This window comes from Gymnoscopelus microlampas (genome assembly GCF_963454915.1).
Source record: "Gymnoscopelus microlampas genome assembly, chromosome: 18".
NCBI lineage: Eukaryota > Metazoa > Chordata > Actinopteri > Myctophiformes > Myctophidae > Gymnoscopelus > Gymnoscopelus microlampas.
Genome location: NC_139955.1, coordinates 18,226,118 through 18,370,296, shown reverse-complemented (window position 1 = coordinate 18,370,296; position 144,179 = coordinate 18,226,118). Strand labels below are relative to the sequence as shown.

Genomic DNA, 144,179 nt, shown 5'->3' with positions numbered 1-144,179 from the left:
ATGTACGCATACAAGAAATCTCAGTAGCATACGGAAGTGGTTTCAAGGTGACCTTTGCGACCCCAAGTAGTACAGCAGATTAATGGCAGATTACAAAAGAATCGTTCCCTTTGTGATGCAAGCATGTCATTTGGCACAGATACTCTCTAAGGGCCACTCTTATGGAAAAGGTCGCTGGCCACTAAAAAATCCAAGATGGCGCCCATTCTTTTCAAGATGGCCACTACCTTAGCAGAGAAGATAGTGATATAATCTTTCAGGTTGTTATACAAGGATGAAATTCGGCACACATACTTTGTAAGGGACACTCTTATGGAAAAAGTAACTGGCCACTCAAAAATCCAAGATGGCGACGATTTTTTTCAAGATGGCCACTAGCTTAGCGGAGCAGCTAGTGATATAATCTTTCAGGTTATGATACAAGGATGAAATTTGGCACACATACTCTGTAAGAGCCACTCTTATGGAAAAAGGCGCTGGCCACTCAAAAATCCAAGATGGCGACCATTTTTTTCAAGACGGCCACTTTAGCTGAGCAGATAGTGATATAATCTTTGATGTTGTGATACAAGAATGAAATTTGGCACAAATACTTTGTAAGGGCCACTCTTATGGAAAAAGCAGTGGCCGATCAAAAATCCAGGATGGCAACCATTTTTAAAGATGGCTGCCACCTTACCGGAGCAGATTGTGATATAATCTTTTAGGTTGTGATACAAGGATGAAACTTGGCACAAAGACTCTTCAAGGTCCACTCTTATGAAAAGGAGAGCTGACCACCCCAAAAATTCAACATGGCCGCCAGTCAAGGTGACTTCCAGGAGTTGTACCACTGTCTTACAGTATATAGCTTATTATAATAGAGTGAATGTCATTGAGCAACCAGGGCACAATTGTGGCATCACTGCTGTGTAACTCAGTGTCAGCTAATCTAGTTTTACTAGTACTGTAGTAATAGTATAGCTTATCAGTGTCCCAAATGCTAGTTTTACTAATACTGTAGTAATAGTATAGCTTATCAGTGTCCCAAATGCTGTCTAACAGCTCTGGTCTATTAGCTAGTAATAGTTAGTAGATGTAGTTAGATACCCGTGCCTGAATTGACAGGGTGTGCCAGCACGGAAGAGACGAGCCAAGGGTAAGCGGGGCTATTCATGACTTGTATCTATACTTATCCGGAAGGTGTATAGATCACATGGGACTTAAATGGCACTGGATGAATGATCGGGCTAGGTGCTAGGTGTGTTTGTGTTTTGCTCTACTGCACAACAAGCAGCCTGAAATATGGTCTCTCTCCAACATCATCCCAGTGCCTACAGCTAGAGACCTCTCAAAGCCTGACAACTACAGAGGCATCAGCCTGACATGTATCACCGCAAAGGTGTACAACAGAATGATACTAAACAGGATTCGGCAGGCCATCGACCCTCACCTGAGAGAGAACCAAAATGGCTTTCTGGAGGGGAGAAGTACGTAACCCAGATCTTGGCCCGAAGGAGATTGATAGAGGAGGTGAAGAAGGATAACCTGACTGCTGTACTATGCCTCATAGACTTTAAAAAGGCATTTGATTCCATCCACAGAGGCACCTGAACGATTATATCACTACCTGCTCCGCTAAGGTGCCAGCCATCTTAAAAAATGGTTGCCATCTTGGATTTTTTGTGGCCAGCCCCTTTTTCCATAAGAGTGGCCCTTATAGAGTATGTGTGCCAAATGTCATCCTTGTATCACAACCTGAAAGATTATATCACTATATGCTCCACTAAGGTGGCAGCCATCTTAAAAAATGGTCGCCATCTTGGATTTTTAGTGGCCAGCGCTTTTTTCCATAAGAGTGACCCTTACAGAGTATGTGTGCCAAATTTCATCCTTGTATCACAACCTGAAAGATTATATCACTATCTGCTTCGCTAAGGTGGTGGCCATCTTGGAAAAAATGGTCGCCATCTTAGATTTTTGATCGGCCAGCGCCTTTTTCCATAAGAGTGATCCTTACAGAGTATGTGTGCCAAATGTCATCCTTGTATCACAACCTGAAAGATTATATCACTATCTTCTCTGCTAAGGTAGCGGCCATCTTGAAAAGAATGGGCGCCATCTTGGATTTTTTATTAGCCAGCGCCTTTTTCCATAAGAGTGGCCCTTAGTGAGTATCTGTGCCAAATTACATGCAGGCATCACAAAGTGAACGATTCTTTTGTAATGCCATTAATCTGCTGTACTACTGGGGTCACAAGGTTCACCTTGAAACCACTTCCGTATGCTACTGAGATTTCTTGTATGCGTACATGTGAAATTATTGTATACATAATAGTGAAATGATCTATATATGCTATTGAAATTATGTATATATACTATTGAAATCATTTATACATACTACTGAAATCACTTGTATGAATACATGTAAAACTCTTGTATACATTATAATGAAATGATGTGTATGTATGTTATTGAAATCATTTATACATACTACTGAAATCACTGTATGAATACATGTGAAACTCTTTTATACATTATACCGAACTCACTTATACATATCACTGAAATTATGTGTATGTATATTATTGAATTTATTTATACATACTACTGAAATTACTCGTATGAATACATGTGAAAGGCTTGCACATGCATCTAAAGTTTTCATTTTAGTTTGTAATAATATACAAGAAATTCAGTTGTAAATGTACAAGTGTTCAGCAATATACATGCAGCCTTTTCATATGTGTATGTGTGAGTGTTTCAGATATAAATGTATAAATGTTTAACTTGTATGCGTGCAAGCATTTCGTATGCATGTGTATATGACACAGAATTATATATGTATGTGTATGTGTTTCTCATATGTATGCGTAAGTGTTCAGATGAGTATGTATAAAGTTTCATATATGAACGTGCATCGATTTACAAAGTATGTATGTATGTGAGAGTGTTTCAGTAGTGAGTGTGCAAGTGTTTCAATATTGAACGTATATCATTTCAGTAGTATATGTAAGAGTGTCTCATCAGCGTGTGTGAAAGTGTCTCAAAATTGAATGTAAAAGCATTTCAGTAGTAAGTATACGACTGTCTCGTTAGCGTGTGTGAAAGTGTTTCATTATTTTTGGCCTAAACGGCCCCTCATAAGGAATAGTTGCGTAGATGAGCAGTAAATGGATGAGTGATTGATGTTAATCATTAACTAATTGGCATTTCTGGTATTTTCCATTAAAAACCGAGCTTAACGTTTAAGTTGAAAGGAAATGTAATGTGAAAAACCCACCCCTTCAACGTGAACATCATGTACCAGCTGATTGTTCACCTCTGTCTCTTTCTTGATCTTGTCAATATGTAAACACCAGTGTCTCTTTCTTGTCAATATGTAAACACCATGGTGTCTCCATATTGACAAGAAAGTGTAACCCAAAAAAAGCATGGGTTTCCGAGGCTAATATGGAGACACCAGTGTCTCTTTCTTGTCATGAAGACACCAGAGTCTCTTTCTTGTCATGTAGACACCAGTGTCTCTTTCTTGGCATGTAGACCCCTGAGTCCCCATCTTTAAACCAATCCAGTGACTTTGAGTGGTGAAGGGTAAATACCATAATTTATTTATTTCACTGCAGATAGTCTACATATTACTTTTTTTATTATTATTCTGCTGAAAAATAGATGCAGTCAGAGGCTCAGTGCTGCTTCTACTGCTGAGTTTTTACTAGATTACATGTGTGTGTTTTCATTCTCTGATAGACCGACACTGACGTTTTCTTCCAGCAGATGTCACCCTATCTCCACTCTATTTGGTTTGACTCTGCTGTTGGTTTGTTTAAGGTCAGTGATGGAAAAAGTACTCACATTTTTAACATAAGTAAAAGTATCAATACTGTAATGCAGAAATACTCTGTTTCAAGTAAAAGTCCGGAACTCTAAATGTACTTGAGTAAAATACAAAAGTATTGGTAATACCAATACTTTTAAGTACATTTTGATACCAATTTGGTATAAAAATGTACTTAATGTACCACAAGTAGAAAGTAGGCCTACTCATTATGCAGAATGTCCCATTTCACAAGTTTTAAAATGTATAAAAATCCTTTGAAAATAGCAGATCTACAAGCTCACAATTGTGAGCATTGTGAGCTTGTAAATCGGTTATTTGAAAATGGCCGAAATTTATTTATGGCTGAAGTGGTTACTGTATGTTTTGTAATAATAATCAAAATCTATTAACTAATGTTTTCAAATAATTGTAGTGGAGTAAAAGTACAATATATGCCTCTGAGATGTAGTGGAGTAGAAGTACTGAAAAATGGAAATACTCCAGTAAAGTAAAAATAACTTAAAATTGTACTTATAAGTACAGTACTTGAGTAAATGTACTTAGTTACTTTCTTTTAAATTATGTTTTAGGTCCTATTCTGTTCGCTGTGTTGTCTATGCTGCTGATAAGATTGCTGCTAATGTTGCTAATAGTGTTGGCTCCCTTAACTCAAATGTGCGCTCAAATCTGAGAAATATTGGTGTCCTTGATGATTAGGCCCTGCAGATTACCACATTGTCAAACTCTGTATCACAGTCAGAGTTGGAAAGGATATACCCTTTTGTTTCATCTTTCCTGGACTATTGTAATCCACTATTCACCACTAGTCTCAGTATAGACAGGCCCTGGACCCTTTACAACTGGTCCAGAATGCTACTGATCAAAGGTTAAGGAGGATAATATGTCACATCACTCCCATCCTGGCCTCCTTGCACTGGCTCCTGTCAATTTTAAGATCCAGTTCAAGGTTCTTGATCAGACCATGGCTTGCTGGCTATCCCTCGCACAAGGCTCAAGACCAAAGGTGACAGAGCCTTTCCATCTAATGTCATGGGATGCTCTCCCTCTGGACTTAAGATATGTGACCTCTGTGAATCATTTAAAAAAGCTGCTAAAGACTCACCTTTTTTGGACAGCTATTTCCATAGTTATTTTGTGACTGCGGCTCTGTGTCATATCCGTTCCTTTGTGATCTGTTATGTTTTCAGTTGTTTGAAGATAGTTTTACTCATTTGTTTTATTGATATGCTACTTTTATGTTTTTAATCCTGTAACGCACTTCCTGTCTGAGAAAGGTGCTCTATAAATAAAATGTACTTACTTACATTTGTATACATGATTTGTTTTTAAATGGATTTGTATACGGAAAAGCTGGACCATCATATTGGTCTGTTTTACTCAACATATACACAAATATTACCAACGTAAACAAACCTATTGCAGCCCTAAAATACACCAAATACAGTTTAAAACTGTATATCATCTCCTACACTATAGTATTATTATTATGTGTGTGTGTGTGTGTGTGTGTGTGTGTGTGTGTGTGTGTGTGTGTGTGTGTGTGTGTGTGTGTGTGTGTGTGTGTGTGTGTGTGTGTGTGTGTGTGTGTGTGTGTGTGTGTGTGTGTGTGTTCGCGAGCGCTTACAGTTTATTCATATTTAGTGTGAAGTTTGTGGGACTGCATTGAGCAATGTCCAGACATCAGTGAAAACACACACACACACACACACACACACACACACACACACACACACACACACACACACACACACACACACACACACACACACACACACACACACACACACACACACACACACACACACACACACACACACACACACACACAGTGGGAATGGGGATAGGTTTGTGAAACACCATCTCAGTCATGCGACATGTGGCAGGTCATAGCCTGTTGTGACAGTGTGAATATAGCAGCATACCAACAGCAAATGACAGCTGTCCTACAGAGGGAATCTAAAAGCATCTCACTGATAGAACATCACGGAACAACATCTACATCTGACTCCACTGTGTTTCATCATCCTTTCATCATCAGTCATTCATTTTGGCCATGATACGTAGCCTACATAGGGTTTAAGTGGTTAAGATGCCTTTTCAGCTTCAGTCTATCTCTATATAGACTACAAATTGTGGTTATTATTATCATTATTGTTATTATTACATAATTATTTTATTTAGCGAAAATAGGTTAACGTTCAGAAAATAGCCGATCTACAAGCTCACAACACGTCACATTGTGACGTTTTGTGCACTTGTAGATTAGCTATTTTCTGCAAAAAAAAAAGATATGGTGTAGTAGAGGGAACAACAGATGGGACTAAGCATACAGACCCCTGGGATACCCCGGACAACACAGTCTAGTTACCAGGTATAGGCTATAAGTGGTTCGTATCTGGTGCTGGGAATTCCATAGTGCTGCTGCTGGTTTTCATTCTAGCATAGAATAATTCAGAATTGGAATTCCAGGTGAATTGAGTTAAATACCCAATGGAATAGAACTAAGACCAGGACCAGAGTTGAGAGCCTCAGCGTTAAGCATGAGTGAGACTGTAGCTGAAAAGGAGATGTTTTGAAACTGCCCTTTGGCTTTGACATTACAGATGCATAACATAACAAACATTATGCAACAAGCAGCAATGACATAAGTACAATCCTTTGCATCAGACCAACCCAAACACAACATATGCAGTTCATAATAACTTTATCATAAACTACAATCACAGCTTGTGTCATTTTTTTTTTACCTTACATCTGTTATTGTATTTCACTCTTTTTGGAGACAGTCTTGCTTTAGTATATTAAATTGGGGATACGATAGCAAATTCTTTTTTGAGTTTTAACAGAAATGTATATTTTCATCCATCAAGAAACTGCAATTATGTGTAATATGACATTCATTTGTTTGCATTAATGTCTACATAGGTGAGTTTGTTTATCAGAGTGTGATTAGACTTTGTGCGTGTTATGCATGCAGAATGTGAGCATGCATGACTGCTTATCTAAGACATGTACAATACAGTGTTCAGCTCTCCCCTCTGTCCTCCTCGCTGTGACGGATTAGTGTCCCAACACCACGACTGTTTGAGGGTCTGTTTACGCCATCACCACGGCAATTCAGCGCTGTCTGAGCCCTCAACTTCAACAGGAGGGTACGACAAAAATAGAACCTCATCCAGTCCACCACCCCACCTCCCTACACGAAACTGAAGGAGGGGTGGGGAAAGGCCCTGTAACTTATATACTGTACGTGTACAGTAGGTTACATATTTTGTCTATTGAAAAGGGCAAAGTGACAAGAAGGCAGTGATATTACTACATAAGAAAAACAAAGTTGTATGTGTTCCAAGACCAATGTTTGATCCTCAGCTGAAAAACCAGGTGTCATAGCAGCAGAGAGCCCAAAAAAAGAAGAAAATAAAGCTAAAATAGTTAGACGTACGTAGGTTGTGACATGACACTGCTGGGAACACATTAATCAATATATGAATGAATATACATATACGTACATTGCCAACGAATATAAGAATGGATGTACGTGTAAACAGATTATCAACAATGAATATAATAATTAATATACGTACAGCATACAGACCTTCAACAGTGTGTTTCTGGGTAATATAAGAACGCCTCTCCTCAGTTATCCATAATAGGCATCTGGCAAGGTTACAGTATGTACAGTTGTGTAGGCCTACATCCTAGTAGTGATGATTCTATTGCATTAAAGTTCATATGTGCACCTGCCACATATTTGTTATAGGTCCATAATATATAAATAGCTATAATGTAAATGTCAAAGACGAAGTTCGTGTTTACACTTCAATATGTGATTGTGCTTGAAGGGTGGTTAAATAGAGTGTCTGTCTGTGATGGGTCAGTATTGTGCCCAGATGAACACCTAGCTTCAGATAGGTGCATAGGTGAGTGTAATCTGAGATAAACCAAGCAGACAGTCTGTCAGGTGATCCCTTGACCTGAAAGAGGGATCATCACGTGCGTGTGCGGTGTTCTACATAGAAACTTGGCATCTGGTCTAGTTCTCATGTACACATATGAGCACACAAACTTGTACAAACAAAGACACAGCCAGACTAATGCTAAAGCAAATATCAAGAGCATGGACACTCACTCACTGCACTCACGGGACATTTTTTGAATGAATAAAATCTATCTACAACATTTTATCACATCCACTATATACAATCGTAAGATGTATTCACCACGTTCAACCTGGCGCCATATGTTGGGCGCCAGGGCATGGGGGGGGGGGACAGGGCATGTGTGTGTGTGCGTGTTTGTCCGTCTGTGTACAGCTATTCTCCGGCACCGTTGGACCGATCGGCGTGAAACTGTGCGCACTACCTGGAGGCCAGAGCAGAACCTCTGACCCAACTGTTTCACATCGGCCTGTTATAGTGCCACCAGGATGCATTTTTTTTAATAGTACTCCTACAGATGTTGTCCAAACATCACTCTAATCGCAAAATATTATCTCTATAGTTATGTGATCAAGATTTATCGTCACGTTTTTCATATTCCATTCTGATTGAATCTTACAGAACCTCCCAAATAAGCCACAATTTCCACCTGACAAGTTTTCCGCCAAGTTGCATTTTCTTTGCAAAACACAGTTTTTGCTGCTACTCCTACCGATTTTGTCCAAACCTCACCCAAATTGGTATACACATTATCTCTATAGTCATGTGATCAAGATGTATCTGTCACATTTTTCATATTCCATTCTGATTGGCTATGATTGGCTTCCAATGTTTGTTGGTGTGGCCACTTTGCAGGGATACTTAGCATGCACATTCCTACCAAGAACCTCCACCCCAAATGTTTCAAATCTCCTCGTGGTGGTGCTCCAAAGCCCCTATAACTCTTGCACCGTAGGTCATTCAATCAACATCTTTCTTTCCCTGGATTCCTTGGATCATGACTTAATTCATAGGCCATTGTGCATTTTCTGCAAAACACACTTTTTGCTATTACTCCTACAGATTTTGTCCAAAACTCACGGTACACATTATATTTGGGGTCATGTGATCAAGATGTACTGTATAAGTTAGATTTCTCAGATCCCATTCCAAGTGGCTATGACCAAAGTTTGCGGGCCCTGGGTAGGCAACCCGGCCTGGCAAAGACCTGCGCTCCGAGAAGCACACTTTTCTGGTTCACCTCTGTGGCCAGTATTTTTCTGTTGTGCAAGTTAACTCTTAAGCACATTAGTGGTGATTAAAGTTTGCTTTTGCAGGAACTCAAATACACTGCAGTGCACAGATTATTGAACATACTGTATGTATAGTGTTGTGGAATTCTTGATCTATGAGTAATTGATGAGGCAAGAGGAGTCGGAGGCACCATTCAAGGTGGTGATGGATATTCTAATCTACAATATAAATGGTATCAGTGTACGTTAGACACACAGGATCACATTGTACTATGCTCTGTAGCAGCTAAGGACAAACTGAACCAAAACAAGACAGGCTGTACCAAAACAATAGCCATCAGGCCTAGCGGAGACATCTTGGCTCCTACAAGATACAAAATATAATTTCATATCATAAGGTACTATAAGTGAAGGTTAGATGTAAACAACCAAAATACCAATATCTTATAACTCTACAACAATTCTTCCTTTGTCACACAAGTAGCTATTTTCGGCGCATGAGGCCATTGTGGGACACATATTGCTGCTTTATAAACTGGCTCCTTGTCACGTCAGCAGGTTCATGGGAGTAGAACAGCTGAAAACACTGACCCACATCCTGCATTTGATCCACAAGGACCAGCTTATCTGTGTGCGCAGCGTTAGATCTACACATGTTGGCTGAATCCATCACAACAAGCCTTCCATTTCAATTTAAGCCTAAAACTCTTCCTCCTCCTTTAAAGGCTCAAATACATTTTCAAATTTCTAATGTGGTTGGTGCATTCGTCTGAATAACAACACATTAAATAGTTACATATAATTAGTAGCCTAAGTTCCCCCAAAACATAGTACAATTTACTATGTTTTGAATTTACAATTTACAACTATGCACAATATAGAGGCCATAAATAAATATGAAATGGTACTTGTAGTACTTGTAACTTGTACTATTACATACACATTAAGTAATAATACAGTCGTTATGGAATGTTTGCAGACCCTTTCAAGTTTTCCACATTTTGTTTCAGATTCATCTTAAAAAGTTATTAAAGGAGGAGTTCACCCAAAAAATGACTTATTTTCTATCAATTACACATCCCATGAAGCCTTGATTTAATGGATTTATTTTTGTTTTTGTGGCATTCCTAAGACAATAATTTGATGACCAGATGTATTTCCGGTAGGAGACACAAATAATCTACTTTGTGTCTCCTACCGGATACATTAGCCGGTAGGAGACGGGAATCAAATTATTAGCTTAAGAATGCGACAAAAACAAAAAAGAATCCATGGATTCAAGGCTTCATAGGGTGTGCAATTGATGAAAAATAAGTCATTTTTTGGGTGAACTACTCCTTTAAAAAAACAAAACCTCCATCTATACACACGATAATCCAAACTGACAAGGCAAAAACTGTTCAGCATTCAGACCCTTAGTAGCCTACTTGGACAGCATCCAGTCTTCATTTGAATTTGAATCAGATTCATCCATAGATGCTCTATTGGGTTCTAATCAGGTCCAGACTCTGGACCTTCACAGGAGTTTTTCTTGTTGAAATGTAACCTTCGCCCCAGCCTGATCTCATATTGTTCTGCATCCATTTTTCGCTCTTATCCTGACTAGTCTCCGTTTCCGAGCCACTGTCACGGACAACACCCCGCACCAATTGACTGTGTATTATGAATATAGTGCAATCCTCCTTTCATCTCACCAGAGAATTTTGATTCTCATGGTCTGAGATTCACACACACCACACCACATTCAGGTGCTGTTTGGCAAACTCCCAGCAGGTTGTCATGTGTCTCTCTACTATAAATGCCTGATTGGTGGAGTGCTGCACTGATAAGGTTCTCACATCTCCACAAAGGATGTCTGAATCTCATCCATAGTGACCATTGGGTTTTTGGTTAACCGTCTGACCAAGCACCATAATCCCCATTACTGGCTGGGCAGCCATACCTAGGAAGTGAGTGGTGGTGGTTCCAAACTCTTCCACTTGAGTGATGGAGTTCACCGTGCTTTAGGGTACTTTCAATGCTGCACACATTTTCTTGTAACCGTCGCCATATCTAATTATCTTGATCTCATGATTGGTTTTCACTCTGACCGACACATAGAAGCCTGCCTGAGAACTTCGCTGATAGCCTTCATAGGACAAAGTACCCTTTTTATGCATAAATCATTTCTTTAATTTATACAGTATCTCCCTTGCATGACCACAGTTGCTCTCTGCCCTGCTCTCATTCAATACAAAGGCTAGGTTAGGTTGTTTTGTTTTCCCTGCCTGATAAGTCTGCTTTTAGCAGAATGATACTGTAGGTACCACCAACCCAAAAGGCACTAAGATAGCAAATGATATAATAAGCACTTGCAAATAACTATGTACCACTTTTAACACAGTAACAGAAGGGCACATACCTTCCTCAGCGTTTCTGAGACATGTGGGTGTGAAGTCTGGTTTTATGACATGGCTAATGGGTTATTTGGTACTTATCTACTAATCATTATCATCCATACTTGCGTATAAACCATGAACACATTTTCTCGACTGAGTGTAGATTGTGTAGCTTCTCTGGTTTCAAAATGTTTCTTTCTATCTTCTGGAAATGAATAGGCTAATATTTCTTTACTGTAACATTATTATTTCTATGCATTTTTTCCAGTTAATTGTGTGCTTGTGGGGTGGGGGGGGGGGTCCTTTTGCTGCATGACAATGGTTGCCATTGTCTCCTAACAACAAGGTCCTGGGTTCAAAACACAACTGGGGCTTTTGTGTGGAGTTCTACCGGTGTACCTTTTCCTTTACAGACACTTGTCAAAACAATCAATTATAGTGCAATTTAGTCATATAAAACCGTAAATCCAAGTACAAACAAACACTTACACGTTACATGTATGCAGTTGTTACACAACATTCTGTAGCCTACATTCTGGTAAAGTTTGATGAGACTTGCTTATCGTGTCATAACCGTGTTTATGATAAGATAAAGGGCAATACTGATGTACAGGGCAGAGATGGACAAACTGACTGTCAGATCTTAAGTAACAAATGAAAACAGAAGTAACACAATGGTTTGTTTTTAGACTTTATTTGAACTTATTCCCATTTGATTTTCCCTATATAAAAAAAACAAGGTGTCGATTTTCAGTTAAGCCCTGCCTCTTTAACGCTTAAAGCTTGAGAGCCTCCAACACCCATCAAGGAGAATTAATCCACTGTATTTCTGACCAAAAAAAAATGGTGCCGACAGTATTACCCCCCCACGTCTTAATGTAATCCTCTTACATTCCTTAGCTTAAAAAACAAAATGTATACATAGTACCATATCATTATTTACAAAAGAAAAAGAAACCATTGTGAAAAGAAAAGATCGATTCCTTCCTGCAACTGCTCAGAAAAGAGCCTGTAGCCGATCCTCGATTTCAAACAACACATTCTGGTGCCTTTTTTTGTTTTAGGGTCAATGACACCCTAGAGTTTTTGTTTGTTTTTTTCTTCTTTTTGGTTCCTCAAAAAAGGGTTTTTACAAAAAAGGAAGCTGAAAAAAGCTTAGTAATGCAACACTTGACGATCGCTACAGACCACAGAGGCATTGGAAAAACACTCTCCACAGGAGGCAAAACTGTAGCTCACATGTCCATCTCAAACTGGTCGTCCTCTGTTAAGAGAGAAAAAGACAGGGAGATAAAGGGGGAGATAATTAACAATTAGTCTGTAATTTTGACAGTACACCATGTTCTACCACACCCCGTTAACGGATGAGAGTGCTGCAGCTTTTATCAGTAGATTGTTTTAGCTCCAGACAGTAAGGGGCTGTGTCCACCAAAGCGTTTTTTTCCTGAGCTCCTGTATGTTTTGAATTTTATTCAATGGGAGCACCATGCATTTACGCTATATTAGAAACGGCAGCAGCATGACGAGGTGCTGAGCGTCTATTCTGCACTGAACTTGCACATCAGCGTTTATTTGAAGAATATTCAACTTTGGGCGTATGAATGAGCGTTCAAAGAGGACCTTGTGTTTTCGGCAGGGGAAAAAGGCCTTGGTGGACACGGCCAGAAGGGATGAAAACAAACACCACTAGACCTAAAGAACTCAGCTCCCTAATCCAAAGCCAATGACTTGCATTGTGTTGTTTACCAGACAAAATAAGGGGGGCAGAGGCTAGAGCGGAAGGGGGTCATTCCTAATCCCTCCTGCATACAGGTCATTCCTACTGGATGCTATCAGACTCTACAATTCATTCGCCTTGACCAGGCCTGCTGACATTTATCTGCTTGTTGACTATAATTGCTTTATTATTAATTTATAAATCTCACAGGACTACCAGAACACATGAATATACTGTATATAGCTCGACTGTTATTAACCTTCTTTTATATACAGTCATTTAATGTTTGTGTTTATGTCCATGTTGTAATTTTATGTATCTGGCTGCTATATTTTAATTTATCTCCAGGGATAACGTCAACTACCGTATGCATCTATGAGATTTAAATTTGCAGATTCATTTTTGTGTGTTTTATTTCGTGGCAAGTAACATCATCAACCCCATTATCTTTCCTAACCCTTAAGACGTAACGGATAAACTCAATAAACACTGTTACATCATGTATAGATATTCACATATTCAAGCGTCATATACAAACATGTCAGTCCATGTAGGGCCTGCAGAAACACATGTTAGGGCCCGCAGAAACGCATGCTGGCAATATTTAATCTTTTATCACATGTGTAATAACATTCATGCAAGCACAGCAGTATGGATGTAATGTTGAGAACGAAGACTGTCAATGCAGTTGATACATGTTCACATAAGAACACAGACAATGTCTTCGCATGAGCAAGAAAAAACGCTTCATATTGGCCATTATTGTCATAATAAAACAGAAACAGACAGTCTGTAGGGAGGCAAAACCTCTGTGACAATAGATTTCATGAAAACAAGGATGTGTGTTGTACAATCAGTACATTCCTGTTATACCTGCTTTAACTTCTCTCCAACATGCAGGCTTACTCTGCATTTGCACACATGAACACGTGAACGTGTTTACCCATTACATCACACGACAACTGCTCAGTCAGCACAAAGTTCCAAGCTGAATTATTATAGTTTTGTATTTTATCATACATTATTTCATTTTAGTAATTTGTTCAATTTCCTTTAGTTTCAGTAAGTGTGGCTGTTCATGTCAGTATAGTTTGTATTTGTTTGTTATGTACAGCATATATTTTTTATAATATGGGGAGTATTTGTCATGGGCAAGATTTAACTAATCCAGAATAGGTATTACAATATGAAACAAAGGTTTTTTGAAAGCAATTGACTCACTGTCACATAGACATCCCACTCTCAATAAGCATAATTACGCACCAATGCCTTCTCATGCTTGTATTGACAAATTTTACCAAAGCCTTCGGACATTTTCTTTATTTCTGCATCGTATTTTCTTTCCTTTTTGACCTAGTTTTAAGCTTAGTTTTGGTTAACTATAATAACCTTGGTTTCTAGTATGTGAGAAAGTGAGTTAGTGCACACAGCTTACCTGGAAGATCCTTCTCCTCTTCCTCAATCTCCTCTTTGAGGTCTTGCAGTTTCCCCATTGGGTGTGTGGCGGGAATCGTTACTCCTGGGATCTGAGGCAGACAGCACGGAGGAGTACGAGCGATGGGTGAATTCCGACAATCCAAAAGAAATTTCCTGTCGTAGATGATGCGGGTTCCTGTGTGCAAGACGAAGGGGGATGGGAAGAGAAATGTTTTTATATAAGAGACATACACTGTAGTATCCAGGTGCTGGACAAACAAGGGGTCAACATAAAGCAAATAAAGTCTGCACACTGCTAATATTCTTCCATTCTACTGCAAGTTCAACGCTAGGATCACATCTGGATCTTCATCAGACAGGAATATCTTATGCGTGATAAAGTTCCAGACGTGACTGAAACGTTGAACTTACAATAAACAGTGAGAGCATACTTTCTTTAAAGAGAAATGTTTTTACCAGCAAAACGGAGGGGGACAAAACACTTTGTCCTGAATTTGTCTCAAGACTCAGGACAACACTTGAAAGACAAAATACCCAACGTTGCACTTTAATAGGATTAGATTTAAAGAGACCGTCTGGCTTCTGAGCTCGTTATAAACCATGTGGGCGGCCGTGATGTTTACTTCCGACATGGCAAAGAGGATAAGGGGCCGTGGTGGAGTTCTGTACGCGTGTGCATGTGGCACATTGGCTCACGCTCGTGGTCGACAGGGCTGCTGGCTGGACACATACCAAACACAAACACACCCTGTTCTCAGAGCAGGGAACAGAGGGGAGAGGAGAACAGGAGGAGTGAAGGCTGTCTCTGCACAGTCAGTTCTGGGAAATCAAAGCACATAAACACATTCTCCCCCTGGCCCATGAGACCACAAGTTCAATGCCATGTGTAGCTTTGTCGGGATGGGTAAAAGCTTTGGTCAACCTCCCTCCCCCATGTATATAGCCATGAGCAGCTCTTCTCAAGGTTCCTCCTTAGTGTCCCACAATTTGTATAGATTAAACCCTTCATGAAGACCTCTCCGGCCCCGGGGTCACCTCTCTGGCACAATACCAAGGTCATGAATTGCGTTTTGTGACAGGGTGAAGTCAGTCAGTCCCGTGTTTACTGTTTACGCCCCGCTATTCTTATTCTGAAGTGGAGTTTGAACTTCTCCCAGTACACAGTATCAGCCTATCCACCAAACACCTGAAAAAACATGTTATGTAAGAACACTGCTGACTGCTGAACTGGCCCTGCTGGACAAAGAGGGGGAGACAAATGGGCTGGAATGTATGCTAGCAGCACCACCAATGCCTGTGCTAGACAGTTATGCAAGAGGGACCCTTGTATATTCAGTCTCTCTGCAGGGTCTGCACGCTGGTAGCACATGGTCTAGTGATAGTAGACTACCAGTCTGTGAGTTCACTCAAGCTTTTTGTATGCAGCCTACAGCAGTGGTTCTCAGCCTTTTTCATATCAAGGACCCTAATTTAGTTGACATTAGAGCCAGACCCCCATTTGAGGATTTAGTCTCCGAGTGAAATCTTGAATATGTTTTGTTGTTGAATATGATTTTTCCATGGCGTATTGATATGGTAGAGTCAAGATAACAGCCAATGATCAAAAATAATTTTAGTACATTATCTAAATTGCGTAAACTTCTTATAAATCGACTCAAGTAATGCATATTTTTAACAATTGATACATTTTATGGTGAACGCCTGGTGGTCTACCAGACCCCATACATTGAGAACCTCAGGCCTACGGTACATAAAAGTTCAAGCTAATTAAACCTATTCCAAGTCGCTGTTGCTGTAGTCCTATTTACACCAAGGGCCTGGCCCAGGTCAAAAGGGGAAGGCCTATACATTTCATTGCGCTGTCTTGCACAATCATCTGCAGTGTATGTTTTCTTTCAATACTTCTCTCCTGACAACAAGTACAGAATGTTCTCTGGAGTTCCGTGAAAACTGCACCAGGCAGGGCTGAAAGGGTAGGACAGCCTCCACCTTCTCCGCCTCTAGAAAAGCCAATCACTGGCCTGCGAATGTCTGCTGCAACCTCATGCCCCTCCCGTTCAGAGGTCACGGGTTTGTTTAGATCTTGTTGGCACTTGACGTCAACCTTGTTGTTTTTCTTGCAGTGTGTATGCTGTTGCTGCGTGGGCCCATACTGTACATGCCACTGAGTTGGGGTATTGCATCAGCTTTAGGAGTTTAACAACAACCATCAAAATATCTGTGCATCGACAGTACGCTACACGTACAAGACCATTTTGTTCCAATACTTGCAGCCAACACTCATTTGCAACATGTCACCAAATGGTACCACAGTGGACAAAGGGGACAATCATCAGATCAGTCTGTATTTGTCTGCAATGTTTGACAAGTGCCATTGTATGGTGGCCCCGTCAGATCTAACAGGGACAATGTTATATAACTCATAAAGCAAAGCAAGCACAGTAAAACAGGTCAATGTTGTGGTTGGGGTACTCTAATTCTGTGGTTCTCAGTCTGGGGTCTATATGGAACCACCAGGGGTCCTTGAGGGGTTCTAGGAGAGTCTGCAGCTAGATTATTGTTAAATAGTTAATCTTCACCATTAATGTAAATACAACTAGATAACCTGCAATAGAATTACTATTTAGATCAGAGTATCACAGTTATCTCAATATACCTACCTACAGTATACATACTACACACTAAATGAATTCTGGACCAAAAGACATAATATTGGACTAAAGCATGTCCAACTAACTATAATACTGTTCTAAAGAGATAGAAATCTTATGAAATGGGGGTCCATGGACTAATGCATATCAAAATATGAGTCCTTAAAATGAAAAGGGTCGAGTCTAATTCATAACCAGGTTTGATAGTTCCATAACCATTTTTAAATCTAAATCAAAAACCTATTTCTATATTTTTTTAAAAGCCCTTTAAAGCCCCTAACAGCAGAATGTAATGCATCTATTCTAACTGATACTGTTATTGTGTTGTTTTCGTTGTTGTAATTGTTTATGATTTATGATTCGCTGTTTGATTTTAAGTTGTTAAGCACTTTGTAACTGGGCAATATTTGTGTCGTGCTGACTTTGATTGAATACTTTATAAGCAGTTTGCCCCCCCAAAAAAGCACAGGAAAGTACAGTTCAATACAAGGTCTGCTAAGAGGATTTTAAACCCAAGAAAGCCTATGGCTTGTTTACAATGGCCTTGTTTCCATTGGGGTCCTTTGTACTCAATTCATAGAATTGACTACTGCCTACACCAGTTAGTGCGTACATACACGCATGTATGCAAGTAGAACTTACTATAAACAGGCAACCATTTTAGGAAACGAGTGCAAGAAACTCCCCCAACACAGTTTAAGCTACACAACAATATCCTCACCTCCAGGCGTGGTGGAGAACAGAGTCCCCCCGGGGGTCTGGCTGTAGCAGTCGGGCAGCTGGGACCAGTCCTTCAGGGTGAGGACCCTGGTGGGGATGGGGCAGCTCTTCACCTGCTTGGTGCTCGACATGATGACGGTTAAATAAAGTTTAGCGTCCGAAGTTTAGCGTCCGAACGAAGCACAAGTTGTTGCTGCACGGAGAAGTAGTGATACCGATGTGACTGCCGTCAAACGAAGTACTAGTTTGTACCAAAAGAGACGCAGGTTTATCGGTTATAATGCAACAAATGCAAACTGTTGTGTCTTGTATGTATTGCCGATTTCAAAAAGTTATTCAAATAAGGAAAACGTACGAAAGAACGCGATTCAGCGTTGCGTTTAGAGTTCTATTGTTGGCGCCCGTTCCGTTGCAGCAGAAACTAGTGAAGATCAGCGACCATGTGCGACTATTTCAACCCCAGGACGCAGCTGATATATTGCTGTGTTTTTGTGCCAGAGACGCGGAGCACGTGGTTGTGGGAGTCATTTGGTGAGCTCGATTTTGTCCTGGATTATCGGCGAGGGAGGAGCTAGGGTGATGAGTAGCCCTGAAACATAAGACTGTCATAACATGACAGTCATGGATGAACTTCAACCTGATGTTTGCACCTTCTCCATTTACGTTACGTACATCTACAAAAACGTTCAGATTTCAAATATAAAGTACTTACCCTCTGGCCACGGATGTTAAAATTACGTACGGCCCCCAAAAGTACCTGTGTATTCTGTATCGTTCAATAAAATACATTTTAATCCAATCGGTGGCCATTTTCTTCGTATTTCCTCCATATGCTTTCAACTACGCGACCCTATTGGTTAGGAGATGTATTGCACTCCTGATACATTTTAACAATGAGGAAACGGCCACCAATCGGATTAAAATGCTTTTTATTTAACAATACGGAATATAAGGGTACTTCTGGGGGACCGTACAGAATTGTAACATTCGTGGCCATAAGGTAAGCACTTTATATTTGAAATCTGAACGTGTATGTAGATGTACGGATTGTAAATGGAGAAAGTGCAAACACCAGGTTGAAGTTCATCCATGACGGTCGTGACAGACGACCATCGTGTGATCCAAGTGATAACCGAAAGAGGACGTTTATAGATCATGAAAAACTTAATTGCAGATCAAATGCGAGTCATATTTTTTTTTATGAATACATTAACGAATGACTAAATGAATGAGTGAACAAGGGAATACATACATTAATGAATGAATACATAAATAAACTCGCATCAGTGCTTGACAAGAAGAGACACATGAATCATTCTAGCCTTGGATCAAGACAATCCTAGATGTATTTAATCGAGTCTGACTTTTGCTTACAAAAGTCAGACTCGATTAAATACATTATGATTGTCTTGGTCCAAGGCTAGAATCATTACGAGTTGTAAGTGCATGTGTGTGTGTGTGTGTGTGTGTGTGTGTGTGTGTGTGTGTGTGTGTGTGTGTGTGTGTGTGTGTGTGCGTGCGCGCGCGCGCGCGTGTGTGTGTGTGTGGTGTATTTGTGCTTGATGTTTGTGTGTGTTTGTGTTTGTGCTACTCTGGTTTTCAAATCATGCGTACCCAATGGCCTGAAGATTGGAGATTTTATGTGGTCATGCTGCCCCCTAACGGCAGTCCACTGATAATGTTCCCCCACAACACTGATCACTTTTTGAGGAGGGGACATAAAGTTATAATATATCAGTGGCGGAAAAGGTACATTATTTACTTAAGTAAAAGTAACAATACTGCAACGTAGAAATACTTTGTTACAAGGTCATTTAGTGCACTGTTCTGTGGAAGAAAATACATTTAAAAATGATCACTTTCCTACAATATTAAATGCATGGTCAGGGACCACATGCAATAATTTCACGAACCACCAGTGGTCCACAGACCAATGTACAGGCATACAATATTTTAGCCTATTATTAGTAGTTGTAGTCATTTATATAAGTTTTTATTTTGACTTTCAAAAGTCTACACACTATAGACAAAAGATGAAGGCCCTAGCAATAAGGCCAGAGCCCCTGGTCTAACCTTTGACATGATCTGCCTTCAGAAATAATTTGAAGCAAATGAAAAAAACACTATTGAAAAAGGGACCAAATCATTCTTGTGAACTTGTATTTAACTATTTTGTTATTATTTATTTATCTTTGTTATTGTATAGCTTTTAATATTCTTATCCATGTTATTATTAATACTTTCTTCTATCTTATTTATATTTTTATATAAACAAGCGACACGTTGTAGATCTGCTATTTTCACTAGTTCGGGTCCCGGGAAAACGTCTAATTTCTCTTTTGGGTCTTGAGCTTAAATATTTGGGAACCACTGCATAGTGTGCCTCAGTATTTCTTCAGTGGTCTTGGGATAGTTGTGGTGCAGTTCTTTGGGATGGTTGAGTATAGCACCTCAGTAGTTCTTTGGGATGGTTGTGGTGCTATAGCACCTCAGCGGTTCTCATGAAAAAAAAAAACATGGTTTATTTGTCACTACTTATACACGTACTAGAAACTAAATGCAAGTATGTGAGGTTTATATAATGACAGTAGTAAAAACTAAGATAAGATTAAGAAGTATCCACATCAGCATAACATAATAATGGTAAGAGAAAAGGTATGTGTATAAGGGATAAGGCATATAAATGTGCAATAAGGCAAAGACATTTTCTGCAGAAAACACTATAGCACAACTGATTGTGAACCAGGGACCAAGAATCAACCTGGGGACAAATGTTGTGCTGGGTGGGGATTCTAACTCTCTTTTCAAAAGTAATTCTGACTTCCCTGTAACTGACCTATTTTGCTTTTACTGTAAGCTCTGGGAATTGTGCCTGGCAACTCATCCAGAACAAGGGATTATGTTTCATACTTGTGCCTCTTGACAGAGTCTGTAACTTGTTGAAGTACTTTTGATAATGAGAATGTATTTAATTCCACTGTATTAATGGAACACAAACGCCAAACAGTTACTACGGAGGCTGTGGAAGACAACAGGTCTGTCTTCTCTGGATCTCTCATAAGAATAGTATGAACATGGGCTACTTATAGGCTCCTGGAGGCACCGGGCCCAGGTGCTCTCCAATGAGCCATTAACCAGGAATGTAGGACTGCCCCACCCTGCTCACCTAGGAAGATCACTATTAATAGACGAGGCAATCCCATGACACACTGTATCTTACACTCTTTTCCCCCCTCCGACCTACATAAAATCTACAAGCTCACAACGTGTTTTGTTGCGACACGATGTGAGTTGTAGATCTGCAATTTTTGTCGAATGTTCCCCCCTACAATAGGGATGTTGAAGGTCCTTCAACATTGTGCAACAGGCTGCTACAGGAGCTACAATCGCTTTGTGGTGTGCTGAAGAGGGATGAGTGAGTCTGTGGCTGAACATGCTCCTCATCCTCTCCAGCTCACCATGAGGGGATGGGAGGGGCTCTCCAGAATAGCATCCAGCTTCCTCCTCAACCGCCCTCCAGCCTCCGCAAACACCTCCAGATTGTTCAGTTTAACTCCAGTTCCAGTTTAACTATGGAGCTAGCCTTCCTCACTAGCTGTATCATGAACTGGAAGAACATCTCCGGTTCTACCAGTAGAACATCTGCAGCTAGGCGCCTGTTGCATGCATTGAACGACCTGAGCTTGCTCTGTCCATAGTTGTCGGTCCCAGTCCAGTTTATTGTTCATGGCTACTTCCGGGAACTTGTACTGTAGGTGCCCAACACAGTCAACCATTTCCACCTCCTTGCCTCATAGTGATTTAAGTTGGGGGCCCTCTTGCTCCGCCAGTAATCCACCAGCACCTCTAGAGGCGACTGAGTGAACATCGGGCCCAATTTGGATTTGCTATGGGAATACAGGGCTGAGGGGACAGGGTTGAGGGAACATAGGGCTGGCTGAGGGACCCCAACCAAGGGCTCTCCATCTGGTCTGTGTTCCCTGTGTTGGCTGTATTATTGTTTTGTATTTAATATTTGTAATATTCTAATGTACATACTTTTCAGATTTTCAGAATTTCTATACATTTTGTTTTGTCAAGTCAGATTAGTCCATGTTATTCTCACATACCTTTTAAGAACTTTGCCCCCCAACTATTTAATGAAGTTGAAGTCATTTATAGGGGCATTTCTGGTGATAAGCTTGGACTTTTTACAGGGGCCCGTTGTGGTGTGTGGGTATGTCAGGGTTGCCAACCCTCCTGGATTCTGCAGGAGTCTGATTTGATATAAAACTCCCAAAACTCCAGACACCAGAACACAGGAAATAACATCTAGTCTGTTAAAAAGTTTCTGGGGGAGGACCGTCCAGGCAATGGACGGTCTGACGATCTGGGGGTTGTGGTCAGTCCATGCAATCATAGAGAGATATTCACTTTTAAGTAATGAATGGTTATTATTAAAGAGGAGTATTTAATTAGTAGTGTATATTAGTGTATATTAGTAGTGTATATCTGTCTGTTTTTTAATGTCTCCATGAATTGACTACGTGGGGATCTCATTTGAAACAAGCCATTGCGGCTTAATACAAGCGATCCATTTTAGCTGACCATGTATTGTAAACTGTACTTCCATGTGCTTTTTCTCTGCAATCTTCTAAATAAAGGATTCAATCAATCAATCAATCAATCAATAATTGCTTCAGACACCCTTTTTTTGTGTATGGATGAAATGTAAAATTGTATGCATTTTACAATGAGCCAGATAAAAGTATCAAACTCCCACAATTCACCAGAACACACGAACCCCCCATTTCAAAATAATAAAAATCACAAACTAAATAGTCGGATGTTGGCAGGCCTGGGGTACGTAGCCTTAAAGGATGAAAAGGGAATGGAAAGAAATAATAATAACGAAAGAGAACCAGGACATTTACAGACAATGACGTCATTTCCTTTGACATAACATGAACCTCAAGCTGTGTAAAAAAGAAAATAGAAAAAAGGAGAAAAAAAAAGAAAACAGTTCAGGGAGGCTTCTCATTGGTCTAGAAATATGGAATCAGATGACGTGACACTTCCGGTTCCTAGTGCCTTAGAAAGGGTTACTTTCGGTCATTTCTCCAGTCACTGGCAGGAGACCCAGTAACCGTTAGACCCGGGTTCCAACGGCCGCTTCAAGGTAAGAATGTGACCTGCCTGCCAGGTCACTCACTGTAATCTGATTACAAAGGTGATCCCATTATAGTAGATCGAGTTAATTGATCTGGATCGCATTGAAACGGATTTACGTTTCCAGTCATGATCTTGGGTAGCATCGTCGCTAGATGATCAAAGCAATGTGTGGCCTCTGTCGTCATTGTAGCTTATATATATGTTTAAGGCAATTTGATTTGTGAATTTAAATGGGATCAACGGCCGCTGAAATGTGGTTTATGAATGCGATCTTACATGATCGTTCCTGTGATGCTGTGATCCCTGCATGCAATGTAACGTCTAGACATGAGATCCTAATTAACCATGTGGACTGTAGAACTAGACAGAAAGAGCATTTCCTAGTATCAGTGTTGTAAAGTAACTAAGTACATGTACTCAAGTACTGTACTTAAGTACAATTTAGAGGTACTTTAAAACTGTAACTTTACTGGAGAATTTCCAATTTTCAGTACTTTTACTTCTACTCTACTACATCTCAGAGGCAAATATTCTACTTTTACTCCACTACAATCATTTGAAAACTTTAGTTACTAGTTACTTTGTATATTTTGATTATTATAAAACATACATTAACCACTTCAGCCCTATATACATTTTGGCCATTTGAAAATAGGCTAGCTGAGCTTAGATCTGCTATTTTCAAAAGATTTCTATACATTTGAAAACTGGGACATTCTGCATAATGAGTACTTTTTACTTTAGGTACTTTAAGTACATTTTGATACCAATACTTTTGTAGTTTTACTCAAGTAAATTTTGAATTCCGGGCTTTTACTTGTAACAGTAGACTATTTCGTTATTATTTAGAGCATGGGTTTTCAACTGATTATGAACCAGGGACCACCACCCTGACTGAGAATCAACCTGGGGACCACTGTTGTGTTGGGAGGGGGTATATGGGCGTGGTGTGGGGGGAAAAGCTTGAAATTAATTAATTTAATTTAATTTGTTAATTCGAGGTGAATTATGTCAAGCCCTTAACAGTCATTATTTACCTGAGATATGCTGTTCTGTTATCTTAACCTTCCATATTAAACTCATGTTGACTGATTCATTGCAACATATGTATGAGCAAGCACATGCGATTGATATGGGCACATTTCCTACTAATGATGACTCAACCAGGTAAACGGTACAGTTTCCCGTGAAATTCTAACTCCCATTTCTGTGGAAGTTCTTGACATCCGACTTCCAAGTAACTGATAACATTGATGCGTCATCATACATCATAGTATTTCTCAACTAGTGGTCGATAAATTAAATATAATACAAATCTTCACTTTCCTACATTACTAAATGCATGGTCAGGGACCACATGCTATACCTTCACGGACCACCAGTGGTCCACGGACCACCAGTTGAAAACCCATGATTTAGAGTATTGATACTTTTACTTAAGTAAAAAATGTGAGTACTTTTTACACCACTGCTAGTAACGATGATGTTTAAGTAACAAACACTGCTCTTATATCCTAAAAAATATAGCCAGAATATATGCAAAAAGTTATGATATTCAACTTAAATGTAGATGGAAGTGATATATTGGTTGGTAAAAAAAAAGAAGAAATAATTACAATTTTAGTTAAACCTCTAAAGAGTGTTTGTTCAGTACCAAGAGTCTCACCATCTCTCTCTCTCCAGCTCTTTAATGATCAGAACATACATTTTCAGGTGGGTCACCAACTTCATCCGATCATGGTTATCAGAGTGGCCCAGTCACCAAACCAATATACTTTTCTTGAGATCAGACATTCTAAGGATGCCATTACATTTAATTTAAGAGTTTATTCACGTTTTATTATATGTGCTTGCTGTCTTACGATTACATTATCTCTATTCAAGACACTGAATACTGTATAATGTCAGTAAAGTTTGAAGTGCATCGCACACAGGAAGACGGGTGGTCCATAATTCTTCCCAACATTGTGCATTCCTGTACCCTTCCAGTGTTCATCCTGGCACTGTAATTTGACTTCACGTTTAAACCACAGAGAACTAAAAAGTATCATCCGACTCTCTGCAATCTATAGTCGCCTTGCACCATTATCTAGGCTAGAGGTTATGTGCAGATCGAGCTCGACCCAGAATGACACGTCTCACTGACCACCGAGTGGGGTGACCCTGAATGGTGATGTCATTGGTCATCTGTGATCCTCATCATGTTGGACATTGGCCAGCATGTTGATGTCATTGTTTGTCTGTCATCCTCGTCATGCTATTGGCCAGCAGTTGGTCTGGACAGTAGGGCTGTATCTTTACCATTCTTCTAGCACCCTGTCATCTCGACAGTCATACACATTAGGTTTAAGTACGTAGGTAACTGCCTTCCTTGGAACATTGCCTCAGAGATTATTGAGAAATACAAGCGGAGGAAATAAGCCTGCATTATTGATACACACACACCCTTAGTACAAATATGTGGTGTGTATGTATGAGGGTGAGTAGTACTGAATACAGGTCTTTGTCGGCATAGTCACTATAGTCTTTCAAGTCACAACATGCTGCTGTCAGGAAAATGGTGTGGAACAAATGAAAGGGTGAATATAAATATAATACAAGCTTTGTAAATGAGCTTAGTCCTCAGTTTGAGTTGGCTGCGTATTGAATGGATCTTACTCTTCAGAAACCTTACTCACCACTTCCTCTTCTCAGAGCTGACAACATGTGACCGATAAACACCACAAATGAAGATAATTGGATAAGAAATGCTGCGTCTCCTTTTCTTTGATGTTTATCCTAGTTACTTTTGTAGCTCTTAATTGGATAAGAGAATCTGTTAAATGTTTATATAGTAAAAATAAATAAATATATATTTTCATGTTTTTTCTTCTTTGTTTTATTCCAGTTTTAGATCTGAGTGTTATTTGGTGAATGGGCCAGCTGGATCTTTTAATTTGAGAGCTTCAAAACCACCACCCTGTCCTCAAGTCGTGTGTGGAGTGTGGACCTGTCAGGTTATTTGTCAAGTTCTCTCTCTGACGAACCTCCCTGCTCCTGAAATCCAGTCCATCGCCTAAAACCCGTCCGTACGGTTCTGTTGGTACTGAAGTGCCTCCAGTGAACACCATGGGTCTCCAGTCAGACTCTGTTCTTCACTCCGTCCTCCTGCTCCCACTTCACCTCCTGGTGTGGTTGTACTCCTTCCTGTCCTTCCTCCCCTGGTACTACATCACCCATGCTGGGCAGAGGCGGTCCCAGTCAAAACGGGTCAAGGCCCACTCCACTTCGGGCTGTGCAGAGGGGCCCTATCGCTCTGTGGACCACTTTGAATCCCTGGCCAGTGAGGACTTCCCAGGCAAGGACACCCTGGATAAACTGTTCGAACATGCTGTGGAACGTTTTGGACAATCACACTGCCTCGGCACCAGAGATGTCCTCAGTGAAGAGAACGAGCCACAGCCCAGTGGTAAAGTATTTAAAAAGGTATGCAATCGATTCAATCCTGTCTTTCACAGAGTTGTATTTAAAACATTTCCTTCAGAGACAATTCATGGGTTATTGTGTGAGATCATTTAATGTTAGACAAGTGTAGTCCTGTACACTATCTTAGCCTACAGACAATTTGATTGATTCGTTTTGGTCATTGGACCTTTTATCGGGGATCTGCACAAACAAGGGAAATTCCCCATGCAATATGGGGCAACACAGAGAACATGGTCCAATCATGGAGCCAAGCAAATCATTTAACACAATAGCAGGGTCAATCAACACTTAGAAGGAGGGGAGGCCATCAGTTTTGCAATCAACATTAATTTCAACATTCAAAAATGTTCTGTATACAATGCAAGAAATAAGTTATATTAGAAAATAAACAACAAAACTGGGCAAGTAAATTAATAAAATATACTACACAAAAGTACTGGTTATTATTGGTATTGAGTGTAAGTGGTGCATAGCAACACTTTCACAGTAACCATGATTAATGTGAGGACAAAAATGTCTAATAAAGTACCTTTTTCCCCCCCTCCCAGCTAATTTTGGGAGAGTATGGCTGGCTGTCCTACCAGGACGTCGACACTCTGGTTAACCAGTTTGGTAGTGGACTGGCAGCGCTGGGACAGCAACCTAAAAGCAAAGTGGCCATCTTCTGTGAGACCAGAGCAGAGTGGATGATCACCGCGCAGGCCTGCTTTAGACGCAATTTTCCCTGTAAGGATGTAAACTTTATTATTACTAACGTAGCAGTAATTGAACAGCCCACTGTTTTATGGCTGTTGCTTTTACTCATTAATCTGATTTCACTCTACAGTGGTGACATTTTATGCCACCCTTGGAGAAGATGCAGTGGCATTTGGACTGAACGAAACCGGAGTTACACATCTCGTCACCAGCGTTGAGCTGCTTGAGACTAAACTGAAGGTGAGCAGACAACCATCCACATCAACAAACTAACACACCAACAGTTTCACTCAAGTGTGATCTGTGTATGTTGTTGGACCCCAAGCAATAATGATGTTGAAAGATTACCTCATACAGCATTTGTAAAGTGAAATAAATCTGTTTACTTGGGGACTTAAATTCAGGGGCTTGGCATGCAGCACTGCTCTGGCCCTTATTGGATAGACAGGTTCCATATCATGAATCCTCATGCATGTGCTGGAAAGCACAGTTGTGCACCATCTAAGTTGTGCATCACAACTTGGGTGGACAACATTTGTACAGTGTACCTTTTTAAACCTTTTAAGGGGCGGCAGTAGCTCAGAAGGGAGCGCAGCCATTAGGGAACCGGACGGTTCCCGGCTTGATTCCTGGCTCCCGGGTCCTAGAGCAAGACACTCGACCCCAACTGCTCCCTAGGTGCTGCTCCTAATAGTTAGGATGGGTTAAATGCAAAGGACAAATTTCGGGTATTTGCAAATGTACTTGGCCACTACCCACACAACAACAAAAGGAGACGCATTTATTCATAGTTATTATTTAGAAAGATACTGATTGACTCATGTCAATGTGACTACTGTACTGTGCTGGTCCATGGCCGAGTCAGTAGTTAAAATGCAAATTACTTCGGAGCAGCCGAATGTAGCATCCACAGAGGCTCATTTGAATAGGATAGCACAGTTCCGTTATTGTTCTGTTGTCTTTGTCAGTGTACTTTGGGGTTTCAAGCCGGTGTGTGGTTTCAGCTTCGAAGATCCTAATCTGACACTTGCAACAATGATCACATTTATACTTTTGAACCAACATTTAATTGTTTGGCTACTGTAGCCTCTTTAAAATTAGTCATTACAAAGGCCTTAGTGTGTTAGAGCCTGGGTGTGGTTGCCGGTAACGGGGAGACGACAAACAGCCCTGAATCATCACAGCATTTGAAAATTTGGTCCATGTTATTGAAGTTTATGTATTTTGACATGAACATCTTGAACCCCTGGTCTAATGGATGCAGTATGAATGTGTAGCTTGCTCATAGGGAACATGAGCAATTAGTTAGAAACTAATCTCTCAAGACAGATTCAGCAGCCAGCTTTTTCTTTGCCAATGGGTTCCCAGATTGGGTAGAAACCAAGAACTATATTTTTGTATTGCCTCCTGTGCAATGCACGGACGCAGCCTTACATGATCACAACACACGTCACTTCTCTGAATATGATAAGATCTCAACACGATAGTAAGAAATCACAGATTGGGTAGAAAAACCAAGAACTATATTTTTGTATTGCCTCCTGTGCAATGCACGGACGCAGCCTTACATGATCACAACACACGTCACTTCTCTGAATATGATAAAATCTCAACACGATAGTAAGAAATCACTAAATATTCCGTAAAAGATGGTTGACCACAGAAAACATCAGCAACAGATCCGATATCCTCTAGCTAGGCTCAAATATGATGCTGAAGTCTACAAGGGAAAGTTTATCGTGTGATGTTGGGTCTTGTAGTGATATCTGTTCTGTCCTCGTTTCTCCTCTCTGTACAGAGTGTGCTCGCACAGATCCCAAAATTGAAACATGTGATCTATGTGGACCAGAAGAGAGTAAGCACTGAAGTGTACCCACCAGGGCTCACCCTCCACAGCATGCAGGCTGTCAATGAGCTGGGGGCCAAGCCTGAAAACAGTGAGTAGTATAGTGTGTGAGCTTGGTTGTGATTCAAAGACAAAAATAATGCACATCCTCCGTCTTTGGTGCTGAGCCAAACTGCAAAACGGCAGAATCATGAAACAAAAGAATGGCTCGCAAATATTAGTGTTGTAATATATTATTGAAGATTATTTAGTACAGTTACCGGTCAAACAAATACAGGTCTGATGAGAGTGAATCAGTACAGATACTGGTCAAATAGATACAGGTCAAGCCTAAGATATACTGGGGTGTGGGACGGGTCAAACGGTCTGTCCCTGTCCTTGCCTATCTATCGTCATGAGTGACAGAGATAGACATGGACAGCACAGGATCAGAATATGTGCTGGGCATTCAGCCATGTGATAAAGGGCAAGATACATATTATTATCTAGGTGATATAATCTACGTGGTGTTCTAATGTTCTAAAGTAGATGAGTTGTGCAGTCACAGTGACATCTCATATGTTTTGGGCCTGCAGTATCTTTGATAAAGTACTAGAGCATGGTGTCACAAGCATATCTGTATGCTTACTTACAAAGATGAGAGTGAATGAGTACAGATAACGGCCAAACGGATACAGGTCAAATCTAATACTGGGGTGCTGGTCAAAACTCCAATACTCCGGTATTCGGGAGCCTCCATGCAGTATAAAGGAGTCCGCTAGTGACGATTCTCTCAGTAGTCTGCAGTGTTTTCATGTCACCTTTTGGTATCGCCTCAGCTCGCTTGGAACCTCGACCAAAGTGACACCAAAAACGTACCAGATACCCTTGCCTAAAAGAACAAAAAAAGCTAGTTGAGTTGAGCTGGTATTCAATAAAAAATGGCATAACCATCATACTTTGCATTTCACATTAAAATTGCATAGCGTAAGTTGAGAGTGCAAGCATAGCATTAAAACCACTTCGTCTCTATTTGGGGCAAGTCATTATAGGCAAAATTATTTTAAATAAACACTTCAACATAAATAAATAAAATAGCAGATCTACAAGCTCGTCTATTTTGGGTATTAATTGTATGACAAAGTGTATAGGGCTTAAGTGGTGAAAATGTTAATGACTGTTTGTCCCACAGTGAGCACGGCAGTGGTCAGACCACAGCCCTCAGACCTGGCTGTGGTAATGTACACCAGCGGCTCCACAGGCAGACCCAAGGGAGTCATGATTGTCCACAGCAACCTGATCGCTGGAATGACCGGCCAATGTGAGCGCATCCCAGGACTAGGGTGAGTATCAGTTATTATGACTATAATAATAATTTACTATAATGTACAACTGACTCTTAATGTAGCGTGTACAGCAACAAAGATGAGGCTGCTGCCCCTAAAGCCTGATTGATACTTAGGTGTGTGCCGTGCTCTGTAAATAGCAGATCTACCAGCTCACAACGTGTTACTACCGTGAAGCATTGTGAGCTGGTAGATCTGCTATTTAAGGCATGCAACACCAGTGTGCAACTAAGTATTAATCAGTCGAGAGTAAATCAATGAATACGACTATGTTTGGGGGCAGTCTATGACAGTCATAGCAGAGAAGAGACAGGAAATGTGGAGAAAGTAGGGGAATGACATGCAGCAAACGGTCCGTCCGGCCGACCGGGAATTGCACAGAGACTCGATGATTATATAATATAGAGACTTGTAGACCATGATTGCTGTCACGTAGGACAGGACACCTACTGGTTGATTTAAAGCAGATGGCGCACCAGATTGGACACTAGATGCTTCCACCATCTTCCTTTGTAGTTCAGACATTGTTGCAATTACCCGTCTCTGTCGGGAGATACTTTTACACATTGTGCGATGGAGTATGAATTAAGCTTGACTGTGTGTTCTGCCAGGCCCAAAGATACATACATCGCCTACCTGCCCCTGGCTCATGTTCTGGAAATGACAGCGGAGATCTCCTGTGTGACATATGGCTGTCGGATTGGCTACTCCTCCCCTCAGACGCTGTCGGACCAGGTATAAATTACACTGAATAACAGTACAGACAGAAAGATGTTCAATTATTTCCAACTATTGACTGAGTACAATGTGAAATATAGAATGTACACCATTACAAAATAAATGGAAATATACTGTATAGTTTACCCTATAGATTGTAGAGGCTGGTATAGCAGTGTTTGAGATTAAAAAAAATAACTCAAGGTGTACACAGAGGGTAGTAGCATACATTCCACAATGCAATTAGACTTGTATCAATAAATAATACATTTACACTTGTTGAATTGAGTGCAAAATGAAGTGTACAACTCGCATAGAGGCAAGAAGTATATACATCGATTCCCATAGAAGGATATTCTATATACATTCATTTGTATTTATCTATTAGTAATATGTTTCTCTTGTCGTTTCCAGTCCACCAAGATAAAGAGGGGAAGTAAAGGAGATAGCTCTGTGCTCAAACCCACCCTTATGGCAGCCGTACCGGTACGTACCCTTGCTCATTCCACTGCTTCTTGCCTTTGATTACTCTGTTCCATGTTCTGTGTCCTCCCTGTTCTCAGCTCATATCAATCACTCCAGTCACTGTTTATCATCTCCCAAACAGGAAATCATGGATCGCATCAACAAGACTGTGATGAGTAAAGTGCAAGAGATGAGTTACATTCAGAAGACGCTGTTTAATCTGGCCTACAACTATAAACTGGAGCAGATCAAGAAAGGCTACGATGCACCACTCTGCAATGCGTAAGATCCCATTCTGTCCTGGTTATGTTGGCCACGGGGGGGGGGGGGGGGGGGGAGAGAGAGAGAGAGAGAGAGAGAGAGAGAGATTTCTTTTTCAAAAATAGAAGAGCGTGGCACTCGATGCCGCGCTAGGAGCTTTTATATCTGCTATTTTTGAATAGCCAAAGAAATCTTAAAATGACACAGATGTGTTCTCAGATTGAATGGGTTACGGCCACTTAAATGACCTCTGTCTAATCTGTCTCTATAGGCTGTTTCGTAAGGTGCGATCTCTGCTTGGAGGACGGGTGAGGATGATGCTCTCGGGAGGAGCACCTCTGTCCTCGGCAACACAGAGATTCATGAATGTCTGTTTCTGTTGTCCTGTGGGCCAAGGCTATGGACTTACTGAGACCTGTGGCGCCGGCACCATCACAGAGGGTAAGAGTAACTAAAAGTGAGCAGGGAGATGATAAGTAAAAAAACAAAAATGGAAATGGTCAGTAATTTACGATCTCTTACACGTTACAGTTGCTGACGTCAGCACGGGTCGTGTGGGAGCCCCTCTCATTTGCTGTGAGGTCAGACTCCGAGACTGGGCTGAAGGTATGGCTGAGACTTCTGGACATCATATAATGCCGAAATCTGGTCCCAGTACAGAATACATTTTCCATATTATACAGGACTTACGTTCCCTCCTCCCCTGCCCTTTTTGTTTTCTTTCAGGTGGGTACACCACTAAGGACAAGCCGCTCCCCAGAGGTGAGATCCTGATTGGTGGTCCCAACGTAACCATGGGTTACTTCAGATGTGAGAGCAATGATCAGGACTTTTTTGAGGATGACAAAGGTCAGCGGTGGTTCTGCACTGGTGATATAGGAGAGATCCACCCTGATGGCTGCCTTCAAATAGTGGGTATGTCAAATGACTTGTTTTTTTAAAAACATACTTTCATTCGGTCCTATTATTCTATCTAGGGCTGAACAATTAATCAAAAACACAATATGAACTACTCCAATTTCTAAATCAGGTTTCAATTAATTGCATAAAAGAGAACGAGGGGGGGTGGTGTCCAAAAAGGACTAAATCTAAACAAGGCATTTTGGTACAATATTCATCTCACACATAAATGTATACTAAAAGGACCACATGTTTTTGCACGTTTAGCTCACTGTCTAGAAGTCATATTCTGTATACTTGCTAACAACTTTCAGTTTTCTTGATCTTCCAAGAGATTGTTTTTTCTTTATTTCAGTATGGTATGCAAATTAACTTGCAGATAAACTTGCTTGAGATGTTCCATGTTCACCATGTTCATCCTACATAGTGAACATGGTGAATGCCGAAATATTCCCTGGAAAAAGATAGTTTTTCAAAATGAAATCAAATGTCTATGACTTCATCATGGTGACATGAATATTAAATAATACTTTGCCTTACTTAGTAATGTAAAGTATTCATGATTTGTAGTCAATGGGTAAACATACAACACTTGTGTGGTCTTTTTTTCAATGTATATGTATGATGACGATATCAAATTTTGTGGTAGTTTTATTGTAGTGTAAACAATAAACAGAATAAAATAATGAAAATATCAATATATTATTTTATAATAATATATTGATATTTCATATATATTTTATATTTTATATATATTTTATGTGATGAATCAATTTTCTGTTTTGTTTAGACCGTAAGAAAGACTTGGTCAAACTGCAGGCAGGGGACTATGTGTCCCTGGGGAAAGTAGAGTCGGCTCTGAAGACTTGCTCACTAATTGACAACATCTGTGCGTATGCAAACAGGTGAGTGAATCTATGGCCATCTGGACATACTTTTATACCATCTTTTTATACCATCGCCTGATTATCATACTTTAAGCTAAAGCATTTGATTGCAAAGCTTAACGCACCAACAGCTGTATTTCGCGTTCGCGTTCTGTGAAAGCGGCGATATTCAATGCATTGTCTGTGATGAGGAGCGACCGCCACTATCCCTGCTGCAAAAATGTGAAGTTGAGAAAACATAAAACCTTTCCACGCCACAATAAGGCGAGACAGAGCGGCAGGCAACGAGAAGCGCGCTGTGGTCTGAAATGGGGGTGGACTAGGTGTTTACACAAAGGCGACATGGATGATTCAGACATTTTGTACACACCTATTTAGCGGAAAAACACTGCGGTAGAAATGGCTACAAACCGCTATAAATTAAGCTTAATGGTCACTCTCTCTCTGGTCCCTGTCCTTGCAGTGAACAGAACTATGTGATCAGCTTTGTGGTGCCCAACCAGAAGTGGCTGACAGAACTGGCAAAGCAGAGAGGCATAGCAGGCTCATGGGAGGAGCTCTGCACCCACCCGGACATGGAGAGAGAGGTTCTGAAGGGGATTAAGGAAGTCGCTGCTACAAGTAAGATTTAGAGCCAGCTGATATGGGATTTTTTAGATGGATATATTTTCTAGAGTCACTGTTTACCGATTGTGAGCTGGAATTAAAGAACACCTTTATATTTATATTCTAAGCTACACTCTTCAGAAATGAAAATATCATGCCGTACTATATACTGATCTCTACCTCTCTGTTGCATCTTCTGTTTCATCCATGTAGATAAACTCCAACGGTTTGAAATCCCAATAAAGGTCCATCTAAGCCCAGAGCCTTGGACTCCTGAAACGGGCCTCGTCACTGATGCTTTCAAGCTGAAGAGGACAGAACTTAAGAACCACTACATCCAATATATAGAGAGAATGTATGGAGGTAAATAAATGTGCCAATTGACCCTAGAGCTCCCTATTGCCACTGTTTAAATATGTAAATAACATTTCAGGTACCCATTTGAATTTTTAAGCCGTTTGAGTACCGAAAATGTACAAACAAGTGACTTGAACACAAATGCTGAAACTGTAGATAGATGTACTTGTTTGGCTAAACTGTGCTGCTTTCCATAATTTTGCTTGGGAGAGGAATAAAAGTTTTGATTCTCACAGAGTTGCACCAAAATGGCACCTCTCATTCTGTGGAAAAAGGGTGCGAGACCATAACAGCACTCGACTGCCATTCACTTCAATCTCTTTGTACTGTTTTGTAATAGATACATTTCATATATCAGTGTATTTTTGTTGTTAATGCATTGTTACTACTCATTCCATCAAATATTAACATTAGTAGTTAATGACTTAAATAGGTTTCTATTGGCCTTTGATGAAGATGTTACTGTGCCTTGAGCCTATAGTACAGGTGTGCAGAAGTAGGTGGCATTTAGATCAAAAGGCTAGTAGTACAGTGATCTGTTACTGCCATGTGATGTTTACCAGGTGTTTTAAACACTATTACACAGAAAGATTTGACCCAGCCATGGGCTATAGATTGAAGCTCAAACAACGATTTCTGTGTCTCTCGTTGCCTGTCCTGTTGTGCTATCTTGGCCAACCACAATATTGCTTTATTTTGTACTTTTGTTTGTCATAATGCATTGAGACGGTCATACCAAATGTGTAAAACATATAAATGACTCAGGAAGATATTTAATATATTCAACTGTCTAGTACGAAGTTGTATAGAACTTACTTCTGTCAAAACTGCTGTCCTTCTGTGAGCACCTTAAATTATTTATTAAAGATTAAGCATGTTAAGCTATTGCGATGCTTTATAGCATAAACTTTAGTAATAACTGGCATACTGTAAAAGTTTGCATATTATACCTCAGTTAATGATTGGTTAATGTAGGCTAATATTTGGTCTCAATGCTTTCTGAAGTGACATCTGTTCAATAGGATTTTCTTTGTTTTTGTCATTTTGATGTCTTGTCCTGTGGAAATAACTATCAACACTTTGGGAACATGAACTTTAGCAATTATGTTCTGTGATACTGTTACAATTCTGTAATTATTCCATCATTAGGTCAAAATGTGTGGTAAATAAATGTAATTTTGTACTCAAGGTTATCCAACATGTTTTCCATTTTATTACAAAACAACGTATAACCAAAAGTCAAAGCCAAACACCTTAATTTACACCATAATACAATAGAATACTTGACACTCGTTTGCATATTTATCAGCTGTTCCAGTCTTGAAAGCGGAAACAGTCGCTGGCAATCTTCCATACAGGCTGGTCGCTGTTGGTCGAAGGCTGGGCTGTTAGGAGAAAGTTCTGGTTGAAGAAACGCTGCTTGTTCCCCTCAAATTTAACTAGTCCACCGGTCACAACCAGCAACGTCGTCTGGCCTTGAGTAGCTTGTTCTGCAAATGGAGAGGAAATCGATAAATGAGTGAGGTTTACTTGTAAATACATTTGAAATCCAGATTAGTGCAGTTTACACTTTTTTCATTGGTCCAAGGATGCATCAATGATGCATCAATGATAAAACTGATACCAAATACTGTTCATTCAGTAACTAGATCAATGTGACAAGCAGGAAGATACCCCAGAGGTGAATGTAGTTGTTTCAATGTTGTGGAGGTAAATCATCGATATAAATAAGCTAACAAAGCAAATGATTACTTATTTATTGTTTTATAATACCACTCCCACAGAGATGAGTAGTTACATATGGTAAAATACATTTTGCTTTTACTGTAAAGTCTGGGAATTCTGCCGGACAAGTGACAACTTCTCCAGAATTTCACAAGGGACTGTTTCATAAATGTGCCTCTCGAAAGAGTCTGGACAAGTCATTGAGCTGATCCTCTTTTGTAGTAGTTAAGCTAAGTAAGTTAAGTACTTTTGGAATTGAAGCATAAGTCTCCTCAAATGACAACTGGTATTGATGCTTATGTCTTTAATTCCAAAGTATTAAAATGAAAACTTTTTTAAATCTTCACTACATTACTGAATGCATGGTCAATACCTTCACAGACCACCAGTTGAAGACCTCTGCGATAACAAACCTCTGATTGTATCTGGGTAGCTCGGTCGGTAGAGCACTCGCCTTTGGTCATGGGTTCGATCCCGGGCACCGCCAACTCAGCGTATGAGTAGCACGGCTTTGATGTGACAAGTCATGCGGTAAGTACTGGGAGCTGATGCTAGGTGTTGTGCTCCACCTCAGCAATCCATCTCCCAGTGCATTGCAGCTGATACAGACAACAAGCCACTCTAACCTATTTACTTACTTATCATAGTAAGAACACAGCCAACTCATTCCTAAGAATGTACACGGTAGAGACAGTCATGGCCATATTGAGTGTTGATGGTTTGGGAGCTGAGTGATTCTTACCATGAACAGGCTGACAGTCCAGTGTCTGAACATTGAACTCGCTGGATGGAAGGGAATCAAAAAAGTCACTCAGAGCATCCACACCTGCCACTGCATTTCCATTCCACACCAAGGTTGCTTTGTCCAGGTAGAGTCGGGTTAAATTCTATGTTAAAAAAGAGAGAGGGCGAGTAGATAGAGAGATAGAATAGAGTAGGATAAAGACAGACATAAATACCATAGTTACATGTAATCCATATTGACAGGCAACAAGTTCATATTTGCCAGCTCACAAAACAAAATCAACACTCACCCTCCTTTTCTTGTCCATGCAGTCGTAATAAATGTTGATGAATTCTTCTGAGTACCTACATGACTGGTCAGCATGTGTCCTAAAATCCTTGTGTGAGAAAGAATAAAAATGTATGTCAGTCAAGTCAGGGAAATCATGGTGCTTGTGCTAACGTACTTATACCCGTCAGAATGTTTAAATATTGCTAAATGCTAATCTCTCTCTCTCTCTCTCACACACACACACACACACACACACACACACACACGCTCTCACACGTCACACATGCACGCTCGCTCTCACACACACACACACACACACACACACACACACACACACACACACACACACACACACACACACACACACACACACACACACACACACACACACACACACAGAGAGAGATAGAGACAGACAGATAGTATGTGTGTATATGTATGCACATAACTGACTTGCACAAAACAAAAAACACTAATGAATACATTTTTCCTTTCCGGAAAAACTACAGAACTACAGTAGGCCACTAGGCCTGCCGGACTACATTTACATTTTGCATATGAGGTTCAGAAAAGGGGAAGGATTTGGTATTTTAGCCAGTCCCGTACTCAGCCCGTAGCCCCTATTTTTTGACACTGAATCAAATGTTTTATGGTTAAGATGCACCAAAATGTTGCCCACTGCTAGGTGATGCGCTTGGTTAAAAGCAAAAACTCGGGGTTCCTCCTAGTTTGGTAGCAGCTCGGACTCAATGGAAATGAAGCATAAACCTAGGCTAGAGTCAAATACAAGCACTGTTATATATACTGTTCTGTAATAAAGATGCCTATTAATATGACTGCACCAACCTCGTGTGTGCTATGAACTTGTAGACAGTGTTGCCAGATTCTGAGAGAGAAATAAGCAACCAGGTCTAGGAAAACAAGCCCAAAAGAAGAAACTAGGGCGCTTGGCCATTCACTTTAAACCTGAAAATAGCAGATCTACATTACGACGCGTCGTGAACTTGTTGATCTGCTATTTTAAAAAAAATCTTGAAATAAAATGTGGAATAAGTGGAAGATTTTTGAAACATTCTAACACATATGGGGGCATACAGGGGGCTCCATGGCACAAAACATTTTCAGATGGGGGTTAGGGACAAATACTATAATAATTTGAGGGTCCATCCATGACATGAAAATATTTGAGAACCACTGGTTAAAATAATTTTAAAAATTCTAAAAATCTCAATTTTTAATAATTTAAAAATTGAGAAGCTGCCCAGGATCACTTAGCAAATTGGCACCGGGTGAAAAAAAGGGTTACAAAATCGAGGGATAAAAATTATAAAAAAAAAAAGAAAAAAAAATGAGAAGCAAGGCCAAATAAGAAACTGAAATTTAGAAACAATCCCAAAAAAACTTAACCCACAACTAACCAATATTTACAAGCAACTTCACAGCAACATAACCAATGTCCATAAGCCCATCATGATTTGTGAGCGTGGGAACTCAATTTAAACACACACGCTTAGTGCTTTTGGAGTTATCCAGTTTAGTAGACATTGTATTGTGAATTGTACTTCCATGTACTGTTTCTCATGTCTTACTAAATAAAGTACATCAATCAATCATGTCGCTAATAATAAGCGGACATGGCAACACTGCTTGTAGACCTTACTGTTAGCCATTCAAGCTAACTAGCTGGCTACTGAACTTGCAATGCTCAATTAGAGAACTAAGTGATAAACAACAACATAACCTACCAGTGTAACAGACGCCATGAGTCCAAACTCCAGATAGACTGTTAATTCACTAACAAATGTAGGAGACGTGGAGCCTTTTCTTTCCTTTGTATGAGTTCTTAGTTCTTAGTTCTTTCGAGTTGTCTTCTTGCCTTTTCTCTCTCTCGTCTCTCCGTGTCAACACAACAGGAAGTAGACGTTATTTACTTCCGCGGGTCACTGTCAACATTGCCAGATTCTACGAGAGAAATAAGCAACCAGGTCCATGAAAACAACCCCAAAAGGAGCGACCACATGAGCACTCTAATTAAAATTAGCCGATCTACAATCTCACAGCGCGTCGCATTGCGACATGTTGTGAACTTGTAGATAGGCTAATATATCTGCTATTTTCAAAGAAAAATCGTGAGAAAAGAAAGAATTTGGGAATATTTTCAAGTCCACAACATCTTATATGGGGGTCAGTGGCACAACATATTTTCAGAAGGTTGGTTGGGTCTCCACAAATATATATTAATGTGGGGGTTCTTAATATGAAAATGTTTGAGAACCACTGGTTTAAACACAATTTAGGAAACAAGGCCAAATAAGCAACTACTCTTTAGAAACAAGCACACATAAGCTAACTACACTAGTACACTTTAGAAACAAGCTGCAACTACCAATATTTACAAACAACTTTACAGAAAAACAAGGCCAAACAAGCCCAAAGTCGCTTATAATAAGCAGACATGGCAACATTGAAAACATCGCGATGTTTTCTAAGGCGGAAGTAAAGCATCCGAGTCATTGTTGCACGAGAAGAAGAGTTGCAGCAAAGATGCTGATAAAACCTTTTATATAGTTTATAAAACAATTACAACACTTACGGATAAACATCTATAATAATGGAGGGTTCTGTTTCAAATGTGGAGATCTGCGATCTTGCCTACAAGGGACATTTTGACCAAGTAAAGGAATGCATTTTAAAAGATAAAACGCTTGCCTTCAAAACAGACCAGGTAACGTTATAATGCAAGAACCACACTAGCCATCAAGCCATGGATCACACGACGGTCCACTCGTCTGTCACGACCATCATGGATGAACTTCAACCTGGTGTTTGCACTTTCTCCATTTACGGCCCGTACATCTACATAAACGTTCCATTTTCAAATATAAATTGCTTACCCCATGGCCATGGATGTTACTTACAATTATGTACAGGTCCTCAGAAGTACCCGTATATTCCGTATTGTTCAATAAAAAGCATTTTAATCCGATTGGTGGCCATTTTCTCATAGTTATAATGTATCAGAGTGCAATACACCTACCAACCAATAGGGTTGCGTAATTGAAAGCATATGGAGAAAATACGAAAAAATGGCCACCGATCGCATTAAAATGCTTTTGATTGAACAATACGGAAGATACAGGTACTTCTGAGGGCCCGTACATAATTGTAACATCCTTAGCCATGGGGTAAGCACTTTATATTTGAAATTTGAACGTTTACGTAGATGTCCGGGCCAAAAAGGGAGAAAGTGAAAACACCAGGTTGAAGTTCATCCATTACTGTGACATAATATCATGTGTCAGGGCTAGAACCCTTTTAACTCTATGCTAGAACCACACATGATTTATTTATTCGTTTGTTATTTTCCAGCAAAGGCTTTCCTAACATCATTAACTATATATGTAGAGTGTGTTTGGAGAATGTTTTGTAAAACTTAAAGGACAACTTTAGTTTTTTACAACCAAGGTTTATGTTTTAGATTGTAATTAAAGTAAATAAAATATGAGTGTTAAAATGTTTAAATGTACTGCTTTCTATAGTTTTAGCAATTTTCGTGATATTTTTTACAGTGGGCGGGGGCATTCTGTCCGGTGGCTAAATATGTCTTTTTTTTACACAATAACCCGGTGTTTTCTTTATTATTATGTACAGTAGCTCTTCTAGACCCCAATAACTCACAGCTGTCCATCAAAGACCACAGGACCTCTTTTATTGTGTAAAAAAGGCATATTTAGCCACCGGACAGAATGCCCCCGCCCACTGTAAGAAATATCGCAAAAATTGCCAAAACTGTAGAAAGCAGTAAATGAAAAAAAAATAACACTCATCTTTTATTTACTTTAATTACAAGCTAAAATATAAACCTTGGTTGTAAAAAACTAAAGTTGTCCTTTAATGTGTTTAATGTGTGGACAAAACAGATACAAGCTATCCCAATGCGTTAGCTTGTATGCAGTGGTGGAAAAAGGATTCAAATTGTTTTACTTAATTAATACTGCAATGTAGAAACACTCTGTTACAAGTAAAAGTCCGGAATTCAAAATGTACTTAAGTCAAAAATATTGGTATAAAAATGTGCTTAAAGTACCCAAAGTAAAAGTACTCATTATGCAGACTGTGCCATTTCAAGTTTTCAAATGTATAAAAATCTTTTGAAAATAGCATGACTACAAACTCACAATGCGCCGCATCGTAATGCATTGTGAGTTTGTAGTTCGGCTATTTTCAAATTGCCCAAATGTGTATAGGGTTGAAGTGGTTAATGATGTTTTGTAATAATAATCAAAATCTACACATGTAACTAGTACGAGGTTACTAGTAAGTAACTAGTAACTAAAGTTTTCAAATAATTATAGTGGAGTAAAAGTACAACATTTGCCTCTGAGATGTAGTGGAGTGGAGTAAAAGTAAGTAAAAATTGGAAATACTCCAGTAAAGTAAAAAATACCTCAAAATTGTACTTAAGTACAGTACTTGAGTAAATGTACTTAGTTACTTTCCACCACTGCTTGTCTGTTTTGTCGGCAAGCCACAGCATCATCATACTACGGAGTAAATGAGTCTTTAATTGTTTGTTCTTGTTTAAGGACCACAGGACTGCTCTCCACTGGGCCTGTTCAGCTGGACACACCGACATAGTGCACTTCCTCCTGGATCTAGGAGTTGACGTGAATCTGCAAGACGATGTAATGTTGATGATGATGATGGATGATATTCCACACAGTTCTCCTTCTGTTGAAGCAGTGGTTCTCAACCTTTTCAGGCTGTGACCCCCCAAAATAATCATATTTAAACTGGGGACCCCCCAAAATAATCATATTTGACCCTGACAAATGTTGGAATGTAGGAGTTGAGGCATTACATTTTGTGTGACTCGGTTCCACAGATAAATATCATGAACATTCCAGATCTACAAGCTTGAGTTTGTAGATCGGCTATTTTCACAATGTTTTGCCTCTTTCTTATGTAATATTTGACAATTTGGTATTAAAAAGGTCTTAAAAGTCTTTAAATTGTCACTTTAGAAATCTGCAGATACCCTGCATACACTCATACTGTATGTTGGTTTGTTTACTTTTGAGGGGGAAAACAATGTTGTACATTAAGCAAATCATCTGGGGACCCCCAAAAATCACTTGACCCACAGGTTGAGAACCACTGTGTTAAAGTATTGCACTCTTCACTTGTGAGAATTGACTGACACAGATGTTCATACTATATTTTTATGAACATTTTATTCTAATAAAACATCATCAGAATTATACAAGAATGCAAATCTCAATGCACCGAAAACCAAAGAGAAGGGGACACCTAAACTTCCCAAAAATATTTTACATTTTATAGTTAAGGTTACTAATTCATAATACATGTTATTACACATCTGCATTTGAATCTCATTTTTTGTATTTATACATTAAGGTCTTTATAATGTGTGGCCCTCAAATTATATAAAATACTCACATAAGCCAAATTAGAGTTTATGAAATACATGTTGTACTGCTTTTGAATGTGAAACATTATGGTTCTGCACAATAGATCAAACCAAATTGAGTCAAGTGACTAGAACTACACAAGCAGCTTTGATGACCAGTGCCTGTTTAACATTGTGAGCTAGTTATAATATTTAATTGATCCTATGACTTGGTCAGTCCTCCTGTCTACAAACAAGTACACAGTAGCTTGTGAATTGACATGTGTTCCTTCTCAGGCCAATTGGACTCCTCTCCACATCGCAGCATCTGCAGGCAGAGAGGAAATAGTGAGATCTCTAATATCCAAAGGAGCTCAGTTGAACTCTGTCAATCAGAATGGCTGCACTGCTCTGCATTATGCAGCTTCTAAAGACAGATATGAGGTATGGGTCATTTATAGAACACTGGTAATATCGTTTTTCTGTACTGACTGCAATATACAATTATACATGTGTTGGCTTAGATTGTAGACCAAGGTTTGATCATGTTTCACAAAATGCACATTGAAGTTGTTTAAAATATAAACACTCCACCATTTGAAACAAAAGGGGAATTGTTATGGTGTCCTGTTTAAGTAAACAACAGTGGATGGGAATTTGACACATCTTGAACCTGGTTCTGATGTGTTGTTAGCTTGTAGATCGGCTAGCTTCAGTGAGCAACACTGTCGTACAAAGTACAAATTAAGCATTTCACTATCCTTACTCTAACTCTTTGTAGATAGCTCTGATGTTGTTGGAGAATGGAGCAGACCCCAATGTCATGGACAAGCTGCAGTCTACTCCATTACACAGAGCCTCAACCAAGGGCAACTACCGGCTCATCCAGCTGCTTCTCAAACAAAGTGCTTCCACCAACATCCAGGACTCACAAGGCAATACACCACTGTAAGTGTGTGTGTGTGTGTGTGTGTGTGTGTGTGTGTGTGTGTGTGTGTGTGTGTGTGTGTGTGTGTGTGTGTGTGTGTGTGTGTGTGTGTGTGTGTGTGTGTGTGTGTGTGTGTGTGTGTGTGTGTGTGTGAGAGAGAGAGAATCATGTTATCATGGTATGTTATTATAAACTGTTTTAACTGGGATTTATCATTTTGCCATATTTGGTAACTGTTTTATAAAAGCAATAACTCACTCCAGATAGTGATATTTTGTGATTATATCACAGCCTGAGTGTTTGGTATCCGGCTGACAATGATGTAATCACATGACCACAGCCTGTTGTGAGTTATTGCTTAAGTAATGAAGTGGAATAGAACACTGTTGGCATCAACTCATATGTATATAAGAGCACTGTTGAAATACATTTGCAAACAAACTGTTATATCAAAAAGGTCTAGTCTGTTTTTCTTGCTCAGGGTATGAATAGTTTAAGAATGGAATATTAAGAATGGAAACATTTTCATAATTACAACCCAGCATGTATTGTTCTCCCCAGCCACCTGGCATGCGATGAGGAACGTGTGGAGGCAGCGAAGTTGCTGGTTGAACATGGAGCCAGCATCTACATTGAAAACAAAGAGGAGAAGACTCCTCTCCAGATAGCCAAGGGCTCCCTGGGTACCATCCTCCGTAGGATTGTAGAGGGATGAGATCGGTCCTACTCCCTCCAGGATCAACCACATCTCCAAAGTGTTGTCATTCCCATCATCCCTTCATCTATCAAGCTGAACTGAGATATCCAGATTAGTACAGCTAGAGAAAAGGAGCGGATCAGAAGAACTTTTGACTGGCATGAACCCATAACAGCTTCTTACCTGGGGAGTAAAGAACGTCTCGGACTATTCTGTTGATGCCTGTGGATCAGCTCATACACTAACAACATCTCTCTACGTGCCAGTGCAACATATTTTGTATGAAGTTTGAACAGAACTGTTGTTTGAAAAATAAAACATTGTTCAACCTGTTCTTAAGGTATATTGACTGGGATATGTTTAACTAATTGATTAAATTATGTTGTCTGAAGGGATGCTATACATTTGTTTTGTTAATGTTTGTGGGTTTAATGTTCATTCCATGCGGTTGTTTTGCTTGTCCCAATAATTTGCATCCTTCTTACTCTCTACTTAATTTACATTAAAGTAATGAATCCTGGCAGATATACCTGTCTTTTCCTTTTCTTTTGTAATAACTATATTCTACACCAAGCAAGCACTATGCCAGCAATAGATATATTGGTAATTGTAGACCAGCAGCTCCTCCTTTGGTTTGTAAGTGAAGCACTGATGAGCAGTTTCTCTGTTATTCAGCTGTAAAATGGAGGTGCTATTTTCCCAAGTTTTGCCTCTTTCTTATATTATTTGACAATTTGGACAAAGTTTGACCAGTTTATATTTATATTATAGTTTAGTTGATTACTTTTGATGCAGTAATAGTCTTTTTTAATGGTATTAAACGGGTCTTAAACGTCCTTAAATTGTCACTTCACTGTCATCTGGGGACCCCAAAAAAATCATGTGGGGACCCAGACAGAGAACCACTGACTCAGTAGAACACAATTTTCCGTGGATGTGCGAATAAATAGATGTTTGCGACCTACTACATCTTTGCTTTGCTGCCGTTCACTGTCTTTGCACTAGATGGCGAACAAGCATATGGCATAACTTCGGTGAAAGTGGCGCTCAGAATTGACGTCATCTAGTTTCAAAACATTCCCGGGAAAAACGCGACAGCGCTAATAGCTAACAGGCTAGTAGCAAACGGGCTAGCTGAACCTTGCTGTTTCTGATCTTTCATCTTGCTAACATGGTGCAGGAATTCCATGTAGTTAAGTGCTTCTCATGTCAGACCTTTCAAGTGCATCAGGTAACCTTTAACTTAGTTTATGTATGTCGTTCTTCAGTCAGACTAACCGGCCAGTAGTTTTATGATGAGTTAACTAATGTGCTACAAATCTATAAAGCTAATTGGTACAGTGGTGGAAGAAGTACTTTATATATACTTTAGTATTTTATACTTACGTAAAAGTATCAATACTCCAATGCAGAAATACCCTGTTACAAGTACTGGTATAAGTCTGGTATTCAGAATTTACTACCCTGGGGTTAGGCTTTGACTTTTACAGGGGCCAGTTTCGAATTGCAGCCAAACTGTGGAGTTTGGAATACTATCTAGTTTTTCACGTCTTGTTACCATGTACTTAACGGAAGTGCACATTATTATCGAGATGACACTGAAAATTGTAAATGTATCTGTATTTCAGGTTAAAAAGAGCAAGAAGTGGATTTGTAAGATGTGTGGTGAGAAACAGTCTCTTATCAAGGTAAAGTCATTATTACAATTATGATGAAATACTGGAAGAAAAAAAGAGAAAACAAATCTCTGAAGGGAAATAATCTGAAAGCTAGAACATATATGTCATAAGATTAACTGCTATATTTATAGCAGTGGTTCTCAAACGTTTTCAATTTCACATAATATGTATTTGGCTGCAGTGCAGAGTAGACCCCCATCTGAAACGATTTTGTGCCAGAGGCAATGGCCCCCATACTTTGATTTAATACTTTATTAACAGTTTGCAAAAAAAAAAGCACAGAGGTACAGTTTCAAAAGGATGCTAAAAAGATAAACCCAACCCAAGAAAGCACTATGGCTTGTTTCCACTGGGGTCCTGAAATACAAGATGTGTTGTGTTGTTCAAATGCTTAGAAAATATTCCAAATTGTTCGATGTTTTAAATAGCTGATCTACAATGCACGCTGTAAGCTTGTAGACCAGCTATTTTCAAATAAACTATATATATTATATGGTTAAAGTGGTTAACTGATTTAGATGAAATATTAACACATTTTGCTGGGGACCCCCTGGAACCCCCTCAATGACCCCTGGTACTCCCCAGACCCCATATAAATTTGAGAACCACTGATTTTTATTTTCTTATATAAACAGGAGTTTGGACGTGGCTCAGGGGCGGACTGCCGACATCACGTTCAGAAGCTGAATGGCATGCAGGGAGAGAGGATGATGGAGGCGGAGCAGACTGCTTCGTTACTATGGTAACCAGCCTACAGTACCAGCAATAATGACCTCATTACATACCTGGATAGCACACCTGCTCAATACTGTACATCGTGGCTGTCAGGCAGAAACCTTGTAGAAACCTCTTCCATCACTCATTTTGATTCTTTTCATAAATGAATGCCTACTTCATACAAGAGTATCACACAAAAGTAGTGAAAATAGCACATCTACAAGCTTGTGAGTTTGACTATTTTCCCTATAATAAAAAAGGAACGGTTTTGGACAGCAACAATATATTACTGCTCTATTCTAAACACCAGCTCACACTTAAAATAAGCTTCAGTTCATAGATCACCAACACTAGAAGCATCCTATATTGCAGAGGACAGAGCAGTGATTCATTTAAACAGGTCTAGGAGTGTTCTCACTGGAACCTGTTTGGCTGCATACCAAGCAGCTCTAGTTAAACCTGACTACTATTTATATAACAATACACAACTCCATGACGACTGTCAGCCCTGACAGCTCTCCCTCAGGGCTGTTACCTTGGTGCCGGCCCAAGCATAACTGAATCATATCTGCACTCTTCCAGCCTCCCTTATATACCAGGTGAGACCTACCGACAATAATTAGTAATTAATTGATATATCAATTAACTAAACAAACAAGGCTAATGGCCCATGAGTTATGTGCACAATGTTTCCCCATTCCTTTCAAAATGCATTTCGACTTGATGACAATTAATTATTGGAGCAGCTGTGCAGTGTGTGCTTGCAATGTCCCTTTTTTTAGTGCCTATAGAGCACAGGTTGCCCTGTGACAGGGAGTATCTATACTTTGACTCAAGTACTGGGGTTGAGTACTTTGCCCACCACTGGACAAGAGACATCCTAATATGATTGAAGTTTATCTGTAATACATCTAATGTGTGTCTGGTCTACCAGGGAGGAGACAACGACGGAGCATGTGACACAGAAGGGAGGAGACGGCGATGTGGTGACACCCCAGCAGATGGGCACACAGGTTGTGAGTTATTAAATATATGGCAAAATTGTAGAGGCAAAATGATGTATTTGTAAACCACCTGGATTCAAACCTAGCACAGTAACATCCTGAGTATTTTTTTTTTAACTCAGAGCCTACAAATGGGACTAGTTATTATGTATATTCTGTTACAAGTGTATCCATTTTACAATGAGGGTTCCGTATAGGAAAAAACAACAGCAACTACTGCTCAGCCACAGGGGAATCCCCCAATATCGAGGTTTCTGGACATCAATGCGACATATGGAATGGAAATTATTCTATGATGATTCTAGTTTCTGTTTCTTCAGTTGGATCCTCAGGTGAGTCGGTGGAGTAAATACCTACACCAACCAGAGGCAGGGCACAGTCCGGAGGCGGAGTCAGAGGACGAGAAGGAGGAGAATATTTACCTTGACAGAGACTGTTTCCACGTCAACAAGAAAGTGAGGTACATCACATGACTCCTCCTATGCTGTGGCTCTTACCCACAGCTAAATATGACTCATCAACTAAATGATGAGTCATGTAAATGTCTTGTTGATGTTTCTAGTCAGCCAATGAGCTTTCTTTGTATTAACAGCAACAGGAAGCGGAAGCGGAGAGGAGCATGTGGAGATGAAGGGAATTACTACAGTAGAGAGGAGCACAACAATCTAAACCATGACGTGGGCCGTGACTCTAAACCGACCTGTCACCCTGAGTACCCTAGTACTAACAGCTGGAGGAGGTCGGAGGTACAGTAACACACTCTACTTCTTGACCACCAGGGCACAACGTGTTCTCCCAATGGTTCATATATCCTATGAAAAAGCGCAGTCTTTGCATTCCGTAGTATAGCTTACGAAAATGATGTGCATATCATATGTTTCTTTGAAAAGACTACCAGCACTCACTTTCATCCATTAAGGATCTTGTTTTTATTGAAGTCTTTAGCCCCCAGCAGCACTCATATACCGGACGTTTCGGCCTCACCAGGCCTTCCTCAGTGTGTGTAAAACATAACAAATGGTATCATATGTTTCACAATGTGGAGCATGTAAACTCAACCTTCATATCTCTTAGTCCCCCTCTCTTAGTCCCCCAGTTTCACTTTAGTGAAAATAAGCTATACAGTATTCTTGATTGCCTTACTTGACGGTAGTTATATGTGTGTTATATTTCTGTGTCTGATGGCAGTAATCGCCGCCACTACTTGTAAAATGGCCTGACTGGCCGTTGCTGTTTATGCCACCTTTTAAAAGCTTCTTATTTAGGCAACATAGGTTTGAAAGTGTAGCAGGCAGCCACAAAGGTTTGCTGAATAGAGTGCTATTTCCATTTGCATGGCCCAATGTATGACTCTGGGTTGAACAACATTTACTTGTAATTTGCATATGCACAACCACATCACCCACTGAGTACATGTATTCTTTTGCCGGGGGAATTTGGCCTGTTCTCCTCTCACTGCACAAGATTAGTGAATAGCATGAAAAGGTCATTTATGCATGGGTACTCTTGCAGTGCAGTGAGTACCACCAGGAGGTTATAGCACTGATGAGCTCTTCTCTCAACAGCAGGCACAAGAGAGAGGCACTGTCTTCTCCAGCTTTAAGAATTCATCTAAAAGACCAGCCTGTACCACACACATCAGTACAGCGAACAGCACATCTCTCCCAAATCCAAGTAGGCTAAACACAGCCACTTCCTATCCAGACATACACTCTGCTACAGCAATCTCCTCTCCGCCTCCTGGTTCCAACACGGTCTCTAGATGGAATCAGTACCTGTCTACGCCACATGTGCTGGAGGAAGAAGATGATGGTGATGAAGGCTTCTGCGTGCCGGAGGCCATAGCTGAGCACCAGTCTGTTGGGACAGTACGTTCCGCAGGGGACCCAGCCTGTAGAGGTGCAGCCTCAGTGGGAGGGCTGGGGAGTGTCCGTTTCAATAAGACGAAGACAACAGCCAGTCCCTGCGGCATGGGAGAGGCCAGTAGTAAGCCTGCTCACATAACAAGACCTGCATGTTCTATCAGTGTGGCTCCACCGATTAAAGGGCTACACCTTTCCCTCCCTACTGACTCGTTGTTTAGCACTGGAGAGGATTTTGATGATGGGTTTTAAAATAATGATTCCTCCAGGACCCATCGGAACTGTATTAGCCTTCAGTAGAAATTAATGATTTTTTGTAAGATCCTCAGAATTAATTTAACTCCTAAGAAGAGTTAAGTAGATTCTTGCTTTGGATGCTGTTCAATTCCATAAAAGCTCAAGTCATGTACTAGCGTGGTCATTTTAAACCTACACACTGCATGTCCATAGCCGTATGAGGCTTTATAGTGTTTTTTTTTTTCATTGCACGGTTCATTAATGCAGTGAAATGTATTAATACATGATTCATACATTTTCAAACTGGTACCTCTTGTAATCAAGACAAATTAGTTGGAAAAAGTTCAATATTGGAACTGAGTGACACATTACATCTGACCATTAACATGCTGGCTGTTTAGTTTTTTCTTTTTACCCTTTAAATAAAAATCACACCCTGTGTGAAGGAAGCGGTGCCTTTGGGACGGGCCTTAACTCATTTCAGTTCGTCCCTATTGGTGGTCTGAGTCCACGTACCAAATTTGTACTTGGTAGCATGCTGCAAACTGGAATGATGGCTGTTTAAAGCCCAGCCAATGGGCAGACAGAGGGGGCGGGGCTTAAGTAATGACAGTTAGTCCCTATTGCTGCCTTTAGTCCATGTACAAAATTTGTACTCCATAGCATGCTGCGAACTTCAGTTATGGCTGTTTGAAGGCCAGCCAATGGGAAGAGGGGGCGGGGCTTCAGCAATTCATGCTGGTCCAAGTCCACATACCAAATGTGGACTTGGTGGCATGCTGCAAACTGGAGTTATAGCTGTTTAAAATCCCGTGCTCATCCCGTGCTCATACGGGCGCTGGGGGTCCCTGGACCCCTCTTTGATAACGTCATCAATTCATGCTCGTCCCTATTGGTGGTCTAAGTCCACATACCAAATTTGGACTTGGTGGCATGCAGCAAACTGGAGTTATAGCTGTTTGCTTCTTTGCCGTGCTCATCCGGACACACGGACGGACGGACAAAGTCAAGCTTAGAGCGGTTGGCACCGCTAAAAATTCTAGTACACTGGAAATGGTTATAGGGAAATAAAACCAATGAAATGCAAGTATATATTGTAGGAGCTGTTTATTGTGAACACAGGGTTAAATGCAGATAAACTTTAACCATACTCGACTTTTAGTCTCAAACTATAACCGGCTGTCTGCAAGACCTTAAAGGTCGAAATGAGTTAAATCCAGGTCAAACACTTGAGTCTGTCCCACATTTTAAATAATGCATATAATATTTGAGTTGGATGCGTTTCGTTTGTGCACTACTCTAGATCACCCAGTTTAACTTTTGTTTCATTTCTCACAAAATGTGTCAACATGTTTAACAATTCTTTGAACCTGCAGATGCATGTGTTATATCTGACAACCACCTGTATGTATATCAGAGACCCCAAAGAAATATTTTCAATTTAAATGACAACTTCATGTCCTAGCGAAAACAAGACAAATACAGTAGGAAAGCTGGTTTATGATTTAGAATACAATCATTACTGCATAGTCAAACGTTATTTAACTGATACATAAAAGCTCTGCCTTATGGACGGTTAATAATTACTGAGTAACATAAAGTGGAGCTGAGACAGAAGACAGGCTGTGTATGCTGGGAGCGGTCAAGGGTATGTGGGAGGTTTAGAGTAGTGGATGGTGTCCAGCGCCGCTCCGATGTCGTAGTTCTTTGTTTGGAGGAGTCCAGTCAACCAGCCACCATCGTCACTGAAACCCATTGACAGCATCTGCGCCAGGGATTCAACCAGCTTGGGGTCTGGGTCTAGAGAGCAATTGATAAGAGATTGCAGTAATAAATCAATTGCATTATTAAATCGATAACACATTTAGAGTGCTAGATTAGATGTACAGAGTGGCTTTGCAAGGGTACGTGGTTACATTTGGACATTGTTCTATAGTGACTTCTAAAGTGCAAGATTGTATTTGTAACTAAGTAACATCAAACCTAACAGCTGTGTAAACAACATGCCATCTAAATAACATTCTTAGTATCCGTGGTTGAGCAAACAGTAGGCCTATGTCGATCTGGTGAATAACATAACACACATGAACAAGTAAACAACATGTCTGCATAGTATAAATAGCAGCCATCAAAAGATAAGCGTCAAGAAAAACGTTGTAGGGTAAGTTACTTTGCAGATAAGCCGCCTTGCTGCTGAGCCAAAGAACAGTAACTGGCCGAGTAGGGAAACAACGCATTTTTGTGTCCTATTTCAGCAAACATTTTGTTGGTACAGAAATGGAATACATCATTAATGAATTATAGAGATTTATTAATTATGATCATTTGGGGGGGAAATTATGAATTAAAACTAAACCCTGCACATTACCTTTAATATTAAAATAATACACAAAGTATATCAGGTTTACAGGTATAACCTAGTGGGAGGCACGGTAATTCATTTTACTACCTTGAGGAAGGTGGGGGTAGATGGCAGCTTCACGCAGGCCTGAAGGGCCGTCGGTGGGTGGGGCCTCCAGGGACCCTGGTGCCTGGTCTTCCAGCCTGAGGGACTGGAGCTCTCCAGTGGAGGGGTCCACCTCTTTAGGAGTCAGGTGGGTCCATTCCTCATCGCTCCCTTGGTCCTTGGGACCCTGTGGAGAAATAATTCCGATAAATCCCCATAAAATAACCTTCAGAAAGACCTAAAGCCAAATACAACACCCTATAGACAGATAAAATACAGCAGAACAATCCACAGACAAGAATTACACCTAACCTTGACTCCAAAGTCCAAGACCTGAGTAAACAGCATCAACTATAGTCTGACTAACCTCACCAGGCTTTCATTCCGAACTGACCAGTGTGATCCGTCTAGGCCATGTTTTCTATAAATTGGTTTCCGCTTTGTTTGTTGCCGAATAGAGCAATTAGTCTCACTATGAGTTGAGATAAAAGATGGATATTCCAAGTTTTACTTAAGGAACTGGTAGGATTCATCAAATTACTCATTTAATCTGGTAGAGGGGAATCATTTTGAAGGAGCACGTTTTGGGTTTCCACCATGGTTTCCGCTCCGCCTGATGACTGCAAAAGTAGTTGATCCCAGTCTACGTCAGATATATAGTAGACTGAAAGAACGAGCCCAATCGATGGTCTTGAAGGGCGGAGCCAAACCCAGGCGCTGGATTCCAGCGCCTGGGTTTGGAGCACTCTGATTGGTTAGGAGATAACAAGGTCCTAAGACCAGCGTTCCTGCAAGGTTCTCCCAGGCTTTTTTTCTTTTGAAACAAAAAAAAAATGCATGGGTTTCCGAGGCTAGATATATAGTAACTATCTATTCTAAATAACACCCTAAAGACAGTCAAAGAGTTTCAAAATGGCAACCTGCAGAACTGATTCGTTCTTTTGTACAAGATATGCATGTACGTGATTTAGCATGTGTGTGATGTACCTTATCTCCCCCACTAGCGCTCCCAATGCTGCTTGTTCCATCCACCTCCATGTCCCCTTGTTTGACCTCTGACCCTGCCGAGTCTCCCGACCCCGTAGCACTGGGTGGTCCGGCAGATTCCGGGGGAGTGGGGGTCACCTTGGTGCGTTGACCTTCATGTTCAACGTCAATGTCAACGTCGATGCCTGGTCAGGAAAAGACAATTTTGAATACTTAAGCCCTATATACACACACACACACACACACACATCATTGTAAGACCAATAGCAAAGATAGTTGATCTACTGTACAACAGTGACACACAGACAGGACTAAGTGTCCTGTCCATCACGTCTGAATATTAAGATATTGCATAATTTCATTGAGCTTCATTCATTATTGCATGGAATGTAGACAACGGGTAGGGCTGTACATGTATGTACAATTAGGCATAAGTACATGGGTGTGATTTGTTTACCACAGGGTAAATTTACCTAATGGACTCAGCATGGCAGCCACACCCTCTCCAATGTTCTTCAGGAAGTCGACGTTTGCCTGCGAGGCAGTGGCAGAGTCTAGGAGGAGGAAAAGGAGGTTTCACTATACCGTCTGATTTTTGGGTCCGATCCCAATTTTGAAGAGACCTTGACCACCGATTATTGATGTTTTGACAGATTTTTTGTTTTTGCCAAAATCTTGAAATCTACGTGAAAATCTTTGGTGTACGTGTATAGTTGAGAACGTACACCAAAAGTTGTTAAAAATCAGGACACATAAGCTGCATAATTGCAGATGCTGATGTCATCAAAATAATGGCCGATATGTTGGCCAGATCGGCTGTATCGGTCGGGCTCTACAAATAGGACTTCCAATAAGCAATCCCTGTCACAGATGTGGCCTTGAGCAAGGCACATGAATATTACCGGCCTCAAACTAAAAGGCCTGAGAGCTAAACTAACACTCAGGATTTAATCCTGTGTAGTAATTTCCAGGACTCACCAGAGGGGGTGCTGTTAGCCGGGTCAGCAGTAGGGGTCTGAGCCCCACAGGTCCTGGGTTGGCTCTGGTTCTGAGCCCTGCACTGCCTCATCCTCTTCAGCCACTTTCCACGAGGTATCCACTGAGGAAGGTTTACAAGTACAATTATGTCATCATCATCAGGCACATTACAAACACGGACAAAATGTCTCTTTTCAACATGTATATCCTTTTTTACATTACATGGGGTGGGTATTTAAAGATTTGTAATTTAAAAAGTAAACATCCGCACTCACTAAATAAGCGTCAAAGCTTATTTTCATGCATTACAGCTGCATTCACAGCAATGAACGTGTTTGTCTCTGTGATCACTGCTACAATGCATCAAAAGAAGCTTTGAAACTTATTTTGTGAGTGCGGATGTTTATTTTTCAATTCTGTATGTTTAAGAATCTGCACCCTGCATTAAACTAAGTTTTGTGAGTTTAGCTTGCAAATGCTTTGGACTATTTAACTTAAGCCCTATGTACTTTGTCATACAATGAATAGCAAAAATAGCCGATTGACATTGATTGACACAGATTTGCAATTTTCAAGCTTTTAGATTTTTGTGAAAACTTTCAACGACCCAAAATAGGGACGGCGGGTTTAAAGTGACTCAAGGTTTGACCAGCGGAGTGTTCAAATGAAGGATATATTATTCTGACCTGGAACATGTTGTTCAGTGGGTGCCAGATGGGCAGCAGAGCGTGTTCCTGGTGGATCCCAGTGGCCTGACACGCAGAGCACAGGTCATAGTCGGGACACACAGTGCACTTGAACCTGGTCCCCATAATGCTGCCCTCACAGCCGTCACACGTCACGCCAGGGTGCAGCATGGCAGGAGGGGGCCCAGCGGGGCCGTGGGGGGGTGGGGGTCCGTGGGGAGGAGCAGGGCCATGGGGAGGAGGTGGACCATGTGGGTGGGGTGGGAAGGTGAAGGGAGGGAACCCGCCAGGGAAGGCATGGAGGGGGAACTCACGACGATGCTCTTTCTTCTCTGGAATACAAAACAATAACACTTTATCAGTATAGATTGAGTAGAAAACAATAATAGCATTGATTGTAATATTGCTCACATAGAACAATATGATCAGCTTTATTAGTATAGAAAGATATAAAAGGGTAACATGTAACTTTGCTTTAGACTGAGAAACGATTGTAAGCGTGTATACTGTACAAGATATGTGCACTTTAAAGTGTTCTGTCTGTGTTCAGAAACACAGGCCAGTGTGTTAGTACATGTATGCATATATTTGTATATGTACCTTTGATGTACAGTCTAAAGGTTTGGTCCGACATGCAGGTCAGTCCCATTATCAGCTCCTCGTCTGTAGAGAAGGAGATCAGGTCGCCATCTTCATCTGGAGGACAACAAACATCTCGTCAACACACTTAACTCTGTTTACAGATTGCTGCAGATTGTTCTGGAACACAGAAATTCACCCGTGTGTGTGTGTGTGTGTGTGTGTGTGTGTGTGTGTGTGTGTGTGTGTGTGTGTGTGTGTGTGTGTGTTAGATAAACACGGGTGGTGCTCACAGTCGCGAAGTCATATTTTAATATAGACTATTACTTCTCTATCGGTTTCTTCTACCTGCTTATAACAATAATAACACTTATTAATGATACTTTAATGTAATAAATGTAACATTTAACTATTGAATTCACTCCTTCGTGTAGACAAAATCATGCCCAAAATGCCAAAACCCACAAGATATTCATTAGTCAATTGTTCATGTAGTCTAATAGTCTAATATGTCTCTGTATCATTAAGTCTATACACAGATTATTGGTCTATATGTCAGTATCATTAATAGTAGTCTGTGTGTCAGTATCATTGGTCTTTATGTCTCAGTATAAAGTCTGCTGTATGTCTCAGTATCATTAACAGTCCATATGTCTCAGTATCATTTATACATCTATATGTCTCATTAACATAAACAGTCTATTACTGTATCATCATGTCTCAGTAACATCATAGTAGCCTTAGCCTATTTTATGTCACAGTCTAAGTATCGTTAATTATGTCTCTGCATCATTAACAGTCTATTATAGCCTTGGATCAAGACTATCGTAGATGTATTTTATCGATTTTTACATTTGCATATCTACGAAAGTAAAAGTCTCAATTAAATACTGTGGATAATCGGATAATCTATGAGTCTTGATCCAAAGCTAAGTCTATTATGTCTCAGTAATATGAAAAGTATATTATGTCTCAGTATCATTGACAATCTATTATGTCTCAGTAATATGAAAAAATAAATAAAAAAGCTTGAACAGTGTATTATCAATGTCTCAGTATCATTCATTTTCTCTATGTCTCAGTAATATGAATAATAGTATGTTATGTCTCAGTATCATTCATTTTCTCTATGTCTCAGTAATATGAATAGTGTCGTGTCTCAGTATCATTATTGGTATAGATGTCTCAGTAATATGAATGATAATATATTATGTCTCAGTAAGTATCATTAATGATCTATATGTCTCAGTAAACTCATTAACAGTCTATTATGGCTCAGTAATATGAATAGTATATTATGTCTCAGTATCATTAATGGTCCATATGTCTCAGTCTATGAATGTCCTAATCTCATCTATAGTCACTTACCCTTGTAGAACATCTGGAAGGTGACATTTCTCAGGTTGGAGAAAACCTCAGCAACTTTCCCCTTCAGGTACTCAAAGCTGCTGGACACATCTTGGTCCACGGTGAAGCGTCGAATCTCCTTGGGGTTGTCCTCCTTCCCCAGGAGGTAAGCTTTCACTTGGATGGCCGTGGTAGTGGACATATTGGACACTGTCGTCTGTCTTCTGCTCGCTTTTCCACTTCGTTGCGCAGTAAGAAATTGTTTCTCTAAGGCTCTGCTGCACTTCCGTGTTCAATAACCTCACTTCGTCAAGTACAATATTTATCCCGCCAGCGGACCAATCACAAGGCCGCACCGCCCGAAATGTAAACAAGTAGGCGGAGCCGCATCCCGGGGTCCGACCAATGATAGGCTGAGGAATGACAAGGCACTTTCCATGGGGGATTTTCCTTGGTGAGGTCATAGTCACATGACACGTCATAACCATGTGACAACCAGCGTTGCCATGTCGGGTGAATATAAGCGACTTTGTCTGTAGAATTGCTTGTAAATAGTGTTTTTTGGGGGCTTGTGAAGTTGCTTATTTGGGCTTGCTAATGTTGTTTAAACCAGTGGTTCTCAAGTCAAGGACCCCAAATTAATACGTATTTGACAAAAAATGTCTTCAAGGTTTAAAAAATAATAATCTCACAACGCGTCGCATCATGACGCGCTGTGAGCTTGTAGATCGGCTATTTTCAAATAGCCAATGTTTAAAGGGCGGAGGGCTCGCTTCTTTTGGGCTTGTTTTCATAGACCTGGCTCAGGCTGCTTGATTCTCTTTCAAACCCTGGCAACACTGATAACCACGTGACAACAGTAGAGCGCAAGCACAAACAGACCATGAATCATGATTCCATATCAACATCATGCAACATTCATGTTTGGTTTGCAAGACCAGTGGTTTTCATACTTTATCAATGTCAAGGACCATCAAATTAATATGTAATAGGCCGCAGACCCCCATGTGAACATATTTTGTGCCAGGGACCCCGATACAAGATTTTTGTTTAATGATGCAAAATATTCCCAATTTTCCTTTTTTTCAAGATTTTTTGAAAATAGCAGATCTCACATTGTGGGTATGCGATGCTTTGTGAGCTTGTAGATCGGCTATTTTTGTAGGCAATGTATTAAACTGATGTTGATGCTAATGGTATATTAACAAACCGGACGGTCGGACCCCACTTTGAGAATCACTGTGCAAGAAAACTTATATTTGTGGAGTGTGATGTGCAAATAAACCAGATGAACTTAGAGTTAGTTTGTTTTCTATTATCATCTGAAAGGCCGGAAATGCAGCAGGAGCACATCATCATTTTAAATAAATTATTTTTGTAATGATTTTAAATGTAATGCTTTTGACTGTCATGAAGTGGAAAGGTCAACTTCTTCAAAGTTACTTAAGAAATTACAACACATCTTTTGATCTTCTCTTTGACATGACAGAACGAATGGGCAACTAATTCAGTTCCAAGATCCTTATGGAAATACCCCAATATCTCTAAACACCAAATTGAACATGAAAGATAAGTAAACATTTGTTATGTTTATATTTATATTTTTTTCAAACTAGCCTTTTCTCCTTTTCTCTACTCCTCTTAATGTAAGTAATGGTCAAGTAGCTTACTACATTCGTACAATAATAAGCATCCCCACCCTACACTTGTGCAGTGCGCGCACGCACACACACACACACACACACACACACACACACACACACACACACACACACACACACACACACACACACACACACACACACACACACACAATACGATGAGTCATCTGTCCTCGTGATTGAGATTACATGTTGTTTTCCTTTACCTTTTCCCTGAACGCTAATCTGTTGAGATACCAATAAACCTTCTGGAAGTTTCTAGAAGGAGGTTTGGCCTCTGACAACATGCTGAGATGTATGAAACTTCTAGAAAAGTATCCCAAATTGTGCTGGTGCCTTATTATGTATGTTGTATTCAACTGGTTTCAGCAAGGATATAGAAGAAAAGAACATTAAAACATCAATTAAAGAATAATATTCATGCGTAGAACTGCATTTGTAGACAGTATAACAGATTCGAGAAAGATTATGTTTATTTTCTGTGACAGCATTGTAAGGCTGATCTTGTGTCATATTGTAATGTAATGTGTGTAGCCTAATGGTATACAGCCACCTTGTGGCCATTACTTGACTACTACACCAACCATGTATTGTCAAATGTATGAAAGACAAGCCTTTAGTATACAATGAATGCACTATCCACAGATTTCACACCTTAGGTCTGCTCCCTCTGAGTGGAGCATACCTTATAAATATTGAATTTAGTTAGTGTGGTGAAGTCAAGAGGTTTATTGGTTTGAATCAGTAAGACATTAGTTGTCTTTAAAACAGTTTTTATCTGAATATTAATATCATTAATTTAAGTACTGACAATTTATGTCATTTAAAGAGTATAATTGCCAGTATAAGGGGAGATGTTTGGCACATAACACACATCGCTGTCTTCTGAGTAGCCTACTCGCAGTGTAAAATCCTGACTGTTGATTGAACTGGTCCATTTGCACACTCTCAGAGTTAACACTTGAATAACAAGTAACAAAACTCTAGTGCTTGTTTTGAAGTTAGGTAGTTAATTATCTCGATCGTCTCTAGGATTACAGTGGTTCTTAGTTCACAACCAACACAAAAGCATTAAAAAGTTTTACAATGTGAAAGAGAGAATTTGAAAGATGATGAACAACACCACAACCACATGTGACAACATTGGTGAAAAAGAGTTCAACACATTCAGATGGATTAGATGGCCACGTGACTCTGAAATGGTGAAATAACGAGTTTCCTAAACAAACAAAATATATATATATATATAATGGCAAAGACAAGGAGACGTTTTTGAATCACTGGACTTTATTGGTAATAACTTTATTCTATGAAAAGGTGTCTTTGGATAAATGGGTGTAGCCTAGAAAATGTGGTTGTAATAGGCGTCTTCACTTGTGGTGTGCTAATATAAATGATACGTGTATTCTCTCTGTTATAAAACATTACATATTATCTCTATTATTACATAGGCTATCTAGACTTTATTTGCACTGGTTGGGGGAGTGATAATCTTGTGCTGTGATTGGTCAGCTGCAGTATAACCCCGAGGGCTGATACAGAATCTGACCAATCAACACAAGCTAAAGCTGCTGCTTCACATGGGGTGCTGCTTAAGTGACAAGGCAGGCTGAACTGGCACTGTGAGCGGAAGGAACATGTCAAACATCGACAAAGTTTGGCCGCCAAGCAATTGCTGCTTCAGACAATGCGGTAGAATTCTGTCGAGGAGACATTGGAGTTTATCCTGTTGCAAAGGAACCACAACACAGAGTGAAAACAGCCACCATGGTACACATAATGGCTGCTTAATGGCGAGGCTGGCAGCCACATGCTGTGTGGCTCGGACAGCGATGAATGCCTGTGTGATCATTTATCTAATCTGTTATATACTTTATTACTAGATATTGTGGCTGTGGCAGAGTTGTTGTTGCTCTAGATAGTCAGGGGGATGACTAACAACCCACCCCCACCCCTCCATCCCATATATTTCTGCCTGCTCAGTAATATTTGGCCAGTAGGAATGTTTATCCCCTAATAAAGGCCGAAAACAATAGGGGGGCTCGTCACAAACATTTGGTCAGGCACACGGCCGTCAAAACATGGCTTTTGTCACGACAGGGTCACATTATTTCAAACTCTACTCTATATGACAACAGCACTCCACACAGCAGCAGCGCAGACACAGACAGGGCTCGGAGCAAACCACATCCCAGAGCAGACAAGACTCACCACAGGCAAACATCCAGATCCAGTTGTTGTCGTGGAAAAGTGGACTGTTAACTGCTCGTCTGCTTTTGAACTAATCTTGTTTCTCTGGTTATCTCCTCCATCAAGATGATTCACAAGACAGTTGTACTGCTCTGTCTGGCAGTTTGCTTCTCTGCAGGTAACCTCGTCAGAGTCATTTAATAATTTCATATAATATAAGAGTGGTTTAGGCTAGATAAAAATCCCACTACTGCATATTACTTTAAACATTATACATATATAATATACAGTATATTATAGTATAAGTGCTGACTTAATTCAACCTTTATAAATGTATTTCAACAAATGTCACCTTTTCAGACGCAGAGGACAAGTCCAGACTCTACAGGAGGGTATGAGACAACAATTACAAACTAAAACCAATGAATAAATACCCACTTTGAAAGTGAAAACCTAAAAAAATATTGTATTATAGTCACCACACAAAAATCATGTGTAATGTCTTATATAGAGTATTTATTTTAGAAACATCTGTGCCTGAATAGCTGAGGGCTAATGTTATGTGGAAAGAAAACGCTTTCAAATGGAATCCCATTAAAACAGAAATGATGCTTGATCTGTCCCCAGCCTTCCTGCATTGATATGAGCGCAACCCAGGCCTGTCCTCTGAATTACTCCCCTGTGTGTGGAAGTGACGGTGTCACCTACCCAAACGAGTGTGCTCTGTGTGTCCACAGGCTGTAAGTAGTCAACCTTATGCCCGATTTATATTTGATTACACACTGTGTGCTCAACAACGTATACCATTGTGATGCATTGTGAGCTTGCCTTGTAGAGAGTCCCCCTGTCCCCACAGGGCAACAGGGGGATGGGGATTAGCCCCCGAGTCAAGGGAGGGGAGGGGACCCAATCTATATACCTGACTGAGCCTTGATTGGAGTTTGTTCACCCGTGACAGACAGGGGAGAGGGGAAAAGCCCTTTAACTTTGCTTTGCATGCAACACTGGCGTGCAACTAAGTATAAATCAGGCTTTACGTCCTAGTCTATCACGTCCTACTATGTCCTTCATACTATGGATCCTAGTAATATAGACCATGCAGTGGCTCTTACACTTTTCACACAGTGTATATTTGTACACTCTAAGTTACAGACCTGTAAGGATACATTTAATTTCGTTCCTAACTATCAATACTTTAGCAAGGGATCCCCTGGAACCCCCTCAAGGACCCCTGGAGGTATTATGGTAAACTCATTGCCACTAAATAGCCTCAAGATTAACTGTTATCCAAGCTGATGAAACTGTATTCTTGTTTCCAGGGAAACCAACGCTGACATACTGATAGTGAAAGAAGGAGGATGCTGAAGAACGATGCCCCTCCCCTTGTCAACTGATGATATCATTATTGTCATGTATCTCAGATTTCTCAGTTTAGATATAGATGTGTGTGTTTATACATAACTCATGTAGACACATAGTACACACACAGACATACACGCACGCACACATGCGCACACACACACACACACACACACACTTAACTCCATACCCTAATATACATGACAATATAGCCATATGCTAATCATTCTTTTATAATCCTGATGTTTTGTATTATATCTAATATCACTGTTTGCCTCTGTGGATTATTTGGCCATTAAAGATCTAGAGCTTTGCTGTTGTCCTTCTGCATGTCATCATACACAAGAAGACGTGGGGTTGAAACAATATTTTGGAACCTAATATTTAAAGTTAAGGACATTGAAAGTTAAGCCTAATTGTCCTTAAAGTTAAGGACATTAAGGATGATTGCTTGGATGGATCAATCCCCCTTCAAAATGAGGGCCCATAAGGGACCGTGTAACTAACACCAATTTAATTATACCAAATTTAAATCATTCAAGAAAACTTTTTTTTTTTTTTTACGTATATCAAGAATTAAACAAACATATTTGTGAATTTAAACACCACTTGCCCCCAAATGACTTCCGGTCCAACCAGTCCTGTCCACAACCAGCACACCCGGCCCTCCCCTCAGCAAACAAGATTACCATGGATTCCTGGAGCATCTAAGGGACAGGAGGAGTAGCGTCTTAGGGACAGGAGGTGTAGTGTCTTAGGGACAGGAGGAGTAATGTCTTAGGGACAGGAGGTGTCCTAGGGACAGGTGGAGTAGGGACAGGAGGAGTAGTGTTTTAGAGAGACAGGAGGTGTAGTGTCTTGGTTAGAAGGCGAGGTTATCAGAGTGGGACAGTCTCAAATTTCTTCACTGCTTCCTTACCCAAGATGGAGAGACACATGTTTAACACCATTTTATCAACTGCTCCCAATGGAATGATGATTCTTTGCCCTGGCAATGTGGAGGCTGACTTGGCATGCTGCCTTCAGCGCTGCTCTGTTCCTCTTGAATGCCAGGTAGATGAAAGTTAGAGTACATTATAAAAAAATCTCCTCTTTCACTTATCACGACCACTTTGGAGCGAGAGAGAGAACAGCCACAATATGGCAGTGTTTCATCTGGAAATACATTGTTTCTATGAAAAAACAAGGACATTTAATAGCAAATGAATACAGTATTATTCAGATTTGACTGAAAATTATTCATGTTGATTTTCCCTCCCTCCATTACTCACTGTATGTGACTAATAGTCTCTCTAAAATTTGACATTAGCAACATCGTTTTTGAGCATCACTCTGAAAAGACAAACTGTATATCCCCCCTAACTAATGGAACAGCTTTAAAATGATCATCATGAAATAATGCAATATTTCAATAAAAGCACATATATGCAGTTCCCTACTTTTCTTTTTAACAACAGAGTTAAATTGGTAAACCTTTTAATATCCAAAGCCCTACATTCACCCACTCACACACACACACACACACACACACACACACACACACACACACACACACACACACACACACACACACAGGAAACCATGCAAGGCACCAACCTGCTCATCAGAAACAGTTAGGGTTCAGTGTCTTGCTCAAGGACACTTCGAAATTTACTTAAGGAAGTAGGCCTACAAGATCTGTTGCAACCTGAGTGTTTGTGTGCGTGTGCATGTGTGCGTGTGTGCATGCATGCGTGTGTAATGTAAAAGGTATGCAAACCCAGAGCCCATAAGAGAAGATTTTGAGTTAAAATCTTTCTAAATGATTCCAAATAATCTTTCACAATTTTTCAAGATTGCACGACACGCTGTGAGCTTGTAAATAAGCGTGTCAAATAATAAAATAGGGTGGTTAAACTCATTTAGGTGGGGACCACCTGGTACCCCCCTAAGGGTCCCCAAACCCCACTTTGAGAACCAGTGATTAAAGCTATCCGGTATTTTCACCTTTGCTCTTTGTTCTTCCTCAGAGAAAATGAACAACATCGCTCTCTCTTGCTTGGAGGTATTTGGGGAGATGAGGGAGGAGCTTCATGAGGTTTGAGGTACGTCAGACAGACAGACAGACAGACAGACAGACAGACAGACACATCATCATATTGTGTGCATCAGTGGGAGAATGGGAAGTGTGTGTCTGGCTGTGAAGAAAGCATCAATATTTCTTATTTGATTTCTAAAGGTCTGTTGAAACTTCAAAACATTGCACATGAAAGGACTGAAGAAATGTGGCAATGTTGATTTCACAGTAATTACACTAAACTGTAAATAAGTAGTGCAAAACAAAAAAAAACATGAACTGTTGTGCACATCCCAACTCAAATGGTTCAGGTAGGGTAAATACAATAAATACATTCAATTAAGACCCACACTGGAAAGATAAGCTCTCAATATTTGATTAATCAGGATGCCTGATGCAGGATGACTCAGTCCATTGGAGCAAAATATATTGTAATGACACCTGGAAGGGTACCATATTAACTCCTGCCACAAGAATGGGGATTTGAAAGTGAGTGATGTGATGGTGGGCCTTGTCCCTGTCCAAAACCGACCCCTTCAGGTCAGGTGTGATGATGCCGAGCCAAACAACTTACACTAATGATGATGACCAGCAATGTTTAAGTTTCAATTGGGAGTTAACATTTATGTTCATCAGTGCCAACATTTGTTGATCAGTGCTAATGAGGTAGTCAAATATTCTGAAAGCAACAAAATATATTTAAATAATATTGTTTTGTATGTTAACGCCAACATTTGTATGGATCAGTGATCCAGTGCCAGGGTATGGTTATGGTTGAAACACACAAAAAAATCAAACAATGCTCAACAAATTGCAGCACATAAAAAGGGATGCCACAACTGGAGATGCAACCACATTGAGTTTAGACAGGTCTCCGCCAGGTCAGGTAGGTTATTGTGGGCCAGCAATGTTCCGAATTCGCTAATTAGGATGGAATATGAAAAATCGGACGGATCCGTCTTGATCACTTGACTATATACCAATTTACGTAATGTTTGGACACAATTTGGCCTCTAAGGAGTGTGAAAAGTTTTACCCTTTAAACCCACGTGGCATGATTTTGTTATCAACCATTTACAGATTTAAACATTTACTGTGATACCGAAAGGCATGGTGAGACTATGTTTTGCACCCTGTCTGTCTGTCCGTCCGTCCGTCCGTCCGTCCGTCCGTCTGTGTGTCCTTGTCCGTGTGTGTGTTTGTCTGTCTGTTAACAGCTAATCTCCGGCACTGTTGGCCCGGTCGCTGTGAAACTGTGCACACACACTCCCTGGATGCCAAAGCCGAACCTCTGCCCCGAATTTTTCAGATTTCCCTGTTATAGCGCCACCAGGGGGCCCATATGTGTTTTTCCTAAACACATTTTTTGATATTACTCCTACAGATTTTGTCCAAATATCACCCCAATTGCTACACAGTATCTTTATAGTCATGTGATCAACATGGATCTGTCCGTTTTGAACAAAATGCCTCAAATCATCAACGCAGCATGAATAATAACTTGGCTCATGCTCATCTACAAAACCCTTCTAGGTTGTGTGTGTCCCCCCCCCTTCCTCCTCCCGTCATTTGTTATTTGCTGCATAACACGTGATGTTACATCACCTGCTCTGCTGATCGCATTCTGTTGAAATGTACCAAAACAAATTGTGTCTGTTGACCATCATTCCGGTCTTCTGTGGCAGGGTTAGCCAAGGACATTCTTGAATTATTACACAGATAATTGCGTCAAATTAAATCTTAATGATATTGGAGTGTCGGGCGAGTGACTCTGTTGACCAACAATAAGCCTCTTGACTTAGACAATATCACAAATATTAACAAAAGAGTAGAAAGAACACACCTTATTTAATAAAAAAAGGAAATTGAAAATCCATTTAAAAACCACTCTGCTTTAAAACTTGTCGGTGCAACTTGGTGGGCTCTGTGGAAGAGCCTCTCTGGATATAAATACTCCAAAAAATAGTTTAAATAGACAGGGAAATAATAAGACACTCAACAGACAATCAACACTGGGATAGGCTGGGGGAGTAAGAGGACACAGGAGGAGAAAATGACTAATCACACGGGAGGTGAGACAAGACAGGTAAACAGTAACTCAGCAGAACAGGAAACAATACTTCAAAATAAAGGTACAGAACAAAAGCAGGGCAACAACAACAGAACACAATAGGAACGATACAACATAAGCAGTCCTAATAAGTCTACGACCTTATAAGGGCAGGAAGGTCTAAATGATAAAGTCAAAGTCCACGGCCCGGGGAGCGGGCCGTGACAGGCCTAAAGAACAGGCCTAAAGTGTCCACGACCATAAAAGGGCACTAAAGGTCCAAGGGCTGAGAAATACAGTCAAAGTCCACGACCCGAGGAGCGGACTGTGACAGATACATAGATGTGATAATAATATTTTTCAAAAAGAGTTATGAAGTGGGGACATATGTACGGCTGCTTTCAGTGCAAGATGCAGATGTGCGCTATAAAGGAGAGATGGGTGCAACTCTCAGGGTGACACAACAAGTGGGGAAGATGGGTGCAACGCAGGATGGTGCAAGATATAGGGAATATGGGTGAAACTTGGTTGGTATGGTACAAGAAGGATGAAGCAAAGTACTTTGTTGTAGATTATGGTGTAGACTGCAATGACCCCTGAAGAAACGAAGTTGAAGTGATGAAAATAAAGACATTTCAAAAGATTCCGTGTACAGTACTGAAGCTGATGGAAGTAAAAATCCGGTTCATATTCATCATAGAGCATTTTATTATTAGCCATAATGTCATAACCGTCTATGGTAGTAGACTGTATCATAAGCTATGAGCCAGTTGCATTCTGCATGCTGCTCTCTTGTCACCAACCCTTGCGAGCTCATTGTAAAGGATGGTGTTGTTCACATGTTCCCAACAGGGTACCAACTACCAAGTGCCACACGCAACATGCGGGTGTGGCAGCCAGAGGTATAGCCTTATGCAGATATAGTATAACCACTAAGAAAGCACCAGGCTTTCCGTATAATCACTTCAACGTGTGCAGTGAGGAGCCCCCACCAGGAGGGTGTGGCACCTCCATCCTACTCCTCCAATAGTCCATATTCACACAGCGGCCATTTTGGAATTTAACATTGCGTTGCTGTGGCAACTGGGGTGGCATTTCATTGACTTAATGGCAATATGGCCAACGTGTGAATATGGTCTATTCAACACCAGGTGACAGGTGCCACCCCAGTCGTAGGAGTAGCTAGCGCAGCAACAAATATTTCCCTCCTTTCCCGGCTTTCCTCCCCCAAACACGGCCAATTGTGTTTGTGTAGACACTCAGCCAGCCCAACCCGATCGCCAGAGGAAACGTTCTCATTGAACGTTTTTCAACGTTTCTCAAAATCCGTGCATAGACTGCTGGAAAACCACAAATTCCGTGCATAGCCGCCTCGCATCTCCCCCATTGTGACTAAACCATTTCGGAGGCGCGCAGTCTCAAGGGAATTGTCGCCGTGTGAAGGACCACCGAGCGAGCTAAAGCGAGTGAGTTGCCGTCCTGAACATTGCGACATTCCCTTGAGCCTACTCAGCGCCGTTTGAGTTACGTACCGATAGGCACAGAATCGTAAATTTTGTTGTGGGGACTGCTCTACTTCCTGTTTTTTCCGGGTTGCGACTGGTTACGCCCACCGTGGGACTCCCCATACATATGCACGGAATTTGGGGGTTTCTAGGCGACTATGCACGGAATGACGTGCACAAATCCGTGCAATGTATACTAATTCTCTGGCGATCAGGCTGGCCAGCCGGTTGCACCACAGTGGACAGTGACTCTGTATTTAGACAGGGGTACTTTACTCCTGTGCCACCCAAGCACCCAAGTCTACCATACCAGTCTGTGTTACAGAGCTCAGAACGGCCATGACTGGTAATCTTGGCTGATCTGACTGACCAAAATTGTGTACTGTGCTTATTCACTCTTACGCTGACACTGTACCACATGTCAACTGATGTGCCAGGCCACCACCTGCCTTAGCTTCTGTAATAATGAAGTGTGAAAATGCACTTAAAAGCATAACACAACATCACATTATGCATACTGTGTTCATTGTCAGCAACCTCATCCACCCACTTTGCATAAAGACCTAGGTCTTCAACTACTAACAGTTAATGAGATTTCCTTGACATTGAGGGCCCACCTGAAAGCACGCTCAAGGCCGATTGAGTGTCTAAACGGAAGTTGCGGAATTTGAAGTAGTACCGTGCAAGGAAATGACAATTGACACTTTACAAATCTGTTCCCGTAAATGAAACGAGTGTTCGACGGAAGTTACGCCCGTATAGAGTAGACTCTCTGCTTTAGGCCGTGACCAGGCTTTTCTCTTAGCAGATGAGTAAAGGCTGGGAACGAGGCTAACCTGAAAGCCTAAAACCACTCACAACTTACTTACAATGCATGCAGACCATCCCTTGCAGCAGGGCTGAATGTGAAATGGGGTTCAGACTTATGAACAATATACAGCAGACAAGAGATCTACAATGTGGTTATAATAATTTGATGATCAGTATCAATGGGCCACATAAGACGTTTCAAGCCAAGGAAGTACGTCACATCATAGTTGAGACGACATTGCTCTGCCACACAAGGAGGCAATGCACACCTCAGCTTCCTGAGTACAAACATACCATATTTGGAACGCTTTGTAGACTGTGTTTCGTTTTCCAGATCTTGTGCAGACAATGAACACAGTATGCATAATGTGATGTTGTGTTATGCTTTTAAGTGCATTTTCACACTTCATTTGTTAATAAGTCTGAAGCTTATTTGTGTTGCAGAAGTTACTGGCTGCTTTCCCTTGTGTTTAATCTGTTACAGTTTGGTAGATATGTTAACATACAATACTGTGTAATTGTGCTTGTGAAGACATGTGTTTGTTCATAATGTTCTGTAATTAATGAGTGTTTGAATTGTGACAGAACTGCATGGATGTTTGCTGTTAATACAGCTATTAAAACTGATAATCCAGGATGAGTGTAGAACAGGACCCCGGAACAGACACGGCAGTTTTTACTCAAATATTACTAGACTGTACCTCAAACAGACAAGTTCTACAAGCTCACATACGCACTCCAACTATGGTTTACAACTTATCAGATATATTTAGAAACAGAGTATATGTACTCAGGGACCTAACTAGACACAGGTGAAATCAAAGTACAATCAACACAAGGATTAGCTGGGGCATACAAGACACATGTGACTAGTGTTAAACAATAATCAGGGACCAGGGTGGGGAGACAAGACAGGTAACAGCTTCAAGGGCTGCGCACAGGAACACTACAACAAAAATAAGATAGGCAAGAGACAACTGGTGATGAACAGACTAAAGGTATATGCTATCATTTTAGGTGATTTCACCTTTCACCTTTTAGGTGGAAACGATTTCACCTATAAGGTGATTATGATGCTAGGCGGTCATAGTCTGGTGATATGTCGGTCAGTAAAAGCAGAGAGATGTGTTGAGGTGAGCGGTGAGTCGCTTATCACTGCGGCTCAGAGATCATGTTGTAGTTTTCAAACCACCGCGGTGAGAGGGTGATCACCGAAAAATGGTAGCATGCGCCCCCCCTTTAACAGAACTACAAGACCAAAACACTAAATACTGAACAAACTGAAACAGAGCTACAGAGCTAAACAATCAGGAAATGACTTAACACCAAAACAAGGAGCAAGAACACAATAAATAAATGTCCAATCCAAAAGCTGAGGAGCGAGCCGTAACATTTTCAGCTCTCTCTCTTAAATCATAATCCATGTTTTGCATTTAAAATTGCCAGCTGATGAACGTGTGTTGTTTTTTGTGAAGGTACTTCTGTGGCCTACTGACTAGTGTGCACAAGAAGCAGATCCTGGGTAATGTATTAAATAAAGCTTGGACTAGGAGATCCACTCCCTGTGCAGATCAATGGGTACACAAAGACATAGGCCTACTGCACCACATTGTATGGCATTTTAACTAAAAACGACTATAACTGAAGAGATATATAAAAGTATGCTTACAATTATAATTATTATATGAACTGTTCTGCTGTTTTTTACTGCAGGAAATATAGCAGGAGACAAGAAGTAGGGAGCTGTGTTTCTTTTCTTTTTTTTTTTAAGATATTTTTTTCGGCTTTTTTTTTTATTCCTTTATTGATAGGACAGTGGGCTGACAGGAAATGGGGAGAGAGATGGGGAGTGACATGCAGCAAAGGCCGTCGGGATCGGGAGTCGAACCCACGACACGCTATCAGGCCTAGGTTACGCCAACCGCCCGGGCCGGGAGCTGTGTTTCTAATACATTCTTGATTCCTGTGCTGAAAGAAAAGGGTAAAGGAGGTGTTATTGATACAAACAACCCATATTTATGATTCAATCGACTCAATAATGATAGTTATCATTATCTACAATACAGCGTCACCACTTATGAAGAATATTTTACTTATTTTTTGTACTTTTTAAAGCGAACATTTGTAAAATATTATGTTCCAGGGACCTCCAGAAGCAAAGATTTGAGTTACAAATGTTTTTCAAAAATAGCAGATCTACAAGCTTGTAGCGTGGCCCAAAGAGCCCAAAGAAGAGCGTTCCTGGTCTTAATGGGTTAACACAACTGAAAGCCACAACTCTGTCGCTCTAAGACCTCAGGTTTACACTTATGCTCTGTGGTAAAGAGTCTATTGGTTATTCTGCAGTGTGTGCATATGCACATGCATGCATACATTCACAAGTGTGTCCAAGCTCTAAGTGTGGTTTGACATTGTTAAAGCCAGGCTAGAACAGACAGCAGCTCACAGTCGATTCTACAACAGTGAAGCTTAATTTAGGACAACACCGATATTGGACAAAGTGAGTAAGATGACATTTAAACATATTTATTTAGAAATATAGTACATTATTTTGTCGCATAATATAGGAATTACTAAAATATATTTGCACCAATTAACTTGAGTTACTTTTTTGTGCCATTTCTTAAAGATGTCTGCACATATTTCTGGCAAGACAGTTACAGCAAAGCGTGTGAGGTATGATGGAAGAGTTTTGGAGGAGAAAGGAGAGAAGGAGGTGAGCGAAAGAGCAGACGATCTCAGAGACCAAGGCTCTGGCTCACAGGATGCTACTCGAGATCTAGGTACACAGCAACACACATCATTTCTCTCCCTTCTCACATCATTATGAGTGAATTGAATACATAGGACCACAACGGAAACAAGGACTTGTTTGTGTTATCCTTTTAGCCTACAGTATAAGCTTGTAGATTGGCTATTTGAACAATTTGAAAATGTTTTTCAAATTAGTAAAAAATGGCAAAGAAGTTTAGGGATAAGGGGTAAGATGGCGCCCAAGATAGGGCCCTAAATATTTTACTGTACCTCCGTGCTGTTTACATTTTTGACTAATAAAGTATTCAATCAATCAATCAATCAATCAATCAATACTACAACAGGTTGTGCATATAATGCATACTGGTTACAAAGAGACATAGCACCTTATTGGATGAATGACAATAAATAGAAACATTATGAACTTGAGAGCCTGTTCCTTCTTGTGTTTTATTTCTCCTCTAATTTCATGAAGTCACAATTGCATATTACAGCGAAGACATGTTCAACTACATTATTGTACATGAGATAATATGAACGTTTCTGATTTTATGATGGGGCTCCGATTCAATTCCACAAAATCACTTAATTACATCGTATTCGCTCTGCGTTCTTTGAAATGAAAACGTTGAAGTTGATAATATGACATTTTAACTCTATTGTACTAAATATCATCCAGTTCTCCAGAGAAACATCCTCATCCAAAGAGACATCCTCAAAGCAGCTGCAGGGTGTTTTATACTGCTGTTTCTTCTGCTAGCCGTGAGAATCACAGGCATGGCCTTGCACTGTGAGTATCAAGTGGTCAAAGGTCAAACTCATGCACTTACAACAAGAACTGTACCATGCTTCACTTTTGATAGTGTGTGGGTTCCGTAGTACTTCATTATAAATGTTGAGGCCTATTCACATGAAACACACCTGATCAGGAACACTGAGTTTTCTTCTCAAAGCTCCTTTTCCACACATATGCTTGACCTCAGCACTGTGTTTATCATCACCTTTTGGTCCTTTGCAGATCATTCAGTCAATAACGAGTTACAGACCAACTACACCACCCTGACCTGGCAGAGAGACCAGTTGAAGACCAGACATAACAACATAACCCTGGAGAGAAAACAGTTAGAGACCAGATATGTCAACCTGACCCAGCAGAAAGAACGGTTAGAAATTGAAAAAATCCATCTTAAGAAAGAGAAAGCAGGTTAGAGGTTACGAACCTTTGGAGGTATGTTTGCTTGTCATGCTTGACTCTCGCGAAGAAGCTTGTCGAAACATAAGTCTGTCACCCGCTGCAATAAATGTGCAGATATTTAGCTGCAATTTTCTTGTCAACACTTTCTGTTTTTGTTTGACATTGATCAAGAGCTAAATTGCTATTGTTTCTACAGTCACTCATGGCATATTCTAGTCTATTGCTGCCTATGCATTGTAATATTGCTGTTTAATACCATTCACCTTAATTCATGACACCATGTCGGTAGATTATAAAATGGTGTTGCTTTCACCTGTGGGGCTGTTTTCTGTCAACGCAAGGTTCATGAACTGTTTTGTGTACTGTCTGTGTCCTTTAACCAGTGTCAATTTTACTTGGGTGATTCTGTCTGCACAACACATTTTCGTAAAGGAATAATAAAGTTCTTAATTAAGTTCATTAAGCCGTTTTTCATCTAATAGTACATCAATTGAACCTTTTCCAGAAATGATATCTTTTTAGACAGCATTGTTCAGTCCCTTAAAGCTACAAACTAGAGTTTTGACTGCTTTTCAAGTATAATTGGCAGCTTTACCCATAGCTTTAAACAAGAATAAACAGACCAGGGCAGATATTCATGTGAATGAATGAATGAATGAATGAATGAATGAATAAATACCCCATCCATAACAAACCACAATCTGTCTTTTGCCTTTGATTAATTCCCCTTACAGATGACAGGCTTAAAGTTTGAAAGTGCATTATATTCTCTTCAGAAATAGTAGAATATTCATTGTACGTGTTGTCAGAGTACCCAGAGTACCCAGTGTGCTACCCACCACCACCATAGTATGTAGAGGCTAGTCTAAGACGTCAGTACTATGATGTCATATTGATGACATCAGGGATCTCCATAATAATGGCAATAATTGCCATTCGGTCGGATTGTTGGTTCTGGACAACCACCGATCCGACCGACCTCACACCGGGCACAGCAACTCATCTTAATGTAGTCTATATATGCATATAAATCCCCCTAATATTTCTGAGAGTTGAATATGGGTCTAAATGTCATATCCTCATGAATCAAACCAGATGATGTTTCATTCTCACAATGAGAAACAGGGATAAGGTACTTTTCTGGTATTCTGGTATTATCTGGTGATACTGAACCATGTCCACATTGTATTGTTCTGACGTCACATTTCTAGACAGCAGTAAATGGCTTTCTGAGAAAGATGACATTTGTAGTCACTGTTATTTCAGCATTAAACTCATATTTGTATGTTGTACGTAGGCCATACATACCAGGTTTCCTGTGTGGCAGTATTTCCTGTTCAAGAGAAAATAAATGTAGTAGGGGAGTGTCACGTCTCCAAAAAAAGTTGATTTTACTTTACAGGTTATGATTCGACTCAATCTTTAATTGACTTATTTTTTCAGCACTGACGGGCTACAGCCTGTTGAATGTCTTGTTTTGCCTCAGTCAAAAGTCACACCTTGACTGTGCAATTGCAGAAAGACAAACAGACACAAGACAAACAAACAAACAGACAGACGTACAGACAGACTCATAGAGCCACGCCGTAGAAAGCAGTGCTTCCTGTGTGGCATTGCTTCCTGTTCATTGTTAAGGTATGTCTTGTTTTGTGCCTCAATCAAAAGTAACACCTCTGTGCAATTGCTCCTGTTATGTCAGCATAAGACTCACATCAAAACTTAAATTCAGCACACAAGCTGTATGTAGGCACACAAACCAGGCTTCACATTGTTTCCTGTTCAAGAGAAAATAAAGTAAGTATAGGGGTGTGTCACAATTCTGCACAATTTAGCTTTTTAAGGTCAGGATTCGACTCAACTTAATTTAATTTGATCTATTTTACAGCAATGACAGCTACCACCATTATTTGAATATGTCTTGTTTTGTCTCAGTCAGAAGTCACCTCCTGATTGCACAGTTGCTACCGTTATTTCAGCATAAGGCTCATCCTCAATAACATTTTATAGGATAACCTACCCGTCCCCTTCAATCCAAATCACAGAAACAACCCTGACCAGGGGAAAGAGACTTCTACCCCCCAAAAAAGAAAGAAAGAAAGAAAGACAGAAAGAAAGAAAGAAAGAAGGAAAGAAGGGAAGAAGGAAAGAAAGAAAGATGCGTTGTGATGTGAGAGAACGACCCAGCCAAGACCAAGAATCTAGTTATATATCATGTTGTATTTTTATACAACTAGATTCTGCCAAGTCTCGGAAAAGACGCGCCGTGATTGGCCAGTAGTCAGGAAGCGTGCCCCCTCTAATATTCCGGCCGTGATACAGACGCCCCAGAGTCGGAGGAGGCGTCTACCTTTATATATCTATGGTTACAGTAGCTCAGCTGTCACGCCGCAGTGTGTCTACATAGGTGGTGCACCTGTTTCCCTTGCTTGGCTCCCACAGCGTCAGTTTGCTCGCCACCAGAGCTCTCCGGCCCGGGTGCCTGCCTGACGCAGTGCCCAGCCAGCCTCATTCCTCTATCCCTGACCATGTCTGTGACCTACAGTCTGGGAGGCCCCACATAGAGGTCCATGCATTTCTGATGAGGTCCGCCCACCCCAAACTCACAATGTTGGATTATTAATGCACTGTAATATTTTCTTTTTGGTGGTTCTTTTCCCTTGTAGCTACTTGATGGTATAGAAATGCATTTATTGTGTTTACTATAATCTCATGTGACATTGTGAATCTGAAATTGATGTGAATCTACAGTCTGTTCACCTGTTCTCTATTTAAACTCTCTGGGGTTGATTGAGTGGTCACTCTGCTGATCTGCAACGAGTGTCATTTGTGTATTTCATGTCACACACACTAGATCTTTTTGCCCTGAAGAAGCCAGCCTAGTCTGTCCGAAACAATTGTGTGTTTTCAGTCTACACAATACATTATTGGCATCGGCAGCCATGAGTATGCGGCTATACTCTTTTATTCTTTAGTGGTCCACCCATGTGACACAAAGTGCCGTTTGTAGCATTCTGGTGTAGACGCCGTCCAGGGCCTTTTCCTGCTGTACTGTGAGTGTCCCTGTCTCGGCCCTTACAGCAGACTGCACTATAGCCACGAACAGCCACCTCTTGAGGTCATCTCCCATGTCAGATTTCCACATTCTCCCCCTCCTCAGAAAGAAAGAAAGAAAGAAAGAAAGAAAGAAAGAAAATAAACTAGATGTAAGAATAAATCATGAGTTGCATAACGTTTTGCTGTGCCATGGCCCATGAGGCCAACTGCAATAAACATGGGCAGTGAATAACATAGAAAAAGTAACTCTTAACTCGAGGCTTACCAAAGAATGGGCCAGGTGAGGTCTGAAAAGGCCAGTAATAGTTCATTAAAGCAGAACAGCTCAGGGCTGATGAAGGTCTGAGGACTGAAACGTCAACTCTTTTTCACTGTCAGTAATAAAATAAAAAAAATAAAACAATATGTTTGCATCCAAAAAGCCACACAGTATAATATTTGTTTTACAGACCTTTTCTGCATATACTGAATTAGACGGTTCCCATGTGTGAATACTGTACGTGAACATTGTGAATGTTTTGTTGTACATGGGGTTCATGTTCAATCAATACAACATTTTCAAACCTTACACATTTAAACCTTACAGCTCTGGTCCTCTGCCAATTTCAAGAAGCGCTGCAAAGCAAAGCAAAGCAAAGCAAAGCAAAGCAAAGTTGTGCTGTTGTGGAGATGAGGATTGCTGCTTACGACACCCATTCTGCTCACCATATTCTGTCGAAAGTTCCCCAAAACATTGCTACCGGCATTGGCAATAACTTGCAAAAGACATTACACCTACCCCTTTGTAGACTTATTAAAAGCTGTCTCTCCGTCCAATCTTTCATTCAAACCTCTCCGTCCAACACCATGCATCTGATCGTACTGATCCTTGGGTTTATGTTTTTCCCGAAAGGCAAGTATTTATTTATGAATCTATGTATGTATGTATGTATGTATGTGTGTGTGTGTGTGTGTGTGTGTGTGTGTGTGTGTGTGTGTGTGTGTGTGTGTGTGTGTGTGTGTGTGTGTGTGTGTGTGTGTGTGTGTGTGTGTGTGTATGTATGTATGTATGCATGTATTTAACTAACTAACTTGAACTTTTTTATAGATTTCATAGATAGCTTCATAGACTCATAGAGTTGTGTAAATTAATGTTTTTGTTTGTTTGTTTACATTTTATCTTTTCTATTAATTCATTGTCAGACATTTAACCATTTCTTAGTAAACTTGACCTTTGGCTCTGTACTTGGTCTACTCTTTTTCCCCTCTACAACAAACCTCTTCGCCGAAAATAGCAGATCTACAAGCTCACAACATGTAAACGCATTGTGAGCTTGTAGATTTGCTATTCTCTGTGAATGTTCCCCCCAGAATAGAGATGCTAGGGTTCAAGTGGTTTGATGTAAAAAGGGCGGCCCCCCTTTAGTGCTAGTAACCCATGCTATAGTAACAGGGGTCTCCCCCTCCCTCCAGCTGTTAAATATATTTCATCCAATCAGGAGAGAGAACCCCACAAAGATAATTTATCAGCTTGTGTTCCAGTTCCAATGTTGTCTGCTCATTTATTTGTTTCATCACCAATTTCACTTGCAATCTTTTCACAAAACATTCTTATTTATTTTGTATCCATTGAGAAATGTACCTTTTTTATCTAAATAATACTATAACTATAATATACATGTAAATGCTACAATGTTTAGGTCATTTCAGTGTGAAATCCTCACATTTTCACATCAGATTATAGGAATGCAGTAAAAGCAGGCCTTCTCAACTTCGCTCAGGGGGCAAACAGCAACATACAGCGTTGTGTCCCAAGGGCCTGAAAGATATTTTTTTCTGTCTTTTTGTTAACCTACAAAACGATTTTGTAGTATTGTTACAAGCTGTATGTACATTTTACATTAGTTTTAAACTTTAACCTGATTATCTACCTGATGTCTTAGGTTATGCCATGAAATGTCAAAAGTGCATGCCGGATGCTAAAGGACCCTGCAGCGAAACACAATGTCCAGGGAGCTGTAGTGCAGCAACTGTCATGTACATGGAGGGTATGTGATAGGGGTTTAAACTCTCTATTTCATTTTGTGAGGTAAAACTGTCATAGATTACAGTCATTTTATGGTATACAAAAGACATCATTTGGCAGAGACTAATGTTCTGTTTGTTTTAAGGTGGCAAGAAGAATATGACAATGAAGTCTTGCGGAGATAAGATGTGTGTTACTGGCTCAATGAACGTTGGATCCAGGCGTGCATATGCCATGTGCTGCAACTCTACCCTCTGCAACTCTAAGTATCCCTCAAGTAAGTACCTATAAACACAGGCCTGCACAATAACCACTGCACAGGTGTGGATGGGAAGAACACTACAGTCTGGTGTTGGTTCAGATGCTCCTTTATTCTTAACACTACATGTCAAACTTAAAACAAATGCAACAAAGCAGAAAATAAACTTGAGGCCAAAGACTACTAATTTAACTTCGCATACTACTACTAAAATAGCCTACATCTTAAAATAAATAAATTCACATAGAGTTCGGGCCTCTACGGGGCCCTCCCACCTACGTTGCACCGCTGATCTGACCAATAATATATGGAGATCTCTGTATCTGTCAGTCCTTGTCCCTTTTATGCCCATATATAGATCAATATATGAGCATGCCGGCCATGCCCCCTTTTGTGCCCATAAATGGAGCTGACTGGTTTGTTAGCGCCTGATGCCATGATGACACTTTGGGCTTCGTTCTTCCCTTAAGCCAATTTTAATATAAGATAAGATATATTCAATTCAATCTTTATTGCAGACTCAAGGTCCATATCACACACCAAGTGACACAAATAAACAAACTATAATAAAAAATAAAATCAGTCCAACCTACAGCCAGTCCTAAGATGCTCACATAAAGACAACTGGATCTCCAAATATGCCTATATATGGGCATATTGGTCAAATCGGCAGGTTCTGGATGACCGCTTATCCAAACGATGCCGGGCAAGATACGACATTCATGAAAACCTACTGTAGGCTACCTCCAAGGTGCCCTTAGATGAGTTACATAACTTTCAGCTGCCAGAGACCAATGAAGTGCAATAAACTTGTGTTTGAACTAGACAGTTCCCACATGTGAATGTGAATGGTGTTTTGTTGGTATAATATGGGGTTCAGGGACATCATCAATATGACCTTTTCAAAATTGTATCCGTACAGTGAACTCTTCTGCCAATGGGATGACGTGCTACACTTGCAAAGGCGACGACTGCTCTGACATGATGAAATTATCATGTTCTGGGGATGAGTATCGCTGCATGTCAGGATATGGTAATACGCTTATGGCTTTATATGACCTTTACGCACATATTTCACATTCCTAATCTCAGAAGAATGTTCAATGATTTTTCGAGACTTGGAGTGTTAAATACAGACAGTAATATAATGACCTGTACATATGTGTGTGGGTTATCTACTGTATGTTATATAGAATTATGTTTAAGACCCACTCATGGGCTGTCAACCATGGGTGCACCCTGTACAGCTGTTTGTGGGTGCATTGTGGTTGTTGGTTGCAGGGATGGGGGGCTGGGCTTCCTTTTGAGGGGGTTAGGTTGTCGATCTCTCTCACTACCTATTTTATACTATGGCTGGAATATTGCTATCACGATTATTGTTTTGCTGTTAAGTGCTATGACAAAACTATAGCTGGAGTTAGTGCTGGTTCAGATTATAAAGTTGAGTCACAACAAGGAAGTGTGCACATTAAATCATGAGTGGAGCAGACATTAAAGTAATGTGTTTTGTTGTTGTTGTTGTTGTTGTTGTTCACAGCGGTTATGAAAGGCAAACCGGACATGAAAGTGATGGGCTGCGCCCAAAAAAGCATGTGCATGTCAAACATCAACATCGGAGTCATGCAAGTTGCAAATGCAACTTGCTGCCAGGGTAACATGTGCAACGGTGCCGCAAACATTGCTGTTAGCCTCTTGCTCCTGGTAGCACCAGTGGTCTCTGTTGCTCTGTTCAACTGAAGGGAGCCTCACTGCTTCAGTTTGCCCCTTACCTCTGCATGAGCACGTAACTCGCTAAATGTTCACAGTCAACTCCAAATAGTTGGGTGTCAGTTAAACTTATCACATCAAAATATGAAAACTGTTGATTTACTCAGTAGCTCTTCCCTCTACAGTCTGCATGTGACTTGCAATGTCCATCCAATTTGCTACTTTGTTGTTTTCAACTCTTAAAGGTTCTGTGGTGTTAATTGGCTTATATGATAATTATAGTTTATGTATAACTTATATATAATCATAGTTTGATTGAGCCCTGTTGGCCCATTTGGTGCATTTTTGTAAACATGAATTGCATTTGGTGAAAATAAGTGCATGTTATGTTTAAATAAAAATACATTTTGAAATTACATAACAAAAAAGGGAACGTTATTGACAATAACAAAGCAGATCAACGGCCTGGTCCATTTGTGTAGGTATGTTTATATGTGTCTGTGTGCAAGTGCGATTAATCTCTCAACACCACTGTCTTAAACATGTAATGTTAGTAGGAATAAACACAGAAGCACCCGGGAGGAAGTGGACTAAGAAAGGGGAGTAGCCAAACCCGAGTACCCCCAAACCCCCAAAGTACTGTTCTTGACAGGGAAGCCGGATCTGTTCCACATAAAGCAACATTTATGAACATAAGAGTACTTTGTTACAAAGTAAAGAACAATATATACAACAATATACAACCTATAGCCTAGTTTGTATCACCAGGTGATACAAACTGGGAGTTGTTTTTTAGGCCAGAGACTAAATGCACAAAGTGAAGTGAAACCTACACCCATGAACATGACACATTTTGATACCCTCAACTTTAGTTTCACTATGAGAGAAATCTGCATTTATGCCTGGAGGTAAAGCATACGATAGATTCTAGGAAATTCCTATTGCTTTTCTATGAAATTAGATGTCTCTGAAACTTAATGGACAATAATAGCCTGATATAAAGACTCAATGCTGTAAGTAAGGGAGAAGTAAGACTTCTTTTCTTTCTTTTCTTTTTCCTTTATTTATTCAGGGAAGCCCATTGAGAGCAAGCTCTCTTTTTCAAGGACGCCCTGATAACATATAAAATACATACATAAATATATAGCTGCAAGCAGCGATAATACGGGGCCAGGTAATGAAGAGAGAAAAAAGAAAGAAGCAATGATAAGTAATATGCACAATAAGCCATTGAAACATAGAATACTGAACTTGAGAGAAAGAAGACCATGCAATTAACATGAGGATTTTAAACCTTCACTAACCCTAACCTCAGTAAAACAACGCCTAAGCCTATCCTCAAGACACACTATGTGTTATCCGAATAATGCCAAATTATGATCACCTCAATACATAGTCGTGGACAGGGATCGAACCAGCAACCTACGGACTCCAAGACTGCCTTTCTTCTCATTGAGCTAGATATATGGCCTCCCTGATAGTGTCTGTTGATATTTATAAGTATTTCCGTTCATTTTGAACCAGGCCTCTGTGTCCCGAAAGACTCTAGATCACTGGTTCACAAACCATTTACCAATAAAGGCATTTTTGTGTCTCCTCAGAACGAAAACTAGTGAAAGTAGCCGATCTACAAGCTCACAAAACGTTGCTATCTGAAAAGTTGTGAGGTTGTAGATCGGCTATTTTCAAAATGAAGTATATCATACATTAAAAGAGAGACAAAACTATAAGTAATATGCACAATAAGCCATTGAAGACTGAGCTTAAGGTCATGTTTTTTGCAATGCCACCTCTCACCGAGAGAGAGAGAGAGAGAGAGAGAGAGAGAGGGGGGGGGGGGGGAATAGATTGAAGAGAGATGGAAGCAGATTGGATTAATTGGACATCTCAACCTATTGCCATTAGCAGGAATCGAACCCTCAACCTTCGGATTGACATGCTGCAACACTACCTATAGTGCTATAGCTTTGTCCAGGCTGAGGTTGTCTGTTGAAGATAAAAATGAACCAGTGAAAGCAGCCGATCTACAAGCTCAGAAACACGTTGCTATCTGAAAAGTTTTGAGATTGTAGATCGGCTATTTTCAGAATGAAGTATGTCATACATTGCAAAAACATAACCTCTCAAATAAGCATTTCATGTTATCTTTATCAATTGCATATGTGTTCATTGATACAGTCTTGTTGTTTGCAATGCACTTTAAATGAAGTCTGCACCAAGTGAGGCTTGAACCGGCTACCTTGATGTTGTGAGACATTCACTTAAGCAGGAAGCCATTGGACCAACAGACCTGATCTAGTGAAAACGGAGGTCAGACAGATGATACCATTTCATGCAAATAGCTGAAAAATTCTGGGTTTAAGTGTTTTTCAAACTGCTCAAAATTGCGGACAATCTAAGGGCGGAGCTTACTGGTAAAAGTGATACATGTGTTCCTCATGAGTCAAGGCACATGTGTAAGCAGGTTTAATGGCTGTCGGCCAAACGAGGCAGTTTAAAGTTTGCATTTTCAAAAAATTGCTATAGCACCCCCCTTTGACCAATTGGAGTAAGATTGGTTTCAGTGATATTTGGAATGACCCTGTACATTACTGCAAATTTTCAAAGAAATGTGAGTCTGCAAGTATGTGTTAGGGGCAGATGAATAATTGTCATAAAACTGCAATATTCATTGGCTCATTAAAGCTTCATTTTCTCACTTAGAAAAAATCCGCTCGCAACGTTTTGTCGGCATCAGAGCATGTGAGCGGAGCGGAGCGGGTGAAAATGCCGCTCCGCGCTCCAGGGGGCTGAAATGCCGCTCGCTATTCGCTCATGTTAAACCCCCCCGCGCTCCGCTCCCCGTCGCTCCTCGCTCACGTTGATTTGCGCAAATCTCGCTCCATGCTCCGCTCAAACCGGGTCGCTCAACAGTAAAAAAAAAAGAAAAGAAAAAGAAAGTAGAAATTCTAATGACATCTCGGTGCGCTGTGCACTGCGGATGTCTGTGTGTCTCTGAGTCCGTGCGACCGGGCATGCTCAAACATTCGGTGCGCGGCCCCCGCGAGGGCGGCCTGGAGCGGGAGGCGGTCCTCGCTCTGAGTAGCGCTCCAACCTTTTTATAACCAGCTCCGCGCTCACGTCAAAATCGCGTCGCTCCGCTCGCGCTCCGCTCCGCTCACATGCTCTGGTCGGCATAGGTCCAAAGTTCATGTGTAAAAAGTTTCGTGCAGATTGCTCAAAAATCCTAACCTGACTCTGTCAAATGGAAGAAGCTTGCAACACAAATGCAAATGAGATTTCCGGAGGGAGGGGGGTTTACCAGGCTACAAAAATCCCAGGAGGAGATAGATTTTAACAGCTTTTCATGTAATTCAAAATGGTGGTAGATCTAAAGGTCAGAGGTCAAAAGTCAGCGTGTGAAAGTTGTTCATCATGAGTAGACGCATATGTGTATTGAAGTTTCATGGCTGTAGGTCAAACAGGGCATGAGTTGTACCTGTTCAAAGTTGGCATTTTCAATTGAGTGCTATAACGCCACCTTTTGACGAAAGATTGTGAGATTTATTTCTTGATAGTTTTTCATGACCATCTATCATATGGCCGAGTTTCGTAAAAAGCGTATGCACGGTTCAGCCAGAACTGGCAAAAACGGCAGAAGAAGAAGAAGAAATGCAATAATGCCAATATCAAAACGGGTCCATGCTGGAAGCCTGGCCCCGTAATAATAATCATCATCATCATCTATCTATAAACCTCAATCTATAAACCTCATAACACGTTGCGATGCAACACACCATGAGCTTGTATAGCGGCTATTTACGATGTATCGTATAAAATATCATCAGAACTGCGGTTATGAAAGTAACCTTAAAAGGTTTAAGTGGTTAACCTGCTCTCACCCCTCTCATCCTCTTCTCCAACCCCTCTTCATCTCTAGCATTATGTCATTGTATCCCACAGATATCAGCTGATCTCCGGCATTAAACACATAACTCGCCGGCTCAAATCAACATTCACAGGCTACTATGTGATGACTGACAAGGCTGGACAAAGCATTAACAAAGCCACCGTAGGGCTGTAAACGCGTTGGTGTTTTGTGGGCTCATAAAGTTACCAAGCTGTGTGTGGCAAACATAGGCATGACTGCCAAACAAAGACAAAGAAGGGACACCCTGGTGGTTGCCCTGTTTGTGTCTTGACTGCATAATCCATAGAAATAAATTGAACAGACACATATTATATTATTATGGTTTCCATAGCTATTATCAGGTCCCCCATAAGTAGGTGACTATGAACATAGAAGTGGGACACTTATGACCAATCTATATTTGTATATCTATGTCATGTAGTTATCTCTGCCAGGCCAAAGGCCAGGGACAAATATTATGTTTTGGCCCCTGACTGTCTGTCTGTCTCTGTGTGCGGAGCTAATCTCTCAAACCACAAACAATCAACGTGGTAGTGGTGCTATACCAGCTCACTTGATGTTTTGGCCTATGACCCATAGAGCATTCACTTTTGACCATAGGCATAGGGACACCCTCGTGCCTTGCCATGTTAGTGTCCTGACTGCATAATCCATAGAAATACATTTAACATAATACTGTACACAGAAGAGGAAGTTATCAATCCAAGTAACATAATATACTGTGTGGGCCAGCTCTTTATCAGCACTGAAATATAATCAGAAAAGGTCACATTATGCCACTTTCCTCAATGAAGCTGCAAAGATGCCTACCTACAGGCTACAACAAGAGCCCTCATGAAGTCTTAGAACTGACTAAGAGTCCTGCTAGTGCCCCCTAGAGGCCATGCTGCTCATTACACTGAACCACATGGAATCAAAAATAGTACCAACATTAAAAACCTACCAAGTGCCTTTTAAATGACAAATAAGTGGAAATTTGGCCTAAAGGGAGTGCTAGAGGAAAGTGGAGTTTTCTCTCATTCTATCAGTCTTTACAGATTGAGAGGGAGTGTGGTTGTGTGGAATGACACAAAACTGTATTGTGCGACTAGACAATAAACTGTTATTCCTCACTCTTCTTCCCTTCCCACCTACCTTCTCTACCTTCCCTCTGTATACTTCTTCCTCTCTTCTTCCAGAGAAACTAATTGTTGCTGCCTCCATTACCGTCCCAGAGCTTTGTAACACATCCTTGTTTGTTTACTGGGATATTAAAACATACATACAATAAAAGTAAGACGGGAGGGTCCGTCTTACTGATTGGTTTCATTGTTTTTATTGTTTGATATAGGTGAAGACAGATCTGCGAAACAGGCCGCAGTGGGACCATGGGCATGCTACTGAGAATCCACAGGCCTGGCCACCTCTGGTCCAGTTCACCTCTGACAGAACTACACCCCTGATTTATACTTGGTTGCGTGCTTGTAGATCTGCTATCTTGAGTGTGAGACACTGGCACACAATTAAATATAAATCAGGCTTTAGAGATAGCTATGGGGGAAAAAACAGCAACCAGGCTGCAAACTTTGGTACTGAGGCTAATACAACACCATCTGTAAGCAGTGGGTCAATGTATATTAATAAATAGATTTCAGTAAATATGTTCTATATATGTTCCAAATATGTTTGTTTTGCTATCGAATGTCATTTCACTGGGGTCCCCCAGGAGTATACCTGGCCCCTCCCTTTACTCTCTATGCTCAATATCTTTGCTGAAAATCCTGGAGAAAACACTGATAAGTACACTCACTGTTTATAGTTGGCACAGCGACATTCTGATCCTATGCCTGATTTAGACGAAGATAGTATTGAAAGAACTACGTAGTATAGTGCATGGGTAACTTTACTGCTCAACTTACAATGAATAGAACACTGATGAGTGATTTTTAAGTTCACCGGCTGTTTGTTAATTTGTGGTGCAGCAACATTCTGGTCAATCCTCAGCAAGTCTCTGTGGCGTTGACAGAGATGAGCTTGTTCATTGATCAGGAAACATCGCAAATGTGTCGGATGGATTTTCCTTTTCCTTTGTGGCACCAAATTATGCCTTAAATGTAACTAAGTTACGCCATTATTTTAGAAAAGGTAACTAAGTAACCGAGTACCGGTACTCTAATTGCAAAACTAACGAGTTAATTTTAACGCTATACCCCCTGGTCCTGATCATTACTGTTTGTACCGTACCCATCAGCAACACAAACATTTCCGTATGTGACTTCAATCTGATCAGAAAAAAGTTAACCACTTGAACTAGAGGTGTAACGATATAGTAACTGCATCGAAAAATCGATTTTAAATTTCAACAATCTACTATATCGATATGCAAACAGCAAAATATCGTATCGTTTGACTTTGTATCGTGTCGAATCGTTTTGCAATGCAAATAATCGTATTGAATCGTTTTGTTATGCAAATCATCAATTTTATCGATACTAAGTTCTTGTGCGTTGTATTTAGCAATTCTAAGAAGAAAAAAGAGAAAGAGGTGTCCCCCCCATTGCCAATTATTTATTAATAATTATATAGCCTAAATAAGGCTATTTCACAAATACAACTAACTAGGATATTGTGCAAAATACAAGAGCCAAATTGAAAACTTTTAGACTAGGGGTCCCGGACCCCCTGTTGAAGACCCCTGCTCTATGGTCTAGCCCAGGCTTGTCAAACTCATTTTGGGGTCTGGGCCGCATTGGTCAAAAAGTGACTTGATGTGGGCAAGCAGACACGCATGCGTGCTCATGCACATTCAGTTATACGTCATTGTTTTTCAGTCTGTTGCAAGGTTGTAATAGTTTGGGATTTTTCATTGTAGTTTGGTTTTAGTTAGTTTTGACAATTATTTTTCTAATTCAGTTAGTTTTAGTTAGTTTTGACATTATTTCTTTTCTAATTCAGTTAGTTTTAGTTAGTTCTTAGGGCGGGTTTGCTAGTTTTTATATTTCTATTTCTATTTCTATTTTATATTTATATTTATGTTTCTATTTTTGTGAGAACGCTTAGTTTTAGTTTAGTTTTTATTAGCTTTAGTGTTCGTTTTTTTCATACATTGGGTTATTTGTCAGGTGCAGGATTCAAAAAGGTCAGAGTAAGTATTGTTTAACTCAACAAAAGAGGTACTTGGTATCAGTGGTGGAAAAAGTACTCACATTTGTTACTTAAGTAGCCTAAAAGTATCAATACTGCAATGTAGAAATACTCTGTTACAAGTAAAAGTCCTGAATTCAAAATTTACTTGAGTAAAAATACAAAAGTATTGATATCAAAATGCACTAAGTACAAAAGTAAAAGTACTCATTATGCAGAATGCCATTTCACATGTTTTGTGAGCTTGTAGGTCGACTATTTTCAAATGGCCGAAATGACTCTCTAATGATTAGAGAGTCAAAACAAGTTTAGTTATCCTGGCAGGTGGAGTCATAGATGGTCACAGAAAGCAAGTGAGAGTGAGAGTGTTCTGTGTAGTTTGTACATCTATGTATCTGACTACATTTCATCAGCAGTATCATATAATGTAACTGTTTGCTATGCAAAAAATATATATAATTAGGATTCTAATGATTTTCACATTATGGACTGCATTATACTGTAGGTGCATTAAGCTACTATAAATGTAAGTCAATTGTCTATATGGAGCCAGTTATGTTACCTGGTGTGCATCTAGCTCCCTCTGCTGGACTCTCTGTGCCATGTGATTTGCAGCCTCCACTGTGTGAGCAAATTAACAACCAGACATAAATAATTACATAAGACAAGACAGGTTTTACTCCCAGTCAAAATATCTTTACAAGAGCCAAGTTTGGGTGAATCACATTCCTTCCATGCTACAAAGCAATTCAATGCCAGAGAACTCTAAAATGGCTAAAGGGCAATAAGTAAAACATTTTTTTAAACAGCATATTATTCAATGCCTTATTCGATCAATATATCAATGTCATTGAATGATGTCATTGCATTTCTCTCTCTCTCTCTCTCTTTTTCCTCAGTCTTAAACTGACTTGTTGGTATAATGGAATTGTAGTTATTCCAAAGAACTACACCTACATCTGACATTGTTTTAACTGTCTAAGTAGACAAACAAGACAAGCCCCTAGTGCAGGGGTCTTCAACGTTTTCAGGCCAAGGACCCCCTAGCTGAGAGAGATGAAGCAGGGAGCCCCTACTCTATATTGTATAAAATTGTGTTTCAGATTAACGTTTTTTTTTTAACATAGTCTGCTCTTTTTTCCCTCTACACCTATAGCATCTCTCAATGCCTCGCAGCGCTTGTAGATCTGCTATTTTCGGCTAATGTCCCCCTCAGAAAAGGAATTCTAGGGTTCAAGTGGTTAATGTAAAAAAAAAAAAATCCTATCACACAAAGATTTGGCGGACCCCCTATAGTAGCTCTGAGGACCCCCTATGGGTCCCGGACCCCCTGTTGAAGACCCCTGCCCTAGTGAGAGCGAGGGTGGGCGGGGACTTACAGCGCGTTATGACATCACACAAGTGCTCCTGCATGGCGTCCGTACATTTGGGCAGTGCATTTTCATTTGTTTCCACCACCATCTTCTGGAGGTTCTCCAGAAGTCTGCTCTCCCCTGTGGCCTCCTCTTCTCCTTTAGAACAACCAAAGGGACATGATCTGTTCATTCTCTCATGTACATTTTAAACTGACATTTTTGTTGGGATAGTACTGCTGATTTAGGTCAATTATATTCACTTATTATTATTATTGACAATCTATAAAAACACACAGTAAGAAATGTATGAACTTGTACCACACAAACCTATTTTTACAGTTCTGCTAAGTCAGGGGTCTTCAACAGGGGGTCCGGGACCCCTAGGGGGTCCTCAGAGCTACTATAGAGGGTCCGCCAAATCTTTGTGTGATAGGATTTAGTTTTTTTACATTAACCACTTGAACCCTAGAATTCCTTTTCTGAGGGGAACATTAGCCGAAAATATCAGATCTTCGGCTAATGAGAGCTTGTAGATCGGCTATTTTTGGCAAAGAGGCTATAGGTGTAGAGGGAAAAAATAGCAGACTAAGTAAAAAAAAAAAAGTAATCTGAAACACAATTTTATACAATATAGAGTAGGGGGTCCCTGCTTCATCTCTCTCTCAGCTAGGGGATCCTTGGCCTGAAAACGTTGAAGACCCCTGTGCTAAGTCATATAAAAAATATAAAAAATATCACATGTAGGGCCCCCCCCCCTGATCTGGAGCTAGATCGGCCACTTGGGAATCGGAAGGTTCCCTGTTTGATCCCCCGGGTTACTGTCAAAGTGTCCCTAAGAACCTCCTACTGCTCCTCATGAGCAGATTGGTGCCTTGCATGGTTTCCGCTGCCGTCTGTGTGTTAATGTGTGTGTGAATGGGGGAAATGTAAATACACATTATTTTTTAAGCGCTTTGGAGAAAGGCACTATATAAATCTTAATCTATATAATCTATAATAGAAGTTAATAGCTCACACCACTGTTATTTTTTCCCCTTCATTACAGGAAACAGCGTTTCTTCTTTCTGTTCCCACCCTCCAACTCCCTGGGCATTTTAAATTCAAATATCCATTCCTCTGCCAAAAATCTAGGTTTTATTTTTGATAACAATTTTAAACTTGACAAACACATCAGCTCTGTCGTCAAGTCAAGCTTCTTCCAGTTAAGACTCATAGCTAAAGTCAAAGCATATCTTCCACAAAAACAGCTGGAGATGGTCATACATGCTTTTATCACCTCCAGATTAGACTACTGTAACTCACTCTATACCGGCATTGATCAGGCTTCACTTAGGCGTCTACAGCTGGTCCAGAACGCAGCCGCCCGCCTCCTCACCGGCACTAAAAAACGCGACCACATAACACCAGTCCTGGCCACTCTTCATTGGCTCCCTGTTCACTTTAGAATTGATTTTAAGGTTCTTTTATTTGTATTTAAAACCATTCACGGCCTGTCCCCCTCCTATCTCTCTGACCTAATTGAGCCCCATATTCCAACCAGGGCCTTGAGGTCTGCGGATAAGCTACTGCTGGTCCCCCATATGACTAATCTGAGGAGTAGGGGTGACCGTGCTTTTGCGGCTGCGGGCCCCAGGCTCTGGAATTCGTTGCCCCTCCCCATTAGATCTGCCCAGTCGATTGGGGCTTTTAAAAACCTACTAAAAACTCACTTATTCTCTCTTGCTTTTAGTCGCACTTAGCTATCCTGTTCTGTCCTAACTCTGCATTGTTTTGTTTCTCTTTTGTTTTTGGTCCTGTGTATATATCATTTGTTGATGCCTCTTTGTGTCTAATTACCTTATTTTAACCATGTTCAGCACTTTGGTCGGCTTTGAGCTGTTGTAAATGTGCTATATAAATAAAGTTTGATTTGATTTGATTTGATTTGTTCTTAAAAAATAAAAATAAACATTTGATTTGTTTCTTTATGCTTTCCTCTTTATGTACTCGTTTATTACTTATTTTTTTATGATCTTCCTTTTTTGTGTAAAGCACTTTGAGCTGCATTCCATGTATGAAAGGTACTATATAAATTAAGATCATTATCATTACGAACACAGATTAGACTAGCTTTCATCAGATACACTGTGGCTTCCCAAGGATGTGTGTTACAGTGAAAACCTATTTAACATCTCAATAACAGAGCATGTGTCAGTGTTGTGGGTGTTCTCCATCTCCGACAGTGCATCTGTGACTTGCTCAACGTGGTTTACCTCAAACTCCCTCACAAAGTAGCGAATCTCTCCTTGGGTGATGGGCCTGTGGTCCAGGAGTCTTGACTGAACTGTCTCCTACATCTATGGGAGGAATGACGGTGAAAACAAGAAGATTAAAGGAAAGACCACGACCGTTGAGGTAATAACTTGTGGGCACTAAATTGTTTGATTATTATAGTGGACTGTCTTGACATTTCCTGGCATCCCCATTTTGGCCATCGACATTGTGAGGCGCTGTGAACTTGTAGTTGGGCTTTTTGAAACAGGGCTTAGATGTGTCTTTATCCAAACAGTCAAGAAGCCAAATGCACTTTCTCACGCACACACGCGCGCGCACACACACACACACACACACACACACACACACACACACACACACACACATCAATTTGTAGTGGTGTTTCGTTGCCTTGAATCAACCTTTCAAATCATTAAAAAGGCACTGATGTACAACTGAGGTTGACAATATAACTTATGATATTGGGGTGGTTGTATTTGGTTTGGTATTCTAGAGATCTCTCCAGTATAAAGTATGGATCTGTATTTGAGTTGCATTTCAGGTAACTCAAGACATTCACCTGGTCAATCTGAAAATGAGAAATTAAATGATAAAGGAGTCAGAACGTTGTGTTACAACGTTCTGGGAGACATATGGGAACATAGAGTTCCCATATGTCTCCCTTCCTAGAGAAATTGAACGTTTCAAACAGGAATATGAGTTAGTCTAGACTTTTGCAAATATTAAGCTGTATAACTCAAAAAACCTGCTTGCCTGTTAGTGTGCTGACCAAGGAGATGTGCCCGACCATCTCCCAGCTGCCCAGACCAATAGCCAAACTACTAGTGTAACAGAGAGATACGAGTTCTTTAAATAAGTTGAAGAAGCAATTCCAATAATAAAAATCAATACTAGCCCTAGAATGGCTGTGATATTGCATACATTTCATGTATTCCAAATACACAGCCATAGATCACCCCTAGGCCCGCCCAGGTAGCAGACTCTTCGTGGCGGCATTTAAACTTGACAGGTGCTTTGCGATTAGTGCGGGGTAATTAATCGTCACCTGTCAATTCTGTGCCCCATACGGATGTGTTCCCCATAGACGTTTTCATATGTTCAGTCCAGCAATCATTTCGGGCCCTGACGTGGGCAGAGAATGTTGTCTGTGTGAAGCTTGTGGAAAAGTAAAGATATTTCACTAATCACACGTTTTCCGTCAGAACTTTCAAATGGATATGAATTGCAGAACTAGAGGACAATATCTGACTCTAAATAAGTCACAGAAATTAATTATTGGGTGAGCACACACGGGGCGCCACAACGTTTTATGCTGCCACAATGAGTCTGTTACCCGCGAGGCCATGGGGGTGATCTATGGCTGTGCATCTATATCACAGCCATTCTAGGCCAGGGCAACATCAATACCTAAACACAGTGTACCTGATGGCCCCCATATCTGTGTGCCAGTGGGACTGATCCACGCAGCAGTCTGCCACCGCTGGCGTAATGCAGGAAATCATCAGACTGCGTTGAAGACACCTCCAGATCTAAGATGTTCTCAATGACGTCCTATGGAGACACAAGGAGCCATTTGACAGTGAGCTCGGACAGCACAGATAATGCTCATTCTACTGCTCTGCCCCCCAAAAGGTGGACTGCCCTGACACCATCCATTAAAGGCTGGTTTCTTTCAAAATTGGCCTGAAAAAACCTCTATCAGGAGACCACAAGGGGAGGTAAATCGAAAGGAGGTGTCATTCACTGCCACCGTTTTCCCTTTTTGTAGTGTAGTGTAGTGTTTTGTATTTGTTGATGACATGTATTGTCATTGTCACAGTATTATTGTGTTAATTTGTTATGCTACAGTATGTTGATGAATTGACTACATAGGACCACAATGGAAACAAGTCAGTCCCCAGGACTTTTTTGTGTTATCCTTTTAGCCTTAATGTCTTACTGTACCACTAACTGTTTACATTTCTGACTAATAAAGTATTCAATCAAATCAATCAAAGCTTTGACAGCACCGTTGCTTAAATCTGCTAAATATAATATCACAGGCAGGCAGGTTCAAATGCTCTTTACACCTGTGATGTACCAAAGAAATATGTATTAATATACATGTGTACACTCTCAGAGTTACAGACCCATAAGGGTCCATTTGGTGCCTAATCTATCATTTAGCTGGGGACCCCCTGGAACTCCCTCAAGGACCCCTGGGGGTCCCCGGACCCTACTTTGAGAACCAATGCATTATAGTGCCCACTCTTCTTGTATCTATCAAAATAACATTACTGTGCTCTAAATATATATATATTTTTTAACTGTAAACCCATAACATTGAAACATACTTTACCTGAGCCATGAGCTTCTTACATGACATTTCAAAGTCATGTACTGTATGTGTGTGTCTGAACTCCTGTTCACATAGAGCAGGGGTCTTCAACGTTTTCAGGCCAAGGACCCCATAGCTGAGAGAGATATGAAGCAGGGACCCCCACTAAATTGTATAAAATTGTGTTTCAGATAAACTTTTGCTGCTCTTTTTTCCCTCTGCACACCTATAACTCTTTGCCAAAAATAGCAGATCTACAAGCTCTCAACGCCTCGCGCTGCGAGGCGTTGAGAGCTTGTAGATCTGCAATTTTTGGCTAAAGTTGTCCTCAGAAAAGAGATGCTAGGGTTCAAGTGGTTAATGTAAAAAAAAATTAAAGAATATCACACAAAAATTTGGTGGACCCCCTGTAGTAACTCTGAGGACCCCCTAGGGGTCCCGGACCCCCTGTTGAAGACCCCTCACATAGAGAGTGTGTGGAGATGTCTGTCTGTCTGGATGATCAGAGCTGTCACCATAATAGCTGAGACAACCAGGGTTCTTCACACTTTGACAGAACTTCTCCTCCTCTAGCTCCAATCGGAACCTCACCCTCCGCTGTATAGCTCCGAGATGAGGTTCCATATCGTTCTCTGCCGTTCGGCTGAAAAATGTCCGCACATTTGCCACTTTACATGTTTCTTACCCCTTTCTGCACATCGTATCCAAAAAGTAAAGGTATTCTGAAATGATCACAGATGTTTGAAATTTTAACTCACCATAAAATCTAACAAACGAGTTGAAAAAAGCACTTTATTCGCCTCTCTCCTCCGCCGGTTACATGTTTTTAAGACATTGCGCAAGAGTTGCGCCCATAGAGATAACATTACTGATTCCCCTACTGGTCAAATGTTGAATTGCATCTTCTAATGCATAATATTATTGAACCGGCTGAGGAGAGAGGCGAATAAAGTGTTTTTTTCAACTCGTTTGTTAGATTTTATGGTGAGTTAAATTTTCAAACATCTGTGATCATTTCAGAATACTTTCACTTTTTGGATCGGATGTGCAGAAAGGGGTAAGAAACATGTAAAGTGGCAAATGTGCGGACATTTTTCAGCCGAACGGCAGAGAACGATATAGGACCTCATCTCGGAGCTACATAGCGGAGGGAGAGGTACTATATGGGGCTACTCCTCCTCAAGACAAACAGCTAGCAGGCTTCACCATGTTAATGCTAGTCAGTACAGCTCCCATGACACAGATTATACCACCAAACAGTACTTATAATTCAAATCGTATATAGCTTGAGAACCTACACGCGGAAAGACTGGTGATGCGAGGTTAGTAATGATGTAAATGTAATAAACAATCACACACTTATCAAAGTGATTTGAACGGAGCTCTGAGATGTAGCTGTGTTCCGTCAGCAACTACAAGGGAGCAACTATAAGACTTCCGGTGGACGATCTCTTCAGAATAAGAGTACCCTCTAAAAATAAAAATAAAGTAGAAAAACGGTTAATTTGCACATTAAAACTACACATTAAGCATTTAAACGAAGCTATACAACACATATTATGTTTCTGTGTAACAAAAACGTTTGTTACACAGACGGACCGTCCAGTGAGGTCAGAGGTCAGAAAAGTGCCGTTCTCAGACAAAGTGGACACTGGACAGGCGCCGGCGGACACTGCCGACACTTCTGACATACGCACGCGTGCGGGAACACCTCCCCTACAACGCCACACTCTCGGATAAGCCCGAGAGGTGTAAAAAAAATTGAAAAAAAACACATCCACACCATGGTCAATATCTTCCAAATTGTCCTCTATTGTGATGCCAGCATTAAGTGATGCATCATTACATTTCACATAGAAATAAACGTATCCATGTGTTTTTGCCACTTGCAATGCATTTGCTGGTTGGAGGATGTTTATACTTGTACAGGCAGACGCTGCCAACACACACCAACACTGACATCAAACCTACCCATTGTCTTTTTGGAAGAGGACCCAGGAAGTGCCACAGAATCTCATCAGGAAGTTTTAAAGCATCTTCTGTGTATACAGTCCTGTTGCGTTGACCAGTTATTGATTGATTGATTGGCTTATCCGAGAGTGTGGCGTTGTAGGGGAGGTGTCCCCGCACGCGTGCGTATGTCAGAAGTGTCGGCAGTGTCCGCCGGCGCCTGTCCAGTGTCCACTTTTGTCTGAGAATGGCACTTTTCTGACCTCTGACCTCACTGGACGGTCCGCCACACTTTTTTTTACACCTCTCCCGCTTATCCGAGAGTGTGGCGTTGTAGGGGAGGTGTCCCCGCACGCGTGCGTATGTCAGAAGTGTCGGCAGTGTCCGCCGGCACCTGTCCAGTGTCCACTTTTGTGTGAAAACGGCACTTTTCTGACCTCTGACCTCACTGGACGGTCCGCCACACTTCTTTTTCACCTATTGGGCTTATCCGAGAGTGTGGCGTTGTAGGGGAGGTGTCCCCGCACGCGTGCGTATGTCAGAAGTGTCGGCAGTGTCCGCCTGCACCTGTCCAGTGTCCACTTTTGTGTGAAAACGGCACTTTTCTGACCTCTGACCTCACTGGACGGTCCGCCACACTTTTTTTTTTCACCTCTCGGGCTTATCCGAGAGTGTGGCGTTGTAGGGGAGGTGTCCCCGCACGCGTGCGTATGTCAGAAGTGTTGGCAGCGTCCGCCGACCCCTTTCCAGTGTCCACTGTTGTCTGAAAACGGCACTTTCTTTTCTTACATCTGGCCGCACTGGACGGCCTGCCAGTTTTTTTTTTTTACAAATTATCTCTCAATTTTCACCAACATTCTGTCCTACTGGTCTGTATCAATTTTCTATCAAGTTCAGGGGCGCTCAGTTATGGAACAGTTCTCACAAACACACACACACACACACACACACACACACACACACACACACACACACACACACCCACACCCACACCCACACCCACACACACACACACACACACACACACACACACACACACACACACACACACACACACACACACACACACACCTTACATTCTTATTTGTATTGTATTTTAGTTTTTAAATAGGTGAGATCAACTTTATAAACCCCCCTTGCTTTATTTTTTTAAATCGCACCTGCACTGATCTACTATTATTATTTGTAGCATATTTTGTTGTTACTTTTATCATTGTTTATTTGCTTCTGCAATAAACAATATTATATCATGATCATTTTCCAAGAGTGACCTGGCCTAGAGGCAGCATTATTACAATAATGGACAAACAGTTCAAAAACAATACATATGTAACAAACACAAATGAATATCCAGTTAAAGTAAATGTATTTTTAAAATACATTTGTGTCTATAAAAATAAAATTGGCAATTATAAGTGTTCTAGTACGTACATCATAAATGTATTTTTAAAATGTGTCTTTTAAAAAACATTACACATTCGTGATCTTATTTTGAAGGCAACCGGAAACCTTATAGTTGCTAGCTCCAAAACCGGATGTCCTATAGTTGCTGACGGAACGGAGCTCTGAGATGTCAATATTTACTACTGCTTCCGGGTGTGACGAGCGTGCGTTGCCATGTTTTGTGAGAGAAACAAGCACAAGCCAATTTCCAAAACAATCTTGGAAGACATTTTTAAAAATTAGGAATATTTTAGAAACCAGTACTTTTACTTCTACTCCACTACACTACATCTCGGATACAAATATTGTACTTTTACTCCACTACATGTATTTGAAAACTTTAATTACTAGTTACTTTTCAGATATAAACTATGATATAATGAAACATACATTAACCACTTTAGCCCTATTTTATACCTCGGCTATTTTCAAATATTTAGTACTTTTACTTTTGGTACTTTAAGTACATTTTGATGCCAATACTTTTGTACTTTTACTGAAGTAAATTTTTAATTCTGGACTTTTACTTGTAACAGAGTATTTTTTATATTGCAGTATTGTAACAGAGTATTTTTTATATTGCAGTATTGGTACTTTTATTTAAGTAGAAAATGTGAGTACTTTTTCCACCACTGCTTTTTTGACTGAACACTAAATGTTTTTGCTGGAGCAAAAAAATATATATGTAAGGTAAAATAAAACATACACTTTTTTTTTCTTTTTTTTTAAAGCCCCCCGCCCCCTGCTACTGAGACCCAGGGTAGAAACGCCCATAGCGGACCGCGCTTTGCGGTATAAGATCAAAGGGTGACGTCACTCTCTCTGCTACGCACTTCGCACGAGCGACCAGCAGGGAGAGCAGGCGAGCGGCGGCAGAGCCACAAGGCGAAATGTTTGTTAAAGTTTGTAAAAAGACTATTATAGTGAACTAAACAACTCATACTGTAATATTAGTGCACATGGTTAGGAGTATAGGTTATCAGTGTTTATTAGGGAGGTGAAGCAAGCTACTAAAACCCCCCAAAAAAGAGAATTGTCTCCAAAAGGGTGAGTTTTCTACAGGTGTTGTTAGTTTGGCTAATAAGTGCTTCTACATTAAAGGAAATTATGACGTCGCATGTAATTTTCACGTTTATGTTACTTGGTAAAAAGCAACAACTATTCAGTATGAAGCATTGTTTGATATGAAGTGAATATATGTGTTTTTATTGAGGCCTATAGTCAGTACTGTAAAGTAACCAAGTACATGTACTCAAGTACTGTACTTTGAGTACATTTTTGAGTTTATTTTGTACTTAGCTGGAGTGTTTCCAATTTTCAGTACTTTTACTTCTACTCCACTACATCTCAGAGACAAATATTGTACTTTTACTCCACTACAATTATTTGAAAAACTTTAGTTACTTTGTAGATATATATTATTATTACAAAACATACATTAACCACTTTCAACCCTATGTACATTGCGGCCAATTGAAATAGCAGATCTACAAGCTCACTATGCCTTGCGGTGCAACATGTTGTGAGCTTGTAGATCTGCTATTTCATGCCCGCTCTTACTATGACGTCACCGCGCCACCTGCTATCAAAGGGACAGAAGGCGGCACTGGAGCAGCAGCCCCACACACACAACACAGAACACACGCACACACACGCACGCACACACACGACAGCAAACACAAGACACGACCGAGTGTTTGTTGTTAAAACTAAGCTAAAAGAGTGTTAAAAAGGTGAGTTTGGCTAATTAAGTGCTTAGAAATAAAGTAATTGATGGAATTGCGAGTCATTTAACTTTTATGTTACTTGTAAAAAGCAACAATGTAGCATATGTGTGAAGTGAATATATATATGTTTTATTGAGTTGTGTTTGTGACGATGACACACAGGCCTATAGTCAGTGCTGTAAAGTAACCGAGTAGGCCTACATGTACTCAAGTACTGTACTTTGAGTACATTTTTTACTTTACTGGAGTATTTCCAATTTGCTACACAGAGACACATATTGTACTTTTACTCCACTACAATTATTTGAAAACTTTAGTTACTTGTTACTTTGTAGATTTAGATTATTACTAACCATATATTACAATTATTATTCTATACATTTTTATACATTTGAAAACTTGTGAAACAGGACATTCTGCATAATGAGTACTAACTACTTTTGGTACTTAAAGTACATTTTGATGCCAATACCTTGTGGCGTGTGACACACACACACACACACACACACACACACACACACACACACACACACACACACACACACACACACACACTCAAGTACATTTACATTTACATTACATTACAGTCATTTAGCAGACGCTTTTATCCGTTACTGTCCACCACAGTACTGATCAGTCTCTCATTGTCTCCACGGTGTGTCTTCATGTCTCTCTGTCCTCCAGGCAAGCTGTGGCGCCGGAGGTTGGCGGTCCAGGACCCTCAGGGGGACGGCAGGCCGTGCCCCCCTTCCAGATGGAGCAGTGCAGAAACCCTGTCCCGTCAAACCCTGCTACCGATGGCGCTACGAAGCCTGGTCCCTGTGCTGTGCTGCTCATAGGTCAGTCCCAAGTCCAACACTATAGTCTGACTCTATAGAATTCAGTGTAACGATAGTTCATGTACTTCATTCACACTCCCCGGACCCCCCCCCCCCCCCCCCCCCATTCGCTAACAAGTTATACAGTCGTACTCCTTTAAGTCAGTACGTTCAACCTCTTGTCATTCTCATTCGCTACAAGCTAATAGGCTCTATGCATAGCAGCCATATTGGAAAGAAATTGGGCCTCCTTACTTCCTTCACAGGTGTTACCAATGATACTAATGAAGGCTCTGTTCCATTCTGGTCAGGGTGCTGATATCGTGCATGTTGGCTCACTAGAAAGTAGAAACACTCCATTTTGGTTCCCAAATGGCCCCTTATGGTGGGTGTTTAACTCTGAGAGTGTACAAATGGAACCAAATGTTCCATTCGTAAGGGTCCATTTGGTTCCATTTGTACACTCTCAGAGTTATGGGGGTTCGTTAAAATAAGACAACCACTATGCCACACTAAATGGAACAGAGCCTTAATTAGTATCATTGGTAACACCTATGAAGGAAGTAAGGAAGGGGCCCAATTCATTCCCAATATGGCTACTGTGCATAGAGCCTATTTACTCACGCCCTGATACCCACAGTGCAACTCTGGCGCTTCATTTAAGCAGCCTCTGTTCTCTGTTCAGTCTATGTGCTTCGCTGTCTAAGCTGGGTGTACAGCTGTTTGTTTTCAAATTCCCTCCACCTACCCGGCCTCCTCCCCGTGGCTTTTAGTTCCTATTGTTATAGGTTGATTCTGTGTCTGTACTGTGGTTCTATGATTCTGTGTATTGTACTGTGTTCTATGGATTGTACTATGATTGCGGTAGTTTAATTATGCATTGAAGGTTCAATGTTATGTAAAACTGTATTTTATGCTCTGCTCTGGGGGGTTTGTGATTGAAGGTCTGTGACATTTTGCACAGGGAATCTTTTAATATCACATGAGCAGAGTCACACCGCCAAACTTGAATGCAATATCATTGCATATATGATAATGGTTAATATGGGAATGGTTAATAAATGGTAAATGGTTCATTAACAGTTTGGTTATTTCTGAGCTGAAGTGTCTAAATGAACCAGTGGTTCTTAAACCTTTTCATGTCAAGGACCCCCAAATTGACACTTATTGGCCCACAGACCCCCATTTGAAAAGATATGCCAGGGACCCCCATAAGAGAAGATTTTTAGGGCTCTAGCAGTGATTCTCAACCATTTTAATTTCAAGGACCCCCCCAGTTTGACATGCATTATAGGCTACGGACCCCCATTTAACAGCATTTCTATCTCCGGGATCCCAAATTATATTGTAAAATCAATGTTGATTTAACTCTGAGAGTTATTTGGTTCCATTTGTACACTTGGTTCCATTTGTACACTCTCAGAGTTACAGAACCAAAAGGGTCCATTTGGTTCCTAACTATCCATCATTTAGCTGGGTACCCCCTGGAACTCCCTCAAGGACCCCTGGGGGTCCCCGGACCCCCAGGGGAGAACCAATGCTATAACCAATGCGGAGAACCAATGCTATAGACCAGTGGGTTTATAACCTTTTTTTAAACCTTTACAAGACATATATTCATTTAACAGCCTCAATATTTAATGCAGATCCAGCTTCTCTATTTTAAAAAAATACTAAAGGGACCACATTTAGCCTGTTATGCTTACCTTGATAAATGTGGTAATGTAGTCCCAGGATGTTCTGACCATTTATTTACATTATGTTTGTTATCTTTCTGGATATTTTAAATAGCTTTGAGTGTAACACTAATGTCATAATTATTTATACTGTACAACAGGATATAAATAAATGCATTTCTGTTAAAATTGATCTACTTTGAACAGAACTATCCCTCAACTATATTTCAATCACAATACATGTTTCAACAATTATTCAAAATTTAACTTTTTTTATTCCTTAACTTATTGTTTCACCTCATATTGAGTGAAACAATGGAGAGGTGCAGGTAAGAGTCAAGAACCAAACCAAGATATAACAATTTGTTGAACTTTACTATACTTGTGGGTACACTTTGCTATAGACAAGCACACACACATATATATTTGACTATCATACACATTCTGATCCCTCCCCACACACACACTCAGTTTATTATACACACGCCACACGTACACAGTACACACACGGACACAAATGGACCTGTTGGGTCCATTTGGTTCCATTTGTACACTCTCAGAGTTATATTAACATTGATTCTACTATATAAATTGGGGTCCCAGAGATAGAAATGCCATTAAATGGGGTACGTACGTAGCCCTAATGCATATCAAACTGGGGGTCCTTGACATATCTTTTCAAATGGGGGTTCGCAGGCTAAATAAGTGTCAATTTGGGGGTCCTTGACATGAAAAAGTTTGAGAACCACTGCACTACACGTATATTTGGTTCTCGGTCACTTGAATTAATATTTGTTTCTTTGTTTCTTTCTTTCTCAGAGTGGAGACACAGAATGTGCTGAGGATGCCCTTAGAGATGGAGATCTCGCTCTATCCATGGATTCGTCCGCATGGGGGGGATTCCTCCGCTGCTGTTGACCCTGGTCTTCGGTGGACCTCCACTGTGGTTGATCGCTGAGTGATCAGATTTCTGGTCACCTCACGGCGGTCTCCACTGGTGGTCTCCGCCAAAGACCTCCGTCCGCCGGGCGTTTCCTCTGAAGACACCTCAAAGTAGGAAACCTTTCCTTTACCTTTGCTGGATGCTGCAGTTTGTTGGATGTGGCGTATGCTGTTGGACGCTGCTGGTGGCGTATGTGTGATTGTGTCGTATGTGTGCTGATGTGGTCAAAGATGTTGCTATGCAGCTTTTTTTTCAGGTTGTGGAATCGGAACGCCGACGTTGAATCTATGACTATGTTGGTTGGTGTAGTTATTGTTTACAGGTTGAATCTACAAAGTAGTTCTTTTCAGGTTGTAGTATGACTATGTTGGTAGTGTTGTGGCTGTTATTTTGTGTTTGTGTGTGTGAGAGAGAGAATTTGCATTCAATGTGTTTTTAGACATAAGCCTCTGTAAATCCAGGCCTGGACCTGGTCACGCGACGGGATGCGTTGGGGGGGGGGCGGGGGACTAATTTCTAACCAATGGAGCAACTATTTTTGATTGCTCTCCCACCGTTGGAGTTACATCATGGCAAGGTAACTATACAATCCAAAATCAGAATGTGCTGCTTATGATCCTATTATTTTATGAACAATCTAATGAGCATTTTTCTTTTCTTTCTTTCTTGACCCCGATCTTCAACACCAAGGCCAACACCAGAGTAGGCACCTGAAACGTCCGAACACTGTTCCAGTGTGGTCGTATGGATCAGGTGCTGAAGCCAATGAGAGATTATCTTCGCCTTGCCTACTTGTTGCTAACTAGTTGTACGAGCTCTTGTTCTATTGTTTTATTGGATCTTGTTTATTCGATACACTTATTTGTTTTAGCTCTTGCTCATTTGATTTTCCTATTTGTCGCATCCGTTTAAGAAAGTAGGTAGCTGATATATTGCACTTTTACCTTAGCGCTAGGGATACTCTTAGTTGCTTGTTTTAGAAAAGAATGCACTGAAGACTTCTGTTGATTAGTAGTTTTCTTGCCTACCTGTTGAATGCACTTATTGTAAGTCGCTTTGGATAAATGTGTCTGCTAAATGACTGTAATGTAATAATGTAATGTAATGTAATGTAATTATCGCCTCGACATACTAGGCGATAACTGAATGCATTGGATAATTCAAAAGGAGAGACTGTCCAAGAACAGATACAGGAAACAAGTCAGGTTTCACTTAATAGAATTTGTTTCTATGTTTCACCATACTATGTGGCTATTTGACCACAGAATATGGGTCCATATTTACACACCGATGCACCTTCGATGCTTCACCATACCATACTCTGTGGCTAATTGGTCACAGAATATGGTTCTAGCTCCACACACATATTTTCATACACACGCATACACACCAAAGCACATACACTCATATCATGGCTACACTATACACATACAAACACTCACCTCACACTCACACGTATCCATGTCAAAAAAGAAGCACATTACACATAGACATTACTAATATTCTGTCCATATACATACGATTCATGTCCAAAGCTGGTGCCAAGTTCGGTAAGTAAGTATACAAACTGTTATTTAAAATATGCTTGGATCAGATGCAGTTAAAGTGGATTTTTTCCTTTTTCACAGAATGTGTTAAAAAACGGTTACCTACATCCTGTCTTCTGCTATATTTCCCTACAAACTATAACATTGTAAACAACCATGCTCAAGATTGGTCCACTTCCCATAATGGCCCAATTTTCTCTCCCCATCTCATGGAGATTGGCACATATGCACATTGTACACAAATTGATTTCCTTAAATTACGCTGGCATGGTCTACCACCTTTCAGATGTGTACCTCTCAAACAAACCATTACTTTCTGGTTGCAGACACATTACGTATCTAGCCATAATGACATGGATTTTAAGTTTCCTCTCACAAAGGACTAGCAAAGCAACTGTGGGAGAGCAAAACCCTGACACTTAAATTACTGGCGATACATACTTGAATGAAGCAATTAACAGTCAGACGTTGTGGATTACAGACATTTGAATGTGTCAGGGTATGAGTGTTAAATAGGACCCAAATGCAGGAAAAGCTGGCAAGCATGGTTCGATTCAAAAGGTTACCAACAGGGCTGACAAAATATACAAAAGAACCTGAACTGGTAATACAGAAGGCTCACAAACTTAAAACTACACTCACACACTATCACTGACACTAAATGATGGCCTGACTGTTCACTGATCACCCAGGGGAGTTTAAATAGACACAGCACTAACAGGACACTAGTGATGCGCGGGTCGGGTTTTTTCATGACCCGCCCCGCCCCGCGACGGAACCCAACCCGCCTCAACCCGCCCCGCGAACCCATATATAAATCTATGGATTAACCCGCCCCGCGACCCGCGATTTTTTTTTTATTCTGTAAAATCATGGTTAGAAAATAATCCCCAAGTGTATTCAAACTGTTTTATTGTTATTATTCTTATTCTTATTAGGAATAAAGACAAAACAAGAGCATGTGATTTTATTTATTTTTTTGCGTGTGAGAGCGGCTGACCCGCTCACCCGCAGCCCGCATAAAATTCTCCGAAATTCTGACTTGACCCACCCGCGCCGCGGGTTGACCCGCGGGTCCCGCGGGTTACGGGTCAACCCGCGCATCACTACAGGACACAGGTGAATCAACTGACAATCAACATGTGTGGGATAGGTTCGGGCAAACAGGACACAGGTGACTAGGGTTAACAAATAAGCAGGGTGGAGACACAAGACAAGTAATATCAAACAAGGGTAGACAGGAATCACAAGACCACTATACTACAAAATAAGATACACAAGAAACACCTGTGGAATTAACAGACTGACAGAACTCAGACTTAGACTCAAAACATACTAAACACAGAGTTACAGAACTAAACAAGTAAACGTAACTCAGGCGAACAAAACTAAAGACCTAAACCAAACAGTTTCCTTTAATAGTGCTGTAGTACACTCAAATGAGTAAATAGTGACACAGTGTGGTCAGATGAAGTCAATAGCTTTAAGTGGCTTGCCACATCTGTTTTGGCCTTTGTAGGAGTTGGCGAGAGAAACCAATAACTTGCCTCTGACAACATGTGTGTGTTTCATGTGTCTTTTACTTTTACATGTGTCTGCTGCATCATTGACCGAACCGTGGTTACATGCACAAATTGCAATTATTAGGCTATAACAATGTAGCCAAAGTGTTTGCAGTGGTGTAAAGTAACTAAGTACATTTACTCAAGTACTGCACTTAAGTAAAATGTTTAGGTATTTTTACTTTACTGGAGTATTTCCAATTTCTAGTACTTTTACTTCTAGTAACCCCACTATATCTCAGAGGCAAATATTGTACTTTTATTCCACAACAATTATTTGAAAACTTGAATTACTAGTTACTTTGTAGATTTGGATTATTATTACAAAACATACATTAACCTCTTCAGCCCTATATATATTTCGGCCATGTGAAAATAGCCGATCTACAAGCTCACAATGTCTCGCGATGCGACGCATTGTGAGCTTGTAGATCTGTTATTTTCAAAATATGTTTATACATTTTATACATTTGAAAACTTGTGAAACGGGACATTCTGCATAATGAGTACTTTCTACTTTTGGTACTTTAAGTACATTTTAATACTAATACTTTTGTACTTTTACTCAAGTAAATTATACATTCTGGACTTTTACTTGTAACAGAGTATTTCTACATTGCAGCATTGATACTTTTACTTCAGTAGAAAATGTGAGTACTTTTTTTTTGTAACTATAGCACTGCAACATTGTCACCATACCTGGTCAGCCTGTTTACTCTGGTGATAATGTAACCAGAATCCTTTATTATAACCCCCCCCCCCCCCATTGCTCAATTCCTTTCCATTCTTGTGCACATCAAAACATTGTGATCGCATGCCCCAGACAGAGAGAACCAGAAGGAATATATACGAGGGAGGAAGACAAGAGATGATGTACAACTGGTAATCACATGTCACACACTCTGTCATGGTTGTAGGTAGAATTAGTTTTTTCATAAATGTATGACCTCATTTATATTTCATCCTATGACAGTGTTGTGCAAAAGTAGCAAAAATAGCTGATCTATTTATTTATGTTTCACTCATTTTGCCTATGATAACATGTTCAAAATAGGGATGCAAGGTTGGTAGGGGTTAAGTCTGTCTGTGGGTTTTATAAATATTTAACCAAAGAAAAACAAGAGCTTTGTGAATAAATAACTACAATCAATCCAGTGGAACACAGGTTCTTTCTTTTTTTCATTTCCTGAAAAGTAACGGTTTTGGACATACAAGGTGTCCGCCCGACAGCGATGATACTTCATTCACTTAACCTCAACAATGCTGAAGACATCTCCGTTTTGCCGGAGATAACTGCAGGAAAACTACGACCAATTCATGATAGCTTTAGCCTAAGTTCTATTAATTAACCAATAGAAAATATCACATTTCAAGTGAAACATGTTCATTCTTTGGATAAAGGGCACATTCTGAACAGCAAGAACTAATGCAGCATCACCCTCTTGTTTGAATGATCTGACCTCTTAGAAAGAAATACAATTTACATCATGCATAGTCTATTAATGTATGTTTACAACACCAATGCATGCCACAAACAGTTCATACTGGTGTGTTTTTATTGAGAGAATAAAAAAAATGCATTTAACTCATTTTGAAGGTTTCATACTGCAATGTGTGTTTTTTTTTACTTTAAAACAGACAACATAATGAGCTCTACTGTACATGGTAGGGATGTTTTCATCGCTGTACATAAAGAGGAATGTAACAGTCTCTGTCTCTCCCTCTGTGACCTCTCTCAGGGTGCTAAATGCTTCTGTTGGGACATGTTGGGAGTTGCAACATTAGATCCTCTTGCTGATCCGTTTGAATGTCACGCCGTTCTCTCCTGGGGTTACGCAATTCTAGAATTCATGACAGGGAACAGATTATGTAAAGTTAGTTTTTTGTTATCGTTGGATACGATTTTGTCCACAAATCCATCCTGTATTGATACCATTATTTTTAACTCTACCATAGATAGGAGAGATAACAGGCAAACGTTGATCAAAATAACAATTCTTTAATTAAGTAATGCAGTTTAACAATAATTTAGAGAGTGTAAAATGAAACCAAATGGAGCCATTTTACACTCTCAAGAGTTAAATATCTATAAGGGTCCATTTGGTTACAAACTCTTCCATCATTTAGCTGGGGACCACCTGGAGCCCCCTCAAGGACCACTGGTGGTCCCAGGACCACTGCCACAGACCATTAGTGGTTTAAGATATGTAAAATGCATCATAACATATCTACAGTATACTACACAAGTAGAACCAAAAGTCTCACTTTGCATAGAGAGGCTATTTGTGTTCAATGTATAATGCTGTTGCACATGATATGCAGTCATGTTTTTGTAATTCAGTGAATGTGAATGTGGTGTTTACTGCTCTCACCATTATAAGTTTATCATCTTTGATCTCAGCGGTGAAGTGGTATTGTGGAAATTGTATTGAAATCTGGCCTCCCTCCAAATTAACCATGGCCTACGTGGAACAAATAGACAAAATAAGGAAAGCGTTTTAACCATACCGTTATGTAAGTAACATTTATTTTTGAGTAATTTGTCATACAATGATTCTTTATTTCATTCACTCACCTTGAATGTGGGGCCTATCATTGTCTTCAGTTCACACTCCTGGCCAGCAGTAAAGTCATTGGACCAGGTCCAGTTGGGAATGCTCTGTGTCCAGGTAAAATCATTACCCTTCTGATCCACCTCTGTTATCACTTTATGATCTGTCTTGGCTTTAGTTAAACCTATAGTTTAGAATGAGAACATTCCAAAAACAGAAAAGGTTTACTCAAATTACTCTTTGAAATATCTGTATTAATGAGCCTCATTTTATAGGAATCAATTAGAAAATGTAACATCATACTGTACCGATGATTTGCAGAAATTCGTCATACTTTTCTTGACTCTCTAGCTCGTATTTCCCAGTGAAGGCCATGTTGGTGAAAGCAGAGAAGAGAAAAGGAAAGAAAAGAAATGTATGAGGAGCAAGGGAAACGAGAGGAGTGGCATTCAGGTACAGATACTGTATGCCTTTGGTTTCGCAGTGATCACTGCCAAATTCCTCCCTTTTCCAATCCTGTCACACATACCTCAGATCCAGGTGGAGCCCTGTATGAGCAAGAAGTAACCTATGCTGTTTATTTTCTGTAACAGGATGTTGTCCTCTGTTGGCTCAAAGCTATAGGTTGAGTAGAAATTCTTTAGCATCCAGACATTGTCTTTAAAACGTGATGATACATGAAGTAAGGACTGCAAGCCAGTGCAAGTTAGGTAAAGACAGCTGAACTGTAAAATGACAACTACACATGTACAATTACTTTACAAGCCTTTCTGCACCGTGACAACATCCAGGGATTTATCTGGACTTTATCTGATGTATGTACCCAAATCCCTGTTTTTTCTTTTATTATTATTGGTCATTATGATTATAAAAATACAAATAAAACCTCTTGACAGGAATAACAGAAAGCTTAGATGTGACCAGAATAAAAATAACTTATGGTTAAGTCAAGGTTCATGACAATTCTTTTTTTCACATTATTCCAAGCTGTAATAATATCAATAAAAACATCCTGGGTACTCTTTAACAATCTTCAATACTCAATCTGGCACACAAACGCATCTTGTTTCAAAATTGCTGGTCTTCCTCAGGCAGTAGGTTTCATATCAAACATTCTGCTTAAAAGGTGAAGTTCTGAGGATCCGAGATCCTCTTGCTGGATAGAGCTCACGGTTCATTTTTTCTCCTCCGGCAGATAATCGCTGAAGAGACAGCTAGCTTAATTTATACACCATTGCATGTTTAAGTATAAATCAGAAAGGCATCACCAGACTGAAGGGCACCACCAGCACTGCCACCAGGAAATCTGCCGTTGCCATGGAAACCACAAAAGCTGATGAGAAATTTGGTTGAGGTTGTCTGGTAAGCAGAAGGTCACTGGTTCGCCTCCCGGCCAACTTATGTCTACGTCCTGAAGTGTCCCTGAGCAAAGACACTTGAACCTTAACAGATCCCCACCGAGTGCTCATCATGACCATCTGAGCAGCCATCAGCGGGGTGAAGCTGAAACTGAATCCCCCCCCAAGATTAATAATCCTCTAAAAAACAAACAAAACTAAAAAGCGCCCACTATAGCAGCGGTTTTGCCATCGGTAGACAAGCTGTGGTGGCCTGAGTTATTGTTGATTCCATGGATGCAGGACTTTGATAGTGGTAGAGTCTAGACAGACAGATCATAGAACCTTTGTCCATATGTACATACAGCATGAATCCATTGTTAAATGCTACTCCCAGAGAAACCTGTCTCACTACTTGATCTACGGTTGTGTAATTATTTAACAACTGTCTGTTCCTTCTACACATGGAGCCACTGGGTTCTTTCTGTTACTGTTTATCACCTCACCATAATGTGTGTAGCCCCTTGTACTGTGTGTGTGTGTGTGTGTGTGTGTGTGTGTGTGTGTGTGTGTGTGTGTGTGTGTGTGTGTGTGTGTGTGTGTGTGTGTGTGTGTGTGTGTGTGTGTGTGTGTGTGTGCGAGCGAGCGCAAAAGCGTGTGTGCGTGCGTGTCCGTGTCCGTGTGTGTGTGTGTGTGTGTGTGTGTGTGTGTGTGTGTGTGTGTGTGTGTGTGTGTGTGTGTGTGTGTGTGTGTGTGTGTGTGTGTGTGTGTGTGTGTGCACATGCATTCAGTAAAGATGAATGTGACAGTAGAGTACACCAACTGGCTAAGTGTGACTCAGGAGGCAGCAGACCATGAGGTAAATGGTCTCTGATCATTTCTCTCCTGTCTGTAGAAGCTGTAAACCATAAAGTCCCGTCATCGCTGTTAACCCATTGAGACCTGAGGCTGATTCTACAAATGCCTTCTAAATCAGCAGTTCTCACACTTTCAAGATTTTAAAAAAATAGCAGATGTACGTCAAGCTCTGCTGTTTTTGAATAGCCAAAGCAAAAATCTAAAATGAAACAGATGCTTTCCCGGTTTTAATGGGTTTTAACCCAGGGACTCATGTTCACATGTGTCCTCCACCCACTTACAGGGGCCACTGCTAACCTCATAATGCATCAACCGTTCAAACTAGAGGACAACCTACCGACCGATACATATACATGTTTTGTTTGTTTAAAAATTGCTTTCATACTTTTGAATATATAAAAAAAACATTTCTCTTAAACAGTCAGTAAGTGCTTAAATGTAAAAAATATGGTAAACAATATACATGCCTGACTATAATCAAAGGCACGTACGTAGACAGTGGAATCAGATCCCTTTTATGTTAGAGTTGGCTACATTAATTATGAATATTGGAATCTTCAAGAAAGAGAGACGAAATTGGTAGATATCATGGACCTTCCTGTCCTCAACATATCGGAATCAGTAATGCCCTTGAAAAATCCATATACTGTAGGACGACCTCTATTTCAAACACACAAAGATATCCTATCCTCTCGGATGGTCTTTTGTGGTGACAGACAGTCTCAGTTATATGTTTGAAAAGTAGTGGATGAGAAATTGAGATCTTTATCTTGACAGTACATCCATTATAATCGTCCAACTCATATTTAATTGTTCTTATTGCACCAAGCTGGAATGACTTGAGAGATGCAGATGTTGAGATTTTATATTTATTTAAGTGTCACAACTTTATCCCATAGTGATAACTTAGCTTTATCTTCAAACCTCTCTTTTAACCACTTAAACCCTATACTTCTTTGTGCGTCAAATAGCGGATAATATACTGTAGCCGATCTACAAGCTCACGTCGCATTGCAACGCAGTGTGATCTTGTCGATCTGCTATTTTCACCAAATGTTCACCTATTTCCGTTGAATATTTGCCTATTATGACATGCCCAGAATAGGAACGCTAGGGTTCATGTGGTTAAGATCTCAAGCATATAAACAAGAAGATTACTGTGCACACAAGAGATAAACCTGGTTATATTTAATTTTCACGACATACCATAAGGATATCAAGTGATAGTAACAGAAATGCGATCATTTGCTTGTTACACAGATTACATAAGTCAGTTTTCCTTACTCTTGTACAGTCTCTTCACAGCTAAAAGATAGACATGGATTCAATTACGAGGGAAAATTGAAAATGGGGGCGGAAAGGTTGTGTTGGGTGCATTTGTTCTGCCATTGTCAACTTTTTTATATGTTTTTTTCCTGTCTTGCTTTTTTTGTAATAAACACCCACATGCACTGGCCACTTTCCAATCCAAATACTACAGTGTGAGCAATCACAATCGATACCCTGTCTTTACTACACTCCTGCCTCCTACAGTATGTTTCACATTGCACCATTTCACCTGGCTGTCACAACACATGATCACATGTACAGTAACACAGACCAAAACACTTCTGACACAGCAGCATAATCTATACTCAATAACTTCATGTGAACCATCAATGGTAATGACACTAATAATCCATTTTCTGATGAAGGGTGACGTGAATGAAATTAAACCACGTACATGTAAATAGTGCGTAACTGCATGTAATCCTACAGTATATGTCATCTCTCTGGTACACAGTAAAATCCTCAGTGTTAATTGAACGCAGAGAGTGGAAACAAATGGTTCCATTTGAGTGCTCTAGGAGTTTCAGTAACACTGAGGATTTTACTGTGTAGAATAGCACTCTGCTGGTTATTCAAGTCCCCACAGGGAGTGAATTAGTAGCCTAAGCCATGGCTCAATATGATACAGATAGTCACACCTGGTCCTCTGGAATTGAACTAACTTTGTCCGATACTTCCCTTCCTCCGATTTGAAGCCGAAAAGAAAACACATCACCAGTAGATTCCTTAGAGGGGCCGACTCCCACTGAGGCCCCACTCGCCTCCCCTCTTGGGGTGGTGGCGCCCCAGGTGTACAAGTTGTCCCCATCATGGCAGGGAGAGAGGCCCTTGTTTAGGTTACGCGGGCTGGGGCTGGCTGAGGAGGGCAGCGTGCGCTGGCTGCCATTCAAACAACTGGAGTTGTGTTCGGTAGATAATCTACGGGAGTTTACGGAGGAGTTGAAGTTGGAGGAGCGGTAGTTGTACGCTCGCCACCTGGGGCGTTTCCGTTGGTGGCACTGGCACCTGAGGATGCGTATGAAGGCCATCTTGAACTCACGGCTGTAGCAGGGATAGATGATGGGATTCATGCAGCTGTTGAAGTAACCCAGCCAGAAGATCACTTTGAAGAGGGACTCTGGGGGGCGCAAGTTCTTATTGAAAGACCCTGGAAAGAGAGGAACACAAATGCAGTCAATGTGGTTGGCTTCATTAACCTTCAATTTGAGCATTTTTGTGATACATCTTGTTCTGTCTAAGAGCAGGATACATTTTGCCCAGCAGATGGCAGTATTTTACAATATAAGCCTGGATACTTCACATTCATTAACTTGACATTGAATTGGAAGAGATCGCTCAGTTTCAGTGTTATTTATCATAAGAAAAATATGTTATTATCTAGTAATGCGACACTTACAATGTGTCTCCGTTCGAAAACAACACAAGCAGATATTTACATAAGATAGAGTAGACCTTTATTGATCCCTCGGGGGAAATTCAGCAGCCTTGGAGTCATTAAGAAAAACACCAGACAGCGAATAAAAACAACAGGTAGAAAAAAAAGGTTAGGTAAAACAAAGCTAAAATAAAAAATAAGGAGGCCAGAAGGGCCATGGACTTAAAAAGGAAAAAAATGCATAGCGTAGGAAAAACGTGTCCTAGTATTACATTACATCATTAGATCACTTTTATATGTCACATTAGAAAAAAACATTCTTAACACCAAATGGAGTGTGTTGAATAACCATGCATTTGTATGGACAGACACTCACACTGATGTAGGAAGTTTGTCACCTCAAAAAGCCATTTTTTTTGGTCCTTAGTTCCTATAACTTTCCAAAAAAGGATTGTAAAGCCTTTTAGATGAACTGGTTGCACATGCTATGGTTATGTGTGTCTGTGTGGGGGCGGTATAACTCTCTAGGTGATTGATAGAAGGACAAAAACTTTTTTTTTTAAATTGTGTTTGTTGTATTGTAGGCCTGTAATAGGTTTGTTTACATAGTAAACTTTGAAGTAAAACAGGTTTTTGTTGTAATAAAGAAGCTATTAAAGTAGTTAAATAACTATTAGCTAAACTTCATGAATGTAAATATAAACCTAATTCACATGTTCAGGACAAGCCCACACTGGGCCATTAACCACATGAACCCCAACGTCATTATTCTGGGTATGTCGTAAAAGGCGAACTTTCAATGAAAATATGCAAACTTTCAATGAAAATAGGCGAACTTTCAGCGAAAATAGCTGATATAAAAGTTCAAACCGTGACTTGTTGTGAGCTTGTAGATGGGATATTTTTGGCATGGGGATTTAGTGTAGAGGGGAAAAAAGGATGGGGCCCTATACCCCTGGCGGGGACTCCGGTCAACCAAGTGTGTAGTGTTTAAGTGGTTAAATTCCACTGCAGATTGAGCAATTATTTTCATTTCGTTTACAATTAAAAACATTCTTATTGATTAAACCACATGAAAAACATTGTGTTTGTCTCCCACTGAGAAGCCCTTAGGTCAAGCCTGTCAAGTGAGAGAGAACCTCACAGCTAATGAGTTGAGAGAAGAAGATATGCGTCTGGAATGAAAACAGGGTGTTATGAAAGCCAGGAAGTGAGCGTCTGTCCATTGTGTGTGTGTGTGTGTGTGTGTGTGTGTGTGTGTGTGTGTGTGTGTGTGTGTGTGTGTGTGTGTGTGTGTGTGTGTGTGTGTGTGTGTGTGTGCGTGCGTGTGCGTGTGCGTGCGTGTGCGTGTGCATGCCCGTTGTGTGTGCACGTGTGTGCATGAGTGGATTCACTAGTGTGTGCACTCACTCACACATGAGTATATCTCTGTGCTTCTGTGCAGCCACACTTATCCCGCCTGAACTAATGAAGCATTCCTTAAGAGAGATGAAAGCCCTATGATCACCTCCATTCATGTGTAAAACACACATGACATGTAGATGAAGACTACACCTGGCTTCATGATCAGCAAAGCAACATCTGTCTAGAAATATTTGAGTGTGTAGATGTTACCGGGGTGCTGAGAAGGCAAGCTGGGTGACATCCCCCTTGTTAACCACTTTCAAACTGGTATGTTTCTGGCATGTCATTCAGGTGCATTCTTTCAAAGAAATTCTAAACTGTTGAAAATATTTGAAAACATGTCAAACAATTTACTGAATGTATAGCAGTTCATAGAGCTAATAGCTGGTCTCATTGCAACACAAGTGAGCCGTTAGATCCACTATTTTGGCTATTTTCACGTGACACAGTCGTATAACAAAGTATAACATAGGGCTTAAGTGGTTAACTGGTAACTATCAATACTAAACACATTTAGTTATGATTCAAATGTAATCTATAGGTCTGTTGCCAGAAACCTGGTTCAAGATATTTTTAACTTAAGCTCTGAGTCTGATCAAACCAAATGCAGTGCTTCCAAATTTCTTGGTTCCACAACAACTGTTTTCAGTTGGGAATTTTCAAGCGGGGATAGTTTTGAGCCCAAATCATGCACGTTTGTGGTGAACGCGGTGGTTTAATAAAATGGAAACACAAACAAACAATTGAACTACTACAACAACAATCTGCAGATTCAGCACACTTCCTTTTTCCTTTCATTGAGCAAGTCGATAATAAACTCATACAATGACTTCCACATATTCAATAAAAAAGCAATAACTCAACTGCAGCAAAGGAAAAGGAAATTACATGGAAAGAATAACAGATCAATTACTGTGTAATAGGTTTATCTAATTATTTCCATTTTTTCACAATTATGTCTTATTACACAGTAAAGAATAGTAGATTAGTGATTACTTAATTAACTAAAATTGAGTAAAGTTTTGGTGAAATATTGAATAATATTCTTCCATTACCTGCACATTTATGCTACTATAATATTTTCTGTTGACAGTCTCTCATTGACACAGAATTTTAATCTGAGTTCCATCAATATAACTAATCACCCTTGGTAATCTTGATGTAAGTAGGAACTTCTTAATTTGTCTGTCACAAACAATGTGTATACTCAGTAGGTTGACTAAATGGAATTCAGACAGAACACTATCAGACTGTGTGTGGGGACACGTAAAAGACTTAGTAAAACCCATAGTAAAACCCATAAGACCACATGTTGAGGAGGACTAATGTGATGTTCAGATCATTTACCCATTGCCTTTTCTTGTGGAGCATGTCTGGAACCTATTCTACCAATAGACCAGTGGTATTTCCATGTAGAATGTCTACAGTATGTATATTTACACAATGTGTGCCCAGAACATTAGCCATGTCTAGTTTGTCAACCTGTGGATATTTAGAAGAAAATAACATCTTTCTAATAGTCAATAACAATATAAGTAGTGTCCTGCTCTTCTAGAAATGAGGTTCATGAATAATACTGCTCCAATGCAATGTGGTGATGTCATGATGATTCGATCTACAGTATATACTGCACTATTTTCCAAAATCTCAAGGTTGCAGTTGTAAAGTAAGGGGACCCAGGGGAACAACAGACCATGGCCTACAGGTAATTATGCTCGTAAAAAGACCTCTCTGTGCTGACCAGTTGAATAATCACATGTTCACCGCTGGAGGTTGCTGATCATACCTACTGGCTACTGTAAAGATGAGTCTTAATTGTATCAGTTTAATTGTTCATGCAAACAGAACCTTTTGGCTACGAAACTGTGGTAACGACATAACAATATAGGCCTGAGTCTGTACGACAGCTTGCTTGATTGAAAATGGCCGATCTACAAGCTCACAATGTGTTGTGATGCGAAGCGCTGTTCGATTGTAGATCGGCTACATTCGGCGAGCGACACTACTATCGTACCAACTAAATCAGGTTTCAGCTTCCAGACTGAGACACATCTTTAGAAATCTGATTTGAATCGCATTTAAAACCACCTAGGAATGTGATTAACATCGGATTCTCAAAAATCAGTTTCCATGAGTTTTTTTGCTAATCTGATTTGGGCTGCCAGTGTGAACATGGCTGGAGTGGAAAACAACCAACTTCAATGGCTCACAGAATGGCTGCGTACCAACAGCTACCTATCATTGTGTACTACCTCATTGACAGTAATGTTAATCTATTCATTTTGTGTTGATCAAATGCAATTTTCCCATTGTCTTTGTCAGTAAATAAGGCTATGGTTAAGTGCTAAATAAATCGTATAATGTGACAAACCTCGGACACAGCTTAGCCGGCCCTCTGTTGGATAACCTTGTGCAACAGCGAATTCCCGGATGATGACCTATATGTATGCTACTAGTAAATTAGTGGGACCGTTTGATTCATTTTCTGCATTGGTCTGTGATATGTTTTGTAATTTTTCAAGAAAATGTAGTCTCTTTGAGTTTGTGTATATGCTGCACTACAGTGTGAGGTAGGTGCACTACAGTATGCAACTAATGATTATGAACCAATGACTCATAGAAACAATCCATGAGTATGGAGGTTCGTATTGACTTAAATGTTCAATTCAATAAAATTATAGTTTTGACTGTCTGCAAGAGCCGTTAAATATTAGGCTCCTCTCCGATGTAAAATAAACTACTGGACGTGCGCTGCAAGCACAAAACCATTTAAGTGAGATATGTGGCTTTAGAAGATTAAGTGACATATGTGGCTTTAGAAGATTATTGAGATGAATGATGGTTTGCCTTGAGCCTGTTTTCTGGAATAGATTCCCTCCCTGGTAGTCTACAATACTGTACATCTGAAAGAAAAACCTCCCTGATTATATCGGCAATGGACAACTAGGAAAGTACACTCCTCGGGACACAGATCTCTGCCAGGCCAGGTTACCCACACCCACAATTTTGTGAATCTAATTTACAGGCAAATGATATGGAGTATAAAAAAATCACACCCAGTGTGAAGTGGGCGGTGTGTGGTCATCACAACATGACTCACTTAAAAAAAAGGATAATTGACTTTTTTTTAAGTCCATACTGCTATTCATAGGGCTGGACATGTGTCATGTGTTTCGCTAGCCAATCACAGTCCTGAATTTGCAAAGTCAGCCAATCACATTACAGCTAGTGGTGATGACACTAGCTGTAATGTGATTGGCTGACTTTGCAAAAGTATAGATTTACATTGACTGTGGAAGGGTTAGGGTTGTAGACTGCCTTGTAGACTATTGGCCAATCACGGTGCAGGATTGGTCAGTGTCCAAAACTCACTTATAGGGGGCGGTTACACCGCCCCAAAAACACGTTTGACGGTCATTGTTATGGAGCATTTGTGCCTAATAATCCTATATTCATCATCATCATCATCATCATCATTTATTTAACTCACGACCATGTTCACATGGTATGGAGCACAGATATCATACATTTTCATTTCATAATATTCATACATACATACATACATAGCAAAAGGCGAGCCTTACTTAAACAGAGGTAGAACATTTTTCAGAAAAGCACCTAATTTATAAATAACTCTTTGCTTATCACATTGCAATAGTAGAATTAATTTCTGCATAGATGGGCGAGTTATATAGTACTTTGGCAGATATTTTTGTCTAAGACTCATAATGGTAGTATTTTTACACTCAAATATAACATGGAACTCATCTCCGACTTGATTTCCATTGCATAGATTGCATAGCCTCTGGCTTCTTTCAAGTCCTCTATATCTACCAATGATCTTTGGGATTCTTGTGTTGTTCACCCTGAAATTACAAATGGCCTGTCTATTCTTCTGGTTGTCACACAACAGATATTTTTCCAACTTAAACTCTTGCTTATACTCAACATAAATGTCACATGATGTCATATTATTAAGTTCACTTTGCCACTTTTGCAGGAACTGGTCTTTCAACCTTTGTTCGACTGTTCGTTTCAACCATTCACTGTTATTACAATTCTGTGTCAGCCATATGTAAGACATACCACAGTCGTCCAATATGTGCTTTACCTGCGAAACCCATGGTGACGTGTATACACCTGTATTAAACAGGTTAAGCAGACAGTCATACATTATACGACTCAATTTGCTCTCTTTCCCTTCAAGCAACCGGGCCCAATAGCCAATGAGTCTTTTTTTAACTAGAATACAAATTGGGTACCTCCCCAGCTCTCCATACACCATATTACTACATGTGGTTGTTTTTACTTTTAGGATATACTTAAGGAATTTAAGATGTAATTTTTCTAATATTTCAATTTTTTCGAACCCCCAGACTTCACAAGTGTACAACATGACTGGTGAAACCAACTTGTCAAAAAGATCTAGTGCAACATTTACTGGTAAATCAAAATTTCTACATTTACAAAGGAGGGAATACATGGCACGTGAGGCCTGCTTATGCAGCTCTTCAATAGCAATCTTAAATGAACCATTATAATTCATAGTGATTCCGAGATACTTAAAGCTATGGACGACTTCTAGATTGTCTCCATTACAGGAAAACTTTAATCTGCTGGCGTCAGCCTTTCTACCTCCAAATACTGTTACCTTTGTTTTTTCACTGATCTTTAGTTTCCACTTTTCACAGAAGCCACACATGTGGTCAATTGCCTTCTGTAAACCCTCCTTCGTATTTGACATGACGATCGTGTCGTCCGCATACAATAACAACATGAGCTGTAGGTAGTTATCAATCGTTTCATCATTAAAATGTATCGGCTGACAGCCATTGTGTCTGAGGTATTCCTCCAGGTCATTAATAAATAAAGCGAACAGTAAAGGTGATAGATTTTCCCCCTGTCTTACTCCTGCTAAACTTACAAAAAACTCTGACTTCATGCCGTTTACAAAGACACATGATTTAACGTTTTTATACATATTCTTTACTACAGCCATAAATTTGCCCTTGATTCCTACCGCTGATAGTTTAAACCAAAGAGCATCCCTCCAGACTGTATCAAAAGCCTTACTATAATCTATAAATGAACAAAATAATCTCTTCTTTTTAAGACAAAATAAATCAACAATATGTTTCAGGACAAAAATATGGTCACTGGTGGAATAATTCTTTCTGAATCCTGCCTGAGTTTCCCTCAAGATAGAACTGTCCTCACAGAATATAATCAATCTTGTATTTAGTATATTTGTGAACAATTTACCCAAACAGCTCAAAAGTGTAATCCCTCTATAATTATCACAGTCGGCAGTATTGCCTTTCTTCTTGAAAATTGGTACAATCAAACCAAGCGTCCAATCTTCAGGAAAGGTACCGGAGTCAAGGATCTTGTTAAACAAGGATACATACAATGGCATGAGTATATTTACTGAACTTTTGATATACTCGTTCAGAATTTGATCACTTCCTGCTGCCTGACCATTTTTTAATTTTGAAACAACCTCCCTGATTTCCTGCTCTGTGAAGTTTGCATTTAGAATACTATTGTCATGGGAGTATGCTTCGGAATCAACTTCCGGTATCTGACTCATTTGCACTTCCCAGTCAGATAATATTTTAAAATGCTCATGAAAATCTTCCAGTGAAATTGGACAGTGCTCCTTTTTTCTATCAGTACCACTAAGCATCTTCCAGAAAATCTTTGGGTTTTTAGACTTCATACTCAACAATTCCTTGTTCAATTTATTTTTATGCTCTCTCTGGGCTTTGTACATCTCTCTCTTATATTCTTTACTTTTTATCCTTGCATTTTCGATATTAGTCTCATTTCTGTGTACTTTAAGCATTCTTTTTGCTTTGAGGTATTTTTGCCTTTTTAATCTGCATTCTTTATCAAACCACACTGCGTTTTTATTTACTTTCTTGCCCTTTCTGTGTCGAGCCACTGTTTTAGGAAATGTGGCTGCTGCGCTACTAATCAAAATACTACAGGCTTCTTTTGTCATTTCATCTACTGATAGGTTTTCTTGGTCAAGCAACAATTTATTCAGCTTATCAAGCTGAATGTTTTTTATGTACTCATCTATCTTGTGTGCATCCCATTTACCAATTTGTTGACTTCCACTATTTACAGTATGTTCCATGGGGCCCTCGACCTGATAATGAACCCTTTCCATATTTACCTCCAGGGTCACTTCCACCATACAATGCTTATCAGAAAACAAATGATCGAATTCATGTACACAGAAGCCTCTCACCTTGCTCACAATAAAAGGGGAACCTATCATGTAATCAATTACACTATCTTCAACTGTAGTTGCTTTCCCAATATGGGTGTCATCCCCACATCTTCCATTCAGTATACATAGCTCAAGATTTCTGCACAGATCTAACAGTGCACTGCCATAATTTCCGAAGTCTCTGTGTACATCAGCTGATTTTCTTTCTAGAGGGATATTAAACATTTCCATCATTCCCACCTGACACTCGTTTTCACAGACATCTTCATCTTGGTTCCATTTATCACCCTCATATAAGACAAAGTCATCCCTTTCCTGTGTATGGGCATTCATATCACCACAAATAAGAAAATAATTATTTTCCAATCCAATATCGGCTATTATTTGTGTCAGTTCATTAAACATGCTAACATTTGAGTATCTAGTTTTGTATGGTGGAATATAGACCGCTAGTATCACAAGATCTTTGTCATAATTGAGTGCATGTTTATTACATTTTAGGCAAACACCTAAGTCACTGTTTATACCTTTTTGCACCCATTTATCTGCAATTTTCATGTTCACGGCTATTATCACCCCCCCAGAGCGCCAATTTGTTAACTTGTGTCTATTACTAGCAAACATTAAGAAGCCCATAGCTTTAAATTTGTCCAACATCTCGGGTGTATCAGCATCATCAGTTTTCGTTTCATTGAAACAGAGTACATCATAGCTTTTGCATTTTTAGCGGTGCCAACCGCTCTACACTTGACTTTGTCCGTATGTCCGTCCGTCCGTCCGTATCAGCACGGGATGATGAGCACGGGATTTTACACAGCTATAACTCCAGTTTGCAGCATGCCACCAAGTCCAAATATGGTATGTGGACTTAGACCACCAATAGGGACGAGCATGAATTGCTGAAGTTATCACAGCGGGGTCCAGGGACCCCCCGCGTATGTTCTGTCCGTCCGCCCGTTTAGGGCACGGGATTTAAAACAGCTATAACTCCAGGTTGAAGCCTGCCACCAACTCCTACTTTGGTATGTGGACTTACACCACCAATAGGGACGAGCATGAATTTCTGAAGTTATCACAGCGGGGTCAAGGGACCCCCCGCGTATGTTCTGTCCGTCCGCCCGTTTAGGGCACAGGATTTAAAACAGCTATAACTCCAGTTTGCAGCATGCCACCAAGTCCACATTTGGTATGTGGACTTACACCACAAATAGGGACGAGCATGAATTGCTGAAGTTATCCAAGCGGGGTCCAGGGACCCCCCGCGTATGTTATGTCCGTCCGCCCGTTTAGGGCACAGGATTTAAAACAGCTATAACTCCAGTTTGCAGCATGCCACCAAGTCCAAATTTGGTATGTGGACTTAGACCACCAATAGGGACCAGCATGAATTGATGAAGCCCCGCCCCCTCTGTCTTCCCATTGGCTGGCCTTTAAACAGCCATAACTCACGTTCGCAGCATGCTACGGAGTACAAATTTTGTGCATGGACTAAAACCACCAATAGGGACAAACTGTAATTACTTAAGCCCCGCCCCCTCTGTCTGCCCATTGGCTGGGCTTTAAACAGCCATTATTCCAGTTTGCAGCATGCTACCAAGTACAAATTTGGTAAGTGGACTCAGACCACCAATAGGGACGAACTGAAATGAGTTACGCCCCGCCCCAAAGGCACCGCTTCCTTCACACAGGGTGTGATTTTTCAATAAAGTCAGGAGTATCCAACTTACTTCGTATACCACAGACATTTAAGGAAAGAACCCGTAGCCCCTGGGGACCTGTCCTCCTCTCCCCAGGGTCAGACGCAGCCTCTTCTGTCTGTACTCCATATCTGTCCTACACGTCTATACCAAAGTCTTTGTAATCCACGTCCTCGTATCCAATCAGGAATAGGTCATCTGGGGTGTTAATCGTGACATATCGGCCATCAGTCTTGCAGATAATTCTGCCGTCCCTTACGAATGTATGTTCACATTTGTCCCTGGCAAGCCAGAAGAGTTTACTTCTCATGCGTGTAAGATCCTCGTTGATGAAGATGCCCTTGTGCAGATCATCTTTTTTCAGCTCCGCTTTATTCTTCATCAGGTCCAAATTGGCTAATGGGAGGGCCGGCCAGCGGGCGGGTGGACGTCTGACGTCACTCTGACTCAGCCATAACCATATAAAGAGTTCCCAATGCAGCTACGCCCAAATATCGAGTGTGTTGTCTAACCTCAGTGTGTCGTCATGGCATCAGCCGCAAACAAATCAGTCAGCTCCATATATGGGCACAAAAGGAGGCATGCCCATACAGTATATGGCCATATTACTGATGACATCAGCACTCTCCATATATGGGCATAAAAGGACTAGGACTGAAAGACACAGACAGATCCGGTTGTCCACTCCAGAGCCAAAGATCCGACCGCTATGCCCATATATGGTCATGTGCATACAGTATATGGGACCGACCGACTTCAAACTCGGCCCGCACAGCGGCAAGGAGTCGAGGAAGTGCAGTGCCTGCCACAGAGTAGTAGATGTCCAGAACCGCGATCCAACCAATATGCCCATACAGTACAGTATATGGGCATTCCAATACTGATGACATCAGGGATGTCCATATGGGCATAAAAGGGACAAGGACTGACATATACAGATATCTCCATACATGGGCATAAAAGGGACACAGGTAGACAGAGAGAAACAGACATCTCCATATGGGCACAAAAGGGACACAAGACAGACGGGTACAACAGGTATGACAAAGCCCCCAACACTATGACTCAGACATATCGGTTGGATCGGCAGTGTGACGTGGTGTGAGGCTGCGGAGCTGCCCGAACTCTAGAGGTGAGGGCCGAACCTCTAGTGATAATAAAAAATCCAATCGAAAATCGAAATGGAATCGGAAATCTGATCAGATACATCTTCATGACACAGTGTTTTTAGAAGAAAACAGAAAATGGTGGAAAATCTGGTATGGTACTGTATATGGAGTTGTGTCATGTTACAAGAAATGCAGGGAAAACACTTTTTTTGTTTTAACTGTATGACCTAGAGCTGAAGAGTTATAGGCCAAAACGTGAAGAGGACGGTTATAGCACTACCATAAAGCCGATGAGAAAAGATTTGGGATGGTGTTTTTTCCTTGGTCTACTGGGAGTGTGCGTGCAAAGTTTTACTCCAATCAGTCCAGTGGTGTCCGAGATTAGACAGACTAACGGACAGACAGACAGACAGACAAACGTGTGTGCGCACGCACGCACGCACGCACGCACGCACGCACGCACGCACGCACGCACGCACGCACGCACGCACACACACACACACACACACACACACACACACACACACACACACACAGAGGCAGAAACATAATCTCTGGCCTTCGGCCGTCCGGCCTGGCAGAAATAACTAAAACTTTTAATCACTCTAGCTGTTGTTTCAGTCTTGTGACTTAATAAAAGTACGACCTCAGGTCAGGTATGTCAAATCTGAAAAGGGTTACCCTCAAGTCTGGAACACTGTACATCTCATTAAAAGCTTTCTGTATGTCAGTGTGTGGGAGGTTTTTATCCTGAGTCTAGGGGAGATACAGTTTACAGGAGGTAATAGCTATCCAACATGGCCTTAATACATTTGAACATTTCAATTCAAATATCTTACTTTATTACTTTTTGAAATCCAATATGCCAGCCACTCTTCCGAGTCAGATTCTGATTGTCCAGAAATATGAATGAAGTATTCAGCTATGGAGTTATTTCCCAAAGTAGTGTCACAGTGCCCCAGAAATGTCATGTACTGTACATCTCTTAGTATAGTAGTTTAGTAGTGGGTAGTGCCGGGGGGCAGCAGCAGTGGCTCAGTTAGTAGAGCAGCCCCTTGGGAATAGGAAGGTAACCGGCTCAATGCCCAGCTCCTCCTGGGTTAGTGTCAAAGTGTCCTTGAGCAAGACACTGAACCCCTAACTGCTCCCGATGAGCAGCGTGCCTGGCATGGTTGCCTCCGTAATTAGTGTGTGAATGGTGAATGTAATGCACAATTGTAATGCACTTTGAATGAAGGAGCAATATAAATGCACCATTTACCGGTGAATCCAGAATCCAGAAATGAACAAAAAACATTAACAACAGCAAAACTACATAAACAATACTTCCATAAAGTCTAAAACAACACTCATATTATCAATTAGATTCTGTTCTACCGAAGTCTGCTGAGAAACCTTCCAAAATATCACCAAATAAGAAGAAAATAAACTTTTAAAACACCCAGAAGGTAAACCGGCTCATGCGCAAAATACGCACGCGCCTGGGCACTCGCGTGCATGTGAATAAGCTCCGTTCTTCGCTTGTGCTCCTTACCCTCCTTCAAAGGGTTAGGGTTAAAGGTTAGGGTCTTAAAAGAGCACTCTTCTGCTATTCGTAACTAGCCCCAGAAATATCTTCTAAGTTTAACCCCAGAAATAACCCGCCAACAGTTTTTATTTTTTTTGTACATTTACGTTCATTGCTTCTAGCGTTCATGATGTCTTGTATATATTGTATATTGTTGTATGTCTTTAAATGTCTTGATGAATTGAATACCCATGACCACAATGGATGTATCCTTTTAACAATCATTGAAAATCATACCACTCTACTGTTTACAAACTGTTAAGAAAGTATGCAATCAATCAATCAATCAATCAATCAATCAATCAATCAATCAGTCAAAAACTGTGTTTAGCTTTGTGTGCAAGATTGCCCCTAGATTAATGTTTTTATAATTATTTTTTAGTGCCAAGGGTCCACTATGCCCTTAAAGGTACGCACATGTATTTAAAGTTTAATTTACTGAAGCAGTTATTTTGTGATGGTATTTTGTAGCATACTGTTGTCTGCTGTTGCTGTGCAGCGTAACTGTTGTTTTTTCCCTCACCTGTGTTATATATTAGAACAATTTTAATTCCGAAGTGACTTACTCTTTTTATTGAACGCTTAAGTCTGGTCAAAGTGGTTTACAGGGTATAGATCTCAACCGAGCTTAGAGGGTGAGCATTTGAGGTCTTGGGGGTCTTTTGTTTTGTTTTTTGTTGTTTTTCTTTTCATTTCTGTTTGGTTTTGTTATGCTGGTTTGTACGTTCATGTCCCTGGCCTGAAGCTCTCAAGTGTGATTGTCTAGCCCTGTGTCTAGCCAACTGATTAGAAATGCTTTAAAAATAATATTTTTGTAGCCCAGCCTCTTGTCCATTAATTTAATACCCTCAGTGGGGAACCAGGCCTTATATTGTGTCAGGGATCTGCTAAACGTCCAATTGGAGTGGCGTAGCGGCCGTTTATAGCATTAGGCTCCTTAATGTCACAGAATGAAAGGGATATCATGTTTTTTTTGGATGGGTTCAAACATCGAAATGGGGATTTTACAGGTTGCTGCTGATTATTAATCGAGCTATACTCTGTAACTTGTAACTCTGTAAACAGGAATATGATCTATAAACTGGCCATGTAAACAAATTATTTAGAAAGAGTCAAATAGATTGTAGCAGTCCATATAAATGCAGTCACATAACAAAAATCGCACCCTGTGTGAAGGAAGCGGTGCCTTTGATGAGTGGCCTCCTGGTGGCGCTATAATAGGGCGGGGCGGGGCTTCAGCAATTAATGCTCGTCCCTAGTGGTGGTGTAAGTCCACAAACCAAATTCGGACTTGGTGGCATGCTGCTAACTGGAGTTATGGCTGTTTGTAGCCCAGCCAATGGCAATACAGAGGGGGCGGGGCTTCAGCAATTAAAGCTTGTCCCTATTGGTGGTCAAAGTTCACGTGGTAAATGTGTATTTGGTAGCATGCTGCAAAGTGGACTTATGGCTGTTTAAAGCCCAGCCAATAGGAAGACAGAGGGGGCGGGGCTTGCTACATTTCAGTTCGTCCCTATTGGTGGTCTGAGTCCACGTACCAAATTTGTACTCAGTAGCATGCTGTGAACTGGAGTTATGGCTGTTTAAAGCCCAGCCAATGGGAAGACAGAGGGGGCGGGGCTTATGTAATTACAGTTGGTCCCTATTGGTGGTATTAGTTGGACTTGGTGGCATATGCTGCAAACTGGAGTTATAGCTGTTTAAAGCCAGTGGCCTCCTGGTGGCGCTATAATAGGGCGGGGCGGGGCTTCAGCAATCAATGCTCGTCCCTATTGGTGGTCTAAGTCCACATACCAAATTTGGACTTGCTGGCATGCTGCGAACTGGAGTTATAGCTGTGTAAAGCGCTGTTTAAAGCCAGTGGCCTCCTGGTGGCGCTATAATAGGGCGGGGCGGGGCTTCAGCAATCAATGGTCGTCCCAATTGGTGGTGTAAGTCCACATACCAAATGTGGACTTGCTGGCATGCGCACTGCAGTTATAGCTGTGTAAAGTGCTGTTTAAAGCCAGTGGCCTCCTGGTGGCGCTATAATAGGGCGGGGCGGGGCTTCAGCAATCAATGCTCGCCCCAATTGGTGGTGTAAGTACACATACCAAATTTGGACTTGCTGGCATGCTGCGAACTGGAGTTATAGCTGTTTAAAGCCCGTGCTCAAACGGACATCCGGGCTCAAACGGACATAACGGACAAACGGACATACGGAGGGACATAGTCAAGTGTAGTGGCCTCCTGGTGGCGCTATAATAGGGCGGGGCGGGGCTTCAGCAATCAATGCTCGTCCCTATTGGTGGTCTAAGTCCACATACCAAATTTGGACTTGCTGGCATGCGAACTGGAGTTATAGCTGTGTAAAGCGTCCGGGCTCAAACGGACATACGGACGGACATAGTCAGGCTCAAACGGACATACGGACGGACATAGTCAGGTGTAGAGCGGCTGGCACCGCTAAAAATGGAGAGACACAACGACTGAGAGAAACCGAAAGATATGAAGGAATAACCTAGCTTTAATGCCAGTAATGCCACCCCACTACGCGTTCCCATTCACAGACGTAACTCGTGTGGTTATGTAATCTCGTTTAAGTGGCTGTCTAGGAGTGGAAATAGCATGTGAAAATGCCATCCCCTAAGAGGAAACCCATTCATGTGTGGAACACAAGGCCAACACACACATGCAGAGAGCATACTCCAGGGTCACCTCAGAATTTAGACACACACACACACACACACACACACACACACACACACACACACACACACACACACACACACACACACACACACACACACACACACACACACACACACACACACACACACACACACACACACACACACATTCTTTATCTCTGTCTCTCTCTCTCTCTCTCACACACACACACACACACACACACACACACACACACACACACACACACACACACACACACACACACACACACACACACACACACACACACACACACACACACATTTCCTCTCATTAAGCCATCAGAGGTTCAAGCCTCTAGATGTAATGTAAACATGCTACTCTACCACTATGCATTCCAAGCAAGCTGCAGCAGATAGGCATTTGGGTGAAAAATGGTAATGCTGTTGTTGCTGAAGGCCCCATGATTGCTGCATGTCTCACGCAAGGTGGCGTGACATCCCGAATGTCCTAGCAGAATATTAGTGCATGGTGGTTTACTGTGGGTAGGAGCTGACAGACAGATGAGAATGCTGAGAGGCTTCGCTGGAGAATGTATTTTAACAAATGCACATGTGTGGCTTTTTGCATTGTGTTTCCATGAATCCTACATGTTACGTGCAATATCATTGCATGCACGTGTGTTCATTTTGTCTCTAAAGTTTCCCATGATTGCCGCATCTGCCACACCTGGCTGTGACTGGCCCATCCGTCCTTCAATCTTCATAAGACTATCAGCTCCTCCCCTCCTAGAACGCCAGGTGGCTCGCACTTCATTTTAAGCTGCACCTGTTTTTCTGTTGCACTCTCTGGTATTAGACCTCCTACATTGCTGTTTGACATATTGTTATATTTGTCATAGTTTGATCTGTGCCAAACTCAGTCTGGGTTGTCTGTCCTTTTTTTTATCCTTTGGGGTAACAACAACACACATGGGTTCATAGCTTGTTCCTCTAGGTAAGAGGTGATATCCACCATCTGTTTGTCTAGACAGAATAGGTAGCGTTTTCATTTGTTTGTTTTGGTTATCAAAACTTTAAAAGGGTTTAGTTAATCAAGGCTTTGTTTTACTTGGTTTTTGATTTGGCTTCACTCAAGTCTTTCCCGAAATGTTTTGCTAACTAAAAAGAAATAGCGTAAAAATAGCGTGTGTCCCATCTGTATGTTCTTTTTTAATGTTTGCCTAATCTCATATTGTAATAAATATTTTGGCCAGATCAAGGTTGCTTAATCATGAGGGAAAACCCATGTGTGTCAAAACCGATCTCCGTCCTTCTTATATTTAGAATTTTCTTACATTTTAATTAGTAACATTATGTCCTACAGACAATAAAGGCATTTTTAATCATATCCATGGGCTCATCATTATTTGGGACTCGGGAGTGTGCTTTAAATTAGCCTAAGGGCTTTCTTGTCTTCCAGATGAAGGTTGCTGTTGTACGTAAGGGAAATTGCGCAAGGACAATGGTGTTGCATTATAGCTAGCCTAATAACCATCATAGGAATTACAGGGAAAGGGATCACTCCCAAGAACAGCGGTGGCTGTGGTAGGAGAACGATGACACCGATCCTGTGCCAGTGAAGAATCTAGCTTCCTAGATTCCTACTCACTGGTTTTCTCACGGTGCCTCTCCTTGCCTTGGGAGTGGGACAGGGCCCCTGCTTGTCATTGTGATGAATGTGTACATAAAGTACTATGGGAAGATACACTTTATTCATTAGGGCAATGATTCTCAAACTTTTTCATGTCAAGGACCCCCAAAATGTATTTGGCCGTGGACCCCCATCTAAAATATTTTTGTTCTAGGGAGCCCCAGAAGCAAAGATTTGAATGTTCACTTAAAATATATATATATATATATATATATATTCAATGGTTTGCACAAATATTCACATCTGCTATTTTTGAATAGCCAAAGTATAAAAGGTTAAAGTGGTTAAAATTATTGTGATGCAATATTAACACATTTTGCTGGGGACCCCCTGGAACCCCCCCCAAGGACCCCTGGGGGTCCCCGGACCCCACTTTGAGAACCAATGCATGAGGGTATCCAATGAGCTGTACGGCTGGCAGCTGTCGTCCCACTCCTACACTCAAAAGATGGGCTGATTACTCTAAAACCAAGCAGCAGTGGCTCAGGAGATAAGAGCGGCTGCTTGGGAATTGGAATATTCCCCGGCTTGGAAGGAAGGAAATGTCCTTGAGCAAGACGCTTAACCTCTAAACTGATCTCATTGAGCAGGTTGGTGCCACGCATAGTTTCCTCCACGTCAGTGTGTGAATGCGTGAATGTAATGCACAATGTAAAGCATTTTGGATAAAGGCACTATATGAATGCATCATTTACCATTTAACACAGGAGGACTGGTGGCATGCAAATTCAATGTAGTTACGAGAGCGGTTGCTAACTAACCTACGCCTACTGTTTTGGAAACCAATCCCATCAGGATAAAGTCTTTGCATTGGTTCTGCAATTCATGTCTTCCAATCTAAATCCTTACAGTTTACAATGTTGCTATATAGTATATAGCAGCATCTAAATTGACACAGACGTCCCGGCCGGATTGAAAGGTATAAAGACGTAGAGGGTAAACAACGTCTAAATGGGTTAATTGAGCAACTACATGAAATGTTGATGTCACAAGATGCTACGGATGGATATCTCGGCAGATCTCCAACGCAAGACTATCCAAAAGGAGCCCGTCTTTGGGGGTTTTGTTTTCGTTAAACATGCCCCTTTAAGTGTGTTTATGTTGAAAGTCTATAGCCGGCAGTGAAGCCAGCTGCAAGACAATGGCATGTGGATAACTGTGTTTTTTTTGTTTTCATCCTTTCTATAAAGAGCCATGCTTGCACCTCCTCCACCTTCCTGAGCTCACTCATCTCACTACGAAACAATGGGACACGTTAATGCAGCAAGACATCCTGTTGTTGTCAAAGATGATAACAAGTGATGCTGAGCCACGTAAACACACGCATACAGACAATAGCAGACTGTTCTCCGAAAGCTCCCACATCCTAGCGTATCACACATTCAATAAATATGATTAAAGTTTCTCGATATAATAAGACACGAAGTGTTATTGCTCCGGCCGATTGCTTCCAGTGAAACCGCGCCACAGGGCTATTTCTAGAGCTTGATGTCTCCAGGGAGCATACCGTTATGGCACTGCCCTGTGCCCTGTGGACTCTTCATCACAGCTCTGCTGTCTCCTTCATCACAGCTCTGCTGTCTCCTTTCTCCACCAACGCTTTGACACTTAACGCGCTCATTATTCTTCCTTCCCAAACACCGTTTCAATTACCCTGAGAGCACAGAGGCCAGCAGTCTCAACACGTAAGCATAACACACATGTGCACATGATTGTGCGCCGCACACCCACACACACGCTCACGGGCACACGCACACAAAAAAGACATGGAAACAGGCATATACTGTATAGCACATACACACAGCAATTAGCATACACGCACAAATAACCTTATGCATAGAATAGATATATTGCACAGAATATGGCCTGCATACACATGCATGCAGCTGCACGCACGCACGCGCGCGCACGCACGCACGCACGCACGCACGCACGCACGCACGCACGCACGCACGCACACACACACACACACACACACACACACACACACACACACACACACACACACACACACACACACACACACACACACAAGCACACATGCGCACATGCACACAAGATTTGCATAACACTTCAAGGCAAGGACTGGAATATTCTGTCACATTTGGTGCATGCTGCCTGCATGGGTCGATAAATGAGAGGTTCTCATGGGTCATTAACATCTGTGCTTTTGGGTGTTTAAGTGCCTGGGGAATTATCCCCTGAGGACTAATGATTTCTTCAAGTGAGATGTGTGACTGTGAACTCAAGGGATCTATTAGATGCATACATTCAAATAGATTAGTGATTCAACTAATTTGTTATAAGGAATTCCTGCAATTCTAATTTGGATGATAAATGTGTGAATGTGGGTGAATTCCTGATACCAAAGCAACAAAAATGTTCCATCAAGTTTATTATTACTGTAAAATCTCAAGGCAATTTAGTGATACTGAAACGTTTATTTGCTGGGGAAACATGAGCCTCGAAGTGAAACATTTTTGGGAAATGGCTACATTAGACTTGTTTCTAACATTAGACCTACTTTAATCTAATGTTGTTAGAGTCAACACAATTGAAGTGTAATGTTTACATAATGTGATACTTAGGAAAACAATCAGCCAGTCAGTCACAAACAGTCTTGCCACTTCAGTGTACACAAAAACAAGAGCAACTAGAAAAAGTGCTCCTCGGAGCACAGGTCTCCGCCAGGTCAGGTAGGTTATTGTGGCCTCCTGGTGGCGCTATAATAGGCCAATGTGAAAGGGGTGTCATTTCTTCTTAGGCTTTTCACGGCAATCAGACACTGCATTCATGATTTCAGGCTTTTGTTCAAAAAATGTGTTTTGCTAAGATTAGACCTGCTGGTGGCGCTATAACAGGCCAATGTGAAAAGGGTGGCATTTCTTCCTCGGCCTAGTGGGAATGTGTGTGTGAAATGTCACGGAAATAGCAAGCTGCGTTCATGATTTGAGGCGCTTTGTTCAAAAGGGACCAATCCTGCAAACTTTGGAAGCCAACCTTAGCCAATCGGGATGGAATATGGGAAATCGGACAGATCCGTGTTGATCACATGACTATAGAGATACTGTGTACCGATTTGCATGACGTTTGGATAAGATTTGTAGGAGTAATTAAAAAAAATGTGAAAGATTTGGGGCAGAGGTTCTGAATTGGCATCCAGGGAGTGTGTGTGCACAGTTTCGGAGCGACCGGGCCAACGGTGCTGGAGATTAGCTGGTGACAGACGGACGGACACACGGACGGACGGACGGGGTGGAAAACATACTCTCTTGCCATGCCTGTCGGCCTGGCGGAGACAATGAAACAAACCTAAACTAAGGTGCTCCGGTCGCTGATTCTTTTCATCAGGATCAGCCAAAACCAATTACATGTTTTGTGCATAAGGAGAACAGAAACTGCAAATATTTCCAAAATTGTCTCTATATTTAGTTTACTACCAAAAATAAAGCGTTTCCATTCAGACACATTCCAGTACATGGCTGGTGTTATAGGGCGAGCAGTGGCGGCCATTTTGTGGTTCCACAGATAGAAAGCCAATATTTGTTTTCCATAGAGATTTACGAAAATATTTATATTAATTATTCTAAGCCTGGAACCAAGCCATCCAGCCTCCAGAGGAGGAAGGGAAAATGGTATTTATTAAATATAGTATATAATATAATTAAATATTCAAATATTTTTTGACACAGGGTTAGGGTTAGAATCAAATGTTCTATGGTGATGATTCACCAGGAGCATGGATGGTTTCAGGCTTAAAATAATTCATATAAATATTTTTGGAAATCTCTATGGGAAAAGTTATTGGGCTTTCTATCTGTGGAACCATTGCTATGCCGTATTTTCAGGAAAACCTTCCTGCAAGGGTGAGGGCATGGATATGATGCATTCATGTTGCAAAGGTAATATTTGTCCACTGATAGCACTATCAGTGGACAATATCACTTTAAGGCACCAACATCTACAGCTTAAAAAAAAAAAAGATCTGCATAAGGGTAAAATATTACACCATGCTGTCATGGAGTAGGCTACTGTATTTTGTTAGAGCTGCTGTGTTGGAAATAGCTAAACTTTTGCACGAGCTCATGGCACAGTGAGTCGAGATGACATCAATAGATAATATAAATGCAGTAATTAGAGAAGTCAGCTGTGTTTGACACATGAATCAGAGAAGTGCAGTGGACAGAGAGGACAGAGGCAATCACGCATAATATCACCCGCAGAAGGGAGGAGCTGGGTAATAATGAGTTTGAGACGGGAAATCCCATTCCGTGGGTGGAGGTTAAAGACGGCAGGGAGAGTGAATCTATATCCAGCTCTGAGGTTTTGATGAACCACACAGGAGCTTGGCTTGGCTTGAGACAAAGACGTGAGCTTACTGTACATTACGTTGTGGTATCATTGTGAGCATTTTCTTCTTTTTTTTTTACAATAATATCACATTTTTAACCACTGATGTCCTATTTCAGGGTTTTTTAAGTTGGTGGTCCGTGGACCACTGGCGGTACATGAAGATATGCATGTCCCTGATCATGCATTCAGTAATGTAAAAAAGTGATTTTCTTTCTCTCCATTTTCTTTTTCTTTTTTTTCTCTTTCTTTTGGAGAAACTTAGACCACAGCTGTTGGGACAGTGGAATTAAAGACATTATCATTATTATCAGTGGTCATATGAGGAGGATTGTGCTTCAGTTCCAAAAGTACTTCAAGCTTAACTACTAGTACAGAAGAGGCTCATTAAGATCCACAGACTCTGTCACATACTGTCACGATATGAGACAAGTTTTGGAGCCAAATGAAGAACCACACAGGCAGGCAGGCAGGAAGGTAGGCAGAGAAGGTTCAATGGTGATTTTAACTAAAATCTGACAAGCACTTATTGAACACAGGGAGGTTTAAATAGACACAGACTAACAAGACACAGGTGAAACATAACTACAATCAACACAGGGATTGGCTGGGAGACTAACAGGACACAGGTGGAGAAACAAGTAATCACAGGGAGGTGAGACAATGATCCTGACACATACATATATGATACACAGCACTAATGCACCATGTGAAGTTCTGGATGAGTTGTCAGACAGAATTTCCAGAGCTGACCTAACAGCAAAAGCATTTTCATTATTGTCTCCGCCAGGCGTGTGTGTGTGTTGTGTCCTGTCTGTGTGTTACCAGATAATCTCTGGCACCGTTGGCCCGGTCGCTGCGAAACTGTGCACACATACTCCCTGGATGCCAATTCAGAACCTCTGCCTCAAATTTTGGGCCTGTTATAGCGCCAACTGGAGGCCGATTTGTGCAAAACCCAGTTTTTTTACATTACTCCTACAGATTTTATCCAAACGTCATGCAAATCGGTACACAGTATCTCTATAGTCATGTGATCAACACGGATCTGTCCGATTTCCCATATTCCATCCTCATTGGCTAAGGTTCGCTTCCAAAATTTGCAGGATTGGTCCATTTTGAACAAAATGCCTCAAATCATGAACGCAGCTTGTGATTTCCGTGAAATCTCACAAACACATTCCCACTAGGCCAAGGAAGAAATGCCACCCTTTTTCACATTGTACTGTTATAGTGCCACCAGCAGGTCTAATTTAGCAAAACATTTTTGGAACAAAATGCCTCAAATCATGAATGCAGTGTCCGATTGCCGTGAACGACCTAAGAATAAATGGCACCCTTTTCACATTGGTCTGTTATAAAGTCCACAATAACGTACCTGACCTGGCGGAGACCTGTGCTCCGAGGAGCACTTTTTCTCGTTTTTTATTTCTTTACATTTGCAACTACATATCTGTGTTCCTGTCCACCACTATATAGCCAAGAATAGACTGACTGTGTGCACCTCAAGAAGAAACCTAATCTTAACCCATGTCCAGACCCGATACAACAGTGGTTCCCAGGTTGATAGTCAGGATGGTGGTGCCTGGCTCTCAATGAGCGAAACCCCTGCCATAATTCATACTTTCACATTGTTTGAAAAAGCTTGGTGTGAGCTTGTAGATCTGCCATTTTAGTTTTGAAGATTTGTGAAAAATAATTAAATAAATAAATAATGAAACTTCTTTTTGCCTATAATGACATGCCCAAAATAGGGACACCAGGTTGAAATAGATTTTAGGATATACACTGGAATTGTCCTACTGATATAGTAAATAAAAATACTTCATAACTTTTTGTATAGTTGTATACAATAATGTGTGGTTGTCACAAAATACTTCGAGATGTGTGAGAGAAGGTTTAAGGTTCAACTTTGTCAGCAACACTAATTACAAAGTTGTGCACTAAAACGAACAAAACAGTTGTGGTAAAGGTCGCGTGACGGCCAGCCATCCACATCTCCATGGTGCCATCTTGGGAAGGGATTATAAACAGATTTTGTTATATAGTTTTGTTGTTTTGTGTTTTTAATTGTGGTATGGATCTTCCTGGGTCTGAAATAAAGACTGATCTGAATTGGCTATAGAGCCACGAGGTAACAAGCCATTAGAGGATTGAAGTATTAACCTGTTGAGTACTACTGAGATTGCCCTCTATTTTACAAGGGAGTCCTGGCCAAGAGAGCAGCAAGTAGGCTTTACAACATACAACAAGTAGGCTACAATACAATATAATACAAAACAAAACAAAAGCAAAAACTTTGAATGTAAAATGTAAAAACTAAAAATAATCTTCCTATGGAGAGGTACGGTAAAAACTAAAAGTGGCAGGTTCTATGAGCAGAGGTTATCTAAACTTTTCCAAATAGAAAGGCAATTTAAATAGCTAGAGAGTTGACCAATGATGGCTTTATGAATAAAAATGTGCCTATGAAGTCAAGCCATGCAAATACATAATGAAGTCAGACCTGCACTGTCAGACAGATTACAGCAATGTGTAAGGGATTTAGCATTTGAGTTAAAGCGTAAGGCTCCATGGCACAGCAGGCAGAGTCTAAAACTGTCTATAGCCTGGAGGGTGGTAGCAGTGGCATGACACATGCATCGAACATCACCATAATTAATCACTGTGAGAAATGTGGCTACGCTTGTACCAGAATCACCTATGGTTAAATGAATTATGGGTTGTAAAGTATCTCTATGCAACAGCTAGTCTTGGTACTACCAGATTCAGAACACTGCTGCTCAGGTCCGTACTAATAGCAAGAAAGCATCATATCACGGTCTGTCCAAAAAACATTAAAAAACAAACCTTTGTTTATACAGCATTGATTGGTTAAGGACCAAAATGCATTTCTGATCCTGTGCTACAAAAAACTGAATAGGCTTGCACACTGACAGATTAGGGAAAGGATTAGGCTCTTGGGAGGCATAAATCTATTTAGTTACAAAGTGCAGAAAATTACTTAAGTGCAAAAGTGAAAAAAATAAGTTTGGGTGTGAACCGAAACAACCACTCTTTTTTTCACTTTTGCCCTTTGTAAATACATATACGTATATTTTTGCATCCCAAGAGCCTCATCCTTTATCTGTCAGAGTGTGAACTTCAATGTTGGCCTCTCACACCTGGCTTTGGCTTTATGCCTTGAGTTTAAAGCGCAGACTTTTCTACTTCATTTGATCTTGTGCTACACCATGAAACATGCAGACTTCTCAGGTCGTCTCAGGTCTGCTTTTTGAACCCAGAGTCAGTAATAAACAGGGAGAAGTAACTTTCAGTTTTTATGCACGACATATCTGGAAGGTGGAACAAACTCACAGAAAACTGAAGGTCTGCTGTTCTTTTTCAGTAAATCAAACCTTAAAGGGTTAGTTCACCCCCAAAAGGCCGGTCATCAAATTATTGGCTTAGGAATGCGACAAAAACAAATAAATATCCATGAATTCAAGTCTCCATGGGGTGACTAATCGATAGAAAAAAAGTCATTTTGGGGGTGATCTATCCCTTTAAGACGACTGGCTAATACTGAAGTTTTTCTTCTCCTTTTTTAAATAATTTCTACAGTACTCAAAACATAATTCTGTTCTATTTCAACTTCTTCTTTTATAAAGTGTGTTTTAATGCTCTGTGTCTTAATGTTTGTTTGTAAAGCACTTTGAATTGCCTTGTTGTTGAAATGTGCTAAACAAATAAACCTGCCTTGGCTTATTGTTTGCTGATTAGTGCGTGGGTACAGTATGTGTGCACAGGAGCATGTGATGTAGGCTTCTCAAATGATGGTTAAAATCAAAACAGCAGTGCTCACATGAATAGATTGACTGGATTATTGTTACGAATATGTTGCCTTTGTTCTATAGAATAAATATGTATTGTGTCTGATTCTAATTAAAGTGATTTTGTATTCCCTGTATTTGTATTTATATGAACTAAACCGGTTCCCGTTGGTTAAGTCGAGAACGAACGAAGTTGGAAATGCATGCCCCACCCGGTTATGCAATACCGACCCGTATCAAAGTACCCATTGTACCCGTCTGTCTGTCTGTGTCCCTTTTACGCTCGTATATGGAGATATCTGATGTCATCAGTATATATATGCCTGTAAATGGGCATGGGCATATACTGATGATATGGTTGGATCGGCGGTTCTGGACAACCGGATCCCTCATATGCCTATATATGGGAGTATCGGTCAGATCGGAGATTCTGGACAATCGGGCCAGATTCGACGCCGGGGATGGCACTCCCTCGGTCGTTGGCGTTGCATGCATCGAGTTTGAAGTCGGTTGGTCGGACGGTTCTCGAGATACTGTATGTGAACCACAGACAGAGATTTTGTGCATTTATTGTAAGATTAGGCCTCCCTCTGAAAAGATGTTGTGTCAGGGACCCACATTAGAGAACATGTGTGTAAGATCTTTAAAAAATATTCAAATATGTTAGTATAATGTTAGTATAAAATAGGGTTAGTGGTTAAACTCATTTAGCCGGGGACCCCCTGGAACCCTCTCAAGTACTCCTGGTTGGGTTACCCGGAACCCCACTTTGAGAACCACTGGTCTAATCCCTAACCATTACTAGTATATCCCTTTAATTAAATTAACATTAAAGCTGCATTATGCAATAATTTTGTTAGCACAAGGTTAAGGCTCCTCCTAAAGGCCAATACATGCTCCTTCCGACGTCAGAAAAGAAATGCCGTTTCGGACAGGCTTTCCGAACTAATTTAGTTCGGGCAGTCAAGATATCTGGTGGTGCAGGAGTTCTGAGAAAAAGTTCTGCGACCGCCCATCAGAAGTTTTGAATGACGTCAATTTGTAGTTATATCACCTCCATTTCCGATAACTTTGGAAGGAGCATGTATTGGCCTTAAGATTGTGCTTCTGTCTCTGAACTCCTGTCAGATTTGTTGGAACACATTGACACCTCACTGCTTCTCACGTTATGGTGGATTTTCCAGCTCAAGATGTCCTCTAACTGTACTTAAGGTGAATGGCATTTTACAATGATCTATCTCCATGCAAAATGAAATTACCAATTTAACTGCTAGTCATTTATTCTTCCTACCTTTGCACTTATGATAACAAAACTGACTGCTGCTGAGTGTGTACAGTTGGCCTATGTTTTCTTTTTCTTTCTGACAGACAAGGGATGAGGAGGCAGGGGCTAGTGCCTCAAGGGAGGGCTTGTTTTGAAACAGAACAGCTTATCGTAATTCCCATTACTTATCAGTAGGCACTCATGCGGCTTAATAACTCTATACTGTACCTGAGCAGAGACCCTTGGAAAACAAGGATTGGCTACACACACACACACACACACACACACACACACACACACACACACACACACACACACACACACACACACACACACACACACACACACACACACACACACACACACAGTAAAATGATAGAGATGTTTGCACCTATGGCTTCAGAAAAATATTCGGTCAACGAAGTAGACCATATATGGATAAAGTGGTTAAATGACAACACGGATATAGATTAACCAGTGAAACTGGTTGGATTTACACAACACATGTGATTTCTTAGTTTCTACCGCAGTCAATGGGTTAATTATTTCACACAAAAAGACTCTCTTTCTCTCGCATGTGTGTGTGTGCACACACACACACACACACACACACACACACACACGCGCGCGCGCGCACACACACACACACACACACACACACACACACACACACACACACACACACACACACACACACACACACACACAAAGACACACACTATGGGCTATCATCAGCACTCAGAGATGCCAGTGACCACAGTCTGTGGTCTGTGGTTTCACTCTCCAGACCTCACTGCACGAGGCCTTGCTTGAGGGACAACAACCGCTCTTTGATCTGAGCAAAGTCAATAAATGACTTTTTTCTAACCCCTTCATCACAACATGCCCACAGCATGAGCATTTCACCGCAGTATATATTGTTTAACTCCCTCTGTCGTTCCCTAAACAGCCATGACAGCCTTGTCCAGACTCCAGAAGTATTGCCAGTCAGTGATATTTAGTAGAGCTCACTGGATCCAGTTGTCAGGGCTGATTTGGTGAACACAACCCAGTTCCTTCCTATGCACTCAGAACCCATACTACATAATACAGAGATTGTGCTATTACTGTATATGTGATGCATTGTGAGATTTTGATCTGCTACTCCTTTAGCTTTTTTTTCCTTTTATTTTTTGTAGAATTTTCACCCTTAACATGCTCAAAGTAGGGATGCCATTTAAAGTGTTTAAAGCAGCCTCAAGTTCAGAGCCAGATTGTCTCTAAACAGATATCTTTTGATCTTAAGGGTTTCAGTGATTTAGGATTCATGCATTAAACCAGTTCCTCAAACATGGATCATGCAACAGTGACCATAACAATAACCATACTAACCATACCCAGATGGTGCAAAGTTACAATCTTGTGGAATGATGCAATCTCCCAAGGCCACAAGGTAACATGGGTTCATGAGTCTAGCTCATCAGAAACAAGTTTGAGCGCCTACTGTAGCTACACACTAACCAATTTTGCCATATGCATGCATTAAACCAGGGGTCGCCAACCGTTTCTTGATAGTCAGTGTGCCATTATTTAATTATGACACCACATAAAAAAATAATATTTCCATCTGATTTTGATTGTCCATAGGCTAACAACCTTTATTTTGTTCTTCTTCTTTAGAAATATTTTCTTTCACATCAGGATGTAATGATCATTAGACTCAGAGCAATAACCCACCTATCTCCCAGACTCCCTCTCCAGTTAGAGTTAGGTGTTTGAATGAATGTAGAATTATGTGCAGGATGTCATTTTCTATATAGATGTGAGGGGACTTCATTTAACTGACTAAACTCTTTCCGAATGTTTCATTTATTTAAGAAAAAACCTCTCTCTCACACGTATGCCAGTGTGCCAGCCCAGTGATCACCCTCCCCTGTGCCAAACATTGGCAAGGTTGCCTACCCCTGCATTACACTGTGCAGTCTTCACGGTTCACGCTCAGGAGCTGTCGTGTAGCATTATACAAGTCTGCCAACTGTATTTGCCCAAATGACAACTCAGAGCAGTAAAAACTGGAACAAAGCGAGAGCCTGTCTCTTGTGCCAGTTTTAGATTTGATTCATAATAGGCCTGTGTGCCAGATGCCAACAAGTGCTTCCTATGCGACATTATAATCATTACTGTAAAATCCATCCGGCCAAAGTCATTAGCTAATTGAATATATGGCTGATTTTATTTTGGCAGGTGTTTAAATGTAGTTTTACATTGATTTGATCTTTTTAATTGTAGATTGCAATTTTGATAATCTGCCAAATTAACTATCTCTATGCATAGGGATTAGTAGACATCCCAAATGGGAAATACACTTATACATTTAGTCTTAATAGCCTTTATAAAGTGTAGACCAATGGTTCTCAAAGGGTCCTTGAGGGAGTTCCAGGGGGTCCCCAGCTAAATGATAGATAGTTATTAGTTACTATGGAACCAAATAGGCTAGATAGGTCCTTGAAATTAAAATGGTTAAGAATCGCTGCTAGAGCCGTAAAAGATCTTCTCCAGTTATGGGGGTCCCTGATCCTGACATATCCTTTCAAATGGGGGTCCGCAGGCTAATAGCCTATGTGTCAATTTGGGGGTCCTTGATATGAAAAAGTTTGAGAACCACTGGTGTAGACACACTGCATGATGAACTGTTATACTTTGAACCTACCTATGGGCAAGGCGAGGAAGAACGGCAGCCAGCAGAGTGTAAACATGCCGACCACGACTCCCAAAGTTTTAGCGGCTTTTTTCTCCCGGGAGAATTTCAGGAGTTTGACGGTGAGGGAGCTTCGCGCCTGGCTGGCGCGGCTCTTGCCGACGCCAGACCCGGACTGATCGTCCTGCGCCTGGGATCCCTTGTGGATCCGGAGCGTCAGCTCGCCGGAGTTCATCCTCTCGCGCATCACGCCGGCCTCCAGGTTCTTGGTGGTCCGCTTGGCGACGATGTACACCCGGCAGTACATGGCCAGGATGACGACGAGCGGGATGTAGAACGAGCCGATGGAGGAGAACAGCGCGTAAAAGGGATCCTCGGTGATGCCGCACTCCGTGTCGTCCGGCGACGGCGGCTGCTTCCAGCCGAACAGCGGTCCCACGGAGATGACCAAGGACAGCACCCACACGCCGAGCATGGCCAGCAGCGCCCGCCGCTCGGTCACGATGCCCGGGTACCGCAGCGGGTGGCTCACGCCGATGAAGCGGTCGATGGAGATGGCGCACAGGCTCATGATGGACGCGGTGCAGCACAGCACGTCCACCGCCGCCCAGATGTCGCAGAACACCCGGCCGAACACCCAGCGGTCCAGGATCTCCAGCGTGGCGGACACCGGCAGCACCGTGGTGCCCAGGAGCAGGTCGGCGATGGCCAGGTTGATGATGAAGTAGTTGGTGGGGGTCCGCAGGTGCTTGTTGCACACCACCGACAGGATGACGAGGATGTTGCCCACGATGGCGAACACGACCAGAGCCCCCAGGATCAGGGCGAGCGGGATGGCTCGGGTGAGATCCAATTGATCACCCAGATGATCCGTTTGGTTGCCCGTGGAGGAGTTGCTGGAGAAGTTAACGGGCGGTGGTGGTGATGTGCCCACTGTCCCATAGTCCAGTTCCGAGGAACCGTTTTCCCAGGAGTTTGTCGCATCATCAATGCTCAGATTCATGTTGACTCGAGTGGTCCTCCATAACAGTATTCAGAAGTTGTATTCACGGTGGGATTCGATCGCGGGAGCTGGCGGTGTCTAATCAAGCGTTGTCACCAGGTAAGCCACCGAGACAGCTGTCCAACCCCTCCATTCGAGTGGTAAAATTTGAAGCTCCAATGCGTGCCTTTTAGTTTTAGTAGTCCTATAGTGACGCATTAATAGGGAGTGAAAATGACAGAGAGGCAATAACTGACGCCTATCTGTCAAAAATACACGTTATATATGTTGCCTAAGTGGCAGTAGCTATTGTGCCCCTATAAGTTAACAAACGAACTATCCAAAAGCAGTGCGTAATTTTGTTTTTAAAGCATTTATAAAAATTGTTGAAACATTTAGTTGTGCAGCGCTTTTCCATGTGCAGTCCTGCTCTCTCACTCCTCTCTCCCTGAATGAAGCAGGGCTCAATGGAGCACACAGGGGGGTACAGACAGTAGCAGCAGTGGTGGAAAGTATCCAAGTACATTTACTCAAGTACGGTACTATTTTGAGTTATTTTTTACTTTACTGGAGTATTTCCAGTTTTCAGAACTTTTACCTCTACTCCGCTACATCTCAGGCAAATATTGTACTTTTACTCCACTACAATTATATGATTTGTTTAGTTACTTTGTAGATTTGTATTATTATTACAAAACACACTAAGCACTTCAGACCTATTTTGGCCATTTGAAAATAGCAATTTGTGAGCTTATAGATCGACTATTTTCAAAAGATGTGCTTTAAAACTTGTGAAATTGGACATTCTGCATAATGAGTAGCCTACTTTCGACTTTTGGTGCTTTAAGTACATTTTGATACCAATACTTTTGTACTTTTACTCAAGTAAATTTTGAATTCCTGATTTTTACTTGTAAACAAAGTATTTCTACATTGCAGTATTGATACTTTTACTTAAGTAAAAAATGTGGGTAGTCTACTTTTCCCACCACTGCTCTCACCAGTCACCACACCACAAGCTTTCCAATGTGATTAGATGAACAGAAAGGCAAAAAAATCTGAAGAGACTCGAGTATGACGCAACGTCCCTTAATTAGAACCAAAAAACACGTGGCAAGTGGCACCACAAAGGGCATTCAATTATACAGTATGTACCTCAATATCCTCTTATCTGTACCCTCGCATTCTTGCTTTTACGCACACTTGCTTCTTCTCTCCCCCCCCCCCTCATAAGATGTCTCTGCATAAATTGAAAGGGATTTATTGAACTGGACCAGTATTTGAAAATAAATTCTTCAGTGACTTGACATCTTCCAAATTTCAGTCAGTATTATGGCAAGTTGGCAACAAAGCATAAAGGACATATTTCTTCACCAACTGGGTAACTAATAATAATAATAATAATGGATTTTATTTTATTTTAATCATAATGCACTTTACTTGTGCATTTTACTTTATTTGTGTAAATCTCAAAGCATTTGCATAAAAACCATCACACCACCCTAAAATATCTAATTAACAGTAACAGACTATAGGTTAATTGGGACTGCCTGCCAGAGATTGTAGGCTACACAGGGCAAGCTATATGATTGAGGAAAGCTTAGAGGCTAGAGCAACATAATATTTTGTTTCAGTGGAAAATGAGGTAGCCAAATTGAAACACGTTCTCTTTAGTTTGTGGCTTTAGCTCATATGCCTACAGGCAAATATATATTTAGGTTCTGTTCACACAAGTGCAACAGGTTAAGCCTGAAGGGTCATATTCATAAAGTTCAAAAGCAAATAGCAAGATCACATGAAATCCCTCTCCTGACAGACACATTCCCATTTTGGTCACATGCAGTATAGCTTCTCAACATAATCTCACCTTGGGTGATGACTCACTCAGACTTCAGACATCAGATCAATTTCACATGCATGGAAAATAAATTCGTGTGGTCCATATAAAACACCGATGACCAATCCACAGTAAAATATCAGAATACACAGTAAGACTAGCCTACAGCATAGATACATTTTCCACACTGAGACAAATACATAAATAAAAGAATACATAAAAACAGTTCATCAGTTAATAGTCCAATTTGATATAAAGTGAAAATGTGCAAGTGCCTAGTTAAAAAATAAAATAAACCCTGCAGTACAGGCAGGAATAAACATGTTCATGCTTGTTTTAAGGTTTCATTAATGAATATAATGATATTTATTATTATTGTTATTATTATTATCATTATTATTATTATTATTATTACTGCTAATAGAAGTATATTTCCCCTGCGAGGTTGGTGCTTTGACTGAATTTGTAGTGATGAGGTTCGGGGATGCTATCCTGTTGAATGTTGTCATGTGCTGAATCTGACATGACTCTTTGATCTGATTAGCTTTCAACATTACATACCCTGTATACGTTGGCGACTTGAGGCTATTTAAAGGGCTGTCAGCCGCCTCATAAATTAGGAAGCACAAATAATCTTTACTTGCAAGAACATCCTGGGGCCATGCAGAAAATGATGGATTCAATGTACCATGTTACAATGTCAAAACAAAAAGTTCTTGATATGGATCCATCATAAAGATGGATCGCTGATGGAATCTTGAGTTTTAAGAAGTTGGCTCCCATTATACAGTATGTATATTATACTTTTGCCTGTTCTTGTGGTTCAGCTGTCAGTGGTTCTTTCTCAGGCTCTCAGATTTTATAATTACAGATGATCTTTCGTCCTTTCTTATGATAAGGTTTAACAAACTCAATACATCACATCATTTGTTTGTTTATTTATTTGACTTTGGAGCAATATGCACTGCACCAGATGTATTGTTAGACAGATGATCATTTATAGAACTTAAAAAGACAAAAAAAAAAGAAAAGAAAAGAATACAAAGAAACAAGACAATATCACCAACAGTTAGAAAAAACAATTAGAATGGAGAGGACCAAAATGGGAAAAGGAAGAAGATATGTTTGTTCAGACTGTTTTACATATTCAGTGTCACAATCGTTTAGACATGTACTGTATGCACAAAACAGATGACATTTGTACTTCAAACAACTACAGCAAGCAAAGCATTACTTGAACAACTCAAGAACTTGAGGGTTTTTTGTAGCTCATAAATCTGCCTTCAGGAGAAGGCAGATTTATGAGCTTCAAAACCCCTCAAGGTTTAAATGTG

The 144,179-nt window shown here is 40.7% G+C and overlaps 11 protein-coding genes and 1 long non-coding RNA gene across 16 annotated transcripts; 6 read left to right on the top strand and 6 right to left on the bottom strand.

Annotated features, from left to right (window-relative positions):
- Positions 1-12,046: 12,046 nt before the first annotated feature.
- eif4ebp3l (eukaryotic translation initiation factor 4E binding protein 3, like) lies at positions 12,047-18,383 on the bottom strand. Its single transcript, XM_084085876.1, has 3 exons — positions 17,895-18,383; positions 14,521-14,697; positions 12,047-12,632 (listed from the first exon to the last, which is right to left on the bottom strand). The coding sequence occupies exons 1-3, from the start codon at positions 18,022-18,024 to the stop codon at positions 12,604-12,606; spliced, it is 336 nt and encodes a 111-aa protein (XP_083942002.1). The 5' UTR covers positions 18,025-18,383; the 3' UTR covers positions 12,047-12,603.
- A 4,580-nt stretch (positions 18,384-22,963) lies between these two features.
- On the top strand, positions 22,964-35,762 carry acsl4a (acyl-CoA synthetase long chain family member 4a). Its single transcript, XM_084041364.1, has 15 exons — positions 22,964-23,051; positions 25,932-26,509; positions 27,058-27,235; positions 27,336-27,445; positions 29,004-29,142; positions 30,223-30,373; positions 30,988-31,111; positions 31,508-31,579; positions 31,701-31,840; positions 32,091-32,260; positions 32,351-32,425; positions 32,546-32,734; positions 33,510-33,624; positions 34,070-34,227; positions 34,426-35,762. The coding sequence occupies exons 2-15, from the start codon at positions 26,153-26,155 to the stop codon at positions 34,581-34,583; spliced, it is 2,136 nt and encodes a 711-aa protein (XP_083897490.1). The 5' UTR covers positions 22,964-23,051; positions 25,932-26,152; the 3' UTR covers positions 34,584-35,762.
- nxt2 (nuclear transport factor 2-like export factor 2) lies at positions 35,760-39,203 on the bottom strand. The gene is made up of 4 exons (XM_084041413.1): positions 39,055-39,203; positions 37,329-37,415; positions 37,037-37,181; positions 35,760-36,059 (listed from the first exon to the last, which is right to left on the bottom strand). Exons 1-4 carry the CDS (start codon positions 39,070-39,072, stop codon positions 35,875-35,877), a joined length of 435 nt encoding a protein of 144 aa, XP_083897539.1. The 5' UTR covers positions 39,073-39,203; the 3' UTR covers positions 35,760-35,874.
- Positions 39,204-39,808: 605 nt separating this feature from the next.
- On the top strand, positions 39,809-44,871 carry LOC311033761 (uncharacterized protein). Its single transcript, XM_084041407.1, has 5 exons — positions 39,809-40,034; positions 41,896-41,994; positions 43,017-43,163; positions 43,501-43,667; positions 44,209-44,871. The coding sequence occupies exons 1-5, from the start codon at positions 39,921-39,923 to the stop codon at positions 44,360-44,362; spliced, it is 681 nt and encodes a 226-aa protein (XP_083897533.1). The 5' UTR covers positions 39,809-39,920; the 3' UTR covers positions 44,363-44,871.
- A 578-nt stretch (positions 44,872-45,449) lies between these two features.
- Positions 45,450-50,105, top strand: mrnip (MRN complex interacting protein). 4 transcript variants are annotated; one of them, XM_084041394.1, is made up of 7 exons: positions 45,450-45,575; positions 45,973-46,032; positions 46,659-46,765; positions 47,675-47,753; positions 48,065-48,204; positions 48,337-48,490; positions 49,310-50,105. In XM_084041394.1, exons 1-7 carry the CDS (start codon positions 45,516-45,518, stop codon positions 49,856-49,858), a joined length of 1,149 nt encoding a protein of 382 aa, XP_083897520.1. In that variant the 5' UTR covers positions 45,450-45,515; the 3' UTR covers positions 49,859-50,105. The 4 variants fall into 4 exon arrangements, with proteins under 4 accessions (XP_083897520.1, XP_083897521.1, XP_083897519.1 ...); XM_084041395.1 differs by having other exon boundaries at positions 47,675-47,756; positions 49,313-50,105; XM_084041393.1 differs by having other exon boundaries at positions 47,675-47,756.
- An 826-nt stretch (positions 50,106-50,931) lies between these two features.
- Positions 50,932-57,159, bottom strand: sqstm1 (sequestosome 1). The gene is made up of 8 exons (XM_084041385.1): positions 56,888-57,159; positions 55,541-55,636; positions 54,941-55,272; positions 54,255-54,375; positions 53,750-53,830; positions 53,277-53,461; positions 52,293-52,476; positions 50,932-51,643 (listed from the first exon to the last, which is right to left on the bottom strand). Exons 1-8 carry the CDS (start codon positions 57,066-57,068, stop codon positions 51,486-51,488), a joined length of 1,338 nt encoding a protein of 445 aa, XP_083897511.1. The 5' UTR covers positions 57,069-57,159; the 3' UTR covers positions 50,932-51,485.
- Positions 57,160-60,771: 3,612 nt separating this feature from the next.
- On the top strand, positions 60,772-62,082 carry LOC311033769 (putative pancreatic secretory proteinase inhibitor; the record flags this gene model as incomplete). Its single annotated transcript, XM_084041416.1, has 4 exons — positions 60,772-60,895; positions 61,078-61,109; positions 61,345-61,457; positions 62,037-62,082. The coding sequence occupies exons 1-4, from the start codon at positions 60,844-60,846 to the stop codon at positions 62,080-62,082; spliced, it is 243 nt and encodes an 80-aa protein (XP_083897542.1). The 5' UTR covers positions 60,772-60,843.
- An 8,260-nt stretch (positions 62,083-70,342) lies between these two features.
- LOC311033771 lies at positions 70,343-93,857 on the bottom strand. The gene is made up of 7 exons (XR_014599539.1): positions 93,810-93,857; positions 91,556-91,684; positions 90,887-90,954; positions 90,112-90,195; positions 87,884-88,015; positions 87,067-87,125; positions 70,343-70,465 (listed from the first exon to the last, which is right to left on the bottom strand). It is a non-coding gene; the product is annotated as an uncharacterized lncRNA (long non-coding RNA).
- On the top strand, positions 70,856-73,064 carry LOC311033765 (uncharacterized protein). 2 transcript variants are annotated; one of them, XM_084041411.1, is made up of 4 exons: positions 70,856-70,997; positions 71,127-71,280; positions 71,931-72,041; positions 72,270-73,064. In XM_084041411.1, exons 2-4 carry the CDS (start codon positions 71,127-71,129, stop codon positions 72,458-72,460), a joined length of 456 nt encoding a protein of 151 aa, XP_083897537.1. In that variant the 5' UTR covers positions 70,856-70,997; the 3' UTR covers positions 72,461-73,064. The 2 variants fall into 2 exon arrangements, with proteins under 2 accessions (XP_083897537.1, XP_083897538.1); XM_084041412.1 differs by having other exon boundaries at positions 70,856-71,001.
- On the top strand, positions 76,267-79,899 carry LOC311033764 (uncharacterized protein). Its single transcript, XM_084041410.1, has 5 exons — positions 76,267-76,392; positions 77,423-77,527; positions 77,651-77,782; positions 78,687-78,797; positions 79,302-79,899. Exons 1-5 carry the CDS (start codon positions 76,347-76,349, stop codon positions 79,499-79,501), a joined length of 594 nt encoding a protein of 197 aa, XP_083897536.1. The 5' UTR covers positions 76,267-76,346; the 3' UTR covers positions 79,502-79,899.
- Positions 93,858-105,610: 11,753 nt separating the features above from the next.
- On the bottom strand, positions 105,611-107,198 carry LOC311033767 (gastrotropin-like). The gene is made up of 4 exons (XM_084041414.1): positions 106,977-107,198; positions 106,692-106,852; positions 106,489-106,578; positions 105,611-105,957 (listed from the first exon to the last, which is right to left on the bottom strand). Exons 1-4 carry the CDS (start codon positions 107,041-107,043, stop codon positions 105,898-105,900), a joined length of 378 nt encoding a protein of 125 aa, XP_083897540.1. The 5' UTR covers positions 107,044-107,198; the 3' UTR covers positions 105,611-105,897.
- Positions 107,199-109,354: 2,156 nt separating this feature from the next.
- LOC311033747 (alpha-1A adrenergic receptor-like) lies at positions 109,355-141,442 on the bottom strand. Its single transcript, XM_084041380.1, has 2 exons — positions 140,039-141,442; positions 109,355-111,339 (listed from the first exon to the last, which is right to left on the bottom strand). Exons 1-2 carry the CDS (start codon positions 141,027-141,029, stop codon positions 110,825-110,827), a joined length of 1,506 nt encoding a protein of 501 aa, XP_083897506.1. The 5' UTR covers positions 141,030-141,442; the 3' UTR covers positions 109,355-110,824.
- Between the last annotated feature and the right edge of the window lie 2,737 nt (positions 141,443-144,179).

Coding starts and splice junctions, on each gene's coding strand:
- eif4ebp3l (XM_084085876.1), bottom strand. CDS start 18,024: ATGTCGAGCACCAAGCAGGTGAAGAGCTGCCCCATCCCCACCAGGGTC. Junction 14,698..17,894: donor GTTCTCCACCACGCCTGGAG/GTGAGGATATTG, acceptor TCTTGCACACAG/GAACCCGCATCATCTACGAC. Junction 12,633..14,520: donor AGAGGAGAAGGATCTTCCAG/GTAAGCTGTGTG, acceptor CTCTCTTAACAG/AGGACGACCAGTTTGAGATG.
- acsl4a (XM_084041364.1), top strand. CDS start 26,153: ATGGGTCTCCAGTCAGACTCTGTTCTTCACTCCGTCCTCCTGCTCCCA. Junction 31,580..31,700: donor CCCTTATGGCAGCCGTACCG/GTACGTACCCTT, acceptor TCTCCCAAACAG/GAAATCATGGATCGCATCAA. Junction 32,261..32,350: donor CGCCGGCACCATCACAGAGG/GTAAGAGTAACT, acceptor TACACGTTACAG/TTGCTGACGTCAGCACGGGT.
- nxt2 (XM_084041413.1), bottom strand. Junction 37,182..37,328: donor GCATGGACAAGAAAAGGAGG/GTGAGTGTTGAT, acceptor TTTTTAACATAG/AATTTAACCCGACTCTACCT. Junction 36,060..37,036: donor GGACTGTCAGCCTGTTCATG/GTAAGAATCACT, acceptor CTCCATTTGCAG/AACAAGCTACTCAAGGCCAG.
- LOC311033761 (XM_084041407.1), top strand. CDS start 39,921: ATGGAGGGTTCTGTTTCAAATGTGGAGATCTGCGATCTTGCCTACAAG. Junction 40,035..41,895: donor TTGCCTTCAAAACAGACCAG/GTAACGTTATAA, acceptor TTCTTGTTTAAG/GACCACAGGACTGCTCTCCA. Junction 41,995..43,016: donor ACGTGAATCTGCAAGACGAT/GTAATGTTGATG, acceptor GTTCCTTCTCAG/GCCAATTGGACTCCTCTCCA.
- mrnip (XM_084041393.1), top strand. CDS start 45,516: ATGGTGCAGGAATTCCATGTAGTTAAGTGCTTCTCATGTCAGACCTTT. Junction 46,766..47,674: donor CAGACTGCTTCGTTACTATG/GTAACCAGCCTA, acceptor CTGGTCTACCAG/GGAGGAGACAACGACGGAGC. Junction 47,757..48,064: donor AGCAGATGGGCACACAGGTT/GTGAGTTATTAA, acceptor CTGTTTCTTCAG/TTGGATCCTCAGGTGAGTCG.
- sqstm1 (XM_084041385.1), bottom strand. CDS start 57,068: ATGTCCACTACCACGGCCATCCAAGTGAAAGCTTACCTCCTGGGGAAG. Junction 55,637..56,887: donor CTTCCAGATGTTCTACAAGG/GTAAGTGACTAT, acceptor GTTGTCCTCCAG/ATGAAGATGGCGACCTGATC. Junction 54,376..54,940: donor CACTGAACAACATGTTCCAG/GTCAGAATAATA, acceptor AACCTTCCTCAG/TGGATACCTCGTGGAAAGTG.
- LOC311033765 (XM_084041411.1), top strand. CDS start 71,127: ATGTCTGCACATATTTCTGGCAAGACAGTTACAGCAAAGCGTGTGAGG. Junction 71,281..71,930: donor GGATGCTACTCGAGATCTAG/GTACACAGCAAC, acceptor AATATCATCCAG/TTCTCCAGAGAAACATCCTC. Junction 72,042..72,269: donor CACAGGCATGGCCTTGCACT/GTGAGTATCAAG, acceptor GGTCCTTTGCAG/ATCATTCAGTCAATAACGAG.
- LOC311033764 (XM_084041410.1), top strand. CDS start 76,347: ATGCATCTGATCGTACTGATCCTTGGGTTTATGTTTTTCCCGAAAG. Junction 77,528..77,650: donor AACTGTCATGTACATGGAGG/GTATGTGATAGG, acceptor GTTTGTTTTAAG/GTGGCAAGAAGAATATGACA. Junction 78,798..79,301: donor TCGCTGCATGTCAGGATATG/GTAATACGCTTA, acceptor TGTTGTTCACAG/CGGTTATGAAAGGCAAACCG.
- LOC311033767 (XM_084041414.1), bottom strand. CDS start 107,043: ATGGCCTTCACTGGGAAATACGAGCTAGAGAGTCAAGAAAAGTATGAC. Junction 106,853..106,976: donor CGAATTTCTGCAAATCATCG/GTACAGTATGAT, acceptor TCTAAACTATAG/GTTTAACTAAAGCCAAGACA. Junction 106,579..106,691: donor TGATAGGCCCCACATTCAAG/GTGAGTGAATGA, acceptor TGTTCCACGTAG/GCCATGGTTAATTTGGAGGG.
- LOC311033747 (XM_084041380.1), bottom strand. CDS start 141,029: ATGAATCTGAGCATTGATGATGCGACAAACTCCTGGGAAAACGGTTCC. Junction 111,340..140,038: donor CTTCCTCGCCTTGCCCATAG/GTAGGTTCAAAG, acceptor CTCTCTTTCCAG/GGTCTTTCAATAAGAACTTG.